Here is a 138,975-nt window from a genome sequence, read left to right as displayed (position 1 = left end):
GAGCAGTTCTACTCTGTCCTATAGGATAGCTATAAGTTGAAATTGATGGGTTTGGTTCGAACCTAGGAGGCTCATCTTCCAGCACCATATTGAACAATATTCTGTTGTGATCCACAAGGTTTTCATTAGCTAACTTTCAGAAGTAGATCACCAGGCCTTTCTTCCTAGTCTGTCTTAGTCTGGAAGCTTTGCTGAAACCTGTCCACCATGGGGGATCCTGCTGGTATTTGAAATACCAGTAGCATAGCAACATACAAGCTACCACAGTACAGCAAACTGACAGACAGGTAGTGGAAGCCTCCTTAAAAAAAATAAAAAACCAAACCCATGAAGCCTCCTTATGACCAACAAATTTTATTACTATCTGTTGAGGGTCGGCAACTTGGCCAGGATTTGAATCGACGTCTGTGGTTCTGTGGTGGAAATTCTTCTGTTGCACCATATGAAGCCCGGACCTTTTGCAGATCTACATATCATCTGCATATAGCACTGCTCTCCAATACTCTGTTTCCTGCCCCTGTGCCACAAAGATTCTTTCATCAGGACAGCTTCTCCCTCAAATTCACCTGTTGAGATTTTACTTCTCTGACAGTACACCTCAAACACTGTATCTCCATGAACACTGTGTGCTCCTTCTGTTTGGTCATCCAGTGATGCTATAACAGAAATACCACAAGTGGATGGCTTTAACAAAGAGATATTTATTCTCTCACAGTTTCGGAGGCTAGAAGTTGGAATTTAGGGCGCCAGCTTCAAGGGAAGTCTTTATCTCTATGTCAGCTTTGGGGGAAGGTCCTTGTCATTAATCTTTCCCTGGTCTAGGAGCTTCTCAGTGCAAGGATCCCAGGTCCAAAAGACGTGCTCTGCTCCTGGTGCCACTGTCTTGGTGGTATGAGGTCCCCATGTCTCTCTGCTCACTTTTCTCTTCTATATCTCAAAAGAGATTGACTTAAGACACAACCTAATCTTGTAGATTGAATCCTGCCTTGTTAACGTAACTGTCACTAATCCCACCTGAATAACACCATAGAGGTAGGATTTACAACACAGGAAAATCACATCAGGTGACAAAATGGTGGACAAGCACATACTGGGAACCCTGGACTATCCAAGTTGACACACATTTTGGGAGGACGTGATTCAATCCATGACAAACTCCCATACCATTTTGTGCTAATGTTCTGCCTGTCTGACAATTCTTTATGAACTTTTCACCCAGTGGCTACACTGGCATTTGAAATTGGTGATCTAATTTATGGGGGTTGCTTCAAATCACAGCTGAGGGACTTCAGACTGTGTCTGTATCTTGAGAAAGAGGAAATTGGACATGAGCCAGGCAGTGGAAATCAATAATGTTCACAGTGATGACATCTAGTTTTTGTGGTAAGAGATATTAATTTTATTAACACATATGAAAAAAGATTTGCATTTGATGAATAAATATTTGTAGCTTGCTGTAAAATAAATTGTTTTTTTTCATTCTTTCATTCCCTAGAGAGAGTATTTCCTTGACTCTAAGAAGACATACATTGTAAAATGCTTTGTTATTTTGTGTGCCACCAAGAAATAAATAAACTATGACATTCAACTAATTTTAAAATGCATCCAGAGACATTAAAATTGGAATAGGATGCAGCTTACAATTGATAAAATACTGTATATTGCTTTGTAAAAGTCCCTGAGTAATTTTCCTATTCACAGCTATGTATCTTTTATTGCAAAAACAATCTCTTAAGGGGCAAAGATCTATTTTTCTTTAGCTTTTCCCTTACCACACCCAGAGGTTGCTCAATAAATTGTGACTGATTAACAAAGCTGTTATTTATGTTAGATCTAACCATCTATTTTACTTACTATACTAGGTTCACTCAAATGTTGCCGATCACTCAACATGGTTAAGTAGCAAAAATATTTGAAACTCAGAAGACATTGGGTTAGAAGATCTGGATTCCAATTCAGCTCCATCCTACTAGTGTAACTAGTGTCACTTTAGCAAATTTCCTAACCTCCGTAGGGCTCAGATTTTATTGTACATCTTTGACATGTGGGTAATATTGCTACCTCACCGTGCTGTTGGGAGGATTAAAGGTACTCAGGCACTTAAAAGTACTGCATACACTGTTAAGGGCTGGATTCTCTCAGGTTGCTTTAGCTACCAAGAACTGAGTACAGCTGCTTCAAGAGAATGCACAAATGCACCACTTGAAGCAAAGATTATTAGGTATTCTTCTTTAACTGAAGACTTTAATATGTCCTTAGAAGTGTACCTTTATAATTTATTAGGTATTATGGATGAATAAGGGGACAGTGGTGTTTCAGTGGTAGAATTAATTCTTCCCTTCCATGTGGGAGAAATGGGTTTGATTTCTGGCCAGTGCACCCCAGTCTTGCTCTCAATCAGAACAAGTCCAGAGGCCAGCTGTGGAACAGACCATCAATTGCTCACATGCAACTGCAATTTGAAGCTGCAGAAAATTAAAACAAGTTCACAAGAGCCAAAGTCCAACCTTGGGTATAACCCATCTGAATTTAGAGACCATCTCAACAATAGATTTGAAGCGCTGAACACTAATGACTGAAGACCAGATGAATTGTGGGATGACATCATACACGAGGAAAGAAAAAGGTCCTTAAAAAGACAGGAAAGAAAGCAAAGACTAGAATGAATGTTAGAAGAGACTCTGAAACTTGCTTTTGAACATAGAGTAGCTAAAGCTAATGGAAGAAATGGTGAACTAAAAGAGCTGAACAGAAATTTTCAAAGGTGCTCGAAAAGACAAAGAAAAGTATTATAATAAATTGTGCAAAGACCTGGAGTTGGAAAACCAAAAAGGAAGAACATGCTCGGCATTTCTCAAGCTGAAAGAACTGAAGAAAAAATTCAGGCCTCGAGTTGCAATACTGAAGAATTCTATGGGCAAAATGGTCCCAAATTATGTCTTAGTTATCTAGTACTGCTATGACAGAAATACCACAAATGGATGGCTTTAACAAAGAGAAATTTATTCTCTCATGGCCTAGTAGGCTACAAGTCCAAGTTCAGGGCATCAGCTCCAGGGGAAGGCTTTCTCTGTTGGCTCTGGAGGAAAGTCCTTGTCATCGATCTTCCCCAATCTTCTCAGTGCAGGGACCCCGGGTCTAAAGGATGCACTCTGCACCTGGCATTAATTTCTTGGTTGTATGAGGTTCCTGTGTCTCTCTGCTCGCTTATCTCTTGTGTTTCAAAAGAGATTGGCTTAAAATACGATCTAATCTTATAGATTGAGTCCAACCTCATTAACATAACTGCCACTAATCCCATCTCATTAACATCATAAAGATAGGATTCACAACACAGGAAAATCATATCAGATGACAAAATGGTGGACAATCACGCAATACTGGGAATCATGGCCTAGCCAAATCGATACGCATATTTTTTGGGGGACACAAAGACATTCCACCCTTTGGCCCCCCAAAATTCATGTCCTTGGCACATGTAAAACACATTCATCACATCATACCATAGCAAAAGCCTGATTCAATTCCAAGTTCAAAATCCAAAAAAAATTTCCTCTTTATCTATGAAATCTAGAACACAAGTTGTTTGCTTCCAAAGAACAGTGGTGGAATAGGCACAAACTAGAAATTTCCATTACAAATGGGTGAAATTGGAAGAAAAAAAGGCATAACAGGCACCAAGCAAGTCAGCAGAACATATTACATTAGCCCTCAAGACTTGAAAATAATCCGCTATTCTTACACACCAACCACTAGGCCAAAGATGAAGAAACTGAAGATTTTTTACCAACTTCTGCAGTCTGAAATTGATTGAATATGCAATCAGGATGCATTGATAATTACTAGTGATTAGAACGCGAAAATTGGAAACAAAGAAGGATCGGTAGTTGGAAAATACGACCTTGGTAATAGAAATCATGCCAGAGATCACATGACAGAATTTTGTAAGACCAACGACTTCTTCACTGCAAACACCTTTTTCCAACAACATAAATGGCGACTATACATGTGGACCTTGCCAGATGGAATACATAGGAATCAAATCAACTACATCTGTGGGAAGAGATGATGAAAAAGCACAATATCATCAGTCAGAACAAGGCCAGGGGCTGATCGTGGAACAGACCATCAGTTGCTCATACGCAAGCTCAAGTTGAATCTGAAGAAAATTAGAATGAGTCCACAAGAGCCAAAGTACGACCTTGAGTATATCCCACCTGAATTTAGAGGCCATATCAAGAACAGATTTGGTGCAATGAATGCTAATGACCCAAGAGCAGATGAGTTGTGGAATGACATCAAGGACATCGCACATGAAAGCAAGAGGTCATTAAAATAAACAGGAAAGAAAAGACCAAAATGGCTGTGAGAAGAGACTCTGAAACTTGCTCTTGAATGTCAAGTAGCTAAAGCAAAAGGAAGAAATGATGAAGTAAAAGAACTGAAGATTTCAAGGGGCAGCTTGAGAAGACAAAGTAATATAATGACATGTGCAAAGATCTGAAGATAGAAAACCAAAAGGGAAGATCACACTCAGCATTTTTCAAGCTGAAAGACCTCAATAAAAAATTGAAGCCTCAGGTTGCAATATTGAAGGATTCTACAGGCAAGATATTAAACAATGCAGAAAACATCAAAAGAGGATGGAAGGAATACACAGAGTCACTGTACCTGGAGGTAGCATATGATCAGGAACTGATGGTGCTGAAGGAAGAAGTCCAAGCTGCACCGAAGGCGCTGGCGAAAAACAAGGCACCAGGAATTGACAAAATACCAACTGAGATGTTTCGACAAACGAATGCTGCCCTGGAAGTGCTCACTTGTCTATGCCAAGAAATTTGGAAGACAGCTACCCGGCCAACTGTCTGGAAGAGATCCATATTTATGCCCATTCCCAAGAAAGGTGACCCCACTGAATGTGGAAATTATTGAACAATATCATTAATATCAAACAAAAGTAAAATTTTGCTGAAGATCATTAAAAGCGGCTACAGCAGTACATCGACAGGGAACTGCTAGAAATTCAAGCCTGTTTCAGAAGAGGAAGTGGAACCAGGAATATCATTGCTGAATGTCGGATGAATCCTGACTGAAAGCAGAAAATACCAGAAAGATGTTTACCTGTGTTTTATTGACTGTGGTAAGTCATTTGACTGTGTGGATCATAACAGATTATGGATAACATTACGAAGAATGGACACTTAATTGTGCTAATGAGGAACCTGTACGTAGATCAAGAGGCAGTCATTGAAACAGAACAAGGGGATACTCTGTGGCTTAAAGTCAGGAAAGGTGTGTGTCAGAGTTGTATCCTTTCACCATACCTATTCAGTCTGTATGCTGAGCAAATAATCCAAGAAGCTGGGCTAAATGAAGAAGAACGGGGCATCAGAATTGGAGCAAGACTCATTAACAACCTGCATTATGCAGATAGCACAACCTTGCTTATTGAAAGTGAAGAGCACTTGAAGCACTGATGAAGATCAAAGACGACAGCCTTCACTATGGATTACATCTCAACATAAAGAAAACAAAAGTCCTCATAACTGGACCAATAAGCAATATCATGATAAATGGAGAAAATACTGAAGTTGTCCAGGATTTCATTGTACTTGGATCCACAATCAACACCCATGGAAGCAGCAGTCAAGAAGTCAAAAGACGCATTGCATTGGGCAAGTTGGCTGAAAAAGACCTCTTCAAAGTGTTGAAAAGCAAAGATGTCACCTTGAAGACTAAGGTGTACCTGACCCAGTCCACGGTGTTTTCAATCACCTCATATGCTCGCAAAAGCTGGACAATGAATAAGGAAGACAGAAGAAGAATTGATGTCTTTGAATTGTGGTGTTGGTGAAGAGTGTTGGATATACCACGGTCTGCCAAAAGAACGTACAAATCTGTTTTGGAAGAAGTACAACCAGAATGCTCCTTATACACAAGGATGACGAGACTAAGTCTCACATACTTTGGACATGTTAGCAGGAGGGATCAGTCCCTAGAAAAGGACATCATGCTTGGTAAAGTAGAGGGTCAGCAAAGAAGAGGAAGACCCTCAACGAGCTGGATTGACACAGTGGTTTCAAGAATGGGCTCAAGCATAACAACAATTGTAATGATGGCACAGGACTGACCAGTGTTTTGTTCTGTTGTACATAGGGTCAGTATGAGTCGGAACCAACTTGATGGCACCTAATAACAACATGGGCAAAATATTGAGCAACAAAAGAAGTATCAAGAGAAGCTGGAAGGGATATATAGAGTCAGTGTACCAAAAAGAATTGGTTGATGTTCAACTATTGCAGGAGGTAGCATGATCAAGAACTGATGGTATTAAAGGAAGAAGTCCAAACTGCACTGAAGACATTGGGGAAAAACAAGGCTCCAGGAATTGATGGATCAACAAATGGATGCAATGCTGGAAGTGCTTACTGTTCTATGGCAAGATATTTGGAAGACAGCTACCTAGTAGACTGATTGGAAGTGATCCGTGTTTGTACCCATTCCAAAGAAAGGTGATCCAACACAATGCAGAAATTATCTAAAAATATCATTAATATAACCAAAACCAAAAAACCAAACCTGATGCCGTCGAGTCAATTCTGACTTATAGCAACCCTAGAGAACAGAGTTGAACTGCCCTATAGAATTTCCAATGAGTGACTGGTGAATTCAAACTACCACACTGTTGGTTAGCAGCCTGAGCTCTTAACCACAGCGCCATCAGGTCTCCATTAATATCACATGCAAGTAGAATTTTGCCGAAGTTCATTCAAAAATTGTTGCAGCAGTACATCGACAGAGGACTGCCAGAAATTCAGGCCAGATTCAGAAGAGAGTGCAAGGATATCACTGCTGGTGTCAGATGGGTCTTGGCTGAAAGCAGAGAATAACAGAAAGATGTTTACCTGTATTTTATTGACTACGAAAAGGCATTTGACTGTGTAGGTCATAAATTTATGGATAACATTGTGAAGAATGGGAATTCTGGAACACTTAATTGTGCTCATGAGGAACCTGTACATAGGCCAAGAGGTAGTTGTTCAAACAGAACAAGGGGATACTGCATGTTTAAAATCAGGAAAGGTGTGCATCAGGTTTGTATCTTTCACCATACCTATTCAATCTGTATGCAGAGCAGATAATTAGAGAAGCTGGACTATATGAAGAAGAACAGGGCATCAGGATTGGAGGAAGACTCATTAACAACCTGTAACATGCAAATGATACACCCTTGCTTGCTGAAAGTGAAGAGGACTTGAAGCACTTACAGATGAAGATCAAAGACTACAGCCTTCGGTATGAATTACACTCGGATCCACAATCAATACCCATGGATGTGCAGTTAACAAATCAAAAGACGTATTGCATTTGGTGAATCTCCTCCAAAGACCTCTTTGAAGTGTTGAAAAGCAAAGGTGTCAGTTTGAGGACTAATGTGCCCCTGACTCAAGCCATGATATTTTCAATCACCTCATATGCATGCAAAAACTGGGCAATGAATAAAGAAGACCCAGGAAGAATTGATGCATTTGAACTACAGTGTTGGCAAAGAATATTGAATATACCATGGACTACTGGAAGAATGAACAAATCTATCTTGGAGGAAGTACAACCAGAATGCTCCTTAGAAGCAAGAATGGCAAGACTTCTTCTCATGTACTTTGGACAAGTTATCAGGAGGGACCACTCCCTGGAGAAGGACATCACGCTTGGTAAAGTAGAGGGTCAGTGAAAAAGAGGAGGACCCTCAACAAGATGGATTGACACAGTAGCTGCAATAATGGGCTCAAACCTAGCAATGATTGTGAGGATGGTGTTGTATGTAGGGTCGGTATGAGTCAGAACCAACTTGACCGCACCTAACAACAACAACGACAAGTAATGGTTTTAAGAATAAAATTTTATGATGAAGCAGAATCTGATGGGAGAGAGATAACAATAACTTACATTCACTGAGGCCTGGATATGAGTCAACAAGCGTCATACGTGCAGTGATGTCACTAGGGTTAGTGTCACCCAGTGTGGTAACTCTTGGTATTACCCCTACTGCCATGGACCTCTTCCCATACCAGACCATACAGAATCCTCACTAGTGTTTCTTGTTCTAATGTTACTTGCAAATTGTTATTGCTGTATATCTCTCCTTCTTTTCCTTAAATTACTACTTCATTGTCAAAAGTTATTGATACAGATTCACAAATACTAATTACCACAATATTGTAGCTAAAACACCAGATTTTTTTTCTTCTTTTAACTTTTATTGTGCTTTATGTGAAAGTTTACAAATCAAGCCAGTATCTCATACAAAAATTTATATACCGCTTGCTATATACTCCTAGTTGCTCACCCCCTAATGAGACAGCACACTCCTTCTCTCCACCGTCTAATTCCATGTGCATTGAGCCAGCTTCTGTCCCCCTCTGCCTTCTCATCTCCCCTCCAGACAGGAGCTGCCCACATAGTCTCATGTGTCTACTTGATCTAAGAAGCTCACTCCTTACCAGTATCATTTTCTATCCTATAGTCAATCCCTGTCTGAAGAGTTGGCTTTGGGAATGGTTCCTGTCTTGGGCTAACAGAAGGTATAGGGACCATGACCTCTGGGGTCCTTCAAGTCTCAATCACACCATTAAGTCCAAAAACACCAGAAAATTTGACAAAGTCAATGACTATGAAAATACTGGCAGCAACGAAAACAACAGTGAGTGCTTGTAGTGCATACCGATGAAACCGCAGGATTCAAAGCATCATTGTGATTGGCTAATAATGACAGCTCTGACTGGAGCACATTAGAAGATTCAAAAAGTTAATTAGCATAGAGTTTTAGCCCTGTAGGTATATGAAAAATATTTTTGTTCTTATAACTAACTACAGGGATATTTTTATAAAAAATAATAAACTTCTGCAGAAATACTGCACAAAAATTTTATAGGCAGTCATTTTGGTATCACCCCTTCTGACAGCATCACCTGCTGCAGTCTGCACCCCCTTTCTGCCCCCTCTAGTGACGCCTCCTCATAAGTGCTGTCTTTGGTTTATCTCATTTAGCCTTAAAAACAACCCTGGGAGGAGGGTACTGTTATTTCCTCCATCTTGCAGATAAAGAGGATGGGGCATAGAGAGGCTAGGTAATCTACTAAAATCAGGCAGCTAGTAACGGTGAGAGTAGGGTTCAAATACAGGCACCATAGGTTAGAGTGTTGCTGTTCTTTAAGCAAGTGTGAATCAAAACTTCCGAATTACCACGTGCAGAAGAGGGTGGGAAAGAAGACACTAGGGGATTTTATAGTTAATCACAGCAATTGCTGCAACTGTTTGTAGTTGTTTTCCTGGAAATGATGCTCAGGGAGAGAAGACAGTTCAATAGATCAGAGGTTCAGAGGTGGGGGTTGATAGCAACAGCAGAAGAACCAGTTCAAAACAGGGAGCTTTATGAGAGGAATAGTCAGAAGTAGAGTTTAAGTAGCCTGAGAGTGAAGTAATGGATGTAGTAAGGTGTGTAATGTGTAAAGCAGGACAAAGCAGAACTCTGCCAAGAAAGTTGTTTCCAATTTTGGGCTATTGTGAATAAAGTTACTTCAAGCATTTGTGTACAAGTCTTTGCATGTACAAGTATTTTAATTTCTCTTGGGTAAATACGTAGGAATGGAATGGTTGGATTGTATGATAGGTTAAATGTTTAACTTTATAAAGAACTAAGAAAAAGTTTTCCAAAGTGGTTGTATCATTTTTCACTACCACCAATAAAATATGAGTGTTCCAACTATTCTCTACCCTCCCCAACGTTTAGTATTGTCAGTATTTTTAATTTTAGTCATTTTAAAATTAAATTGGTGTGAAGTATTGTCTCAATGTGTTTTAGTTTGCATTTCTCTGATGACTAATGATATTGAGCAACTTTTCGTGTGCTTACTAGCCACTTGTATATCTTCTTCTGGGAAGTGTCAGTTCAAATTTTTCGCCTCTTTTAAAATTAAGCTGTTAATCTTTTAATTATTACATTGTCAGAGTTCTGTATATTTTGGACACTAGTCTTTTGTCAGATATCTGTATTTTTTAAATTATATTTTATTGAGTTTTCAGTGAAAGATACATGTATTTTGAATATATTCTCCTCGTTTATAACGTGCCTTTTAATTTTCTAAAAAGTAGAAAAAGTGTAGGCACTCAGACAGAGTGACTCATAATACTGATCAACCCATGCTGTTTTTTCAGCCAAACAGAGTTGTTCCTGATTTCACTGTTGCCTGTTTTCTTCAAATAATCCAATTTGTGAATTCAAATGAGGCATGCTGTTGTTGGGTGTCATCAAGTCTATTTTCGACTCATAGTGACCTCGTATGACAGCGTACAACAGTCCTATAGGATTTTCTAGGCTGTACTGGAGCAGAATGCCAGGCCTTTCTCCTGTGGAGCAGCTGGGTGGGTTCAAATTGCCAACCATTCGGTTAGCAGCTGAGTGCTTAACTGTTGTGCCACCAAGGCTTCTTCAAATGTGGCATATGAACAGCTAACTCTAAAGCCTACCAGCTTGGTAGAACTTCAACCCTTTTTTATACCCCTTTCTTTTTTTTTTCCTAGCATCTTCCAAGGTGTCACAGAGGCTCTTCCAGTCAGTTGAACCAATGTAGCTACCTTTGTGTTTTGGATCTTTAGATGGCCATCTTCACCCTCTTTGCACTGCTACCCACCCCCCATGCTATTGCCCACTGCCTCTTGCAGTTCTAGGACCACTGATGCTCTCTGGGACTGCTGCTAGTTGTCCTAAGGGGCTGCTGTTTCCCTTTAGTCCTCCAAATGCGTACAATCCTGCTGCACATCCAAGATTAGGCTTAACCCTTAATAATACTTTATTGAATCTTAGAAATGACAGAAGGAAGAATAACATAAATAGACAAGCCCAGGCCCATCCTCACAGGCTGTGTTCTTGCCTGACTTTACTAGAGAGAGTTCTGGTGCACCTGAGACTCTTCTGAGTCCTGGCCCAAGAATATGAGGGCCAAGGCAGGAGGGCGTTCCCTCCTCCCGTACTCCACTCCCTCTCTGCACGAAGGCTGCCTTTCCAGACAGCATTTCTCAACTAGGGCAGGCCTCCTACCCAGGTGTTTGACTGTGGACATGTTCCCTCCTTCAGGGGAGACCTTCCCCCTGCCCACGGTGGTGATGCTGTATCCTCATTCCCCTCACAGAACACAGTGTAAAACCAATACCAGAAAAATAGAACTTCAAATTCTCAGTGGAATCCAGACTTTCTGGAGCCATTGAGGCTGGTGAGCCACCAAAACTATTGCCCTGAGATAATCTTTAAACTTTAAACCTTAAACCAAACCGATCCTCTGAAGTTTTCTTTGAGCCAAAAATAGCTTATTTTAATTAGTAAATTATGTCTGCTTTGATCATTGTGCTCTTTTGAAGGGTTACCTATGCGAGATTAAATTGACAATGGCAACTCAGAAGTTTGGATGGGAAGCTTAGGGGACAGTAAGTTTAAGATAACGGTAGTAGAATGATGTAGAAAAGGATAGTGAGGGTGGTAGCACAACTTGAAGAATGTACAGAATGGTACTGATTTGTACATGTAGAAAATGTTGAAATGATGTATCTTTGGATGTGTATACTTCCACCAAAAAAAAAACAGAGTGTCAGAGAGATTTACTTACCAGGAAATTGCTTTCTTCTGTATTTCCTTCTAAATTATTATTTTTTAAAGGCCCTTTCCTTTAATTTTCAATGTTTCCCAATGTCTGATTTGTTTAGTCTTATATTTATTTAGCACATGTTTATTTATTTATTATTATTGTGCTTTAAATGAAGGTTTAGAGAACAAACTAGCTTCTCATTAAACAATCAGTGCATGTATTGTTTTGTGACATTGGTTACCAAACCCAAGACATGTCAGCACTCTCCCCTCTCAACCTGGGTTCCCTATTATCAGCTTTTCTGTCTCCCTCCTCCTGCCTTCAAGTCTTTGCCCTTGGGCTGGTGTGCCCCTTTAGGTCTCATTTGGTTTTATGGACCTGTCTAATCTTTGGCTGAAGGGTGAAACTCAGGAGTGACTTCATTACTGAGTTAAAAGAGTATCCGGGGGGCCATGCTCTCAGGTTTCTCCAGTCTCTGTTAGGCCAGTAAGCCTGGCCTTTTTTTGTGTGTGTGTGAGTTAGAATTTTGTTCTACATTTTTCTTCAGCTCTGTCTGGGCCCCTCTATTGTGATCCCTGTCAGAGTAGTCAGTGGTGGTAGCTGGGCGTTGTCTAGTTGTGCTGGACTCAGTCTGGTGGAGGCTGTAGTACTTGTGTTCTGTCAGTCATTTGGACTAATGTTTCCTTACGTCTTTGGTTTTCTTCATTCTCCCTTGCTCCAGATGGGGTGAGACCAGGGAAGTATCTTAGATCCCAGACCCTACTTGCCAAAGTAGAGTACAGAACATTTTCTTTCTAAATTATGTTATGCCAGTTGAGCTAGATGTTCCCCAAGACCATGGTCCCCACAGCCCTCAGCCCAGCAATGATCCCTCAGGGAGTTCGGATGTGCCTATTGAGCTTCCATGACCTTGCCTTGGACAGGTTGTGCTGGCTTCCCCAGTATTGTGTACTGTCTTACCCTTTACCAAAGTTACCACTTATCTATTGTCTATTTAGTGTTTTTCCATCCCCACTCTTCCCCTCCCTCGTAACCATCAAAGATTTGTTTCTTTTTGTGTGTAAGCCTTTTCATGAGTTATAAAAACTATAAAAGTAGTGGTCTCACACAATATTTGTCCTTGGCTTATTTCACTCAGCATAATGCCCTGCGAATTCATCCATGTTGTGAGATGCTTTGCAGATTCATCATTGTTCTTTACTGTTGCATAGTACTCCATTGTATGTATGTATCGTAGATTGTTTATGCATTCATCTGTTGATGGGCACCTAGGTTGTTTCCATTTTTTTGCTATTTTGAACAATGCTGCAATGAACGTGAGTGTGCATATGTCTATTCTTATTTCTCTAGGATATATTTCTAAGAGTGGGAATTGCTGGATTTTATGGTATTTCTATTTCCACCTTTCTAAGGAAACATCATATTGTTTTCCAAAATGATTGTACTATTTTGCATTCCCACCAGCAGTGCATAAGAGTTCCAGTCTCCCCACAGCCTCTCCAACATTTGTTATTTTCTGTTTTTTTGATTTGTGCCAGTAATGCTGGGGTGAGATGGTATCTCATTATGGCTTTGATTTGCATTTCTCTAATGGCTAATGATCTTGAGTATTTCCTTATGTGTCTGTTAGCTGCTCGAATGTCTTCTTTGGTGAAGTGTCTGTTCATTTCCATTGACCATTTTTTAATTGGGTTACTTGTCTTTTTGTCGCAGAGGTGTTGGATTTTCCTGTTGATTTTAGAGATTAGACCTTTGTTGGATTTGTCATAGCCAAAATTTTTTTTTTCCAGTCTGTAGATTCTCTTTTTACTCTTTTGGTGAAGTCTTTTGATGAGCGTAAGTATTTAATTTTTAGAAGATCCCAGTTATCTAGCTTATCTTCTCATATTTGTGTATTGTTAGTTATGGTTTATATCCTGTTAATGCCATGTATTAGGACCTCTAGCATTAATCCTATTTTTTCTTCTGTGATCTTTATAGGTTTAGGTTTTATATTTAGGTCTTTGATCTATTTTGAATTAGTTTTTGTTTATGGTGTGAGGAATGGGTCCTGTTTCATTTTTTTGCACATAAACATCCAGTTTTGCCAGCATCATTTGTTAAAAAGACTGTCTTTTCCCCATTTGATGGACTTTGGGAACTTGTTGAAGATCAGGTGACCGTTAAGTGGATGGGGCACATGTTTATTTAATACCTACCATGTTCTCAGTTATAGCTCTAGTCTCTGGAGTTCTAAACTGTAGTAGTGATCAAAATCGAGAAACATGCCTGCCTTTTTTAATCTTACATCTCAGTGTGGCAGATGGGCAGTAAATAAACACACTAATAAATATATAGTAGGTCAGGTGGCCCTGGGGCAAAAATGTGTTAGTGTGTTGTCATTTTAAATAAAGCCGTGGCATTTGAACAGAGACCTGAGGAAATGAGGGCACAGTCAAGGGGCTATCTAAGGGAAAATTTTTTCAAGTGGGAAGAGCACGTGCAAAGGTCCTGAAATGGGAGAGTAGCTAACATGTTGAGGAAAGTAAGGAGGCCAGTGTGACTGGAGGTGACTGAGAAAAATAGTAGGTGAGAGTGGTTAAGGACACGGGCTCTAGAGCCAGGCTGCATGTATTCACATCCCAATTGCACTTTTTACAAGTTAGACGACCTTGGGCAAGTTATTTACTCTCTCTATGCCTCAGGGTCCTCATCTGTAAAATGGGGATAATCATAATGCCAACCTCACAGGGTTGTTATGAAGATGGCTATTGTAAAAACACATAGAACAGTGCCTGGAACACAGTGAGCTCTCCATAAGCAATCTTAAACTAAGAAAGAGAGAGAGAGAGGGGGAAAAAAAAAAAAAAAGACTCAGGGTGGGTGTGGGGTAGATCATGTAGGGCCTTTTAGGTCATTTATTGTAAGGACTTCCGATTTATTCTGAGTAAGATGGGAAGTCGCTGGAGGATTTAAAAGTACCCCTCTTGCTGCTGCATTGAGCATAGACAGTAGGGGCAAGGGCAGAAGCAGGGAGACCAGTTGGTAGGTTGCTGGAGTAAAGCCAGTGAGACGTTGGTGGGTCAGATGAGTGTGGGATCCATGGACATGGTGAGAAGTGGTTGGACTCTTAATGTACATAAAGGTACAACTAATAGTATTTTGCTGGTGAAATGGGTATGGGGTATTGAGGATGATTCCAAGCTGTTGGCCTGAACACCTGGAAGAATGAAGAACCTTAAAAATACCACACGTAGGGCAGTGACAGTCTGGTGATCGATATGGTCCTTTCTCAGGATGAGGTGTTGCCAATGTCTGTGGTCTCTCCTGCAATCTTCTTGGCCTCAGGCACTCACTTCTTGGTTGCAGTTGCTCACATAAGAACAAATCTATCTCCCTCAAATAACCAATAGCTTTTAGGCACAGCACAGTCTAGATTCATACTTAGAAAATAAACAATTTTTCCAAAGAGAGCAGCTTCCAGAGATGACTTTGGCCCATATATCAACTGTCTTAGTTACCTAGTGGTGCTATGACAGAAATACCACAAGTAGATGGCTTTAACAAACATAAATTTATTCTCTCGGTAGGCTAGAAGTCCAAATTCAGGGACCAGCTCCAGGGGAAGGCCTTCTCTCCCTGTTGGCTCTGGGGGAAGGTCCTTGTCATCAACCTTCTCCTGGTCTAGGAGCTTCTCAGTGCAGGAACCCTGGATGCAAATGATGCACTCTGCTCCCAATGCTTCTTTCTTGGTGGCATGAGGTCCCACTCTCTCTGCACACTTCTCTTTTCTTTTATCTCTTTTAAGATAAAAGGTGATGCAGGCCACACCCCGGGGAAACTCCCCTTACATTGAATCAGGGCTGTGACCTGAGTAAGGGTGTTGCATCCCACCCTAATCCTCATCTTTCACGATATCAGGGAAGTTTTCTGCTAACAAATCTTCAGCAATTCTCTCTGTATTTTCCGTTCTCCCTCCCTGTTCTTGTACTCCAGTCACTTGTAGGTTATTTCTCTTGATAGAGTCCCTCATGATTCTTGCGGTTTCTTCATTTTTTTAATTCTTTTATCTGATTTTTCTTCGAATATGTTGGTGCCAAGTGTTTTATCTTCAATCTAATGCTGCCTTCCATTTCCTCAATTCTGCTCCTCTGGCTTTCTGTTGAGTTGTCTAATTCTGAAATTTTATTGTTAATATTCTGAATTTCTGATTGCCTTCTCTCTGTGGATTCTTGCAGCCTATTAAATTTTTCATTATGCTCTTGAATAACCCTCTTAATTTCCTTAACTGCTTTATCTGTGTGTTCCTTGGCTTGTTCTGTATTTTAGCCTGATCTCCTTCCTGATCTCTTGAAGAGTTCTGCATATTAATCTTTTGTATTCTACCTCTGGTAATTTCAGGAATACCTCTTTGTCCAGAAGATTCCTTGATTCTTTGTTTTGGGAGCTTGTTGAAGTGATCATGGTCTGCTTCTTTATGTGATTTGATATTGACTATTTTCTCTGAGCCATCTATAAGTTATTGTATTAATTGATTTTATGTTTCCTTACTGAGTCCTAGCTTCTTGCTTTGTTTTGTTTTGAAATATCCAAATAGGTTGCTTGAGTGAGCTAGCTTATTTGTGCCTTTGAAGCTCTAACTTCCTATCACCAGATAGCTAGAGCTGTTACCAGGTATATGAGCCTAGGAGTCCATTCACTTTTCTTGTATGGATTCATCTCAGGTGTCCAGGTAGTCAGTCACCAAGTGTGTGCTGCAGGCCCTGTCCCATGGTTTTAGAGCGGCAAGGGTGATTGGTGTAGGTACAGGTAACTGGTTGCAGCAGGGGGTCAAGCTCTGAGCAAAGCAGGTGGCTGACAATTTTCCCCCTAGTGTCTGTGAAGAAAACATGTTCCTGTTCCCTAGAGCACACAGGTGGTTGGGTTCTGAACCTGAACCACGGGCATCCAATGCTTTTGGCTATAAGGCCTGGGAGGCATCACTTATCCTTGGACCCCTGTTGCGGGTGACTAGGTGACATGGATGGAGCCACTAGTCCTCAGGCCCCTGATGTGGGTAGGTGAGGGCCCTGTTTAATAGGCAGAGCGGTGTCAAACGTCAAAAACCCACCTCTCCACCACACAGCTGAAAGAGTTGAAGTCAGATCTGACACGTACACCTTTGCAATATGCCAACAAAGGCCTAAGCTCCTGAAATGGGCCCACGCAGGTCTGTGCAGGGGTGAAAGGCATTCAAAGTCCATGGACAATTTGTGCCTGGATAGGAACCACTTCTGCCCTGAGTTCCCAGCTTAGGGGAGCTGGCAGATTGTCTTTTCCCCCAAATGTTAATTTATTTCTTCTCCAAGGCTGGGAGAATGGCTCAGAGCATGCAGCAAGACCTATCTCAGGCCCAAGGAAATTGACAGCCACTGAAGCCAGCTTGGGGGCTGGGGACACGGTAAATTAGATGCAAGTACTTATCTTTTTTCGAGAGCACTGTTCTTTTCTGATTCCAGAGGCGTGAGTAGACTGTGCGGCTCACTGTTTCGCCCTGAGGAAACCACATTGCTACAGGCAGCCCTGCTACAGTCATGCCAGGGGATCTTGCCTGAGGGGTGTCAGTTCCCACTGAGTCAGGTTTAGCAACTCCTCGCCGGTTCTGAACTGTCTCTCCCTCCCCCTGCCGCTCAGTCTGATTTCCAAACTTGGCCTTTGATGTTCAGGGCTCCTAGTTTGTCATGTATATAATCACTTAACTTGTTTTTTTTTTGGGTCTTTGTTGTAATACAGATCACCAGAAGTGTCTGACTACCTCACCATCTTGGCCCTGTCTCCTTCCTAATCCTCTTTAATGTAACCTAATCTTGCCTCATTAACCACAGGCAAAGATTAGGATTTACAATACATAGGAAAATCATATCAGATCACAAAATGGTGGACAACCACACAATACTGAGAATCATGGCCTAGCCAAGTTGAAACACATTTTGTGGGGACAAAATTCAGTTCATAACATTGACAATTAGCATGTTGCTACTGCTTGGGGCCTTTCAGTTCCCAGGAACCAGAGCTCCTCAACACTGCCATTTTCCACCATGGTTTCTGCTTTATATTTGTACAACTAAGTGGCCAATTTCTCCAAACATAACAGTCTGCACCAGAAAGGCATTAAAGCCTCTACCATTTGCAAGACCAAAAAAAAAGTTTTCAGTGTCAAAGTGAGTTTTTCCAGCTTCTGCCATTCCTAATAAGGTTTTAAATATTTTACTGTTGTATTTTAGCAGGGTTTTAAGATTCTTTTCACCACAGCAGCTATTGCAAAATTTTCCCAGGCATACGGCCTAGCATAGCTCAGCCCTGAAGTGATGATAAGGAGGGTCTATTTTTCTGGTTTTACACCCATTGCTCCTGAGTTGGTAGTTCAGATATTTCCACATCGTGATTGGTCTTGGCTAGGATTCCTCTGGGACTTTAGCTATGCTAATGTTTTGGAGTCCCACCTAAGCTCTTCTCACCAAAGATGGAGAGCTTTGAGCCTACGTAAGACCATAGTGTGAGGTCACTCAGCTGCCACCTGAAGCTTGTGAGGAAAGCGAGGAGCCAACAGTTCAAAAAGAATTTATCGAGCTCTATGTGCCAGGTGCTGGTGAAATAATAATGACCTTGCAGGATATGTCCCAGATGTTTCTCCTCAATTATTAAATTTCACACTTGTAAGAGTTGTTAAGAATTTATGATCCCTTTTGGCTGCCAACCAAAAAAGTTGGCAGTCTGAATCTACCAGCCGTTTCTTAGAAACTCTATGGGGCAGTTGTACTCTGTCCTATAGGGTCGCTATGAGTCGGAATTGACTTGATGGCAATGGTTTGGTTTTGGTTTTTGATTTGCGTGGCGGAAATGGTTTACACTCAGCTGCTAACCAAAAGGTTGGCAGTTTGAATCCACTCAGTGGTGTCTTGGAAGAAAGGTCTGTTGACTTACTTCTGAAAAATCTACCATTAAAAACCCTATGGAGTGCAGTTCTACTCTGACACACATGGGGCTGTAGTCTACTCGATGGCAATGGATTTGGCTCTGGGTTTGTCAAGGTTGAAAGAGACTCCAGAGATATAGCAATCAAATGCAATGCGTGGACCGTCTTAGGATCCTGATTTAAATGTACTAAGGGTAAAAGGAAACCCTGGTCGCGTAGTGGTTAAGTGCTATAGCTACTAACCAAAAGGTTGGCAGTTTGAATCCACCAGGTGCTCCTTGGAAACTCTATGGGGCAGTTCTATTCTGTCCTATAGGGTTGCTATGAGTCAGAATCGACTTGACAGCAATGGGCTTGGTTTTGGTTTTAAGGGTAAAAAAATATTTTCTAAACTGTTGGGAAAGTGGAACCCAGGTATTGTCATCAGTTTTGTTGGTATAAACTAACGTATTTTTTTTTTTTCATGTTTAAAAGATTCCTTTGTTGAGGAGCAAGATATTTACATACCCTCGAATTATCTCTCCACAAAGAGTAGTGATACAGTGGAGAAAATGGACAATACCTTCACCAAATGATCAAAATTAACCTCACCAACAAGGGGTGATATGCCTCCAAATGTGATACTCTGAAAAGGATTGAAAATTGCTTATGTAGCACCCAGTCAAAGATGTGTAACCTGAATCTAACTGTAAAGAAACATCAAAAGAACCTGAATTGAAGAATACACTATGAAGATTACTGACCTGTATTCTTCAAAAATGTCATTATCTTAAAAGACAAGGAAAAGCTAAAGAATTAATTGATCAAGGTTATGGAAGACTAAGGACAAATGAGGAGTTCCTGAGTGATGCCAATGGTTAAGTACTCGACTACTAGCCAAAAGTTTGTCAGTTCGAACCCATCCAGAGGATGGGACCTCAGAAAACAGGCTTGGTCACTTGCTTCTGAAAGGTCAGAGCCTTGAAAACCCTATGGGGCAATTCTATGTCTGTGATTATGAATTGGGTCCTGTACTAAGAAAATAAATGCTATAAAAAACATTAGTGGAATAATTGTTGTTGTTAGGTGCTATCGAGTTGGTTCTGACTCATAGCAACCCTATGTACAACGGAATGAAACACTGCCCAGTCCTGTACCATCCTCGCAATTGTTGCTATGCTTGAGAAATAATTAGTGGAATAAGGACTGTAAATTAGATGAAAGCAATTATCAGTGTTAAAGTTCCTGAAATTGATAATTGTATTGCGGTTGTGTAAGAGGATATCAAGGAGCACTAGTATCACAATGGTTAAGCACTTGGCTGCTAACTGAAAGATTAGCAGTTTGAACCCACCTAGTGGCTCAGTGGGAGAAGGACCTGGTGATCTGCTTCTGCAGAGATTACATCCAAGAAAACCCTATGGGGCATTTCTGCTTGGTCACATGGGTCATGAGTCAGAATCGAGTTAACAACACCCAACAACAACATCTTCGTTCTTAATAAATATACATTGAATTATTAAGTGGGTAAGGGGACATGACATATTCAACCTACTCTCAAGTGGTGTAGAAATAAATTGTAATATGTACTGACACACACACGTACACACACACACACTGCCTACTTCTTTAAACTAGTATTCTAGTGCCCTTCTCGTAGTTTACTGGGCTCCACCTGTACTGGTCTTTCCAGTCCTCCAACATGCCAACTATGTTCTTGATGAGGGCCTTTACATTCACTGTTCCTCTGCTTGGAATGTTCTGCCCCCAGGAATTTGCTTGTTGTACCCCTTCTCATCATCCAGGCCTCATATCACCTCTTCAGAGATACACTCTCTCTCTCTCTCTTTCTTTTGCTTTAGGTGAAAGTTTACCAATCAAGTCAGTCTTTCATACAGAAAGTTAGACACACTTTGCTGTGTACTCCTAGCTGCTCTCTTCTTAATGAGACAGCACATTCCTCCTCTCCACCCTGTATTCCCCTTGTCCATTCAACCAGCTCCTGTCCCCCTCTTCCTTCTCATTTTGCCATCAGACAGGAGTCACCCACATAGTCTCACGTGCCTACTTCAGTCACGAAGTTCACTCCTCGCCAGCATCATTGCCTATTATTATTATTATTTTTTATAGTCCAGGCCAATCCAAGCCTGTAAAGTTGGTTTCAGGAATGGTTCCAATCTTGGGCTATCAAAGGGTCTGGGGACCATGACCGTCAGGGTCCCTCTGGTCTCAGTCAGACCATTAAGCCTGGTCTTTTTACGAGAATTTGAGATGTGCATCCTACTGTTCTCCTGAGAGACACCTTCTTGACTGCCCAAACTAAGGGTGACTTTCTTCTTCCCTAGAACACTTACCATTGTCTGAAAACATTTAATTAATTTATATCTATGTTTTTTTTTTTTCTTTTGTCTCTCCCCACTAGAATGTAAGTGTCATAGGAGCAGGCACCTTGATCACAACTCTGTCACAGTACCTAGACTAGTGCTAGAAACATAAGCCATCAATATCTGCATGTTGAATGAATGGAAGTGGGATGGGGTGGGATGGTGTGGGGTGGGACAGGGCTCTAGGATGAAGACGGCAACATTAACATGGTTATTGGTGTGTGTGTGTGTGCATCAGTGTCTGGAGTTCTAGCCTATAAGCACATTTTTTAAAAAAGAGGTTAAGTATAAAATATGCTCATTTGAAATTTAGAAGTTGATCTTAGCAATCTTGGAGAAAAAGAGGAATCAGAAGAGAGGAACTTTATTGACAGTCCATAACTCATTTGTAACCTCAGCTTTTGATGACATAGTTTATATTAAACTTGCAGCTAGAATAATAGGAGGATCAAGTTCCCAATTACGTCACTGTACTGTCCTTTATTTTGGAACATTCTCCTTCCATTTTGTCTTATTTAGGACAGTGTTATAATCTTCCGTTCTTTTGGGACCAACACCTGCTGTCATCTTTGACTCTGTCCACCCTCATTTCCTTGTGATGCTCCGTGACAATACTCCCATACATGGGCCTGTGATGTGGGTCTGTGTTTCTCACAGTGTGTTCCTTGCGTCTCCTGCATCAGGATCACTTGGAAAGACTGTTAAAACTGCAGACTCTTTGGCTCCAAATCAGAATTTCGGGGGTAGGGGGATAGGGAAACCATTTACTTTAGAAATTTTTCTTGTGTTTTTTTTTGGAGTAAAAAATACGTTCATATGTGCCTATAATTAAAAATGTACTTAGGATGTGTAGTAAAGAGTTTACCTCCTGCTCCTGTTTCCCAGCTGTTTGGTTCCCTTCCTTGGAAGCACGTATTGTTGTTATATTAGTTTCATATGTGTTTTTCCAGAGATTTTTCTGTGTTGAGACGAGCATATAATGTAATATAATCTTCTCCCTGCTCCCTTATTACACAAACAGCAGAATACTGTACTCATGGTTTGTTTTTATCATGTGCCAAATATCTTGGAAATCATTCCATATTGGTATACAAGGAGCATTCTCATTTTTTCCGCAGCTGCGTAGATTCCCATGTGTGAGTGTGCCGTAATTTACTTAAGTAGTAGCCTATCAATGGACATTTACATTGTTTTCAATCTTTCGATAAGAGGAACACTGCTGCAATAAATAACCTCCTGCATATACCCTTTCCCATATGTGCAAGGATATCTGAAGAAAAAGTTCTGGGACCAAAAGATATGTACATTTAAAATTTAATAGATAGTGCCAAGTTGTCTTCCATATAGGTTGGTAGAACTCTCCAGTGAAACCAACTGGGCCTCATGATTTCTTTTTTGGAAGATTATTAATTATTGATTAAATTTCTTTAATAAAGATAAGCCATTCAGAATTTCAAAACTCCTTGTGTGAGTTTTGATAGTTTGCCTTTCAAGGAATCAGTCTGTTTCATTTAAAACATCAAGTTTGTGGCCATAAAGTTGTTCATACTGTTGTTGTTGTGCGCCGTTGAGTTGATCTTGACTCATAGTGACCCTATAGGACAGAGTAGAACTGCCCCATAGGATTTCCAAGGCTGTAATCCTTATGGAAGCAGACTGCCATATCTTTCTCCTGCAGAGCGGCTAGTGGATTCCTACCACCGACCTTTTGGTTAGCAGCTGAGTGCTTAACCCCTACACCACCAGCGCTCCTTTTTGATAGTATACCTTTACAATTTTTTTAATGTCCATGGGATCAACAGTAATTTGTGTCTTCTCTCTTTTTTTCTTAGTTTAGCTAGAGGTTATCAAGTTTATTGATCTTTCTAAAGAACTAGCCTTTGATTTTGTTGGTTCCCTCTACTGTTTTCCTGTGTTCGACATCATTGATTTCTGCCCCACTTTTTATAACTTCTTTTCTTCTTCTTGCTTTAGGATTAAGTTTCTCTTCTTTCTCTAGTTTCCTAAGGTGGAAGCTTAGGTTACTGATTTTAGATCTTTTTGCTTTTCCAATATATGCATTAAATTTCCCTCTAAGCATGGCTTTCACTGCATCCCACAATTTTTTTTCTTTTTTTAAACTTTTTTTATTGTGCTTCTGTTCAAGGTTTACAGAGCAAATCAGTTTCTCATTAAACAATTAGTACACATATTGTTTTGTGACATTGGTTGCCAACCCCCACGACATGTCAGCACTCTCCCCTTCTCGACTTTGGTTTTCCCATTTCAATTCGTCCAGCTTTCCTGTCCCCTCTGGCCTTTTTGTCCTTGCCCCTGGGCTGCTGTGCCCATTTAGTCTCGTATATACGTGGTTGAGCTACGTGTATTACTGTTTGTTCAATGGGCCTGTCTAATCTTTTGTTGAAGGGCGAACCTCAGGAGTGACTTCAATACTGAGTTAAGAGGGTGTCCGGGGGCCATACTCTCGGGTTTCTGCAGTCTCAGACCAGAGAGTCTGGTCTTTTTTTTTGTGTGTGTGAGTTTGAATTTCGTTCTACATTTTTCTCCAGCTCTGTCCAGGATCCTCTATTGCTATCACTCTCAGAGCAGTCGTTGGTGGTAGCTGGGGACTATCTGGTTGTGCTGGACTCAGTCTGGTGGAGGGTGTGGTAGTTGTGATCCATTACTCCTTCGGACTAATCTTTCTCTTGTGTCTTTGGTTTTCTTTATTCTTCCTTGCTCCAGATGGGGTGGAACCAGTGGAGTATCTTAGGTGGCTGCTCACAAGGTTTTAAGACCCCAGACTCTGCTCACCAATGTAGAACATTTTATTTCTAAACTATGTTATGCCAGTTGAGCTAGATGTTCCCCAAGACTGTGGTCCCCAGCCCTCATCCCAGTAATTTGTTCCCTCAGGGAGTCTGAGTGTGTCTATGAAGCTTCCATGACCTTGCCTTGGTCAAGTTGTGCTGACTTCCCCAGTACTGTGTACTGTCTTACCCTTTACCAAAGTTACCACTTATCTATTGTCTATTTAGTGTTTTTCCCTTCCTCCGCCCTGTAACAATCAAAAATTGTTTCTTTTTGTGTGTAAACCTTTTCATAAGTTTTTATAGTAGTGGTCTCATACAATATTTGTCCTTTTGTGATTGACTTATTTCACTCAGCATAATGAATGCCCTCCAGATTCATCCACGTTGTGAGATGTTTCACAGATCCATCATTGTTCTTTATTGTTGCGTAGTATTCCATTGTGTATATGTACCGCAGTTTGTTTATCCTTTCGTCTGTTGATGGGCACTTAGATTATTTCCATCTTTTTGCTATTGTGAATAATGCTGCAATGAACATGGGTATGCATATGTCTATTTGTGTGATGGCTCTTATTTCTCTAGGATATATTCCTAGGAGTGCATTCCACAAATTTGGGTGTTGTATTTTCATTTTCATTTAGTTTAAAATATTTTAAAATTTTCTCTTGGCACTTCTTCTTTGACCCACATGTTATTTAGAGGTATGTTGTTTAATTTCCAAATATTTGGGGAATTTTCCAGTTATCTTTCAGTTATTGACTTCTAGTTTAAATCCATTGTGGTCTGAGAAATTCCTTTGCATGATTTCTAGTCTTTAGCTGTATTGAAGTGTGTTCTATGGCCTAGAATGTGGTTTATCTTGGTGAATGTTTCATGCAAGCTTGAGAAGAAAGCGTAATGTGCTGTTGTTAGATGAAATATTCTATAAATGTTAATTAGATCAAGTGATTAATAGCGCTGTTCAGGTCAAGTATATCCTTATTGATTTTCTGCCTGCTTGATCAATCAATTACTCACAGGAGAGTGTTGAAGTCTCCAACTATAATAGTAGATTTATCTGTTCTTCCTTTCAGCCCTATCAGTTTTTGCTTCATGTGTATTGATGTTCTGTTTTTAGGTGCATATATGTTTAGGATTATTATATCTTCTTGGACAATCGACCCCTTTATCATTATGTAGTGCCTCTCTTTATCCTTGATAATTTCCCTTGTCTTGAAGTCTGTTTTGCCTGAAATTAATATAGTGACTCCAGGATTCTTTTGATTATTGCTAGCTAGCATGGTATATAAGCATATCTTTTTCTATTCCTTTACTTTTAATCTAGTAGATTAAAAGACTATTTTTAAAGTGGATTTCTTATAGACAACATATAATTGGGTCCTGTTTTTTGTTTTTTTAATCCACTCTGAAGATCTCTGTCCTTTAGTTGGTTGATATATTCTGATTAATATCAACCCTGTTTGCAACAATTTTCTATTTGTTCCCAGAAGCTTTTTTTTTTTTTTTTTTTTTTGCCTTCCCTGGCTTTAATTGAGCATTTTATATGGTTGCATGCTATCTTCTCTTTTAGCTGTGGTTGCCTTAACACAATATACGTTTTTAACTAATCTAAAGCTACCTTCAAATAACACTATTCTGGTTCATGTGTAATATAGGTGCTCTTATTTATATTTTATTTATAACAGATTGTCTAATTCCTCCCTCCTGTCTCTGGTGACATTGCCATCATTCATTTCACTTATCAATATGCTTTAATCACCCATTACATTGCTACTATTATTACTTTAAGCAAACAATTATCTTTTAGATCAATTAAGAATAAGAAAAATAAGAGATTTTATTTTACCTTCATTTAGTACTTTTTGATGCTCCTCATTTATTTATGTAGACTTCAATAGCTCCATTATATTCTAGTATGACTGGGTATTCCAGTCTCACTCCTGCTCCAGAGATGGAACCATACATTTTCACAAGGTGTTCTGGTTCCTTTTAGTGAGAAATGATATTTACAGATCACTGTGTTGGCACTAGGGGTCCTCACTGCTCTTAGGTTGGCTAGTCATTCCTCGTAGGCCTTTCCCCTGGGCAGAGAGAGGCAATATGCATTCTTTTCTGAAAAAGAAAAATACTTCATGAGTTAATACCCATATTTCCAATTTAAGTAAAAGATTACAGCTTCCCTTTACCTAACTTTAAAATTCTTATATTTGTATTTCTTTACTCTTACTCATTAACATAATTATTTGCTTAAGCCTTTTTTTTTTTTGGTTTATGCTGTGTGTGTATATGATAGTTTCAAACATCATTAAAAAATTATAATTTGGGAGTTAATAGCCAGTGGTTCCAAGACAAGAAGGCAGGAGGGACAGGAAAACTGGATGAATGGACACAGAGAACCCAGGATAGAAAGGGAAAAGGGGAGAGTGCTGACACATTGCAGATATTGCAACCAACGTTACAAAATAATTTGTGCATAAAGTTTTGAATGAGAAACTAATTTTCACTGTAAACTTTCACCTAACACACACACACACACACACACACACACAAAATAGCCAGGGGTTCCTAGGTTTGCAACAGTTTGCACTCAGCTGCCAACTTAAAGATTGGCAGTTCGAACTCGCCCAGTGGTACAGTGGAAGAAAAGGCCTGGCTATCAGCTTCCATTAAGATTAAAACCAAAACCAAACCCATTGCCATAGATCCCACTGTGTTTTCCAGGCTGTAATCGTTATGCGTGCAGGTCTTTTCTCCTGCATATCAGAAACCCTGGTGGTGCAGTGGTTAATAGCTACGGCTGCTAACCAAAAGATTAGCAGCTTGAATCCACCGGGTGCTCCTTGGAAACTCTACGGGGCAGTTCTGCTCTGTCCTATATGGTCGCTATGAGTTGGAATCAACACCACAGCAATGGATTTTTTTTTTTTTTTTCAGTTTCTCCTGCAGAGCAGCTGGTGGATTCGAACAGCAGACCTTTCAGTTAGCAGCTGATATTTTATTAACATTGCATCAACAGGGCTCCTTCCATTAAGATCACAGCCAAGAAAGCCCAATGGAACAATTTTACTTTGTAACACATAGGGTCACCATGAGTTGTAATTAAGTCGCCAGCAACCAACAATAGCCAGGAAGAATGGTGAAGGAGTAGAGGAGTAAATGCCTGAGGCTGGTCAGTCCTCCCCTGTTTTCATAATTCTATACTTTAAGTGAGATTTTTGCTGCCATAATTTTACCCTCTGAACTCCTGCTTCACTGATTCCATGGTGAACAAGAAGACAACCGTTGTCTCAAAGCAGAGTAGGGAAGAGTCAGGAGGAAATCGAAACTTGTTTTCACTAACCTATTTCTCTCTGGCAGTCTTCCACCCCGGGCTATAGCCAACTCCTCTTCCTAGGCCCTGTAGGTGCACTACTTCCGTCTTCCCTGGGGTTTCTTACTGTTATTGTTATTAGTTCCTGGAATCCAGGTTTCCCTCTAAAAATATTCCTTGTTTGATTCTGGGGAAGGGAGCCAACAGCCTTTACCATTTTCCCTTCTTTGCAACAACCAGAAATCCTATCTGACTTTTAAAATTAAACAAGGGAAAGGAATATTTATTTTTTTTAAGAGAAAAAAAGATGAGGAAACTCTGGTTTATTGTCTTTTTCAAATATCCTATGAAAACATCCCAAAGAGATTTAACCTGACCAGATTCAACTTGAGGAAAACACAGGGATACAAACAAAACTGGAAACTACATAGTGGGTGAAAAAATAAAGAATTGACTACTGGCAAGGAAAAAATTTGAAGAAATGTTATAATCTAAAAACTTTCTGAAATGCTTCCTTAGGTGAACATGTAGTTACCTTATCAGTCGTGGAAGAGTTGATTCCAACTCACGGCGTGACAGAGTAGAACTGTACTCTGTAGGGCTTTCGGTGGCTGGTTTTTGGGAGTAGATTTCTAGGCCTTTCTTCCAAGGTGCCTCTGGATGGACTTGAACCTCCAACTTTTTGGTTAGTAGCTGTCTTAGTCATCTAGTGCTGCTGTAACAAAAATGCCATCAGTGGATGGCTTTAGCAAAGAGAAATTTATTCTCTCACAGTCTAGGAGGCTAGAAGTGTGAATTCAGTGTGCCAGCTCCAGGGGAAGGCTTTCTCTCTCTGTCGAGTCTGGGGGAAGGCCCTTGTCATGAACCTTCCCTGGTAGAGGAGCTTCTCAGTGCAGGGACCCTGGGTCCAAAGGACACACTATGCTCCTAATGCTCCTTTCTTGGTGGTATGAGGTCCCCATGTCTCTCTGCTGGCTTCTCTCTTTTATAATTCAGAAGAGATTGGCTCAAAACAATCCAATCCTGTAGATTGAGTCCTGTCTCATTAACATAACTGCCACTAATCCCACCACATAAACATCATAACCCAGTACCGTCAAGTCGATTCCAACACATAGCGACCCTTTAGGACAGGGTAGAACTGCCCCATAGAGTTTCCAAGGAGTGCCTGGTGGATTTGAACTGCCGACCCTTTGGTTAGCAGCCATAGCACTTAACCACTACGCCACCAGGGTTTCCATTAACATCATAGAGAGAAGATTTACAACACATAGGAAAATCACGTCAGATGACAAAATGGTGGACAATCACACAATATCGGAATTGTGGCCTAGCCAAGGTGACACATATCTTTGGAGGACACAATTCAATTCATGGCAGTAGCCAAGTGTGTTAACTATTTGCACTACCCAGGGCCTACATACCAAAACAAAAAACAAAAAACCCTGTTGCCTTCAAGTCAATTCCAACTCATAGTGACCCTATAGGACAGAGTAGAACTGCCCCATTGTGTTTCTAAGGAGCGGCTGGTGGATTCAAACTGCTGACCTTCATGGATAATAACAGCACCTCCCTTCATGGATGCAACACAACACACCTCCCAAAGGTAGCCACTCTTCACAGTTTTGTGTTTATCTTTCCAGACTTTCTTATATACCTTAAAAAATTGCACAGGTACACACATATACACATGGGGTCGTTATATATATAAACGTCAGAAATTTAAGATGGGCGTGTCCCTGTATTAGTACACGCTGGAGCATTTCATTATTTTAAACAGATAAAATTCATTTTGTATATATATTAATAAGTTACCTTTTATTTCATTGAAAACGCACACAAAAAGATGAAATGAATCATGCCTTCTTTTTTTCCTTCTCAAATTAAAACATTATAAGAAATAATCTGAAAAAGAAGTACCTGGTTATTAGTCCCAGCTGTATTTCTTTCTCTTTAAATTGTCAGTTTGTATATTTTGCTCATTCATCAAAAGAAAAGAACAAATCCATAGATATATAAGTCTACAGTGCAAAAAGAACATTTACAGGGGAAAAAAATAGACTCTTGCATCCCTGATTCATAGGACGCTGAGGTGGAGGAAAATGTATTTAACAAGTTCTCAGGTACATAACAAAAATTTAGGATTAAAATTAAGCTTAAAAAATTTGAAGGCCATTATACGAGATAAACAGAAAAACTTCATGCAAAACCTCTTTCTCTAAGATGTTAACGGTTATTTATGGCTGGCCTAGTAAAGAAGAGAGCTTCATTCTTAGGAATGAGAATAAGGCCTCAGGTCTTTAAGGCCAACACTGAAAGAGAAACAAGGAGAAAACTTTGTCTGTGGTAGGATAGGTTCAGGAGCCCTGGTGGCACAGTGGTTAAGATCTACGGTGGCTAATCAAAAGGTTAGCAATTCAAATCCATCAGCCACTCCTTGGAAACCCTATGGGGCAGTTCTACTCTGTCCTATAGGGGTGCTATGAGTCAAAAGTCAACTTGACATCAATGGGTTCAGTTTGGTTTTGGTTAGGATAGGTCAGAGTAGTTTCCCATTTGTTCTCGTCCCTTAAAAAAGCCATCCTTGGCCTATAAGCCTCTGCTAGTGGAAATAGAAATTTTCTCAGATTAAAGTACACATTCAAGGTCTTTAAGGACTCAAAAGCCAATGAATGCATTAAGAGAAGATATTTCTGAAAAGGAGGAATTAAGATCTTAAAGAACCTTCTCTCTAAGATATGTAAGACTGGGTTCCTGAAGGAAAAACTAACATCAAAGGAAAACTCTTGCATTAGAAAAAAAAAAAAAATTTTTTTTTTTTAGAGGATGACATTTCATGTAGTCTAAGCAAAGGGAAGGAAGAGAAAAAAAAAAAAAGAAGAATATTTTTGAGAAAAAGGAAGAAATAACTTGAAGCAAAATTTCCTAAGAACCCTGCCTGCGTATTTCAGGGTTGCCATATGGAACAGGGGTTAGGCCTTGTCCCCTCAGGCTTCAGAAGGGAGAGTTAGTACTGCTGGGTGGTGGTCACAGGTGGCAGTCACAGTCATCCAACAGTGGGCATCAGTTCTCAGGGTTGGTAATGCCTAAGCAGAGATGAAATGACAAGATGACAGAAACAATTCCTACTCAGTGGGGAGTTAGACTTGCAGACCTCTAAGAGTCCCCTCAACATCATCATTCAATGTTAATAGAAGAAACAACCACATACCCACAAAATCCCCTTCACCAGGGCTGATGCTTGTTGGTGGTGGGGTGAGGGAAGCCTGGGGCGGGAGGGACCGTGGGGAAATATTTCTAGTAGGGACTCATGAATATAAACAATTTGATTTAAAAATAATTGCAAAGCTCACGGGTGTGTGGCAGAGTTGGAGAGTCCCCCTAAAGAGAGAAACGGGGCCACAGGGACACGCTCACCTGATGATACTACTGTCCGGTAGGTTTCAGGCACTGGAGGGGACTTAGAATATTTCAAAAAAGACACTCCAAAACACGGGGCCCCTGAGGCGCAAGGCCCAGAACTCACCAAAAACCAAACCTGTTGCTGAAGAGTTGATCCCAACTCATAGCAACCCTATAAAACACAGCAGAACTCCCCCATGAGGTTTCCGAGGCTGTAAATCTTTACAGAACCAGAATGCCACGTCTTTCTCCCATGGAGTGGCTGGTGGGTTCAAACCATTAGCCTTTTGGTTAGCAGTTGAGCACTTATTCACTGTGCTACCAGACCCTTATTGCCTGGGACTAAGGGTGGTACTGCCCTTTGGCCCTAAATTGTCATTCTGGCATGAAATTTAATTTGGTAGGTGAATGATTTATGAGTCATATACATTGGATGTGACTAAGATTAAAGAAAGCTTTGTAAATATTCTATTTCTAACTAAATTCTTGCTTAATTTTCTTCTTCATTTCTTCATTTAAATGAAAACTTAAGAATATGTAGTTTCTCATGTACCAGGAACTGGAAGGTACTATGTCATTAATGAGATTAATATTTTAAAATCTGGTAATAATGTAAGAGAAAATGGATTGGAAAGAATTATATAACATAAAGACAAAGAGTAATACAATTCTTCAGTGTCTAGCCTTCTAGCCTAGTTTCAAAGGTGAAAGAGAAAAGAAACACTGATTTTCTCAATAGGAGAACTCCATCATAAGCACTTAAGGCTGAGAAAAAAGACAAATTTGTAGCCTTAAAGAAGTTAACATTATATATTGGAACCTATTTGTCATAGAGACTTGATTAGTGAGGGAGAAAGTAGGTTTATGTAAAATCTTGGGTATAAGACAATAGAGTTTCAGGAATTTAAGGCCATGGTATAAAAAAGAAATATAAAAATACATGTTTTTTGCAGGAACGAGAGAGTAGCTTCATGTATGATCTCCTGAATGAAAGAACAAACCTTAATTTTTCCCAGGCTAAAGTGGGAGGAAGGGAAAATGAAAATAAAGTATTTGTGATGGTAATAAGAAAACATCTTCAGTGTAAATCTAAGAATTCTATTTAAAGCTGTTGACAAGGTAAAAAAAAAAAAAATCCAAATCTTTAACTCAAAGGTAAAAGAAAGAATAAAAAAATACATATGTCTGCAAAAGGACAAATATTCCGTGATTCCACTTACAAGAAACATCTAGAATAGGCAAATTCACGGAGACAGAAAGTAGACTAAACGTTACCAGGGGACAGGGGAAGGGGGAGTTGGGGAGCTATTGCTTACCGGATTCAAAGGTCTGCAAATCTCACTCTGTCTGGGGTGATGAAAGAGTTTTGAAAGTAGATAGCGGTGAAGGTCGTCCAACATTGTGAATGCGATTAATGCCACAGAATTCTACACTTAAAAATAATTTAAGTGACAAACTTTATATTCTGTGTATTAAATATATGCAGGAAACCCTGGCGGTGTGGTGGTTGAGTGCTTACGGCTGCTTAATCAAAGGATTGGCAGTTCAAATCTGCCAGGCGCTCCTTGGAAACTCTATGGGGCAGTTCTACTCTGTCCTGTAGGGTTGCTGTGAGTCGGGGAATCGACTCGACGGCACTGGACTTGGCTTGGGCTATATAAAAAATACGTATGTTTTATATATGTATACGTATACATGTATTTCTTTTTAATGGAAAAGTAGCCCCGTGCAATATTGTCTGTCCAAGAGATCCTCCTTGGTTTTAAGTTTTGGCTCTTCCAAAATTAGGGCAAGTGCCGCTTTCTCAGCAAGAGTGTACCTTGATTTTTTGATCTTGAGATAGAAATTTCAGACACTAGAGGGCAGAAGCAGTCAGAAGATGTCCTCACCGGTGCTATACAAGGTGTGACCATCCTGGCTCCCAGTGGTCCTGGGCCCAGATTTGGTGCATCTTTGACTATCAGGACCTAGATGAGAGAGAGCTTGTCCACTCCCTTGCAACTGAGTGTCTGCAGGCATGTCTCGGTGACTACCATATTTTTTTTACCCGTGATGCACCCACGTAAATAATGTACCCACGCAAGTAACACACATAGCACACCTAGGAAAATAATGTGTGAGGGGGTTGTGTGGCTGGCAAAAAAAAGTATAATGTGTGCATTATTTGCGTAAAAATACAGTATTCACTCCATGTATTACTTTGCTCAGAGTAGATACTGTGGACTCATGGAGAGAACCCCTCACATCCTTTTACTTCATTTGGGTAACCAAGGGACAAGTTTATTCCTGTCCTTTTGGAAACAATGAAAACATGCATGCATGATTACTCAATAAAGAAAAAAGTTTTGTAAAAAAAAAAAAAATCCACCCTTGTGTCAGATGTGCAGCCTGGCTTTTGGGAAGAGATTTATGAATCTTGCCGTGCCTTGTTTTAGAATAAGAAATATGTAGTGATGGCCAGTTAATCCCATGTGCTGCCCATGAGAAGAAAGGATCACTACATTATTGAGATAAGGCCTCCTTCTGGCCTTACATAGGGCTATCCGCAAGTATCCCATACTAGGCTTTTAACTGGACTACAGAAGAAGGTAGCTTTGGGGAGAATCTCTCTAAGAAAGGACCAGAAGAGAAAATAATATCATTTGGGAAATCTACTACATAAGAGAACAAAACTTCACATCTATCAAGCAGATATACACCAAAGATTATTTATGATTGCTGAAGAATTACCAAAAAACCAAACCAGTGGGCGTTGAGACAATTCTGACCCATGGCAATCTCATGTGTTGCAGAGTAGAACCGCGTTTCATAAGATTTTTTAAGGCTGTGACCTTTTGGAAGCAGGTCACCAGATCTTTCTGCCAAGGCACCACTGGGTGGGTTCAAATTGCTAACTTTTTGGTTAGTAGTTGAACACTTAACCATTTCTGCCACCAGGATACTGTGCTGAGGGATTAGGTGGCTCAGTTGCTAAGCATTCAGCTTCTAACCAAAGGGTGGGCAGTTTGAATCCACCAGCTGCTCGTTGGAAGGCTTATGGGGCAGTTCTACTCTGCCCTATAGGGTCGCTATGAGTTGGAATCAACACGATGGCAACGGGTTTGGTTTTGGTTTTAACAGATTAATAGCCATCTTCCCTGACTAGCTCCTATTGATCAAGTGAAGGCAGGAGATGATGAAAAATAGCTTCACTACTGAAAGAACGCTAAGCTGGATATTGTGGCTTAATTACTTGGCAAAAGGGGCTTGCAAAGTCTTTATCTTCGAATTAGGGTGACTTACTTAGTCTGACCCAGCTGGACAACTGTAGGTCCCTTAAGCCATGGCAGAGGGTAGATCAGAATGCATGCATGCTCTCTGAAGGCAGGTGAGTCACATGGGTTTCAGGACACCAAACTCTCCTGATTATCCTTCTGCCTCTCTGGTCATATCTGCTGGTTTCCTGTGCTGGTTCTTCCTCTCATCCTGGAATTGTGATTGTTGAAATACTGCCGGGCCCACTCTTTGGTTCTCTCTTCCTCTCCCCTCCGTTTACCTTCCACTCATGATAGATCAATATAAAACCCAAAACCCCGTTAGTGTTGAGTCAATTCTGATTTACAGTGATCCTACAGGACAGAGTAGAACCACCCCATAGGGTTTCCAAGGAGTGGCTGGCAGATTCGAACTGCTGATCTTTTGGTTAGCAGCTGAGCACTTAGCCACTTCGCCACCAGGGCTCCGATGGATCAATATAGAGGGAAATAATTTATTTCTATACATTGCGTGTTGGGCTATCATTTAAGGCCATGCACGGTTCCACATAGCACAGTGGTCTCTGGTCCAGTCTTCTGGATGAGAGTGATTGCAGCTTCAGAACGATTGGCTGCTGGAGTGGTAGATATGCGGCAGGATGGGTACAGTAACTGTCTCATTTGCAGTCGGGCTCACAGGAGAAGAAATGTGGGTTCTGTAAGGTCTGATAGTTTGTATAATAAGAGGAAATAAACAGCACACGTATTTTCTTTCTTCGAATAGGAGAGCAGTTAAAAACTCAGCATTTGCGCATACATCGTATTTGAGAGACAAAGTAGGAGTACTCAGGCCACCATGACCTCTTCCTTATAACTGCTCTCTCTGTCTCCATTCTCATTTTCCTCCAATTAAGTCAATTGGATACATCACTTTTCTAATTAAAGTCCTTTGATGCCTTCCTTCTGCTGTCAGAAGAAAATTCAAACTTTTACCAAGGCCTCCAAGACACCTGAGTGATGTGGCTCCTGTCTACCTCTGGCTTCTCACCACCCTTTCTTTGCAACTATCTTCCGGGCATGCTGGCTTTCCTCCATAGAGCCATGTTTTTGTCTGACTTGGGTCTTCACATGCTGTTCCTCACCTATCACGTGGGTAATGTCTACCGTTTTTTCCGGCCTCAGCTTAGGTATCAGTTTATTAACCATTTCCTCACTCCCCAGCCTAATCTATGTTCTCTCTGTACTATGCTTTCTCATTGTGCTATGCTTTTTCTTCCTCATGCTTATCACAATATGCGATGACATATTTATTTGTCGGTTTACTTGCTTAATGTCTGTCTCCCCCATTTGGGCTGGAAGTCCTTTGAAGGCAAGCATCTTGCTGGTTTTGTTCACGGTTTTATATCCAGCTCCATGGATGGAAATGGACAGGAACGGCCCCTTGAGAAAGATATAGCCAGTGGATTCCAGGAGCTCTTGATATCAAGTTTCAAGGCTTCCCATTATGTGTTATGATTCTTTGTAGAGATGCAGTGATGAGATGAACAGAGGTAATTATCGGAAAAGCTGAGTCCAGTTGACTGGTGGAATAGAGAAGAAATTATAATCATGAGGTATATGTGGAACATGCAAGCACTCCAAAGGTTTTCCTGAATTCATGCTGACTGGGTGCCTGGATCATGACATTGGTATGAAGTAGAGTGATGAAAGAACTTGAGCACATTTGGGCTACATGAATTAAAGAATGTGAACATCGAAAAAAGTTTCATTAATTATAAAGTCCCCCCTTTGTTTTGTTCTTAAAAAATTGATTTTATTTTCTTTTATAATGCAGTAGCCATTCATTCATGAATTCACATTTATCCACTAACATTTCCTGCAATGTGTCATGCATTGTGTAGGGCTAAAAAGATACAGGAAACCCTGGTGGCATAGTGGTTAAGTGCTACAGCTGCTAACCCTAAGGGTCGGCAGCTTAAATCCTCCAGGTGCTCCTTGGAAACTCTATGGGGCAGTTCTACTCTGTCCTATAGGGTAGCTATAGTCAGAATCAACTCGACGGCACTGGGTTTGGTTTTGGTTTTTTGAAAAAGGTACAAAACCTCACCTCCATTCTTTAGGAACTCAACATTTAGGATGGAGTTTTAACATGGTAGATATATACTCAAATCATTACAACACAGAGCCACCTGTTATAAATACTCCAAAAAGGGCCGAAAAATGAAGTATTCTACCATTCAGCAACACAACCAGTAGTACCCTAATTTATTGACTTTTAGAGCATTGCTTAAGTACTCTACTACTAGTCAAAAGGCCAGCAGTTCAAACCAACCCAGAGGTGCCTTGGAAGACAGGGCTGGTGATCTGCTTCTGAAAGGTCACAGGCTTGAAAACCCTATGGAGCAGTTCTACTCTGCACACTTGGGGTCGCCATGACTTGGGATTGTCTCTACAGCAACTAACAGCAGCAATATAGGACTTAAACAGTGAGCTAGAAGTGCAGAACTAAAAATACTCAACCAGGTGTGCTATTTAAGATATTAAAAAACTAGTACCGTTGCAGGGCAAGGCTTCCCAGCTTGGGACTAAGCCCTGTCTAGGTTCTTGCCTTCTCCTGACCAAGAATGACTCTGACCAAGAGGCTCAGAAGTTCCACACAAACAGAAAGAGAGTAAAGGCTCACGAGGAAGAGACAGAGAGGGGCTTCCACCTATGCTAGCCTCCAGTCTCTCCCTGGACAAAGGGTTTCCTAAGGTTTATAAAAGTTTTTAGGTGGGAAAAAGGCATTATCTTTGTTCACTAAATGGGTGGAGATTTCCAGGAGAAGGGGAGGGATTATGAAAATCAAAGGCGAGCGCAGTTAGAATTCAAGATGGATTTCCTTGCAGTGGTTGCTGGAACTAAGACTGAGTCTGTCACAAAGGCTGCCAGGATGTTGAACAGGACTTATTCTGGGATGTTGTGCATGTGTGATGCCTCTGGACCTTGGTTCAAGTCCTGGCAAGGGGTCCCTGCTCATGTTTGTCTCACGTGGAAGGTCATTCATAGGCCATGTTACTCTTTGCTGTGCACACTCTCCACCTGGTGGGGCCTTGAAAAACAACTCAGGAGGATTATCAGTAATTTATAGCTGGTCAAGCATACAGGACCTTGAAATGTAGCCCCTTGTCTTGTCTAAGCACCTAGTTTGTTAATCACAAGTAGTTCTTGGGTGCCAGCAGCAAAAGTTAAATGGTGGTCTGCACTTAGGTTTAGATTCCAAAAATACTGAGTCAGAGGTAATTTAATTCAGCCAGCCCCATCTCTTGCCTGTCTCAGTACTACACAGGCCCTGACCAGTCCTAATATGTCTGACTAATCAGATAGGACTCCCCACCTATCAGAACAAACATTGCCCAAATATCAGTTAGATTCCACACTGAACACCTGTCACGAATCAGCTACTGTGTTAAAGGGGTTTTTAGTCCGGTTACAATACTGTAAGCGAGGCAGGGATTACAAATAGTTCTCAATTTTTGGGGGGGAGTAAAATATATATAACATAAAATTTTAAGCACTTTTAAGTGTACAACTTAGTGGCATTGATTATATTCACCGTTTTGTACAACTATTGCATTATTTATTTCTAAAATGTTTTCATCACCCTAAATAGAAAAGCTGTACCCATTAAACAGTAACACCATTCCCCTCCCTCCCCAGCCCCCAATAACCACTAATCTACTTTCTGTCTCTATGCATTTTCCTATTCTAGATATTTCACAGAAGTAGGATCATACAATATTTGTCTGGCTTATTTCACTTAGCATAATGTTTTCAAGGGTCATCCATGTTGTAGCACATATCAGAACTTCATTTCTCTTTATGGTTGAATAATATTCCACTGTATTATAGAAAAGAGCCCTGGTGGCAGAGTGGTTAAAGTACTCTGCTACTAACTGAAAGGTCAGCAATTCGAACCCACCAGCCACTCCTCAGAGAAAGATGTAACAGTCTGCTTCCATTAAGATTTACAGCCTTGGAAACTCTATGGGGCAGTTCTACTCTGTCCTATAGGGTTGCTATCTTAGGCTGGGTTCTCTAGAGAAGCAAAACCAGTAAAGCATATAAATATATACATACGCACACACACATATATATATATATATATAGAGAGAGAGAGAGAGAGAGAGAGATTTATATCAAGAAAATGGCTCATGCAGCTGTAGAGGCTGTAACGTCCCATGTCCGTGTGTCAGGAAAGAGGCTTCTCCTGATTCACGTTGCTGCAGGGGCTGGCGAATACAAGATCAGCAGGCCAGAGAGCAGGGCTGTTGCTCACTGGATGCGAAGATCGACAAATTCCCAAATCACCAGGCAAGACCACAGGTAAGTTGCCAACTGAAGTCCTAAGAACCGGAGGTCAGACTAGCAGGAGCCAGCTGCAGGATCCAGAGGACCAAAAGCCCCCAGGCCTTGCCAGAATGTCCACCCACACTTGATACAAACCACTCGCCCAAGGAAACTCCCCTTCAACTGCTTGGCTACTCACAGCAGATCCCATCATGGGGATGTTCACATGTCAAGTCTCAACAGAGAAGTGACCACAACATTACACAACTGCCAAAACACTGAGAATCGTGGCCCAGCCAAGCTGACACATGATCTTAACCATCATAGTCACTGTTCGTTGGAATCGACTCCAAGGCAGTGGATTTAGTTTTGGTTGGTATATATAGATCACATTTTGTTTCCTCATACATCTGTTGATGGGCACTAAGGTTGTTTCCACCTTTTGGCTATTGCAAGTAGTGCTGCAATGAACACAGGTGTACATGTATTTGTTTGAGTATCTACTTTCAATTCTTTTGGGTATATACCTAGAAGTGGATTTGCTGGGTCATGTGGTAGTTCTGTTTAACTTTTAGAGGAATTGTCAAACTGTTTACCATAGTGGCCGTACCATCTTACATTCTACCAGCAATGGAGAAGGGTTCCAATTTCTCCATTTCTCTATTCAAGTTCTTTGCCTATTTTTAAATTGGGTTGTCTTTTTGTTGTTGAGCTGTAGGAGTTTTTATATATCCTGAATGTTAAACCCTTGTCAGATATATGGTAAAATCCATTGCCATCAAATTGATTCTGACTCATGGTGACCCTATAGGACAGAGTAGAACTGCCCCCTAGGGTTTCCAAGGAGCAGCTGGTGGGTTCAAACTTCCAACATTTTGGTTAGCAGCCAAGATCTTAACCACTGTGCCACCACGGCTCTATTGTATGGCTACCAAATATTTTCTCCCATCCTGCTAGTTAACTTTTCATTTTCTTGACAATGTTCTTTGATGCACAAAAGAGTTTTAATTTTGATGAAGTGCAATTTATCTTTTTTTTTTGCTCATGCTGTTGTTGTTATCTCTAAGAATCCACTGCCAAATTCATGATCATGAAGATTTACCCCTATGTTTTTCTTCTAAATTTCTCATAGTTTTAGCCCTTAAATTTATGTATTGATCTGTTTTGAATTAATCTTCTCATTTGGTGTGAGGTAGGGGTCCAATTTCATTCTTCTGCATGTGGAGATCCAGTTTTCCAAGCAACATTTTTGAAGAGACCATTTTTTCCCAATTGAATGAAATTGGCATCCTTGTTGAAAATCAATTAACCATTGTCATGAACTGAATAACGTTCCCTCAAAAATGTGTGTATCAGTTTGGCTGGGCCATGATTCCTGGTATTGTGTGATTTTCCTGTATGTTGTAAATCCTGCCTCTATGATGTTAATGAGGGAGGATGGGCAGCAGTTGTGTTAGTGAGGCAAGACTCAATCTACAAGGCTAGATTGTGACTTAAGGCAATCTCTTGAGATATAAAAGAAAGAAGTGAGCAGAGAGATGGGGGACCTCATATCACTGAGAAAGCAGCACCAGGAGCAGAGCACGTCCTTTGGACCGGGGTCCCTGTGCCTGAGAATCTCCTCGACCAGGGAAAGACTGAGGACAAGGATCTTCCTCCAGAGTCTACACAGAGAGAAAGGCTTCCCCTGAAGCCGATGTCCTGAATTTGGACTTTTAGACTACTTTACTGTGAGGAAATAGATTTCTCTTTGTTAAAGCCATCCACTTGTGGTATTTGTTACAGCAGCACTAGATAACTAAGACAACCATAGATAATATGGGTTTATTACTATGCTCTCAGTTCTATTCCATTGGTCTATATGTCTATCCTTATATTAATACCACTCTATTTTGATGACTACAACTTTGTAATAAATTTTGGAATCAGGAAGTGTGAGTTCTCATACTTTGTTCTTCCTTAAGATTGTCTTGGCTATTTGTAACTCTTCGCAATTCCGTGTGCATTTGAGTATCGGTTTCTCCTTTTCTGGAAAAAAAAAAAGGCTGTTGGAATTTTTATAGGGATTGCATTGAATTTGTAGATGGCTTTGAATAGTATTGCCATCTTAACAATATTATGTCTTCAAACCCATTAACAGGGCGTGGTCGTTAAGGTAGTGTGTCAGCTTGGATAGGCCATGATTCTCAGTGGTTTGGCAGTTACGATGTAGCTTGGCAGTCGTATAATGATGTAATTACCTCCATGATGAGATCTGATATAATGTGATCACCTCCATGATGGGATGTGCTGTGAGTAGCCAATCAGCTGAAAGGGAGTGTCCTTGGGGGTGTGGCCTGCATCCAATATAGGTCAACATTCTGGCAAGGCTCATGGGCTTTTGCTCCGTCTGGATCCTGCAGCTGGCTCTTATTCATCTGACCTCTGGTTCTTGGGACTTAAGCTAGCAGTTTACCTGCCACCTTTCCTGTTGACTTTGAGATTTGTTGGTCTTCGCAGCCTGTAAGCCAGAGCCCTGCTGTTTGACCTGCTGATCTTGGGTTCTCCAGCTCTTGTAGCTACGTGAGTCAGGAGTGGGGCCCAGACCAAGGGAAGGCAATGCAACAGGTTCAGGATGCCATGCAAGTGGCTGTGTCACTTGGGCCGTAGGATCCAGCTGATCCAATGGCACTTGAAGTGTCAGTGGCAGACAAAGCTACTGTTCAGAGTCTTGGCAGGCCTTTATTGGTGATTCACTGCACAGACTCTTAGGATTTTGGAGTAAAGCTCTGCCATACTCTGTAGATAACTACTCTCCTTTTGAGAAACACCTTTTGGCTTGTTACTGGGCCTTGGTAGAACTGAATGGTTAACCTGTGGGTTACCAAGTTACCATGTGGCCTGAGCTGCCCGTCATGAACTGGGTGTTGTCTGACCCACAGAGCCATAAATTTGGACGTGCATAGCAGCACAGCACCATAAAATGGAAGTGGTATGTAAGAATTTGGACCTGAGCAGGACCTGAAGGTACAAGTGAATTCCATGAAGAAGTGGCCGAAAAGCCCATGGTTTCTACTCCTGTCACATTACCTTCCATCTCCCAGTCTGCACCTATGGCCTCATGGGAAGTCCTTTATGATCAGTTGAATGAGGAAGAGAAAACTCGTGCCTGGTATACAGATGATTCTGTGCAATATGCAGGCACCACTAGGAAGTGGACAGTGGCAGCACTGCAGCCCCTTTATGGGACCTCACTGAAGGGCAGTGGTGAAGGGAAATCCTCCAAATGTACAGAACTTCAAGCAGTACACCTGGTTATTCACTTTGCTTGAAAGAAGAAATGGCCAGATGTGTAGTTGTACACTGATCCACGGGCTATGGCCAATGGTTTGGCTGGATGGTCAGGGGCTTGGAAGGAACATGATTGGAAATTGGAGACAAGGAGGTATGGGGAAGAGGTCTGTGGACAGACCTCTCTGAATGGGCTGAAGAAATGAAGATATTTGTGTCTCATATGAATGCCCACCAGAGAGTGACCTCAGCAGAGGAGGATTTTAATAATCAAGTGGATAAGATGATATGTTCTGTAGAAACCAGTCATCCTCTTTCCCCAGCCACTCTCGTCATTGCCTAATGGGCTCATGAGCAAAGTGGCCATGGTGGCAGGGATGAAGGCTATGCATGGGCTCAGCAACATAGACTTCCACTGAACAAGCCTGACTTGGCTACAGTCATTGCTGAGTGCCCAGTCTGCCAGCAGCAGATACCAACACTGAGTCTACAATATGGCACCATTCCTCAGGTGATCAGCCAGCAACTTGGTGGCAGGTTGATTACATTGAACCACTTCCATCACGGGAAGTGTAACATTTTGTTCTTTCTGGAATAGACACTCTGGATACGGATTTGCCTTTCCTGCATGCAGTGTTTCTGCCCAAGCTACAGTCAATGGACTTACAGAATGCCTTATCCACCATCATGGTATCCTACACAGCATTACCTCGGATCAAGGGACTCACTTCACAGCAAATGAAGTGTGGTTATGGGGCCATGCTCATGGAATTCACTGGTCTTACCCTGTTCCCCATCATTCTGAAGCAGCAGCCTTGATAGAATGATGGAATGGCCTTCTAAAGATACAATTATGATGCCAGCTGTCGCAATACCTCTCAGGATTGGGGCAGTGTTCTCCAGGAGGCTGTATATGCTCTAAACCAGTGTCCAATATATGGTGCTGTTTCTCCCATAGCCAGGATACACGAATTCAGGAATCAAGTGGTGGAAATGTGAATGGCAGCACTCACCTTCACCCATAGTGACCCACTTGCAAGACTTTTGCTTCCTGTCCCCCTGACCTTATGATCTGTGAGTCTAAAGGTATTAGTTTGAAAGGGAGGAATTCTCTCACCTTAAGGCACATCACTCATTCCACCGAACTGGAAGTTAAGAATGCCACCTGGCCACTTTGGGCTCTGGATCAAAAGGCAAAGAAGGGAGTTACTGTATTAGCTGGTGTAATTGCTCCTGATTACCAAAAAGAAATCGGATTGATATTAAATATTGGAGGCAAAGAAGAGTATGTCTGGAATGCAGGAGATCTCTTGGGGCATTTCTTACCACTACCATGCCTTGTGATTAAAGTCAATGGGAAACTACAGGAACACAATTCCAGCATGACTACTAATGGCCCGGACCCTTCAGGAATGAAACTTTGAGTCACCCCCTCCCCGCCCCAAGGCAAAGATCCATGACCAGCTGAGGTGCTTGCTGAGGACCAAGGGAATATGGAATGGGTGGCAGAAGAAGGTAGTTCTAAATGCGAGTTACTACCACATGACCAGTTGCAGAAACGAGGACTGTAATTGTCATGAGTATTTCTTCCTTGTATGTGCGCATCAAATATTTTTGTTTTCTTCACTTATAAAATATAAGATGTAAACAGGGCTAGTGCATTTTCCATTGTACGTGATTAGTTCTATCATGTTAGGCACAAATATGACTTTGTAATTGTCTTTATTCAGAGATTATGTATGGCTTAAGGAGATATGTACAGGTGCCAAGTTTACAAGGTATGCACAGTGATTGTTAACATTGTGTTTCAACTTTGATTCTCAGTGGTTTGTTATGATGTAACTTGGCAGTTGTATAATGATGTAATCACTTCCATGATAAGATCTTATATAAAGTAATCACCTCCATGATGGGGTTTGCTGTGAGTAGCCAATCAGTTGAAAGTGGGTGTCCTTGGCGGTGTGGCCTGCATGTAATATAGGTAAATTTCCTGGCAAATCTCAAGGACTTTTGCTTCCTCCGTATCTGTAGCTGACTCCTGTTCTTCTAACCTCTGGTTCTCGGAACTTGAGCAGCTTACCTGGGAATACTGGGATTCATCGGTTTCCACAATCTGTGACCCAGAGGCCTGTTGTTTGATCTGTCGATCTTGAGTTTGCCAGCCCCTGCAGCTACGTGAGTTAGGAGAAGCCTCTAGCCTTACCCATGAACTTGGGACTTTCCAACCTCTACAATCACGTGAGCCATTTCTTTGATATGAATCTCTCTCTCTATATATGTAGATGATTCACTTGTTTTGTTTCTCTAGAGAACCCAGCCTAAGACACACAGTTTTCAATTTTTCAGGGAAATAAAATTGATAGGTAGTGGTTCCCTGCAAAGCTGAGTTAAGGATTCTGAAGCTGTGTCTAGGCTCAGTGTGAAAGTGTGTGGTGATTGACATGTATTATGTATGAAGCAGGGACAAATTGTAGCGCATGTGTCATGTATTTGATGTCCTTGTTTGTAATGAAAAGACAGACAAAACTGCACTCAAATCCTCCTTTTTAGTACTTAGGAATTTTGTGGCCTTTATCTCTCTGGGCAAGTGGCTTTATCTATTTGAGCTTGTATTTCCTCATTTTAAGGTTGGGACAGTAATACCTGCCTCATATGATTATTCTGAAAATTAAACAAGATAATATTAGAGGGACAATATGGAGAACATTGTATCTTCTTGCTAACTGGTGTGAGAATCCAGTTGTATAGAGTGACAGCTTCGGTGAAAGATCCTGCCCACTGTGAATGCTATGTGCCCTGTGACCTTCCCCATGGTCCCATAAATCTTCAGTAAAACTATACAAGTCACAATATGCTTGGTGCATTGGGAGTTTTTTTGAAACTAATGAAGGGGCTAATTTTAGAATCAAGGTTGGCAAGGGTCAAAAACAATATCTGCCCTTGTAGGTGGTAGGTGCTCAGTAAATGGTAGTGATCGCCATCCTCGCTACTACTACAAGTGCTTTGGTAGACATATGAGCAAGATATAATGATGGCATAGAGGAAGAAGAGCTAAACTGGCCTGAGTTTGTCTGTCCTTAATTATACTGTTGTTTTAAAACATATATTCCATCCAGAGACTTTTTAAAAAGAAGCTTTCGTTTAAATTTCAGGGTCCAGAAAGCATTTTATCCTCTAGGCTCTAGAAAGTTCTTACAGCTGGAAGTCTGTATGAATCTGAGCTGGATGAGAACTTGTACTTTATCAAAGGACTCTCTGGGAACATAAACCTGTTTGTGGTATGATGGATCACTTTTGCATAGCCTTTCTTGCCATGGTCTTGTAACTCACACCCAAGCGACTGGGTGGGACTGTGCAAATAAGGTAATTGTGGCCCACCAAGGGAATTGGTCAGTTTTACCATCCTGCTAGGCTTAAAAAGAGAGCCACTTTCAGAGCAGGAAGACGATCCTACCGTCACCAAGGAAGAATAGTCAGGAATAGAGCATGTCTTTTGGACCTGGGATCCCTGTGCTGAGAAGCTCCTGGAGCCAGGAGACAGAGAGAGAAAGAAAGAGAGCTGTAACTCTGAAACAATGAAAAGTGGAGACAGAGAAATAGCAGCAAGAGACTGGCAGGAAAGACCAACAGGAGAGACTGGTAGGAGAAGCTGGCAAGAGACATCACAGTGGGTTTCACAGCCCACGGAGCAAGAAAGCTGAATACCTTTGGGCCAAGGCTTACTGGTGAAGTGGAGTGCCTATGGACATTTATGGGTAAGCTAGAAGAGCTTTGTAACATTTGCCTGAGTAGGGCAGATGCCAATGGGCCAGAGAGAGATGTGCCTGAGAGCATGGCTGGGAAGAGGCTGCCCTGATGGAAGAACTATATCTTGAGCCTTCCTGAACCTGAATTGTAACCTGTTACTTTCCTAATAAACCCTATAATCGTGAGTCTTGTCTGTAAGTTCCGTGTGACCATTGAAATGAATTAATGAACCCAGCAGAGAAGTAGAGAGTGCTGTGGGAGGGAAGGTTGGTGTCAGAACTGGTAAAGATAGTGGAGAGTGGAGCCATGTCTGACCTCTCTGCCTCATAGGAATCAGCCTTGGGCTGTTGATCTTGATTCTCCTTCCACCTTGAGAAGTTAGAGGAGGTAGTTGCCGCCCCCATGCCATTTTTACAGTCTTCATAAGTTACACAGCCCTGGTCATAGAGTCATGGTCTCTGTGATGAGGATTATGCCATTTGTACATGCCTTTTTTGAACTTCGGATCCAAATGCAAGACTGATCATGCACTCTCTGACATTTGCATTTAGCTCAAAATTATTCTTTGCTGAGCACCTCTTTTGCTTTCCTCAATGTCACTACTCTTATTGCTATTTGCTACAGTATTTTCTCTTTTGCTTCCTTGATCTCATACTAATTGCTGCCTGATTCTACCTCTTTGGCACCAGCGTAGCAGCAGGTGCTAGTCTGAGCCTGAGATGGGTCCATCGGTGGAGTTTTGACATATCGATGCCCTGCTGACAGATGTACGAATGCCCTCCAGAAATCCGTCTGCAGCGGGACTGTGGAGCCTCTGGGAGAGAATTACCTTTAAGTAAAGAAAGTCCGTAAGTCAGGGCAATATGCTTGGCTCAGGAACAAATCTTCAGTCCCTAAAGGAGAAAGGCAATTCTAAGTAGAGCAGCTTCTGAGCCCTTTCCCCTCCACCAAAGACTCAGGTCTGCATCCTACAAAGAGGTGGAGCGATGAGTGTGGCTAGAGTTTCGCCGAATTAGTTTCTTTTTCTTTCTGGGCTCACAGTTCCCCGCACGTTTGTACCTGAGTTTTGGCCAAATAAAGGTGTATAGAAGTCATCTGGAAACACTGGTGGTGTAGTGGTTAAGTGCTACGGCTGTTAACCAAGAGGTCTGCAGTTCGAATCCGCCAGGCGCTCCTTGGAAACTCTATGGGGCACTCCTACTCTGTCCTATAGGGTGGCTACGAGTCGGAATCGACTTGATGGCAGTGGGTTTGCTTTGGTTTTTGGTAGAAGTCACCTACACCACCTCCAGGCCTGGACCATAAAACTTCCTGCATAATCTGGGATGCAAATGATTCAGTGCAGAACTCCCAGGCTCTATGGGTTGAAGAAGCACTAGATGGAAGAAACCTGGGTCCCTGAATGACTGGGAGAATTCAAGCACAAACACTGCCTACCCCTTACCCTCACTTTCATTGTGATGTAGGCAAAAAATGAACTCTGTCTTAAGTCACTGAAATGTTGCTGTTGTTTGCTGCGGTAATTAGCTTGCCCTAACTGATTTATTATGTACAAATGGAGAACTTTTTAATGAAAATACTTCTTTCGACCTTGAGGAACAGGCAGCATAGCATTGGTATTTTTTTAATAGTATGTTACTTAAAAGAAGAGAGAGGCTGTCTTCCTTATTTGCCATTGCACTACACAGCTTTGACATGAAAACAACACTAAAATATGAGGTGGTATTGACTGGTGGAAGATACAGAAAGAACAGTTTTTTAAAAAAATTATTTTTATTGTACTTTAGATGAAAATTTATAGAACTAGTTTCTCATTAAATAGTTAGTACACACACTGTTTTATGACATTGGTTAACGACCCCACAACATGTCAACACTCTCCCTTCTCAACCTTAGGTTCCCCATTACCAGCTTTCCTGTCCCTTCTTGCCTTCTAGTCCTTGCCCCAGGGCTGGTGTACCCCTTTGATCTCATTTTGTTTTCCGGTCTGTTCAATCTTTGGCTGAGGGGGAAACCTCAGGAGTGACTTCATTACTGAGCTGAAAGGGTGTCCAGGGGCCATACTCTCAAGGTTTCTCCAGTCTCCATCAGGCCAGCAAGTCTGGCCTTTCTTTTCGAGTTAGAATTTTGTTCTACATTTTTCTCCAGCTCTGTCCGGGACCCTCTATTGCGATCCTCTCAGAGCAGTCAGTGGTGGTAGCCGGGCACCATCTAGTTGTACTGGATTCAGTCTGGTGGAGGCTGTGGTAGATGTGGTCCATTGATCCTTTGGACTAATCTTTCCTTTGCATCTTTAGTTTTCTTCATTTTTCCTTGCTCCCGAAGGGGTGAGACCAGTGGAGTATCCTAAATGGCTGCTTACAGGCTTTTAAGACCCCAGATGCTACTCACCAAAGTAGAATGTAGAACATTTTCTTTATAAACTATGTTATGCCAGTTGAGCTAGATGTTCCCTGAGACCATGGTCCCCACAGCCCTCAGCCCAGTAATTTTGTCCCTCAGGGAGTTTGGATGTGTCTATGGAGCTACCATGACCTTGCCTTGTACTGGCTTTCCCAGTATTGTTCATTGTCTTACCCTTCACCAAAGTTACCACTTATCTGTTGTCTATTTAGTGTTTTTCCATCCCTACCCGTCCCCTTCCTTGTAACCATCAAAGATTGTTTCTTTTTGTGTGTAAACCTTTTCATGAGTTTTTACAGTAGTGGTCTCATACAATATTTGCCCTTTTGTGATTGACTTATTTCACTCAGCACAATGCTCTCCATATTCATCCATGAGATGCTTCACAGTTTCATTGTTGTTCTTTATCGTTGCATAATACTCCATTGTATGTGCCATAGTTTTTTTATCCATTCATCTGTTGATGGACACCTAGGTTGTTCCATCTTTTTGCTATTGTGAACAATGCTGCAATGAACATGGGTATGCACATGTCTGCTCGTGTGATGAGTCTTATTTCTCTAGGATATATTCCTAGGGGTGGGATTGCTGGATCATATGGTATTACTATTTCTGGCTTTCTAAGGAAGTGCCATATTGTCTTCCAAAATGGTTGTATTATTTTGCATTCCCACCAGCAGAGGTTAAAAGCTCCAATCTCCCCGTAGCCTCTCCAACATTTCTTTCCTGTTTTTTTGATTTGTGCCAGGAATGCTGGGGTGAGATGGTATCTCATTGTGGTTTTGATATGCATTTCTCTAATGGCTAGTGATCCCGAGCATTTCCTCACGTGTCTGTTGGCCACTTGAATGTCTTCTTTGGTGGTCTGTTCATATCCTTTGCCCATTTTTTAACTGGATTATTTGTCTTTGTGTTGTAGAGGTGTTGGATTTTCTTGTAGATTTTAGAGATTAGACCTCTGTCTGATTTGTAATAGCCCCAATTTTTTCCCATTCTGTAGGTTTTCTTTTCACTCTTTTGGTGAGCATAAGAGTTTAATTTTTAGAAGATCCCAGTTATCTATCTTATCTTCTGGAGTTTGTGTGTTGTTGGTTGTGGTTTGTATCCTGTTAATGCCGTGTATTAGGGCCTCTAGTGTTGATCCTACTTTTTCTTCTACGAACTTCATAGCTTTTGGCTTTATATTTAGGTCTTTGATCCATTTTGAATTAGTTTTTGCATATGGTGTGAGGTATGGGTCCTGTTTCATTTTTTTGCAGATGGACATCCAGTTTTGCCAGCACCATTTGTTAAAAAGACTGTCTTTTCCCCATTTGATAGACTCTGGGCCCTTGTTGAAGATCAGGTGACCATAGGCAGATGGATTTACATCTGGGTTCTCAACTCTGTTCCATTGCTCAGTGTATCTGTCATTGTACCAGTTCCAGGTTGTTTTGACTACCATAGCTATGCAGCAGGTTCTGAGTCAGGTAGTGCGTGTCCTCCTACTTTATTCTTCTTCAGTAGTGCTTTACTTGTCTGGGGCTTCTTCCTTTTCCAGACAAAGTTAATGTTAAGTTTTTCTATCTCTTTAAAGAATGTTGTTGGTATGTGGATTGGGATTGCATTGTATTTATAAATCCCTTTGGGTAGAATTGTCATTTTCACAATGTAGAGTCTATCTATCCATGAGCATGGTATGTTTTTCCATTTATGTAGATATCTTTTGATTTCTTGCAGTAGTGTTTTGTAGTTTTCTTTGTACAGGTCTTTTAAATTCCTGGTTGGATTTATTCCCAAGTATTTTATTTATTTTATTTTATTTTTTTAGGGGCTATTATAGATGCTATTTTTTTTCCTGATTTCCTTTTCATTGTTCTCTCTATTGGTGTATAGGAATCCAACTGACTTTTGTATGTTTATCTTGTATCTTGCTACTATACTGAATCTTTCTATTAGTTTCAGCAGTTTTCTTGTGGAGTCTTTTGGGTTTCCTATGTATACTATCATATCATCCACAAATAGAGACAGAACAAACAGTTTTTGCAAGGAGACAGAGATGACCAAGGGGCCTGGCAGTCCCAGTGGTACTGGGGGCAGGGGTGGCAGCTTCTAGTGGACACAGTGGTACTGGTTCCAAGAGGCAGCAGTGAGACCTAGTAGGAGGGTTAATTTCAGCAGAAGTGGCCACAGAGCTCAGCGAATGGCAAGTATTTTTGGTGGCCAGATTTGATCATGAGCACGTGAGGGACACTTAGGGATTTTCAGCAGTACTTGGGGTATCACAAAGGTAGCAAGAACTAGCAAATATGGGTCCCCTCTATAAGCAATTGGGACTAAGAAGATTGGGGAAGAATATTCCCACTCCAAATCAATGAAGGAAGAATAGAACCTGCGTTTGTGGCTTCATTTGTGACTTTCAGAAAAATAATGTTGCAATATCACTATATTCACAAATTCTTAGTGAAGGACTCTTTGGAGCAGAGCACAGACTAGATACTTCTAATGGTGTGATCAACAGGCATTTATTACTTACAGAATAAACAGAACAGGGATGAGTAGAATAGCACACATCATTATCAGCCTAGATTCCCCAAAGTTAGGTTACTGTCCACAGGGTTAGGTCACATCCAAGAATGCCCTAGTTCATATCCTAGAAGGAGAATGCCTAAATTCCTCTCTCCTGGGATTAAATATGAATCAGACAGCCACGTCTACCCGGCAGATGGCATGTACAGACAGTAGGTAGGGAAAGGGGCAATAAAAGGGGGTGATAAAAGGTAAAAGATGGTAATAAAAATGGAAAGCCCACTGCAGGCAATGGACATAATTTATTGCCCCTGTTCAGAGTGGGCTAAATTCTGGTGCCAGAGAACAGCTCTTCCTCCTTTACCCCACTAAGATAGCTTAACAGAGTTCTGGGTTTCTTCAGAGGGCAATCATCTCCCCCTAAAGCACATACGTTATGTCCATTAGTACCTATTATGCCCATTAGCAGCTAGGGAGGCTGTAAGGGGAATTATAATAAAGCACACCTGTTTAAAGCATCCAGCATATGCCCTCTCTTCAAAGCAGGCACAGCACTCAGGCAGCCTAAAACTCTCCATGGGCTTCACACCCCCAGCTGCCCTTGTTTTACTTCTTAGGGAGGCAAGCCCAGTTCAGAAGTCAGGGAACCCCTGGGCGTTTACACGTTGCACAGTGGCCTCAGTGAGAGCCTATGGGGTGTTTGGGCAGTGAAGGCACCCACATACTGTCAGGTAACTAGAGAGGTGCTCACGGGTTTTCTCTGTGGAAAAGGCAAGGATCCTGATTCATTTGGCTTCCATTTTGAATTTTTTCTTTAATGAAAGAAGAGTTCATTAAAATTGAGAAGCACTATTCTAACTGGTAATTCCTGTTAAAGTGGAACAAATGTGGAGAGATGGGAGAGAGGCTCTGGAGGTGGTAAGGAAGATGGGTAAAGGAAAGCTCAGAGAGCCAGGGAGAGAGGGATCCCCTTTGCATCTGCTTTCCCCTGGAAATCATTTGAAGAAAGCTGCGGCGATTGCGGGCAGGGTGGAAATGCTATAAAGATGAGGCATAGAAATCTGAGGGGCTAGAGATGCTACATCTATTGGATGTGTATACACTCATACATGTTTATGTACACATACCCAAGTGTGTGTACACGCACAGGTGCTTTGGGTGGCTATACAGTTTGAAGCAAAGTTTTTAATAAAACTTTAAAATATATACTTTTATTTTACTTGCCTCATATAAAGAGGGATCCTCCCGCAATATGCCTTTTCACTCCCAGGACAGATTTTCTCCTTTCCTCCTATCCTGTGTAATCTGGTATTTCATTCTATCCGTATCCTCAGCTACAAAACTTGTTTCTGTTCTTCCGCAACTCAAGTTGACATTTCCTATATCCTACTCAAACTTCTCAGTCTTCCTATCTCAAGAATGTATTCCAATTAGCTAATCTGATATCAGACAAGTTACTGCTGGCTCATTGTGACATGCAGTGTTGTTCCTTTTAGATGACCTACACAGATGTAGGAAACCCTGGTGGCATAGTGGTTAAGTGCTATAGCTACTAACCAAAGGTTTGGCAGTTCAAATCTGCCAGGCACTCCCTGGAAACTCTATGGGGCAGTTCTACTCTGTCCTATAGGGTCGTTATGAGTTGGAATTGACTCAATGGCACTGTGTTTGGGTTTTGGACATAGATGTAAACTATGGTTTTAAATCACGGCAGTGGTGGTTTAGTGGCAGAATTCTTCCCTTCCATGTGGGAGACCCCAGTTCAATACCTTGTGCATGGGGTCCCCACGGGTTGGGGGCCAACTCAATACCAGCTAACAACAACAACGTGCCAGGCACTGCTCTAAAGACTTCGCATATACATTTGTTTAATCTCAGACAACTCTGTGGAATAGTAAGCATTATTAGCCCCATTTCGCACATGAGGAAATTGAGGCACAGCGAGATTAAGTAACTAGCCCAATGCCTCACAGCCAGGAAGTGTTGGGAGCCCTGAGTTGAATTCAGGCAGTCTGGCTCCAGAGTCTGTGCTCTGCCAGAGTCTGTGACATATTTTCGCGGAGAAAGAAGTGGTGACAATGGCTGTTAAGAATCTCTCAGAATACACCCACAGGACAGTTTTATCTACAGTTTCTCATGGGAATGAAGCTGCCTCCGAGTGAGTTATCTTAGAGCTTTTGTTCTGGCACTAAGAAGTCACATCACCTTTGTAGATCTCGGTTTTCTCTACAATAAAACAAGAAGGGTGGGACTAGATAGCCTCAAGATACATTTCTTTTTTAGGGTAATATAACATCTTCAGCATTCGTGCCCACCAAAATGCCGTTCTCACGGTGCATGTGGGGAAGAAGCAGGTCAGATTCGGTCTCCCCGACACATCACGCTAGAAGCCGCGCGGGTAAGGAGGCTGACACCTGGAAAGAAACAGTAGTAAGAAAGGAGGATTAGAGCTACTAGAAACTTCAACCTTTACTTAAGAAACATAAAAGAATCGCACTTATTAGTGTCTACTGTGTGCGCTGTCTGTTCAAAATAGATTATATAATTTAATTCTCACAGCAAGCTTATGAAGTCTGTAGTCTCTTCTCCATTTTAAAAATGACGCTGAAGCTTAGGCATTCCAAGTGACTTGCCAAAGATGGCCCACCTAGTAAGTGATGCACCCAGGATTCAAATCCATTTTGTCGGACTCCAAAGCCCACGCGCATTTCACAACCTGTGCCTCCTTTATGACTTGTTACCTCATTCCATTCTCACTGAAAACCTAGAGGGTAGTTAACTATTTTCCCATTTTACTGAGGATGGAAGTGAAACTCAGCGGTCATCGTAAGAAGTCCGGCTCAGAGCCAGCAGGCAAAGAGCCTGTAGGAGCGTGTACGTGGGCGCGGCCGCCGCAGCCCAGCGCCTCCTCTCGCCTCTGTTCAGCCGAGCGAGTCCCACCTTTTCGGATCTCCGCCTGGGCGCAGCCCGCACCGAACTACACTTCCCGGCAGGACGCGGGCGCGCGCACGCGCACCGGGGCCTCCGCCATGGCGACCGTGCTGTCCAGGGCGCTCAAGCTCCCGGGTAAGTAGTCGCAGCGCCGGGACCACCCCGCCCCCGTCGGCCTGGGGAGACAGGGAGGAGATGCTTTGGGGGCAAAGCTGGTCCGGGCCTGGACGCAACCCGGGAGGAGCTGCAGGAGACCAGAGGCGAGGCGGATGCAGCCATCGCGGGCTGGGGTCCTTGCGCCGCCAGGGGGCTGGAGGGGCGTTCGGCGGCGCGAGGGTCGTGAGCGCCGGGCGAGCCTGGGACAGAGAAGAGGGGCCGCTGGAGGCGCGCGTGGCAGGTGGCTGGGAGCGGGCGGGCGCCGCGGTGCCGCGAATGTCCGAGCTTGTGCCGCCTCCATCCAAGGAAAGGGGTGCTGAGGGGAGCATCCTTCCCCGAGCGCAGCGGACGAGGTACTGGGGGTCTCCAGCTCCTTCTGTTGTGGACTGGACTGGGCGGGGGAGGGGAAGGGGCGGCAAGGCGACGAGTGACCCTCTGTGGAGCAGCAGCTCCCCTGAATGACAACAGTGACGCAGACGGGAGGGTGCGACAGGTATTTCCCTTGCTATTTCACGGAATAAGAAAATGAGAGTCATTTGGCTAACTGACTTGCCCAGTCCAATGTCACGTAAGCAGGACTGGAAAAGCCTGATCTTGAACGCTACGGGTCTTTTGACTCTAGATCCTGGTCTTTTGATTCCACTTGGTCAGCGTCTGTCTGTGGAAGCTAAGCATTTCTGAAAAAAATGCTTTAGCACCTGCAATTTGCAGATAATTTGTGGAATATTCTTTAAGGAGGCGGTAGTGGTGATGACGACTTCCAGAATTAATTCAGTTCTTTGGGCAGCAGCTCTGACCTTTTTTTCTATCTCTAAACCTCCAGAATGGGACTATGCTATTAGAAACTTACTATTTTAATAAAAGTATGATATTTATTCTGCCCAAATAAATGTTAAATACTAAGTCTTTTAAAAAAACTTTTATGGTTCTACCTAAATAAATTTTAAAAACATTAATCTGTAAGCATTTGTTTGCTGATAACTTAAGATGTTAGTGGGAAAAGCAGTTGTTTTTCACTGGCATCATTAGAAACGGTTAGTTGGGTGTCTGCAGGATACCGAGCTTTAGGCTATAGGGGGATTCCAGGGCCCTTGTTCTCAAGCAGAAGGTCTGTGGTTAGGACAAACGGGTTGCACGCTTGGCTGCTAATCAGAAGGTTGGCAGTTTGAACCCACTCTGTCACTTCAGAAGAAAGTCCTGGCTATCTGCTTCCATAAAGGTTACATCCAAGAAAGCCCTATAGAACTCAGTTCTACTCCGTAATTCATGGGGTCGCCAGGAGTCAGAATTGACTTCACAGCAACCGGTTTGATTTTGGTTTGGTTTTCAGGGAGTTTCCAGTATAAAACATTGAAAGGAGCCTTGTGCTTTAGGTGACACTGGGTTGGATATGAAATACGGAATTGTATTTCTGTTCCCGGACTTCATAACATCAGACAGATTTTTTTCCCCCCATCGGGCTCCTTAGAATATTGGAAGGAACATTGGTAATATATAACTTGGAATGTGTATATAACATTGAAATTAAATAAGGGACATGTCCCTTTACCTGAAGGATTAATTAATTTTGAAGAAAGTAGCCTCGTGTATTCTTAGTGTAAGATGATATACCCACGGGGGAGTAATGAAATTTCAAACGTATTTAGCTTTCTTTCTATTTTTCTTTTAGATTCCTTGTTTTATTTCAGCATGGTAATTGTTATTCTTTAAGGGTAAGAATGCAAGAAACTCTTGAGCTCTTTTGCTTCTCACATCTTGACACTGCGGCACTTATTACTTCCTAGAGTATTTAGTTGTAGTAACCTGGTTAGCTGACAGGGAGTAAAGCGTTCCCATGTTCACCCCTTGACCTGTGTTTGGACGGCAGCTTGTCCCTGAACAGTCTGGTATGTCTGTTTTTTTAGAGGGTCAGTGAAAAAGAGGAAGACCCTCAATAACATGGTTTGACATGGTGACTGTAACAACGGGCTCAAATATAACAGTTACCGTGAGGATGGTGCAGGACTGGGCCATGCCTCCTTCTGTTGTATGTAAAATTGGAATCACCTCGACGGCATCTAACAACAAGGGTTATTATAAGTCAGAATCGACTTGACGGCAGTGGTTTGGTTTTTTTGAGTATATATAAAGAGAGAGAGAGAGAGCAACTGTGAGTCCCTTGGTGGGGCAAATGGTTAATGAACTTGGCCCCTAACTGAAAGGTTGGAGGTTTGAGTCTACCCAAAGATGCCTTAGATGAAAGGAGGCCTGGCAGTATACTTCTGGAAAATCAGTCATAGGGTTTTCAATGGCAGTAATCTTTAGGTAGCAGATTGACAGGCCTTCCCTTTGGGGTGCAGCTGGGTGGGTTTGAACTGCCAACCTTTAGGTTAGCAGTCCAACACAAACCATTCGTGCCACCCAGGGACCAAGAAAGAGGACCAGGAACTCGATATTTGGAATTGGCAGTAAAGATGGAGACTCTCCACTGAGATCAGGGCTTGAGGAGACAGAGAATGAGGCCAGCTGTGGCTCCAGTTTTTGGAAGGAAGTCTTCTGCATTTAGATTTTTTTTTTCTTTTCTAATAGACTTTATTTTTTAGAGCAGTTTTAGATTTACAGAAAATTGCACAGAAAGTACAAGAGAATTTCCATATACTCCCCTTCCCCTGCAGTTTCTCTTATTATTAACCTTTTGTATTCTTGTGGTTCATTTGTTGCTATGAACCCATGTTAATGCACTGTTGTTATAGCTGCCATGAAGTCGGCCCTTGACTCACAGCAACCGCATGCACAACAGAACGAAACGCTGCCCAATCCCACGCTATCCCCATGATCTGTTGTAGATTGCACTATTGATCCATAGGGTTTCTTTTTCTTTTTTTAAAATTGTGGTTTAGGTGAAGGTTTACAGTGCAAACTATTTTTTCATTAAACAATTAATACCCATACTGTTTTGTGATATTGGTTGCCAGCGCTACGATATTTCAACACTCTCCCCTTCTCGACCTTGGGGTCCTGTGTCCTCCTGCCTTCTTGTCCTTGCCCCTGGGCTGGTGTGCCCGTTCAGTTTCATTTTGTTTTGTGGGCTTCTCTAATCTTTGACTGAAGGGTGAACCTCAGGAGTGACTTCATTACTGAGCTATGAGGGTGCCCGGGGGCCTGTAATCTCGGGGTTTCTCCAGTCTCTGTTAGACCAATAAGTCTGGTCTTTTTTTTTTGTGAGTTAAAATTTTGTTCTACATTTTTCTCTTGCTCTGTCTGGGACCTTCTACTGTGATCCCTGTCAGAGCAGTTGGTGGTGGTAGCCGGGTACCATCTAGTTGTGCTGGATTCAGTCTATTGGAGGCTATGGTACTTGTGGTCCATTACTCCTTTGGACTAATCTTTCCCTTGTGTCTTTGGTTTTCTTTTTCCTCCCTTGCTCCAGTTTTTTTTTTTTTTTCCCCTTGCTCCAGATGGGGTGGGACCAGTGCAGTATCTTAGAAGGCTGCTCACAAGCTTTTAAGACGCCAGAAGCTGTTCACCAAAGTAGAATGTAGAACATTTTCTTTATAAACTATGTAATGCCAGTTGAGCTAGATGTTCCCCGAGACCATGGTCCCCACAGCTTTTAGCCCAGTAACTTCGTCCCTCGGGGAGTTTAGATGTGTTTATGGAGCTTCCATGACCTTGCGTTGGATAAGTTCTGCTGGCTTCCCCAGTATTGTGTACTGTTTTACCCTTCACCAAAGTTACCACTTATTTATTGTCTATTTAGTGCTTTTCCCTCCCACTCTGCCTTCCCTTGTAACCAGGAAATGTTTCTTTTTGTGTGTGTGTAAACCTTTTCATGAGTTTTTATAATAGTGGTCTCATACAATATTTGTCCTTTAGTGATGTGTTTCACTCAGCATAGTGTCCTCTAGATTCATCCATGTTGTGAGATGCTTTGCAGATTCATCGTTGTTCTTTATCATTGTGTTGTATTCCATCATGTTTGTACCATAGTTTGTTTATCCATTCATCTGTTGTTGGGCACCTAGGTTGTTTCCATCTTTTTGCTATTGTGAACAATGCGGCAGTGAACATGGGTATACTTACGTCCATTCATGTGATGGCGCTTATATCTCTAGGATATATTCCTTGGAGTGAGATTGCTGGATCATATGGTATTTCAGTTTCTAGCTTTTAAAGGAAGCACCATATCATTTTCCAAAATGGTTGTACCATTTTGCATTCCTACCAGCAGTGCATAAGAGTTCCAGTCTCCCCACAGGCTCTCCGACACTTGTTATTTTCTGTGTTTTTGATTCGTGCCAGTAATGTCAGCTTGAGATGGTATCTCGTTGTGGTTTTGATTTGCATTTCTCTAATGGCTGGTGATCATGAGCATTTCTTCATGTATTTGTTAGCCACTTGTATGTCTTCTTTGGTGAAGTGTCTGTTCATATCCTTTGCCCATTTTTTAACTGGATTATTTGTCTTTTTTTTTTTTTTTTTTGTAGAAGGGTTAGATTTTCTCGTAGATTTTAGAGATTAGACCTTTGTCTGATTTGTAATAGCGAAAATTTTTTTCCCAGTCTGTAGGTTCTCTTTTTACTCTTTTGGTGAAGTCTTTTGATGAGCATAAGTTTTTAATTTTTAGAAGATCTTAGTTATCCACCTTATCTTCTGGTGTTTATATATTGTTAGTTATGATTTGTATCCCGTTAATGGCATGTATTAGGGCCTCTAGAGTTGACCCTATTTTTTCTTCTACGATCTTTATAGTTTTCGTTTTTTTTTATTTAGGTCTTTGATCCATTTTGAGTTCGTTTTTGTATATGGGGTGAGGTATGATTCCTGTTTCATTTTTTTGCAGGTGGACATCCTGTTTTGCCAGTACCATTTGTTAAAAAGACCGTCTTTTCCCCATTTGATGGGCATTGATCCCTTGTTGAAGATCAAATGACTGTAGGTGGATGGATTTATATCTGGGTTCTCAATTCTGTTCCATTGGTCAATGTGTCTGTCGTTGTACCAATACCAGGCTGTTTTGTCTACCATAGCTGTATAGTAGCAGGTTCTGAGGTCAGCTAGTGTAAGTCCTCCTACTCTGTTCTTCAGTACCCACCACTGCCACTGCCGTCATGCTTTACTTATCCAGGGCCTCTTCCCTTTCCGTATAATGATTAGCCTTTCCGTCTCTTTAAAGAATGCTGTTGGTATTTGGATCGAGATTGCGTTGTATCTGTAGATTGCTTTGGGTGGAATTGATGTTTTCACAACTTTAAGCCTATCGGGTATGTTGTGATACTTTTTTAGGCCCACATACAATAGCCATATGTTCTTGTATGTGTTGCTGGACTTTTTTCTCCCTTTGCACTTTTCCTTGCCTTTCTTCCCTCCAAAACACACTTTTTAGCTTTTTATGTAAGGTAGAAATTACTTTCCTATCACTCTCTTTCGACACCCACACCTGTTAACTGGGCCTGTGAGGTTGCCTGTCCTGGTTGGGCTACTTTGTCATGTTAGTTTAGTTCACATCCTCACTATTTTTATGTATAACAGAGGCAGAAAAGAATGGTGGCTAAGAGGAGGACACAGGCTTGGGTTTAAATCCAGTCTTCATCTGATGAGTTATTTAATCTCTTTAAGCTTTAGTTTCCACATCCTTAATGTTATTGTGGAACATTTACTACATGCTGAACAAAAAAAGTCTACTCCATATTTACTGAGTAGGGTTATTTGGAATATTAAAAGAGGTGGTTGTATTTAAGAGGTTTATTAACTTCTGACGTGTTAATTAGGAGTTCTCTAATCAAAATTTCAGTAAGTGTTGGCTATTACTATTATCATCATTTGCACTGTGATCATTTCTGAATGTGATACCCGAAGGAAGGCCTGATGTGATAGTAAACTAATGACAGGTCTCAGCAACCTCGCGGTGAAAGACCAGTTGATGGGAATGTGTTTCAGTCTCGTACCCTTTCACTAAACTCAGCATGGAAAGATGTTTGGCTCACATACATAGAATGAAGTTAATCAGTAACAGAAGGACAGTATGACATTCATAAAGCCTGTGGGACAGCTTATCTCATAAGCTTATATGTTTTTTTAAGGCTGGTTTGAAGTTTGAAGGTCAAACACTGAAGATAATATCAAAGCATAATATTATTGTAATGGATTTTTTGTTATGTGTAACTCAGAATGATTATGTGCCCTTGGATAAACTAATCCATGATGTGAATTATTTACCTGTAGTTGCATTAGAGCGCATAGTATAATACGTATGTAGTGTAGTATACGTTCCTGTCTTGGTTACCTAGTGCTGCTATAACCGAAATACTACAATGGATGGCTTTAACAAATGGAAATTTATTTCCTCACAGTAAAGTAGGCTAAAAGTAGGCCAAATTCAGGGTGTCAGCTCCAGGGGCTGGCTTTCTCTTTCTGGAGGAAGATTCTGTGTCCTCAAACTTCCCCTGGTCCAAGAGCTTCTCAGGCTCAGGGACACGCTCTGCTCCCGGTGATGCTTTCTGGGTGGTATGAGGTCCCGAAGACTCTGGTTGCCTCACTTTCCTTTTATCTCTTAAAGACATAAAAGGTGGTGCAGGCCACACCTCAGGGAAACTCCCTTTACATTGGCTCAGGGAGGTGACCTGGTGTTACAATGCCACCCTAACCCTCTTAACATAAAATTACAATCACAAAATGGAGGGCAACCACACAACACTGGGAGTCATGGCCTAACCAAGTTGATACACACATTTTTGGGGGGACATAATTCAATCCATGACAATTACAGTGTAGTACATGTCCTAAGATAGTATATGCTGTAGTATATTTTCTTGAAAACATATGAGGATAGATTCTTCTCTTTCCTGTTTGTTTTCCTCTGTGCCATTTTGGAAACACTGTTTTAACCAGCACCCTCAGTCTTTCTAAGATGAAAAGTGATAGCTATGGAAAACTCATTTATACTGACGTATTATGAAATCAGTGCCCGTACCTTATTCTCTGAAAATCTTTCAGTGATTAAAAATCTGAGTGGGAGCTGAAATTAGAAGAGAGTGCTAAAGTACCCAGGACTATGAAGCAAGGATTTGACGTCTAACTCTTCAGCCTGAGTATAACTTTAGGCAAGTAATTACACTTATGCTTCAACCTGTCTTGCTGTCTTTCTGTGAATACATAGAAAAATACTTATTTGGGTGTTCTCTAATCAAAACTTGCATCCTGTAATAATTAAGCTGAGGTTGGATTTTGCACTATCTGAAAAAAATATGCATTAGTAAGTTAAAAGTAAATACCCATCCTCAGAGTTTGGCCCTAATCTTCTATGATCTTTTATAGAAAGGCTTGAGGGTATGATAACCTCTGAGTTTTTGCATGTTTGTCTTTATACTTAACAATATCGTGGCTGGGTCAGAGATCTTGGACTTTGCACCCCATGCACGTTCTTTGAGGACTTTGTAGATATTACTGTACTACCTTTTACTAATGTATGTTATGGTGGAGAAGTCAGCAGGACTTTTATTCCCATCATTACTGACTTGATTGTTTTTCCCTGGTCTGGCTACTCCTATGATTCTTTGTCCTTGAAGTCCAGTGCCTTTACCAGGATATATCTCAGTATTGATTATTCTCTACCTGTTTTTCTTGGGACTCCTTTTACGCTTTTATTCTGCAGTTTTAGGTCTTGCTTTATTGCAGGAACTTTTTTTGTATATCCTTTAAATATTGTTTTTGCTTCCACTTTCTTTTCTCTTATCTCTTTGGTTACGCATATATTGAATCAGCTTTGTTCTCTGTTTCTATCACTTTCTAGTCCTTTTAAAAGTCTTGTTCTTTTCTGTGGGAGACACATAAGTAGTCATTAAGAGTACAGGCTTTGAAGGTAGACTATCTGGGTTTGAATCCTTGCAGTGTTACTTGCTGTTTAACCATGGGCCAGTTACTTAAACTTAGATGTTTCAGGTTTCCTCATCTCTAAAATGGAGCTAATAATGTGTGTTTACCTCAAAAAGTTGTCCTGGAGATTTACTGAGGTAAGATGTTCAGGGGCTTGGAAGAGTGCGTAGGTAATGCTCAGGAATTGCCAACAATTGTTCCCATTCCATTTTGCTTTTTTTTTCTAATTTATCCTCCTTGACTTTGCTTTTAGCAATATCTCTTCTCCTTTTTTGCTGGTTCTAATAAGAATTTCTTTTCTCTAATTGTTTTATTAGTTTCTTCCATTGTCTTCCTGAACCCTGATGGTTTTACTTTTTATCTTTTCTGTTGAATGCCATTTGTTAGAAATATGAGCGTAAGTCAAAAAGTATTGCTACAAAATCATAGAAATCTCTGTTAAACAAAAATATCAAAATGTGAAGCTATTGTTTCTTGACATACCCTCCGTCTAGGTCTGTATGCTTTTGAAGGCAGTGTTTCCATCTCTCTAACCGTTCCCTGAAGAATTCTGTGCTCTTCGATTCAAACCACGTCAAAATGGCAGTTTTGGCATCCTCGAGGGACTCAAATCGTGTTCCTTTTAAATGTTCTTTGAGTTTTGGGAACAAAAAGAACTCTGAAGGGGCAAGATCAGGGCTGTAGGATAGATGGAGTAAGATTTCCCAATGAAATTCTCATAGGATAGCCCTTGCTACCCTTGAAGAATAAGCAAGTACGTTGTTGTGATGGAAAAAAATTCCTTGATACAACTTTACTGGCCTTTTTCTCACCAATGCAGTTTTCAGTTTTCTTAAACCTTCTTTGTAATAAGTCCCCCGTGATCGTCCTGTGTCCTTTGAGATTACCCATTTGGAATCCCAAAAAACAGTTGCCATAACCTTCTGGGTGGTCTTCCCTCTCTTGGCTCATCTTTGAGGTCTTCTCGACCTTCCTTAAAATGCTTGATCCATGTAAAAACTGTTGTTTTATGTGGGGCAGCATTCCCATAAACTTGTTGCAAAGCTTCAGTGATTTGGGAAGATGTCCACTTGAGTTTTGTTAAAAACTTGATAATAGCCCTGACCTCAAATTTTTTTTCCTCCCATGGCACAGTAAGTATCCCTTTTTTAGAAGGCACCCTGATGAAACTAAGACAATTGTATTACGGAACGAACTTGTCTGCAGCCATCCACTGATCACAGAGACGTGTTTAAACACATTTTGTTTGGAATAAATCCATGCATGTATGAACTGGAACTCTAGTAGCGATACTTTTTGACTTACCCTCGTATTTTGTCTTCTCTGTGGCCCTTATTTCAGACAAGACACATTTTCTTTGCTTTCTTGGCTTCCATGGGGAAGTGTCTATTCATTGTTTCTTCTGTGTCGTGATGTAATCTGTCCAGCATTTGTTCTTCAGCTAATTTTATTTGTGTGTTTGATTTTAACTTTTTTTATTGCATATTTATAGAACTTTGTGGTATCCTGTAGAGTGAATGCTATTGATGGTTCCTTTCTTTTTTTTCCTTCATTATTTGAATATGCCACAATATATTCTATCTTCTTTTGATGGAAATTTACTAATTAAACAGTGCTGCAGTAAACATTGTTGTAATTAGCAATTTTGGCAAATATGCTTAATACTTCTAGGGTATACAACTAGGAGTGAAACGACTGGTTTTGTGCATTTTCAATGTCGTGATATACCACCAAATTGCTGCCCAATGTGGTTATATCAATTTACACCCCCATCAGCAGTGTGTGAGAGCTCCACTTGCTTTATATCCTCACCAGCGCATGCTTTTACCAGATTTTAAAAGTTTTTGTCAACCTAAGTGAATGAGTATCTGATTGTTATTTAAATTTGCACTCCCCTCATTACTAGTGAGGTTGACCTTTTTCCATATATTTATTTGCTGTTTGCCATTTGGGTTTCCTCGTCAGTGAAGTGCCTGTTTATGGCTTTTATTTTTCTTTCTTTTATTCTATTGAGGTATTAATTTGAAGGAGTTTTTTTATGTATCCTTATACTAATCCCATGTGATACATGTGTGTTATACATCTCTTATTCCATTTTATAGTTTATCGTCTACTGAATTTATAGTAAGTCTTGAAATCTGGCAGGACAGGTTCTCCCAAACTTCTTTAAAATTGTTTTGGCTTGTTGTTCTTCTTTAATAATTTTATATTAAGCTTCTCAAGTTTCATGAATAATTCAGTCAATATCTTGATTGGAATTTCCTTATATCTATAAATTAATCTGAAGAAAATGAACATCTGTGTGATGTTGTCTTATCTGTACACATTGTATTTCTATGAACTTCTTTATATCTTCTTAAATATCTTTTTATCAAGTTTTATAATTATTTTTCTTAAGAATCTTAACCTCATACATGTTTTATTAAAATATAAATATTTTATCTATTGTAGCTGAGATTATAAATTAAATCCATTAAAAAAATTGTATTTTCAACTGCTTGTTTCAGGTGATTATTATACAGTAAGTCTTTTTTGTTGTCGTTAGGTGCCATCGAGTCAGTTTTGACTCATAGCAGCCCCATGTGACAGAGTAGAACTGCCCTGGAAGTTTTTTTTTTTTTTTTAATAATTTATTTTGTTATTGTTGAGAATATGTTTTTGTTAGGTGCCCTCGAGTTGGTTCTGAATCATAGCGACCCTGTGTACAATGGAACAAAGCACTGCTCTATCCTGCACCATCCTCACAATTGTTGTTATGCTTGAGCCCATTGTTGCAACCACTGTGTCAGTCCATCTCTTTGAGAGTCTTCCTCTTTTTCGCTGCCCCTCTGCTTTACCAAGCACGATGTCCTGTTCCAGGAACGGATCCCTCCTGATAACATGTTCAAAGTACGTAAGGCAAAGTCCCACCCTCTTTGTGTCTGTCTAAGGAGCATTCTGGCTGTACTTCTTCCAAGACAGATTTGCTTGTTCTTTTGGCAGTCCATTGTATGTATATTCAATATTCTTTGCCAACACCACAATTCAAAGGCATCAATTTTTCAGTCTTCCTTATTCATCTTCAGGCTTTCACATGCATATGAGGCTATTGAAAACACCCTGGCTTGGGTCAGGCACATCTTAGTCTTCAAGTCATCTGCATAACACAGGTTGTTAATGAGTCTTCCTCCAATCCTGATGCCCCATTCTTCTTCATAGAGCCCTGCTTCTCAGATTATTTGCTCAGCATATCCATGGCACTGGGTGGGTATACAGATTGAATACCAAAAACCAAACCCAGTGCTGTCGAGTTGATTCCGGAGTTGATTCCAACTCATAGCGACCCTATAGGACAGAATAGAACTGCCCCATAGAGTTTCCAAGGAGTCCCTGGCGGATTTGAACTGCCGACCCATTGGTTAGTAGCTGTAACACTTAACCACGACGCCACCAAGGGATACAACCCTGACACACACCTTTCCTGACTTTAAACCATGCAGTATCTCCTTGTTTGAATGACTGCTTCTTGATCTTTGTACAGGTTCCTCCTGAGCAGAATTAAGTGTTCTGGAATTCCTGTTCCTCACAATGTTATCCATATTTGTTATGATCCACACAGTCAAATGCCTTTGCATAGTCAATAAAACACTGGTAAACGTCTTTCTGGTATTCTCTGCTTTCGGCCAGGATCCATCTGACATCAGCAATGATATCCTTGGTTTCACGTCCTCTTTCAAATCTGGCTTGAATTCTGGCAGTTCCCTGGAGATATACTGCCGCAGCTGCTTTTGAGTGATCTTCAGCAAAATTTTACTTGCTTGTGATATTAATGAAATTGTTTGATAATTTCCGCATTCGGTTGGGTCACCCTTCTTGGGAGTGGACCAAGTAGCCATCTTCCAGATTTCTTGGCATAGCCAGATGAGCACTTCCAGCGCTGCATCCGTTTGTTGAAACATCTCAATTTGTATTCTGTCAATTCCTGGAGCTTTATTTTTTGCCAGTGCCTTCAGTGCAGCTAGACTTCTTCCATCAGTGCCATCGGTTCCCCATCATATGTTACCTTCTGAAATGGTTGAACATCAACCAGTTCTTTTTGGTATAGTGACTCTGTGTATCCCTTCCACCTCCTTTGGATGCTTCCTGCGTTGTTTAATATTTTCACCATAGAATCCTTCAGTATTGGAACTCAAGTGTTGAATTTTTTCTTCAGTTCTTTCAGTTTGAGAAATGTCGAGCATGATCTTCCCTTTTGGTTTTCTATCTCCCGGTCTTTGCACATTTCATTATAATACTTTGCTTCGTCTTCTCTAGCTGCCTTTTGAAATCTTCTCTTCAGCTCTTTTACTTTATCATTTCTTCCTTTTGCTTAAGCTACTTGACATGCGAGAGCAAGTTTTAGAGTCTCCTCTGAAATCCATCTTGGTCTTTTCTTTCCTGTCTTCTTAATGACCTCTTGGTTTCTTCATGTATGATGTCCTTCCACAACTCGTCTGGTCTTCTATCGTTAGTGTTCAAAATGTCAAATCTAGAGACAGTCTGTAAATTCAGGTAAGATGTACTCAAGGTCCTACTTTGGCTCTTGTGAACTTGTTCTAATTTCCTTCAGTTCCAACTTGAACTTGCATATGAGCAACTGATAATCTGTTCCACAGTTGGCTCCTGGCCTTGTTCTCACTGCTGATACTGACCTTTTCCATCATGTCTTCCTACAGATACAGTCTATTTGGTTCCCGTGTATTCCATCTGGTAAGGTCCACATGTATCATCAACATTTATGTTGGTGAAAAAAGGTATTTGCAATGAAGAAGTCATTGGTCTTGGAAAATTTTGTCACGTGATCTCCGGCATCATTTCTATCACTGGGGCCATATTTTCCAACTACTGATCCTTTTTCTTTGTTTCTAACTTTCACATTCCAATCACCAGTCATTATCAGTGCAGCTGTTATCAGTGCATGTTTGTTCGATTTCAAACTGCAGAAGTTGGTAAAAATCTTCAATTTCTTCGTCTTTGGCCTTAGTGGTTGGTTCATACATTTGAATAATAGTCCTATTAACTGGTTCTCCTTTTAGGCATATCACTGACAGCATTGTACTTCAGGATGGATCTTGAAATATTCTTTTTGATGATGAATGCAACACCATTTCTCTTCAAGTTGTCATTCTTGGCATAGTAGTCCATATGATTGTCTCATTCAAAATGGCCATTATAAGTCTGTTTCAGCTCACTGATGGGATATCGATGTTTATGTGTTCCATTTCATTTTTGAGGATTTTCAGTTTTCCTAGACTCATACTTTGTACATTCTACTTCCTGATTATTAATGGATGTTTGCAGCTGTTTCTTCTCATTTTGAATCGTGCCATATCAGCAAATGAAGGTCCTGAAAGTTTGACTCCATCCTTGTCCTTAAGGTCAACTTTGAGGAGGCATCTCTTCCCCAATCCTCTTTTGAGTGCCTTGAAACCTGAGGGGCTCATCTTCTGGCACTATATCAGGCAATGTTCTGCTGTTATTCATAAGGTTTTCATCATCTAATTCTTTTCAGAAGTAGACTGCTGGCCCCTTCTTCCTAGTCTTAGTCTGGAAGCTCAGTTGAAACTTGTCAGCCGTGGGTGACCCTACTGGTATTTAAATAGCTTCCAGCATCACAGCAACATGCAAGCCCCCACAGAACGACAAACTAACAGCCGCGTGGGAGTGTTGACAATATACACAGCATAATGTTTTTTTAATGTACGCCAATTCAGCAATTTCTCCATGTACAATTCAATGACATTGATTACATTCTTTGACTTGTGCTACCTTTCTTACCTTCCTTTTCTGAGTTGTCCTCCCCGAATAACATTAACTTCCCCCTAACTTTCCTGTCTAATCTTTTGAGTTGCTATTGTCAGTTTGGTCCCATATAGATAGTTCTTAAAAGAACACAGTACTCAAGGCAGATAGTCTTTACTAGTTAAGCTCAACTATTGCTTGGTTTTAAGAAGACTTTAAGGGGGTATTTTTGGTTTAAAGTTTAAAGATTATCTCAGGGCAGTAGTTCAAGGGGTTCATCCAGCATCCATGGCTCCAGTAAATCTGGGTTCCATGAGAATTTGAAATTCTTTCTACATTTTTGTCCCTTTCATCGGGATACTTCTGTAGAACCTTTGGATCAAAATGTTCAGTAGTGGTGGGATGCCTCCTTTCTGATTATTAAAATAAAATAAATCTCAGTTCAGCAATCCCACTCCTGGGAATATATCTTAGAGAAATAAGAGTTGTCACATGAATAGATATATGTATACCCATATTTATTGCAGTATTATTCACAACAGCAAAAAGATGGAAACATCCTAAGTACCTATCAACAGATTAATGTGGAAACATCCTAAGTACCTATCAACAGATTAATGGATAAACAAATTATGGTACATACACACAGTGAAATACTATGCAATGATAAAGAACAGTGATGAATCTGTAAAATGTCTCACAACATGGATGAATCTGAAGGACATTATGCTGGGTAAAATAAATCAATGACAAAAAGACAAATATTATATGAGACCACTATTATAAAACCCAAGAAAAGGTTTTATAAACAGAAAAAAAAGTCTTTGATGGTTTTTAGCAAAGGGAGGGGTGGAGAAGGAAAGTCACTAACTAGATAGTAGATAAGTGTTAACTTTGGGGAAGGGAAAGACAACACAAAATATAGGGGAAGTCAGCACAACTTGACCTGGGCAAAGTCATAGAAGCTTCCTAGATACATTCAAACACCTTGAGGGACTGAGTTACTGGGGCTGAGGTCTGGGGACCATGGTCTCGGGGAACATCTAGGTCAGTTGGCAAAACATAATTCATAAAGAATATGTTCTACATCCTACTTTGGTGAATAGCATCTGGGGTTTTAAAAGCTTGCCAGCGACCATCTAAGATACATCTATTGGTCCCATCCTGTCCAGAGCAAAGGAGAATGAAGAAAACCAAAGACAAAAGGAAAATATTAGTCCAAATGACTAGTGGACCATATTAACCACAGCCTCCACCAGCCTGAGCCCAGAAGAACTAGATGGTGCCCAGCTACCACCACCCACCACTTGGTATGATAGAGGGTACCGGACAGAGCAGGAGAAAAATGTAGAACAAAATTCAAATTTACCAAAAAAGAGTTACTGGCTTGACAAAGACTGGGGGAACCCCTGAGATTATGGCCCCCAGACATCTTGTTAACTCAGAACTGAAGCCACTCCGAAAGTCACCCTTTCAACCAAAGATTAGATAGGTTTATAAAACAAACAATAACATGTGAAAAATGTGCTTCATAGTTCAATCAAGTATACAAGACTAAATGAGCAACACTAACCCAAAAGCAGAGAGGAGAAGGCAGGAAGGGACAGGAAAACCAGGGTGAATGGACACAGAATCTAGGGTGTAGAGGGAAAGATGTCGAGGGACTCTTCTGATTCTTGATCGTATTTAATTGGAACAGTTGTTTTTCAGTTAGCTATTGGCTGACATTTGGAGCACAGGATGCAGTTAGGGGCATGAGCTGGGCCCGTTGGGAGATAGAATTTAATCTAGCCTTATTAACTCAGATCCCTTTCCCACCAGGACTCTTCTATGTGGACGTCTCTATCCTGGCTAGCTGGCGATCTGTTTGTCACCTTAGAGTGCTGATTTAACATTTACTTCTCTTTGTTGTTGTGGCAGTTAAAATTTATTGCTCCTCAGCTCCAAATTCGCCTTCATTGCCTGATCTGTGAAAATGGATCTGGGCCCTTTAAATACTAAGTTGGTTTTTCATAAATTTGTTTGTCCCTCAGCCCTAGTGTACCTTTTAGAGTCCTCTTTCCATCTTTGTATTTACACTTCTATCATTGCTTAAAGAGCGGTGGTGTTGCAATGGTTAAAGCGATCGACTGCTAAATGAAGTGTCAGTAGTTTGAAACTACCAGTGGCTCTGAGGGAGAAAGCTATCGCAGTCTGCTTCCGTAGAGATTTATAGCCCTGGAAACCCTGTGGGGTCGCTTTGAGTCAGAATTGACTTGATGGCAGTGGGTTTGGTTTTGGTTTGGTATCATTGCTTAATAATTTTTTTATATTAAATTTTCCTTCCTTGAATTACTGTCTAGTTTCTGTCTCCTGATTGGACCTGGATTGATAAAACTGTCAAAAATCAATCTGTTGCCCCTGGGTGGTGCAAATGGCCTGCACTTGGTTGGTAACCAAAAGGTTGGTGGTTCGAACCCATCCAGGGGTGCCGCAGAAGGAATAGGCCTGGCGACCTGCTTCTATAAAGATTACAGCCAAGAAAACCCTGAGGAGCATTTCTACCCTGTAATGCACCGGGTCCCAAAGTCATAAACCAACAACAAAAACAAAAGCAACAAAAAAAATCAACGTCTTCAGAAAGGATTGCCCCTGTACTTAGTTACTTTTTTACCCTGCTACACTGATAGCCTGCTTCTTGCAAAGATACGAGCCTGTGCTTCTTCTCATTCGTCAGTCTTACTTCCCCTTCTATTCTGTAATGTTGGTGGAGCTCGTTGGTGCTCTGTGATCCCAGAATTTGTCTTTTCAAGGAAGTGGTGAGTGATCTGACTATATATTTTTAGAGTATAAATTATTGGTTAAGAGTATGATTGCCTGGCTTTGAATCTTGGCTTTTCCTCTCACAAGCTCTATGATCTTAGGCAACTTATTTTTCTATGTTTAGGTTTTTTTGTTGATAAAATAGGATAATAATAATGCCTAACTTTATGGGGTTATTGTGAGGATTAAATGTGAAATGCTCGGACCAGTACCTGAGACATAGTAGGCAGTCAGCAAATTCCCAGTTATTATTGTCATCATCATCACTAATTCTGTGACCTCGTTCATTGCTAGAGATCTGTAGAAATACGTATCTGCTCCTACTGTGCCTCCTCGATTTGATATAAAGTTCACTTGAATTTAGCAACAGTTTTTCACAAATTGTGGTTTGGGAATCTGGCTGTTTTCCTATTTTTAAAAATTTATCTTTTTTCATTTTGATTTTCCTGGTTTTGGGGAAGAGAGAATGACAGAAATGCCTTCCTTTGCCACTATTAACGAGCAGCATATCATTTCTTTAAAAGGACAAATTCAGCAGCAGCTTTGTTTTTCACAGAATACGTGGGAATTATTTTTATAGACTCATTAAAGATTTTACAAGTTTCTGTAGCATATGCAGCCAAGTTTTCTTTCTACCTGCCAGGGATAGTGTATGACATAACTAAAATGCATTTCTTTTAAATTGTTTTTGTTAGCCAGAATTTTATTAATGATTTCACTTTGCAATGTAGTGTTTCAGGCTGATATATTTATTGCAAGTTAGAATTTAGTAGGGGTTGATGTTAAATTTTTCACTTGATGCTAAAAATTCAATCGTGCAATTATAGGATAAGAGGAGTGTGTGTTGGAAATGCTTGGGAGTTTTAGTTGAGTCACTTGTATGTGACTGCCAAGAAAGCTACTAAGAGCTTAGGTTACAGTAATTGAATTGCAGTGTACTGTCTGTAACAAGGGAGGACACAGTTCTGTCCTCCACTGCCCTGGCCAGACTGTACCCCGGGGGTTGTATCCAGTTCCCAGTACCATACTTGAAAAAGCAGTGACATATCACGTTGTATCCAGAGGAGGGTGACCAGGATGGGGAGGACACCAGCAACAGTGTTTCTTCTGATAATGAATTGAGAGAGGTGGAGATATTTAACTTGGAGATGAGAAGACTGGGTGGGAGAGTTGGGAGATACAGTCCAAGAGTAATGGCAATGATAATTATAGTGGTAAGAATAACAATACTAGTAATAATAATAGAAGCTAAAATTTATTGAAAGCATGCACATATTACCTTATTTAATCCTCATAACAATCCTATGAGATAAGAAGAATTATTATCCCATTTCATAGAGAAATAGACGCTCAATAAAATTAAGAAATTTAATTGAAGTCACATAGTTGATAAGAAGTAAAGCCAAGATTTGACTCTGTTTGTGTGGTTGTAAGACTTGAGCTCTTAAGTACCATATTATATGTCTCTTATGGTTAGTGTCTTCAAGTATTTAATGGATTTATATGTGGAAGAAGGTATCTCAGAAATTAAAACTAGGACAGATAGTTGACAAGTGCCCAGAAATAGATTTTTGAATCAGCGTAAGAAATTGCTTTCTAGATTGGAAGGGAGTGGACATAATACTGGTTATATTCACTTGTACACGGCATGACTGCTTAGTGGGTGTTTGTAAGGAGTTGCAATTTTGGAATAGGGGTGGGGTAGACTATGTGAACCTCAAAGTCTCTTCTAACCCTGAGGTTTGGAGATGCTGTGTATGTTTTCTTCTTTGTCAGGTGTTTTCTTTTTTGCTAGAAAAAATAATCATTTTACAAACCTACCCAACAGCTCTGCAGGAGAAAGACCTGGCAATCTGCTCCTATAAAGATTACAGCCAATAAAACCCTGTGGGACACTTCTAGTCTGTCATATGGGGTTGCTATGAGTTGAAATCAGCCTAACAACAACATGGTTCTGTTTCCTATATGTTTACATATAGAAAGCTATCTGGGATGGTTAGGGAATAGTGTGCCCTGATTGATAACGATAATTTGGTTTATAGAGTAGATATATAAATTGTAAGAGATTAACTTGAGCCTGTATTGACCCTATGGCATCTCCCGGAAATACTACTTTGAATTAAGCTTTTAATACTCAGTTTATTTATTTATTTACTGTAATTTGTGCCTTTAAAAATCAATTCCGTGTTTATTGGAAAAAAATTAGTAGCTCTCAATGTGAAAATGGTAGAAATTTCTAGTTAATAGAATGCCAGATTACTCAGTATTGTCTGTGTTTTTTTGCAGAGTACTTAATGTTATAAAATAATTTTGTGGGATGTTTATTTTAAAAAATTTAACAAACACTTATCGACCAAACATCAGCATATACTGTAAAGATTTTAGTTTCCCACATTTGGTCTCCACAAAGTGTTTTTTTTACTGTATATCATGAATTGTGCAAACTGAGATATATAATATATAAAATGACATTACCAAGATCACAGGGACCCAGAGACAGAGATTAGCATCAATAATTCTTTTTAATTAGGTGGATTATATTGCCTTTTTTTAATTTCCTTATAACAAAAAGTTTGATAATAGAGTTTACATTAGTTTACTAGGTAATTCCCCCCAAACAGAAACCTTTCGTTGGTTTTTACTTGGCTACAAAATGAAATAAAGGCCCTTGGTAGTGAGGGCCAAGAGTAGCTTGGGAGGAGGGTGCTTAAGCCTTCCTGTAATTTCTACCTCTCAGCCACCCCAAGTAAACACAGTCTAAGTAAAAACAGGGTGCTGGCTATTCAAACCAGCTGCAAGGCAAGTCGTTTACTTCTGTCTTCCTGTTCTGTTGCCAACACTCCCAGAATACCTGCTCAGAATAGCATTTTTTTTTTTTTTTTTTAGAGGTAAACAGTGTTTACTGAAGATCTGGTGCAAGGAGATTAGAATATAGGAAGATTCTCAGAAGTGGGTTTTCAGTAAAACGTCTCCAGATGACATTTAGTGTTTTAGCTTTCTAAGTTGTTTGCATAGAAACAATTGAGAAGCCACACAGATTGAGTCTTGAAAAGCAGCGTACAGGGAAGAATTATTCTAAAAGTTTACCAGGAAAGATTAGGATATCAGAGATCTAAGAGAATCTATGGAAACCCTGGTGACGTAGTGATTAAGTGCTACGGCTGCTAACCAAGAGGTCGGCAGTTCGAATCTGCCAGGCGCTGCTTGGAAACTGGGGCAGTTCTACTCTGTCCTATAGGGTCGCTATGGGTCGGAACCGACTTGACGGCAGTGGGTTTGGTTTTTGGTTTAAGAGAATCTATGGAACTATGTATATTAGCTATACGGGAAGTTAATATAAGAGCCATGGCCTTTTTCATTTGTGCGAGTCAAACAAATCAAGAGGTGTTTTTGTTTTGGTGTAGCTAAAAGATATTTGCTAATTTCTTTGTCTCCTTTTCATGATCCTTAAACTCACGAAGGCACATAATTCTAGGTCACTGTAATATTCTCTTTCCCCATTCTCCGCACTTTGCTGGCATCTGTTTTAGCAATAGCCACCCAGGTCCACACTTGATGTAACCTAGAGTTTTTGTTTTCTATGTGTTCACCGTTACCATGTATTTATTTGGGGAGGGCTTCTCCGTCCTAGTTTTCCTTGACAGATTTTCTGTCTTTTCAGGGAAGAAGAGCCCAGACTTAGGGGAGTATGATCCCCTCACACAGGCTGACAGTGATGAGAGTGAAGACGACCTGGTGCTTAACTTGCAGCAGAAGAATGGAGGGGTCAGGAATGGGAAGAGTCCTCTGGGAGAAGCACCAGAGCTCGACTCTGATGCTGAGGCTGCAGGGGCTGCTAAACCACATCTTGCAGAAGTCACCACAGAGGGGTACCCCTCGGAGCCCCTTGGAGACATGGAGCAGAAGGCGACCTCTTCCATTGTGTCTTATGTGCGCACATCTGTCTTTCTGCTAACTCTGGTGATCTCAATGATCCTGGTGCTTGTATGTGCTTTCCTGATCCCGTGTCCCCCTAGAGATCTGCACAGCACTTGGAGCCGCCACTTGGGCCCGCAGGGAGGTGAGTCGTAGGATTTCCAGTCCTACTTCTGTAAAACTTAATGGTATATCTGATTACTTTGAAATTCTATTCCAAGTCTTAAAAAATTAATGCATGCCATTCAGCGTTTCCCTCTCTGAGTATAGAAATGGTTAGGAGGGTCAGATTCGAAATCAAACAAAAGAATGGAAAGATACATATCGAAAGCATGGGAACACTGCTGTGTCTCTGTCGGCATGGGTCTTAATTAGAGGCAGAGAGGGCAGGGCGTTGATCTGCTGGTTTCCTGCTGTGGTGCCAGTAATGTATCAGGGCCGTGCAAAGCTGTTGGAAGGGATATTTACGGAGAAAAGTAGGGCCCAAGGCTGGACAGACCAGAGGCGAGTGCTGTGGTAGGACCCTCAGACATTCATGGTTTATAGAAACCTGACCTTTTAAATGAAATTATTTTTAAATAACTTCATGTAAAAGAGGGCTGCTATCTTTTCTGTCTTGCTACTAGTAGATAGGGTGGTTGTGCCCAAGTAATTCCAGCTATTTTGTCTCATCATGGAGCAGATTAAATCAGCTTGCACTGGGTCAGGGGTGGGGATGACATCTAAACTGTCAGTGCCCAGTATCCCTGCCTCTTGTAGACTGGATCAGGCTATTCCCAGGCCCCTGGCATCACCTGGATCTGCAAATATTTTGTCTCTGATACTTGTCAGATCCCAGTTGAATTAGCTTCTCATGAGTTCTGTGTTCTTGTCTTTAGTTTCTCTTAAGGCAAAACTGAGTAGATGTGACTTATGATATGTTCCTCCCAAATAGAATAGCTCTCTCTCCCTTCCTTTCTTTGATTTTTCTAAATAAGCACATGTAATATTTGTATACCGCATGAAGACTAGTAATAAATTGTTGGTGTGTCCGCCACCTACCTTAAGAAAGAGAACATCCCAAAGAACTTTCAAGTCCCTGTGCGTGCCTCCTGACCATATCCTCCTCTGTCTGCCAAAGGTTCACACAGTCCTGAGTCTTGTGTTGGTTGTTCCTTTACTCTTTAAAGTTTTACCATACAGATATGTGTCCCAAAATAATATCTTCTTTCATTTTGTCTGGTCTTGTAGTCATGTAGTCTTCTGTGACTTGCTTTTTTGTTCAAAATTATTTTTTAAACGTTTTTAAGATTCATTTATGTTGATGGATCGTAACTGGAGCTTCTTCATTTTCACTACTATCTAAAATTTCAGGGTTTGTGTATCCCATGATTTATTTATCCCTTTTACTGTTGATGAACATTTAGGTAACTTCTTGTTCTTTTTTTTAATTTAAATAAATAATGCTGCTAAGGACATTCTTGTACGTGTTTCCTGATGTGATGTATAGGAATTTGTCTAGGGTATAAACCTAGGAGCGAAGATGCTGAACCATAGGGTGTGTGCATCTTCAATCTTAGTAGTTTATGTTATTTCCTAAAGCTGTAACAGTTCAGACTTCCACTAGCAGTGTGTGAGTTCTCTCCAGATTTGCCAGGCATCCTCTGACTCCGTGCTGCTGGGGGCGGAAGGGTGGCAGGCGGTGCTGGATAAGACTTCATTACTGCCAACTGGGAGTAGAAGTCCACTTCCCACTGGCCTCTACTGGCATCACCCTTGCAGGGAGGGGGAGGCGTGCCTCATTACCTCTGGGTGGGGGTAGAAGTGTAGGCTTCCCCTGTGTGTTTGTTGTGGGGGGGCCTCACTATTGTTGGACAGGAAAGTCCTCTGACACCACTCTAGATGTGGGGGGGCACCTTGTTACAGCTGACTGTGAGCGGAGGTCTCAGCTCCCACTTAGCCTTTGCTGTGGGGCTAGGGGTGAGGCTGTGGTGTTTAGTTGGAGTAGAGCAGTTATTATCTAAAGTTCCTCTCTGGCCAGGCTTCCCCTTCCCTGGTCCTTTAGCTACAGAGAGTCAGCTTTTCCTGGGTTTTTAAAAAAAAATCGGAGCTTGTTGGCATTTCTGGGTTGCCAGCTTCTCCAGCACCCTGTCTGGGATATATGAAACAAAGAGAAAACCAGGAAGCTCATCACTGTGCCGTTCCTCAGATCCCAGAGTCTCTAGCTGGTCTGCCTTCTTCTCTCCACCTTGCAGTCTTGTTTCTTTTATATGTAAATATATATGTGTGTATACATTACACACACTCATATATACAATAAATAAAGGGATTTTTAGCCATACTTAGTAGGAGGCATTGGGAGAAGTATGTAGGAACTGAAAGTCTGCCTGGTTTTTATGGAGGTGCTGGCGGTACCACGTGTCCATTCCCTTTCTAACCTGGCAGCAGAGAACTGATTTGTGGTAACTGGCTAAGGACCTTTTTGTTTTTTTTGTGTATGTATCAGGTGGGGACCTGTCTCCACTGGAATTGGCTGATGTGAATGGAGATGGCCTGCGTGATGTACTTCTCTCCTTTGTTCCGTCAAGGAATGAGAGTGCAATAGGTAAGAGACATGTCTTTTAGAAGCTGCAATGTTGTTGTTGTTTTTGTGTGCTGTCGAGTCAATTCTGACTCATAGCGACCCTACAGGACAGAGTAGAGCTGCCGCAAATAGTGTCCTAGGCTGTAATTTTTATGGGAGCACATTGCCAGGTCTTTTCTCCCACAGAGCCACTGGTGGGTTCCAACCATGGACCTTTTGGCTAGCAGCTGAGCGCTTTAACTGTTGTGCCACCAGTATTCCTTGGAGGCTGTTACAGAAGAAGCTTATTGATTGGCTGGGCTGTCAGCTAAGATATAGCATCAGAGTTGTCTCCTGAGGGGCACCGTAGAAGAGGGTCTACAGTGAATAGAAGAAGTTCCCATGATCTGTCACACATGATGACTGTTACCAGAAAATTCTGGCCCATCAGTGAAGCTCAGAATCATAGGGAGTTATAACTGGGAGGAGTTCTTAGTGATCCTTCGTGAAGGACAGTTCTCAGTGAAGAAACTGAGATGCAGGGAGGTGTTGACTTACCTACACTCCAGCAGTGAATAAGCATTAGTTCTTAGGTTTCCTGAGTTTTCTTCAATTTTCTGTTGACTCTTAAATAATAAATGCTGACTCTATCTTACCTTTGCACCCTCTGGCAGAAAACTTTTGTTCACATACTTTACGTGTCTTTACACACATCACACAAACGTCTTGGCTGGATGTCTTCTGTTCACGCCTCCAGATCTGCTCTCTCCTGCTCTCTGCTTTGGTAGGCTGACCTGTATGGATTATATCAGCATGTTCCCTTGCCTACTGGCTTCCAGTTGGGTTTGGCCAATGGGGAGCACCAGCAAGGAATTAGAGGGAGGGAAATGAGGAGAGGGGTCGCCTCAGGATGGCTATAGCCCTGACCACAGGCCATAGCTCCTCTTAAGGTGATCCTCTTACATGACTTTCTTTTCCTGGATTCCTGTAATTGCTTCCTCCCCTTGTCCCTTTGGACCAAGGAGTGGCGACAGTTCTGAGGGACTATACTATCTTGTGTAGTTTCCCTATACCTTGACCACATCTTTGTAAATAGTCTCTTTATTAAACCTTTCACAACTTACTTGGTTGAGTGTGCGGTTTCCCAGGACCTTGACTGTAATACATAGCGACTGAAAAAAAAAGAGTTCCATTTTCAGCAGAGGTACACAGCGGTGTTTGGTATATCCTATAGCCTCTTGTCTTAGTCATCTAGTACTGCTGTAACAGAAATACCACAAGTAGATGGCTTTAACAGAGAGAAATTTATTCTCTCACAGTCTGGCAGGCTAGAAGTCCAAATTCATGGTGCCAATTCCAGGGGGAAGGCTCTCTCTCTCCTTCTGCTCTGGGGGAAGGTCCTTGTCATCAATCTTTCCCAGTCGAGGAGCAGGGACCCAGAGTCCAAAGGACGCGCTTTGCTCATGGCGCTGCTTTCTTGGTGGTATGAGGTCCCCCTGTCTCTCTGCTTGCTTCTCTCTTTTATATCGGAAAAGAGATTGGTTTAAGACAAAATCTAGTCTTGTAGATTGAGTCCTGCTTCATTAACATAACTGCCACTAATCCCATCTCATTAACATCGTAGAGATAGGGTTTATGATACGTAGGAAAATCACATCAGATGACAAAATGGTAGATAGTCACACAATGCTGGGAATCATAAAAAAACCTAGCCAAATTGATACACATATATTTGGGGGACACAATTCAATCCATGACACACCAATTAAAGTGGATTAGAACTGCAGTCTGAAAACTGATACAGAAACTCTAAAAATGCCCTGTTATTAGCTACTGTCAAGTGGCCCCCTGACTCATGGTGACCCCATGTGTTACAGAGTAGAACTCCTCCATAGGATTTTCTTGGCTGTAATCTTTATGGAAGCAGTTTGCCAGGCCTTTCTTCTGCAGAGCTGCTGGATGAATTTGAACCATCACCCTTTAGGTTAGCAACCTATTGCAGAACACTTGTGCCATCCAGGCTCGTAAAGATGCCCCACTAACTACTTTTTAATCATTCAGACCCTGAAATCAACAGCTGGGTATGCTTTAGGGAATTCTAAACCACATGCCTCTCTGATGTTAATGGAAATTATAAGAATTATAAGGGTTATGTGATATTTAGAAGCAGCTGAGCAGAGATTTGTTACAGATCAGGAAATTGATTTTCATATGGTTGAACCCTAATTACATTTTTTTCTTGCCTATAACTCATTAGCCTTTGAATTAAAAGTTTCCCTCATTCACTTTTTTTTTAGAGGTGTTTTTAGTCATTTGGTATTTCACAGAACTCATAATGGCAAAAATGTAGGTTGGACACAACGTGGACCAGCCTGTTTGACCACAGATTATAAAATAGTAAAGCTAGCATATAGTTCTTTCTATGTGTTATTCACTGTTGTAAGTACATGACATATATGAACAAATTTGTCCCTCAGCAGAATCCTATGAGGTAGACTAATATTATTCCCCTTTTATGGATGAGAAAACTGAGACATAGTGAGGTGAAGGAACATGCCCAAAGTCTCACAGCTGGTAAATGGTAGAGCTGGGGTACAAACCCTGGGAGCCTGACTCGGGGGTTCATGTTCTTACCCCTTTTCCCAAACTGATGTTCCCGTAACCCCAACTAGTGGGTTCACAGATCGGTGCCATAGAGCATAAGAGGGGCTGAGTTTTTTTTATTTGTTTGTGATTTGTCCATCAATGCATTCAGCAACTATGTATTGAATACCTGCTGTGTGGTAGGCACTGTGCTAGGTGCTGGTTATATAGTGCTGAACAAAACGAGCATGGTCCGAGTCTGTAGGAGTCATGGTATAGTGGGGAAGGGATAGCCCATCATCGCCCTGAGAAAATTGCTTAGAGAAGTGAAACAGAGTTAGTAAGGTCCTCAAGTAAGAACAAAAGTACAGTGTATTTATCGTAGCATCCTTGGAAAGTCTGGAAATTAACATTTATTACTACAGTTTGTCAGTGCTTGGCAATGAGGTCTCGGACAGAGAGCCACAGTTTGTCACTTGTTTTTAGGTTGTATATTTAATTAGTAATACTGAGGAACAGGTAGCATGGAGTGTTACAACTTATGTTTGTTTGTCTGTATTTGTTGTTGACAGAAGCAGAAAGTATGTGAGATGGGCCAGTATCCCTATCTTGAAAGTGACTGTAAAACTGGCAAGACAGAGTTATTATTCTAATAGTTTAAGTGACGTAAAAGATTATTTACTAAATAGGTGAGTTACTGAAATCATTTACTAACTATGCTGGGCCTAGGTGTTACGTTTACCCAAAGTACTCTTTCCTGACTGGGACCATATCAGCTGATTACATGGGACTGTAGACCAGGAAGACCTGCTGATCTGGGCTACATGTAATCTTCAGGTTTACTTCAATTTTTTTTTTTCTTCCTGCTTTCGGGGAGCATTTTCTAGGGATTATTAGAATTCTGGTATTTTGCTCCTTGTTCAACACATATACTAGGTCAGTCTCACTTTTCCGAGTATACCTTTGCCTCCTGGTTTTTTCGTTTTCAGCAACTGCTTTTCCATATTCTTTATTTCGCTCTTGTCTTTTATTCAGCAGATAATTGGTTGTTATGTGTCAGGCACTTTGCAAGGTATTGAGGATATAGTAATTAACGAGACAGCCCTTTATCCTCAAGGGTAGAACTATTTAGTGGGGGCTGAGGTGACAGACATATAAACAAATGTGTTGTGAAAAGCAACGGAGTACACCAGGCAGCATGAAGACTGTCTGTAGCATCTTGTCTTACATGAGACATGTGTTGAGCAGATCTGACGGACGCTGTTTTCAGACCTTGTGGTCAGAAGTACAGAAGGGTGACTGCCTTACCACCATTTGCTTTTGGTTTTCTGGCCTCCTGTTCCTCTGCCTCTTTTTTCTTTGCTTCCTTTGCTTTCTTATCTCTCTTTTGTGCTTTTAGGTGTCTCCAGGCCAACAGCTATTCTTGTGTGCCTTTCGGGGATGAATGGCAGCACACTCTGGTCCAGTCCCCTCCCAGAGGAGGCCCGGGATATTACATGTTTGGATCTGATGCCAGGAAGCTTGGCTGCAACCATCTGCCTTGTGACAGGGACCCGTAAGATGCTCAGTGCATTCAACGCAACATCAGGTAAAGATCATTTGCCAGGAAAGATCTCTGCTCCAGTGAGCCATAATCGTAGATTAGATCCATCCATTGTGGAAGGGACTTCACCACCCTTACGTGGTAGAAAGTCTGATTTACCTTCTGGAAGGTAGATATTAAAAAGGAAATAAGAGAAAGGGTTTTGATAGATTGAGTAAATAGATCCATGATTGAACCTGTTTGAAAATAGAATGGGGCTCAACTGAGTTATGGAAACGGAAACAACCCTGAGGCCTTTGGTTTGTAATCTCCTAAGTGTTCCTTGTACAAAGACAGCTGAGCTTTGTCTTCAGACTTGGTGTACATGGGGCCCACGGGTAAACTTGGACATAACTACTTAAAAATCTGTCAGTGGAAAAACTAAGGTTTGTTGAGACACGTTGATTTGCCTTTTTATCTTCTTACTACCTTCAGACATATATATCAAAAGGAATGTAAAAGGATCAAATATAATGATGGCTCCTTACAGAATCATAAGTATACTTCCAATATGCTTGTTAAAAAAATAGCACCTTGGACCATGGGCTCCAGTGAAGTCGAATAAATAATAACTTACTAGTTTTTGAAGTAGGAGTTCAGTAGTGGGGTGCTTCTGAGTAAAAGAATTTTGCATGTGAAATAACTCTATAACTGAAGTTATCTTGAAAACTGCCTGCGACTTCTCTGATGCTTACTTATGTAAATATGTGGTACAAGGACTGAGAGTTGGTCTTCTGGTTGGCTGCCCTTGATTATTAGTTACAATAACCTCTAACAGGTTAGTTCCCCTGACCTAGACAAATTTGCTGTTCTTTCTTGAAGAGTCTTTAGCACCTTTATCTTTTCTAAAAAAAAAATCTAGATGTGAGGATTTTAGCTCACACCCAGTCTTAGTTATCTATTGCTGCTATAGCAGAAATACCACAAGCGAGTGACTTTTAACAAGGAGAAATTTATTCTCTCGTAATTTAGGAGGCTGGAAGTCCAAATTCAGGGCACCAGCTCTAGGGGAAGGCTTTCTGTCTCTGTAGGCTCTGGGGAAGGTCCTTATCTCCTTTCAACATCTGTAGGTCCACATTCCTTGGAGATCTCCATGTGTCTTGGCATCAATCTTCACCTAGGTCTAGGAGGTTCTCAGTGTAGGGACCCCGAGTCCAAAGGATGCACTATGCTCCCAGCTCTCCTTTCTTGGTGATAGTGAGATCCCTGCCCTCTCTGCTTGCTTCTCTCTCCTTATTATCTCTTGTAAGGTAAAAGGTGTGCCCCAAGCAAGGGTGTAACTTAAGTAAGGGCGTGACTCAAAATATGCCCCATACCGATCCTGCCTTATTAACATATAGAGATCAGGATTTATAACGCATCACAAAATGGAAGATAATTGTATCAGATCACAAAATGGAGGACAACCACACAATACTGGGAATCATGGCCAAGCCAAGCTGAGATATATTTTTGGGAGACACAAATCCATGACACACCCCTGTACCCTTCCTTTCCAGTAAGATAAAATTAAAGGAAAAAAGTAAGTAGGAGTTACTGTCTGTTGTTCAGCCCGCCCAGTTATTCTTTCTTGAGCAGAGAAAGTTCCATCTGCCTTTTCCAGAGGCAGAAAGCCATAACTGTGATCAGCTTGTTTGTCCTTCCCTAGGGAAAACCATTTGGACTTTAAACCCAAAGTACTTGTCCAATGGTACATTGGCTGCCCCAGTCGTGGTGCTCCCAGACTTGAATGAAGATGGCATTAGAGATCTTGTGGTTCTGGCCATTGGAGAATTGCAGGTATGATCTACACTAAATGATTCTTGTTTTTTATGGGGAATGTTTCAGTTTTAGTTATCTCAATTCCTAGTGTTACTGTTATCAACGGGGCTTGAAGCTTTCTTTTTACTAGGGCTTAGGTTTAAATAAACTCTTTTTGTGAGAGTCAGTGAATAAATTATCATTACGAGCCCATTTTTCCTGGCAGTCACGTGGTTTCATTAACTGTGGTATCTATTAGCTTTGGAACCAGATAGATCTGTCTTTGAATTTTGCCTCAACCACTTTGTAGCTTTGAGGCCTTGGTAAGTCCTGTAACTTATCCAAGCTCTGCCTTCTTTGTATGCAAAATGAGAATGTTAATATCTACTTGCAGGATTGTTTAGATAATTAGAGCTAATATATTTCAAGTGCTTAAAATAGTGCCTACTCTTTACCTTGTAAATGTATTGTTCATTTTTTTATAGATATTTAAATTCCATTTCAACCATAAAATAATAGGATAGACTTATAGAAAGTTCATAAAATATTTATAGGAAAAAAATCTAAGTCAAATAAGTTATAACAACAACAACCAAAGAAAGGAGGGTTGTAGTATATGCTCTGATAACATAAACTTTGTGTCCATTGCGCTGGGACAAGTTATTCCGTGCACAGATAATAGTCTTTCCCCCAAATCACAGGAAAGAATAAACTGATGAACAGAATTATCTCAATTTTAATTTTTTATTCAATAAGCTTTTCTCAGAGCTTTTGTTAGAGCTTCTCTAAGACTTTTTCTCAGACCTTCCTAGTGCTAGTCTGCCAGGAAGTGCTTGTGGACAAAAGAATTAAACAATTGGCAAAGAATATTCATGGAAAAATGTGGATACAGATAATTTTGTCTCATATGATAGCTTTTTAAAATTTTAATAGATCTTGTGTTTGCTTTTGTGATTCTCGTATTGCATATATGGAGTAGAGTTATGAATTCTGCAAGTAAAGTATTTAGCATGGAATGAAATCTGTCAATATGTTATGGTTTTCTGTCAGGAGTACCATAAATTCAAAGTGTTCCACCAATTACACGCTTGGAGGAGCAAACTTAGTACGCTAGGCAATAACTTGTGTATCTACTTTAAGGTGAGAAGAAAGAAGGTAATGAACTAAATTTCTGAAGCCTGTTCAGCTTTAAGGGTACTTTCTGTTAGTTTTCTTCAGCTAGCCAGTTGGTCTCAGTGAGCCTGAACCAAAACTTCAGGAGTTACCCTCACAATGTTTATTTATCCCAACCACTGGGAAAATTTCAATTATTACTTCTAGCAGGAGTGATCTGCAAAGGTCCCAAAGGGAAAATTATGGAGAGTTTCTTCTTGATGGAATTACGGTCAGCAGAGGCATAGCAAGACATTGAAAAATTTTATATATCTTCAACAAGTTTAAAAATCTTGGTCTTAATGCCCCAGCTGGCTTCTTACTAGCCAGTAGGTTTTGACAGGATAGCAGAACGGCCTTTGGGATCCTCCATAATGAGCAGGCCTCTGTTAGAGGAATTGACTTTCTGTCTGCTCCTACTCTGTGCAGTTTTTTGTTGTTGTTCTCTACCCAGTGTATTACTCAGCTTGCCATTCAGACTTTACTCATTTGCATAGTCATGTCCAGATATGGAATAGTCTCCATTCTGCCTGAAGAGTGATAAAAAAGTACTAGAAAAATCTTGGGGAGGTGATGGGTTTAGAGCAGTAGCTTCATCTTTATGCTGATCTGTTTTGACCTTTGTGTAGTAACAAAGAACCCAAGGAACCTGTTTAAGTTACGGCATGGAAGTTTCTGTCTTCACAAGGAAACATATTAGGTTTCTGACTTGGGCATTCTTAGATTGGGTTTAGAACGAGTGGGATTAGAAGAACTGAGCTGGTCTAGAACATTAGTGTAAAGGGACTTAGAAAGCCATGTGGTTAAACCTCTCACACCGTGTTGTAGTCTCAGATACAGCATTCCAGACACATTGACACCTACACTCTTCTGAGCACTTGGACTGATGGGAATATCATTAATTTGTGAGACAGTCCATTTCATTTTTGGAAAACTCTAGAAAACTGTCGTATTGATGAGAAATCTGATTTCTTGTTGCTTCCATTTATTGTTCCAGCTTTAGACCCGTGGAGCTACTCAGTGAACCCAGTCCCTTTTCTGTATGAAAGCCCCTTAGCCATTACCTGTCCTCTAAACTGGCTACTCTCAAGGTTAAATATCCGCAATTTCTTAAACTGTTCTTCAAGCAACGTGAAGTTCATACACCTCTCTTTCTTGTTTGTTTTTTACTTTGCTTTTCACTTTGTCTGCCTCTCTCTTAAATTGTGGCATCCAGATCTGAAAACAGTATTCTATTTGTAGGATAATCAGTTATATCAATAATAATGAAATTATTGCCTCTTTTGATATAGATACTGTTTCTGTTTATGCAGCTGAAGATTGCACTAGCCTTTCTAGATTCACCTTTGTTTATAATCATTTAAGCCATCAACATGGTTTTTTTTTTTTTTTTTTATATAAACGGTCCCTATTCGGAGGTACAAAGTATTTTAAATGTAAATGAAGGACTTTACATTTTTCTGTTAAATTTTATCTTGTGAATTTTGACCCATCTTCCAGCCTTCTTGTCTTTTGAGTTTATCATACAGCATATTAATTATCCCTCTCAGTTTTGTGATAAGCTCGAATCCTATTCGTTTAAGCCATTGGAAAAATGTTTTATAGGATTGGGGCAATAGCAGAGTGCTGTGGCATTCCACTGAAAACCTTTCTCTGGGTTGGCATGGACCCTGTAAGCATCTATCTCCAGGTATATCACAAACCACATTTGTTTATCTTGTCCATAAGAAAAATCATGATAAACTTTATCAAAAGCTTTACCAAGATCAAGATATCAATACAATCCTTTTATTTCCCAACTAGTAACTCTATAGGAACCCTGGTGGTACCATGGTTAAAGCACTCAGCTGCTAACCGAAAGGTCAGTGGTTTAAAACCACCAACCACTCTGAGGGAGAAAGATGCAGCAGTCTGCTTCTGTAAGATTACAATCTTGAAACCCAGTGGGGCAGTTCTGCTCTGTCCTGGAGCGTTACTATGAGTTGGAATTGACAGGTTTTGTTTCGTTTTTGTCTTTTTTTTTAGTGACTCTGACTCCAAAAGAAAATCCTGTAGAGCAAATATCAGCAAACTGTAAATCCAGTCTGCTGCTTGTTTTTGTAACTAAAGTTTTATTGGAATACAGCCATGCCATTCATGTGTGTATTATCTATGGCTGCTTTCATGGTACAGTGGCAGAGTAGTTGTGGCAGAGACCATCTGGCTGGCAGAGCCTAAAATATTTACATCTTGCCCTTCACAGAAAAATTTTACCAGCCCCTGCTTGACATAAGGTTCATAGCAGCTGGGCCAGACATCTAATGTTACGGGAGAGCACTGCCTAGGTTTATTCTAGTTGGGACCAAATATTACTGGACATTTCTGGGTATAGGAGTATGGACCTGGGGATCAGCTGGGCCTACTTAGCTTTAGATTAGAATTTTGTACCTCAGGACACTGTTCGGTCAGCAAGAGATTTGCTTCAGAGAAAGTGCCTGAGCTACCATAAGGTTGTTCTTTGCACATTACCTAATAAGAGAATGGAACATTTGCCTCACTTTCTCTCTTCCTGGGAGATAAAGAGAGGCAGCTTTGGCTTTGTGTTTTTCCAGTTTTCAGAAGTGTTTCTGAACCCTTTGCTGATGAGGAGGTAGTGACTATCTGAAGAAACTATTTGATCAGGAAATGATAGGGTTTCCATTGACTTGAACCCCTTCTTTCACTTTTTCAGCCAGATCTGTGCTTTCTGCTGGTGTCTGGCCGGACAGGGAGTCCTGTGGGCCGACCTGTGAAGTATAACATCGTGGGAGTGGGGAATCTGATTGGTCCTCAGGTTTACGTCACCACAAATGGGGCTGTCTACATCCTATTTGGCTTTGGTAAGAAGCAAGGCTAGTTTTTGGTACTGCTCCTCATTAGTGTGTATGATAAGTCTCCCTTGTGAGACAGGGTGAAAGCTCAGGAATTGCTGATACCAGCCCTTTCATTAGCTCCTATTGCAGGGGCATTTCCTCCTCCCCACCTGTTGCAGATTATTAACTCTGCTTTCCCTTGATCCCTCCTCCAAGGAGAAGAATCTTTGTCTAGCACCTGGTAACCGCTTCCCTACTCATTCCATGTTGGACCAGTCAGGGTGGGCTCTGTCAGACCCAGTTGATCAGGCTCCATGTCTCCTGCTCAGACCCTCACTGTAGGATACTTCTATTAAGTTCACCTTCTCAGTGTTGGTTCTTGTTGTGGTGCTAGGCAATATCCAAGCTGTCGCCCTGCGGGACATTTTTGTTCAGGCCCAAAATCGAGACAGCTCACCACCTTCCCTGCAACTTGAAGAGCCAGAATGGGAGAAGCGAAGATCCATCAACCTGTCCGAGCTCATTGACATTTACAGGTAGGACAGTCGTCTGTCCTCAGTCATAGTGATATCATGGAGCCTCTAAGTTCGGTTGGGCTGGCGAATGTGTGGGCAGAAGTTTGAGGGGAAAACAGTGCCAGCCTTATGTACCATCTTCTGATCTGGTTAACGTTAGCAAGAAGTTTTCTTATCTTGGTAACATAATGTGTTGATATTCATGTGTGGTGACCACACTGTGTGATCACTTTGCGCACAGGTTGCAAAAGAGGGATATTTTTTTAGGCTTCCAAGTGAGTGGGGAGAATGTAGCTGGGAAACCTTGAGATAGATTTATTTAAAATAACTGTTTGTAAACTTGTGCTGAAGTGTCTGTCCTAATCTTTTCTTGTGTTTTTGCCTTAGTTAAGGCATCATTTTGACAGAAGCAAGGGTAGCATCCATGAATCTTATTTTTCATTCTTATTTATTTCTTAACTAAAACCACGTAGTTTGCTATGTGCAGTGGATTTTACCCATTTAAACCTAGGCCTGGGCAATAATTGTCTGTTCTTTCCTACCAGAAGCTTCAAATCATTTTCTAGCAATATGTTTCTGTGAATTGGACAGATATTGAGTAGAGTGGTCCCAGTTGTACAGAGAAAGAAATAATTTGATAAAGGGTAACCACAACTGGCTGTCTAAGCATAATGACAGTTCGAAGCCTCCTGTGTTGTGCTTGTGGCTTAGATCTCATCTGCCTCCCCTGCTTTATCGTTGGCTCTGTTCGTTTTCCCATCGTACCCAGTGGGAGAGGATTGGCACCACAGTGCTCCTCCTGGGTTTCTTTTGAACTTGCAGGCAATTCGCTAGGGATCCTTGGTTTCTAAGACTCAGGGAAGTGAGGTTCAACTGGAAGGACAGAATTCCCCCACTTAATAAGATGATGATGAGAAATACATACACGAGTATATACAAACAAGCACACTGAGAGAAAAAGCAAAAACAAATAGATCAGAATCCCATCCAAGTAAGAGACTAACTGTTGGGGTCTTGTTTGATCCAGTGATGGCGTTGAGCTACTCCAGATGGTGAAGGCACCAGATTCCAACTGCAGCGATCTCCTGATTACAACCAGACAAGGCCTTGTCCTGCTTCGGGGACAAGATCTTATACCTTACTGGACGTTGAGCTTTCCAGGCCTGCGCAGGTTGGCAGCGTGCTCCTTCTCGTGTCTGCTGTTTGATCTCCTTTCCATGTTTCAAAACTCCTTAGAACAATTGTTTGATATCTGGGACTGATACAAGAGAAGGAAGGGGAAGAGTTCCTTGTTTTCCAATTTTCTTATTAACTATTAATTGCTTACTTTGCCCTCATTTGCAGCCAGCCTACTCCTGGGTATTTCACTGATGATCAGACCTTAGACTTCTTTCTGCAAACTGAGGATGGAGTTGGGATGAAAAAGGTAAAACTTTGGGACTCAAGTCAGTCGGAACGTGTGTAAAGTGTAAACTTTGTGTCCAGCCCTTTTCCAGGTGCTCGGAGGAATAGAAAGAACTTAAAACATGGTCCTTTCCTTCAAAGAACTCAGTGTCTAGCTGGATGGATAACTTAGTGCTAAGTTATATTCTCTTGGAAGCTTTTCTAGGCTAATCTCCTTCTCATGCAGGAGTTCCTTTTTTGAGATCAGTAACTTACAGTTAGGCCTTCTAAAATTCCTGGGTGGAAAAAGGGAGGTATAAATAAATGAAATACTTCAGTCCAGATATGTTGCCTAGTATTTCAGAGAAGGCAGGATATCTGTGGTAGCTAGAGTTGTTGTGGAAGACTTTATAAAGGTGGGAAATGTGAGTGGAACCTTTATAGTTGAGTTGTATTTATAGGAAGAAGCGGTGGAAGGAAAGGCATACCAGGCAAGGAACACCAGGAGTGGAGACTCGGAGACAGAAATTGTGTGGCATTTCCAAGCAAAGTGAATAATTTTCATTGGCATCCTTAGGAGGATTAAGGGAGAGGGTATATACATTGGTTAAGGCTAACAGCTGAGATGCTGAGGGTTTTAGACCTGGGTTGTAATCCTGGCTCTACTGCTTACTGGTGACCTTGAGCAAATGACATAATCTTTCTAAGCCTCAGTTTTGGCATCTATAAAAGATGGGTAACAATATCACCTACCTTCATAGGGCTATTGTGGCAGTTAAATGAAATAATACATATGTATTATAGGATGTAATTTTTTAATGTGGTGTTACTAGACTTCCAGTCTCCCCAAGACTGCCAGAGGGAATCTTGAATTGGTAGTCTGTTTTTGCCTCTCTGCTCATTCAGAAGAGTTTGTCTCTGCCAAGTTGAACCCAAGGCATTTTGTGATGCAGAGTCTGAGCCTCCATTTTGTCATCTGTTAAACAAGAGGTTGGCTGGATGATTTACCATGACTCCTTCCCACTCTAGAATTCTACAGTTCTTTAAACTCTATTAAATGGGAAAAACAGCTGTAGAAATTTGGTCCTGGTCTTTAGCCGTTACTTAATGATCTCTGAGCACCCAACTGGCTTATATCTAAGAAGTTCAGGCTGTTAATATATGTATTATTTTAATATCTGTGTTTGTTTCTGTTTTATTTTGTTGTGTGTTTGTGTTGTTGGCCTGCTACTTTTCTGAGGACTGACTATGCCCACTCTCTGTGTCTTTTCTTTTGCAGATGATGGTGGTGGATGGTTACTCTGGCTCTGTTACTTGGAGTTACAGCGTTCCATGTCACATGAAAGAAACACCAACCACCTCGGCACTCACTTCAGACCAGAAGTCTGTCTTCCTCTTTTGGGCTGAAGGGCTATCAACTGTACCTCCCAAGCCTGTGAGTGAGCCTGGAAAGAGCCTTTTCTCATTTTGTCAGATGGCAGCTGCTCTGGAGCCTGACCTGGGCCTGGGGATGTTATTTGACTAGCTATGCTTTCAAGTGGTTATGGGTAGAAGCAAAACAGCATTTGCACGGGAAAAGCAGGAGTCTTGCTTCCTCCTGAGCTATGCCTACAGACCTTTGGATTTCAGCCAAGCTGTGGGAAAGTTGTTAGCAGGCCCTAACTACTGACTACCCTGGCTACCCACAGTGGGAGGCTTGATAAAGAATTAGCAGTCCTTTCAAGATACTAGGTCTGTATTTACAGTTGTTGAAGAGAAGAAGTAATTATGGGTGGTCCATAATAGGCAGGGAAAGTTTCTCAGGAGGGGCAGGCTGACCTTTGAGGTACATTAACTGAGACTGTAGAAATGGATGTGGGGATGGGCAGAGCAGTTGGGGAGGGATGTTGAATAGGCTAAAGTAGAGAGGTCAGCTGGGGGAAGGATGAGAGAGAAGGTCTGATACATAGAATGAAGCAGATTTTAGAAAGTCTTAAATCCTGGTGGTGTAGTGTTTAAGTGCTACATCTGCTGACGAAAAGGTCGGCAGTTCAAGTCCACCAGGTGCTCCTTGGAAACTCCTTGGGGAAGCTCTACCCTGTCCTGTAGGGTTGCTATGAGTCAGAATTGACTCGACAGTAATGGGTATTTTTTTTTCTTTGGTTAAGTGCTATACTGAAGTATTTTAATGGAGTCAATGAGGCAGGGTGCCCAGGGAGTTTTTAGTAATACCCACCCTGATTTAATTAAATTAAAAAAAAACTGATCCAGCACCTACTATGTGCCAGACACTGTGTTCTCTGTAGGGATTTAAAGATAAGCTGAAAAAGTCCTAGTCCTCTAGAAAAGACAGTTGATACACACATGATGGAGGAAGCCCGATACAGGAGGAGTCCTGAAATCATTGACAATCATGTGCTTTTGGACAAATTATTTAACTTTTCTGAGTCTCATGTTCTTTATCCATTATATGAGGACATTAAGATATTCCCTCATTTTAAGGATCAGATTTATTTAAAATTTAGATTATAGTCCCAACTCTGATATGCCCTAATAGTGTGACCACGGGCAATTTACCTAACATTTTAACTTCCTGGTTTCCTCATATACTAAAATGAGGGGATGGGACTAGATGACTCTCAAATGTAAACTTCTATAAGTAATTACAAAAAAAAAAAAAGGCATGTGACAAATGCTATATAATGGAGGTACGAATAAGTTTAAATGGAAGCAAAAAAGAAGAGAGGGATTAATTTTGCCTTGGGTTATTAGGGGGCCCTTCATAAAAGGTGGCATTCAAGTTGGGGCGTAAGGACAGGAAGGAATTTAATGTGTGGAAATGTGGTATAGAGGATGGCTAGACTGTGTAAAGGAGAAATAATGAGATTGGCAGAAGTTAGATGAGCAGAGTGAAGCATGGGGTGGGCGAATAAATAAATGTAGAAGACTAGAAAAGGCAGATGTTGCTGAAGTGGTTTAAGAGCTTAATTTTCATGCTGAGGAACTTGGACTCCATTCTATATGCAGTGAGGAAGGAGTTTGACTATTTTCTTGTCATGTTGTCTGAGTCAGAGATCTGTCCCCTCATACTTGGAATTCTAAGGGTGTCTGGAGAACTACCCTCTTCTGCTTTGTGGGCATGTGGTAGGAGTGAGGTTGCAAACTTCCTGCCTATGTTTCTCCTCACTTAGCAGACTACTACTTCTTCCCATGCTAAGAATTTGGAAGCAGTGGTGATATTCAGCCCTCAGGGATTTTATTTCCTTCACTAGGATAGACCCAAGATGATGCCAGAGGAGGTGAGATACTTTGGGAGCTTAGGAGAGCAGCCATCCACTAAGTGGTATGGGATTATTTTATTTATTTACTTTTTGTAAATTTTTTTTTTTAATTGTACTTTAGATGAAGGTTTACAGAACAAACTAGTTTCTCATCAGTTAGTACACACATTGTTCTATGACATTGGTTAACAACCCCACGACATGTCAACACTCTCCCTTCTCAACCCTGGGTTCCCTATTACCAGCTTTCCTGCTCCCTCCTGCCTTTTGGTCCCTGCCCCAGGGCTGGTGTGCCCCTTTAGTCGTTTTGTTCCATGGGCCTGTTCAATCTTTGGCTGAAGAGGGAATCTCAGAGGTGATCTCATTACTGAGCTGAAAGGGCGTCCAGGGGCCATACTCTCAGGGTTTCTCCAGTCTCTGTCAGGCCAACAAGTCTGGTCTTTCTTTTTGAGTTGGAATTTTGTTCTACATTTTTCTCCACCTCTGTCCAGGGCCCTCTATTGTGATCCCTGTCAGAGAAGTCAGTGGTGGTAGCCAGGCACCATCCAGTTTTACTGGACTCAGTCTGGTGGAGGCTGTGGTAGATGTGGTCCATCAGTCCTTTGGACTAATCTTTCCCTTGTATCTTTAGTTTTCTTCATTCTTCCTTTCCTCCGAAGGGGTGAGACCAGTGGAGTATCCTAGTTGGCCACTCACAGGTGTTTAAGACCTCAGACACTACTCACCAAAGTAGAAGGCAGAACATATTTTTATAAACTGTGTTATACCAGTTGAGCTAGGTGTTCCCTGAGACCATGGTTCCCACAGTCATCAGCCCAGCAATTTGGTCCTGGAGTTTGGATGTGTCTATGGAGCTACCACGACCTTGCCTTGTACAGGTTGCACTGGCTTCCCTAGTATTGTGCACTGTCTTACCCTTCACCAAAGTTTCCACTTATCTATTGTCTATTTAGTGTTTTTCCATCCCCACCTCTCCCCTCCCTGCTAACCATCAAAGATTGTTTCTTTTCGTATGTAAACTTTCTCATGAGTTTTTACAGTAATGGTCTTATATAATATTTGTCCCTTTGTGACTCACTTATTTCACTTAGCATAATGCCCCCCAGATTCATCTGCGTTACGAGATGCTTCACAGAATGATAATTGTTCTTTATCATCGGGTACTACTCCATTGTACGTACCACAGTTTGTTTATCCATTCATCTGTTGATGGGCATCTAGGTTGTTTTCATCTTTTTGCTATTGTAAACAATGCTGCAGTGAACATGGGTGTGCATAAGTCTATTCGTGTGATGACTCTTCTTTGTCTAGAGTATATTCGTAGGAGTGGGATTGCTGGATCGTATGGTAGTTCTATTTCTAGCTTTCTAAGGAAGTGCCTTATCGTTTTCCAAAACGGTTATACCATTTTGCATTCTCAACAGCAGTATATAACTGTTCCGATTTCCCCACAGCCTCTCCAACATTTGCTATTTCCTGTTTTATTGATTTGTGCCAGGAATGCTGGGGTAAGATGGTATCTCATTGTGGTTTAGATTTGCATTTCTCTAAAGGCTAGAGATCCTGAGCATTTCCTCATGTGTCTGTTGGCCACTTGAATGTCTTCTTTGGTGAAGTGTCTGTTCATTTCCTTTGCCCATTTTTTAATTGTATTATTTGTCTTTTTGTTGTAGAGGTGTTGGATTTTCGTATAGATTTTAGAGATTAGACCTTTGTCCGATTTGTAAGAGCCCAATTTTTTTCCCCAGTCTATAGGTACTCTTTTTATTCTTTTGGTGAAGTCTTTTGATGATCGTAACTGTTTAATTTTTAGAAGTTCCCAGTTATCTAGCTTATCCTTTGGAGCTTGTGTGTTGTTGGTTGCAGTTTATATACTGTTAATGCCATGAATTAGGGCCTCTAGCATTGATCCTATTTTTTCTTCTATGAAGTGCATGGTTTTTGGCTTTATATTTTGATCTGTGATCCATTTTGAGTTAGTTTTTGTATATGGTGTGAGGTATGGGTCCTGTTTCACTTTTTTGCAGATGGACATCCAGTTTTTCCAGTCCCATTTGTTAAAAAGACTGTCCTTTCCCATTTGATAGACTGTGGGCCCTTGTTGAAGATCAGGTGACCATAGGTAGATGGATTTACATCTGGGTTCTCAATTCTGTTCCATTGGTCAATGTGGCTGTTGTACCAGGACCAAGCCGTTTTGACTACTGTAGCTGTATAGTAGGTTCTGAGGTCAAATAGTGTGAATCCTCTGACTTTATTCTTCTTCTTCAATAGTGCTTTACTTATCTGGGGCTTCTTCCCTTTCCAGGTATGCAAGGCTGGTTTAATATTAGAAAAACCATTAATGTAATCCACCATATAAATAAAACAAAACACAAAAACCACATGATCTTATCAATTGATGTAGAAAAGGCATTTGACAAAGTCCAACACCCATTCATGGTAAAAACTCTCAGCAAAATAGGAATTGAAGGAAAATTCCTCAACATAATAAAGGGCATCCATACAAAGCCAACAGCCAACATCACTCTAAATGGAGAGAGCCTGAAAGCATTTCCCTTGAGAATGGGAACCAGACAAGGATGCCCTTTATCACCGCTCTTATTCAACATTGTGCTAGAGGTCCTAGCCAGGGCAATTAGGCTAGAGAAAGAAATAAAGGGCATCCGGATTAGCAAGGAGGTAGTAAAATTATCTCTATTTGCAGATGACATGATCTTATACACAGAAAACCCTAAGGAATCCTCCAGAAAACTACTGAAACTAATAGAAGAGTTTGGCAGAGTCTCAGGTTATAAGATAAACATACAAAAATCACTTGGATTCCTCTACATCAACAAAAAGAACATTGAAGAGGAAATCACCAAATCAATACCATTCACAGTAGCCCCCAAGAAGATAAAATACTTAGGAATAAATCTTACCAAAGATGTAAAAGACCTATACAAAGAAAACTACAAAGTACTACTGCAAGAAACTAAAAAGGACCTACTTAAGCAGAAAAACATACCTTGCTCATGGATAGGAAGACTTAACATAGTAAAAATGTCTATTCTACCAAAAGCCATCTATACATGCAATGCACTTCTGATCCAAATTCCAATGACATTTTTCAATGTGAAGGAGAAACAAATCACCAACTTCATATGGAAGGGAAAGAAGCCTTGGATAAGTAAAGCATTACTGAAAAAGAAGAAGAAAGTGGGAGGCCTCACTCTACCTGATTTTAGAACCTATTATGCAGCCACAGCAGTCAAAACAGCCTGCTACTAGTACAACAACAGGCACATAGACCAATGGAACAGAATTGAGAACCCAGATATAAATCCATCCACATATGAGCAGCTGATATTTGACAAAGGCCCAGTGTCAGTTAACTGGGAAAAAGATAGTCTTTTTAACAAATGGTGCTGGCATAACTGGACATCCATTTGCAAAAAAATGAAAGAGGACCCATATCTCACACCATGCACAAAAACTAACTCCAAGTGGATCAAAGACCTAAATATAAAGACTAAAACGATAAAGATCATGGAAGAAAAAATAGGGACAATGTTAGGAGCCCTAATGCAAGGCATAAACAGAATACAAAATATTACCAAAAATGACGAAGAGAAACCAGATAACTGGGAGCTCCTAAAAATCAAACACCTATGCTCATCTAAAGACTTCACCAAAAGAGTAAAAAGACAGATTGGGAAAGAATTTTCAGTTATGACATCTCCGACCAGCGCCTGATCTCTAAAATCTATATGATTCTGTTGAAACTCAACCACAAAAAGACAAACAACCCAATCAAGAAGTGGGCAAAGGATATGAACATGCACTTCACTAAAGAAGATATTCAGGCAGCTAACAGATATATGAGAAAATGCTCTCGATCATTAGCCATTAGAGAAACGCAAATTAAAACTATGATGAGATTCCATCACACTCCAACAAGGCTGGCATTAATCCAAAAAACACAAAATAATAAATGTTGGAGAGGCTGTGGAGAGATTGGAACTCTTATACACTGCTGGTGGGAATGTCAAATGGTACAACCACTTTGGAAATCTATGTGGCATTTTCTTAAAAAGTTAGAAATAGAACTACCATACAACCCAGAAATCCCACTCCTCGGAATATACCCTAGAGAAATAAAAGCCTTCACAGGAACAGATATATGCACACCCATGTTTATTGCAGCTCTGTTTACAATAGCAAAAAGCTGGAAGCAACCAAGGTGTCCATCAACAGATGAATGGTTAAATAAATTGTGGTATATTCACACAATGGAATACTACACATCGATAAAGAACAGTGAGGAATCTGTGAAACATTTCATAACATGGAGGAACCTGGAAGGCATTATGCTGAGTGAAATTAGTCAGAGGCAAAAGGACAAATATTGTATAAGACCACTATTATAAGATCTTGAGAAATAGTATAAACTGAGAAGAACACATACTTTTGTGGTTACGAGGCGGGAGGGAGGGAGGGTGGGAGAGGGTTATTTACTGATTAGTTAGTAGATAAGAACTACTTTAGGTGAAGGAAAGGACAGTACTCAGTACACGGAAGGTCAGCTCAACTGGACTGGACCAAAAGCAAAGAAGTTTCTGGGATAAACTCAATGCTTCAAAGGTCAGCAGAGCAAGGGCGGGGGTTTGGGGACTATGGCTTAAGAGGACTTCTAAGTCAATTGGCAAAATAATACTATTATGAAAACATTCTGCATCCCACTTTGAAAAGTGGCGTCTGGGGTCTTAAATGCTAACAAGCGGCCATCTAAGGTGCATCAATTGGTCTCAACCCACCTGGATCAAAGAAGAATGAAGAACACCAAGGTCACAAGACAATTATGAGCCCAAGAGATAGAAAGGGCCACATGAACCAGAGACTTACATCATCCTGAGACCAGAAGAACTAAATGGTGCCCGGCCACAACCGATGACTGCCCTGACAGGGAGCGCAACAGAGAACCCCTGGGGGAGCAGGAGATCAATGGGATGCAGACCCCAAATTCTCATAAAAAGACCAGACTTAATGGTCTGTCTGAGACTAGGGGAATCCCAGCGGTCATGGTCCCCAAACCTTCTGTTGGCCCAGGACAGGAACCACTCCCGAAGACAACTCATCAGACATGGAAGGGACTGGACAATGGGTTGGAGAGAGATGCTGATGAAGAGTGAGCTACTTGTATCATGTGGACACTTGAGACTGTGTTGGCACCTCCTGTCTGGAGGGGAGATAGGAGGGTAGAGAGGGTTAGAGGCTGGCAAAATTGTCAGTAAAGGAGAGACTGGAAGGGCTGACTCATTAGGGGGAGAGTAAGTGGGAGTATGGAGTAAGGTGTATATAAGCTTATATGTGACAGACTGACTTGATTTGTAAACGTTCACTTAAAGCTCAATAAAAATTATTAAAAAAATGTTGGTATTTGGATTAGTATTGGATTATATTTGTAAATTGCTTTGGGTAGAATTGTCATTTTGACAATGCTGAGTCCACTTATCCGTGAGCATGGTATGTTTTTCCATTTACGTAGATCTCTGGTTTCTTGCAGTAGTGTTTTGTAGTTTTCTTTGTATAGGTCTTTTACATCCCTAGTTAGATTTATTCCCAAATATTTTATCTTTTTTAGGGGCTATTAAAAATGGTATTGTTTTCCTGATTTCCTTTTCATTGTTCTCTTTATTGGTGTGTAGGAATCCAACTGATTTTTGTATGTTTATCTCATATAATGCTATCTGCTGAAGCTTTCTATTAGTTCTAGTAGTTTTCTCCTGGAGTCTTTTGTATACTATCATATCATCCACAAATAGGGACAGTTTAACTTCTTCATTACCAATTTGGATGCCCTTTATTTCTGTTTCTTGCCTTATTGTCCTAGCTAGGACTTTCAACACAATGTTAAATAGGAGTGGTGATAAAGGGCATCCTTGTCTTGTTCCTGTTCTCAAGAGGAATGTTTTCAGCCTCTTTCCATTAAGAATGATGTTGGCTGTTGGTTTTGGATATACTCCCTTTATTATGTTGAGAAATTTTCCTTCTATACTTACTTTATTGAGAGTTTTTATCAGGAATGGGTGTTGGACTTTGTCGAATGCCTTTCTGCATCGATGGAGATGATCATGTGATTCTTTCTTTTCATTTATGTGGTGGATTACATTGATCGATTTCCTCATTTTGAACCATCCCTACATATCTGGTATGAATCCTACTTGGTTGTGGTGTATTATTTTTTAATATGATGCTTAATTCTATTGGCTAGAATTTTGTTGAGAATTTTTGCGTCTATATTCATGACGGATGTTGGCCTATAATTTTCTTTTTCGTGGTATCTTTGCCTAGTTTTGGTATCAGGGTTATGCTGGCTTCATAGAATGAATTCGGAAGTACCACTTCCTTTTCTATGTTCTGAAATAGTTTGAGTAGTACTGGTGTAAGCTCTTCTCTGAATGTTTGGTAGAATTCTCCAGTAAAGCCATCTGGGCCATGGCTTTTTTTTTTTTGTTGGGAATTTTTGTTATTACCTTCTTAATCTCTTCTCTGGTTATGGGTCTGTTCAGATTTTCAACATCATTTTGTGTTAGTTGGGGTAGGTAGTGTGTTTCTAGAAATTTGTTTATTTCCTCTTGGTTTTCAAATTTGTTGGAGTATAGTTTTTCATAATACTCTGTTATGATCCTTTTTATTTGAGCTGGGTCTGTTGTAACGTCCCCCATTTCATTTCTTATTTGGTTATTTGTGTCCTCTCCTGTTTTTCTTTTGTCAGTTTGGCCAGTTGTTTGTCAATTTTCTTGATCCTTTCGAAGAACCAACTTTGGTTTTGTTGATTCTTTTTATTTTTTCTATTCTCTATTTCATTTATTTCTGCGCTGATCTCTATTATTTCCTTTCTTCTGGTGGCTGTGGGCTTCTTTTGCTCTTCTCTATTTGTTCAAGTTGTATAGTTAATGTTTAGATTTTGTCCCTTCCTTTTTGATGTGTGCATCTATTGCTATAAATTGACCTCTGAGGACTGCCTTTGCTGTGTCCCAAAGGTTTTGGTATGATGTGTTTTCATTCTCATTTGAGTCTTGGAATTTTTTGATTCCATCTCTGATTACTTCTGTTACCCAGTGGTTTTTAAGCAAGATGTTATTCAGTTTCCATGTAGTTGATTTTTTTTTCCTTACTCTCCCTGTTGTAAATTTCTACTTTGACGGCATTGTGGTCCGAGAAGATACTTTGTCTTATCTCAGTGTTTTGGATTTTGTTGAGGGTTTCTCTGTGGCCTAAGATGTAGTCTGTTCTGGAGAACGTTCCATGTGCGTTGGAAAAGAATGTGTAATTTGCAGCTGTTGGGTGGAGTGTTCTATATATGTCTGTGAGGTCAAGTAGGCTGATTGTGCTCCTTAGGTCTTCTGTATCTGTGCTGAGTTTCTTTCTAGATGTTCTGACCTTTACTGAGAGTGGTGTGTTGAAGTCTCCTACTATTATTGTGGAACTGTCAATTTCTCTTTTCAGTGCTGTCAGAGTTTTATGTATTTCGGAGCCCGGTCATTGGGTGAGTAGATCTTCATTATGGTAAGTCTTCATGATGGATCGTTCCTTTAATCATGATATAGTACCCTTCTTTGTCTTCTATGGTGGATTTTGTTTTAAAGTCTATTTTATCTGAGATTAGTATTGCCACTCCTGCTCTTTTTTTTAAAAAATTTTATTGTGCTTTAAGTGAAAATTTACCAATCAAGTCAGTCTCTCATACCAAAGTTTATATACACCTTGCTATATACTCCTAGTTGCTCTCCCCCTAATTAGACAGCATACTCCTTCTCTCCACCTTGTATTCCCGTGTCCATTCAGCCAGCTTCTGTCCTCCTCTGCCTTCTTGTCTCCCCTCAAGACAGGAGCTGCCCACATAGTCTCATGTGTCTACTTGATCTAAGAAGCTCACTCCTCACCAGTATCATTTTCTATCTTTTAGTCAGTCCAGTCCAATCCATGTCTGAAGAGTTGGCTTTGGGAATGGTTCCAGTCTTGGGTAACAGAAGGTCTAGGGACCATGACCTCCGGGGTCCTTCTAGTCTCAGTCAGACCATTAAGTCTGGTCTTTTTATGAGAATTTGAGGTCTGCATCTCACTGCTCTCCTGCTCCTTCAAGGATTCTCTGTTGTGTTCCCTGTCAGGGCAGTCATCGGTCATAGCTGGGCACCATCTAGTTCTTCTGGTCTCAGGATGATGTAGTCTCTGATTTATGTAGCTCTTTCTGTCTCTTGGGCTCATAATTACCTTGTGCCTTTGGTGTTCTTCATTTTCCTTTACTCCAGGTGGGTTGAGACCAATTGATGCATCTTAGATGGCCGCTTACTCGCGTTTAAGACCGCAGACACCACTCTCCAAAGTGGGATGGAGAATGTTTTCTTAATAGATTTTGTTATGCCAATTGACTTAGATGTCCCCTGAAACCATGGTCCCCAATCCCCTACCCCTGCTGCACTGGCCTTAGAAGCATTCAGTTTATGCAGGAAACTGCTTTGCTTTTGGTTTAGTCCAGTTGTGCTGACCTTGCCTGTATTGTGTGTTGTCTTTCCCTTCACCTAAAGTAGTTCTTATCTACTATCTAATTAGTGAATTTCTTCTCTCCCGTCCTCCCTCCCTCCCTCCCCCATCTCGTAACCATCAAAGAATATTTTTTTCTCTGTTTAAACTATTTCTTGAGTTCCTGTTATAGTGGTCTTAAACAATGTTTGTCCTTTTGCTACTGACTAATTTCACTCGGTGTTAATGCCTTCCAGATTCCTCCATGTTATGACATGTTTCACAGATTCATTACTATTCTTTATCGATGCATTAGTATTCCATTGTGTGAATATACCACAATTTATTTATCCATTCAGCCATTGATGGGCACCTTGGTTACTTCCATCTTTTTGCTATTGTAAACAGTGCTACAGTAAACTTGGGTGTGCATATGTCTGTTTGTATAAAGGCTCTTATTTCTCCAGGATATATTCCAAGGAGTGGGATTGTGGATCATATGGTAGTTCTATTTCTAGGTTTTTAAGGAAGAGCCAAATCGATTTCCAAAGTGGTTGTACCATTTTATATTCCCACCAGCAGTGTAGAAGTATTCCAGTCTTACCACAACCTCTCCAATGTTTATTATTTGGTGTTTTTTTTTTTTTATTAATGCCAGCCTTGTTGGAGTGAGATGGAATCTCATTGTAGTTTTGATTTGCATTTCTGTAATGGCCAATGATTGTGAGCATTTCCACTCCTGCTCTTTTTTAGTAATTATTTGCTTGATACACTTTTTTCCATCCTTTGATTTTTAATAAATTTATGTCTTTGTTTCCAAGGTGTGTCTCTTGTAGACAGCATATTGATGGATCCTGTTTTTTGATCCATTCTGTCACTCTGTTTCTCTTTATGGGTGCATTTAGGCCATTTACAGTCAGTGTTATTATTGATGGGCATGTATTTATTGCTGCCATTTTGTAGTGCTTTTTTTGTAGTGCTAACATTTTCTTTGTTCCTCTTACTCTCCTGTGCTGAGGTCCTTTTGTTTGTGGGTTTCTCTTTAATTTATTTTGTTTTTGTAGATTTTGTTTTTTTTGAGACTTTATGTCTTTCTCCTTTATTTTGATGGGTAGGTTTGTTAAATTTCTTCGTGGTTACCGTGAAATTTACGCTTAGCTTCCTAGGTTTGAACCAGTCTATTGTTACTTGGAATCGCCTTGCATTCCTCACCATTAGAGAGTTCTATACCTATATCATTTATTCCCCCCTTTATAGTTCTTTTTTTTTTTTTTTTTTTTTTATAGTTCTGATGTTGTTGTCTTTTACAGATTAACCTCTCTGGTTCCCTGTTGCAACTTTTTTGATTTTCGATAGTCCTTGAGAGTTCATTTCCTGTGTTGGTATCTAGCTGGTACAATCTCGTGTCCTAGGTTCAGGCTGTGGTCTGATGTTGTTTGTTCTTAAACCGAAGGACTCCCTTTAATAATTCTTGTAAGTTTGGTTTTTACATATTCCCTTAATTTCTGTTTATCTGGAAATGCCCTAATTTCACCATCATATTTGAACGAAAGTTTTGTAGGATATATACTATTCATGTTTGGCAGTTTTTTCTTTCAAGGTTTTATATATGTCATCCCATTGCCTTATCACCTCCATGGTTTCTGCTGAATAATCAGAGTCTAGTCTTGTTGTTTCTCCTCTGTTTGTGACTTTTTGTTTTTCTCGAGTTGCTGTCAGGAGTTTTTCTTTATCTTTAGTTTTAGTGAATGTGATTATGATATACCTTGGTGTTTTCTTTTTGGGGTCTATGTTGTATGGAGTTCGTTGAGCTTCTTGGATGGTCAGCTTTTCATCATTCATGATATTAAGGAAGTTTTCTGTCAGCAGTTCTTCAGTGATCCTCTCTGTGTTTTCTGTTGTCTCTCCCTGTTCTGGAACTCCGATCACTCATAAATTTTTGCTTTTGATTATATCCCACATAATTTTCAGGGTTTCCTTATTTTTCTTCGTTCTGTTTTCTGATTTTTTCTCAAACAGAATTGTAGCCTAGTGTTTGTCTTCAGTTTCACTGATCCTTTCTTCCATCATTTGAAACCTGCTGCTCAGCTCTTCTGTGACACTGTCCATTTCTGAAATCTTGTTGATTATCTTTTGGATTTCTAATTGTTTTTGTATGATTTCTAGTTGTTACTTTATTTTAGGATTTTGTTCCTGTATTATTTTCCTGAATTCTTCCATTTTTTGGTCTGTATTTTCCATGAATTTTCTGCTTTTTCCATACATTTGCCTATTTTTTCCTCATTTTTGTCTGCTTTTTGCTTCAACTCTTGGATAGCTCTGAATATTGTAGATTTGAATTCCCTGTCAGGTAGTTCTAGTGCCTTTTCTTCTACTGGAAAGTCAGTTGGTGTTTTATTTTGGACACCTACTGGAACCATCCTGTTCTGTTTTTTAAATATATTTTGATATTGTCTGCTCTCTTCGGGACATTCAGTAGTTATTTTCTTTGTTTCTTGATTGTGTATTTGTTTCATCCTGTTTTTTTTTTTTTTGCTTTATCTGATTATGTCTGAGTAGGTGGGCTATGCATTCCTTGTTTTTGCTTGTCTGTAGTCGGATACTTTTCCCCTCTTTGTATAATGGGCAAGGCTGGTCACTCAGCTATGTGCAGCAGGGCAGGTCCAGCTGAAGGGGAGGGGCTAGGATTGGTGGTTTGTGGCATGTGCTAGGGCCTACAGGGCGGGCCAGGAATCAGTGCCGGGCAGGTTCCCGTAGGCCGGGCCTGTGGCACTCAGAGGTGTGATGTTCACTGCATAGCGTAGGTAGGCAGGAAAGAGGGGGTAGGTTGTGATGTGTGGAGCTAGTATGGGTATGGGAAAGAGAAGAGAGAATCAGGAGCCAAAAACAAAGGAAAAAAAAAAAAGGAGTGCAATGGGAGCTTGCCGTTGGAGTGGAGAGATAAGAAACTGATCAATGAGAAAAGCAAAAAGTAAGAAAAAGGGAAAATGAAAAAAATAACTAGATAAAAATTTGGAAAAGAAAAGCTCCAGCGGTCCCACCAGTGCAGCCACGAAGACTGGGGAAGTCTCCCAGGCTGTGCAGTATAGCCTGGGTAGGGGGGGCCACACAGCACTAGGTATTCAGGAGACAGGAAAAGAAGATACGTATAGACAGAGGAGAACTGAGAAATGAAGAAAGGGAAAAAGAGAGAAGAAAGAAAGAAAAAAAAATGCCCCCAGGGGTCCCGCCTACGCAGCTGCGCAGATTGAGGGAGTGTCTCCTGAGCTGTGCATTGCCACTTGGCTAAAAGGGGCTCCCAAGTGCATAAAGAAAAAACAGAGAAACAGAACAAAGGAAAACAAAACAAGCAAAAAAAAAAAAAAGCCCCAGGGATCCCACCGGTGTGGTGCCATGGGCCGGGAGAGTGGTTCCCCAGTCGAGTGGGGCTTCACAGCCTTTCTAGAAGAAGCAGTGATGGCACACAGAGCCAGGTGTTCGAGAGAAAGGAGGGGGAGGTGGTGGGAGGCATGGAAGAAACCAGAAGAGATGGAAAGAAGCAACACCAGCTCACGGACCCGGCCGATGGGGCGAATCCAAGCAGCTCGGGGCAGAAACAATTGCCTCCTGGCCAAGACACCATGGCTGGTGGGAAGCAGAGGAGGCCCAAGGGGGAGGGGAAGGAGGGTGGGGGTTAGGAAAGCGTATATCGCTTGTTTCCGGGTGCTCTGTCTCCTGGTGGGAACTTTGTGAAGCTGCTTTTTAGTACTCCCTGTCTTCCAATCTGTGATGTGGGTGGGGCGAACCCAAGCAGCATGGAAGCTGCACTTCCTGGCTGGCCAGGCCACTGCAATCAGTCAGGAAGCCTGGAGGTAGAGCAGCAGGGAGAGGATGGGGAGTGGGAAAGCATGTAACTACTGGTTACCGGGAGCTCTGTCTCCTGCTGGAAGCTCCGTGAAGCTGCTTTCCTATGCTCCCTGTCAGCTGATCTCTGACAGGAGTCCAAGATGGGGAGTCCGTGCTGTGTTAGCTGATAAGGAACCTCTGCATGTATCATTCCTCGCTGTCTGCCCTCTGTCAGTTTATTCCATTCAGTGTGTTTGGCTGAGTTCTTTATCTCTTCATTTGACACTTTGGGTTCCAGGAAGGACGTTAGTTTTTCAGGTCTTTGCTGTGGAGGGACGGCATGGTACTTCTGTCTGTGGCACCATGTTGGCTGCAGTATGGGAGTATTTTAGAGCTTCAACAACCATGTGGCTATACACGTGTGCACCTTCCAGATAGCCTCCCTGCATGGAAGTCCTATTGATAAAGGTTGTCCCCATGTGCATTTCTTTTGCTGCAGGGAGTTTGGAGAAGAATACTTAGACCTTGGAGTTTTTGCTTTATAATCGATGATTTGCTTCTGCTTGGTCAGAGTTCTGTATATTTCAGGAACTGAGAAGATTAATTTTCAGCTTGATTCCTGCAGTTGGCTCTGTGGCCCAATGAAAGGAAGTCTCTGTGGCTCACTGTGCTTTAAAAAATGGATTTTTGTCTCTACAAGTTCCCCAGCCTTCTGCCGCTCAAGAGATGAACCGCTTTTCAAGTATTCCCTTAGGCAGAAGACTGACGGTGGTGGAGGGGGTCTCCATATCAAATTTCTCTTTTGGGGCACTCACATTTCCTTTTTTTTCATGAGACAAAATATTTTTTAGCTTAGACAGTGGTTTGAAATAGTGATCTGTCTGTGTTTTGAGCTCTTTGCAATGTGTCTCTTGTATATGGGAGTTTCTCTCAAACAAATCTTTGAAGTAGGAATCAGGTTTTAGCACTTTCTTTTCTGCCTTTTTTTATCTGAAAAGCATCAGGTTTTGGGAATGTAGAGTTACATTTGCTCTTCCTTTTTGCTCATCACAGGACAGGATCCTAGGAACTGAGCCACCCAGCCTTCATCACCTTTACCTCCTGCATCCAGCGTTCCCCTCGATTCTTCTGGATCTAGCTAATGCCACAGACACAGTGACGGCTTCAGAGGGTAAGTCCCAGTGACAGGGAGTCTGTACACAGAGACATGGAAAGCGTATGTGCTAGCTGTGTGTGAAGTACCATTGTCCCTCCAGGGAAGGATGTGCTCTTTTCAAACAGCAGCAGGGGGTTTGTGCTGAACTGTCTTCCCTGGTGCCCCTTGTGGCTAGGGCATTACAAGAGTGCTGTCTCTGGGTAGGAGCACAAGCTTACATATCTTCTGAGATGAAAGCCATTCCCATCCCCAGATGGTTCTAAGGCGATAATGAGAATTCATGCAGCAGACATTTATTGAGCACCAACTACATGCCAGGCACTGCACCAGGTGGTGGGAATCCAATAAGACTAGTTTCTTGGCTCTCTAGGAACTTTAGAATTTGGAATTGATGCCGAGGAATATGGTGAAGGAGATAGAGTATATTTTGTCAGGGCATTGATTTAGGATCATTGGAGACTTGAATAGTAAAAGTAATCCTGTCTACTCCATAGAAATTGGAGCTAGCAGAAAAATCAAAGGAAAAAAGAAGTATCACCTGTAATCTGGCCACTCATAACCACTGTTAAGGAAATGCTCTTCTAGTTTATACACCTATCTAAATAATATTGTCATGCAAAATTGGGATCATATACTGGATCCCTGGTGGCACATTGCTTAAGAGCTTGGCAGCTAACCAAAAAGGCTGGCTGTTCGAATCCACCAGTGGCTCCTTGGAAATCCTATGGGACAGTTCTGCTTTGTCCTGTAGAGTTGCCATGAGTTGGAATTGACTCAATGGCAGTGGGTTTTTTTTTTTTTTTTATTGGGGACCCTTACTTCAGGAAACCAAAGCCCTGGGAACTCTTGCCATCGCTACCTGCTAGTCTGGAATTGCCAGAATAGAGAGTCACGGCTTGACTTGAGCCACAATCCATTGAATGAAGGGGAGGCCAAGTCCCTGTGAGGAAGGACCCCACTGCACTTGCAAAAATGAATACTGTTAATCTTTCTCCCAGCCTTTTATAAGAGTGACTGTTCACTGGGGAAAAGCAGATAATCAGACTTTTCAGGGATTACTGGACACTGGCACTTAACTGGAACCCTGGTGGCACAGTGGTTAAGAGCTTGGCTGCTAACTAAAAGTCCGGCCATTTGAATCTACCAGCTGCTCCTTGGAAACCCTATAGGGCAGTTCTACTCTGTCCTATAGGATCACCATGAGTCGGAATTGAGTCAATGGCAAGGGTTTTGGTGGGCTCTTAACTGACATTAATTCCAAGAGACCGAAAACGTCGCTGTGGCCCACTAGTCAGAGTGGGGGCATATGGAAGTCAGGTTATTAATGGAATCTTAGCTCATGTCTGCCTCACAGTGGGTCCCTAAACCCATCCTGTAGTGATTTCTCCATACTCAGCAACTGGCAGAACCCCCACACTGCATCCCCTGACATGTGGAGTAAGGGTTATCATGGTAGGAAAGGCTAAGTGGAAGCCATCAGAACTACCTCTACCTAGGAAAATAGTAAACCAAAAGCAATACTACATTCCTGGAGGGATTGCAGAGATTACTGCCTTCATCAAGGAACTGAAGGATACAGTGGTGGTGATTCCTATGACATCCCCTTTCATTCATCTTACCTGTTTGGCCTGTGCAAAAAACAGATGGATCTTGGAGAATGACAGTGGATTACTGAAAACTTAGCCAGGTGGTGACTTCAACTGCAGTGCTGTTCCAGATGTGGTTTCATTGCACTTGAGCAAATTAATACATCTCCTGGGACCTGGTGTGCACCAATTGATCTGGCCAGTGCTTTTTTCTCAATTACGGTTTCGGAGGAATACCAGAAGCAGTTTGCCTTCAGCTGGCAAGGCTAGTAGTGTCCTACCTCAGGGATACATCAACTCTCTAGCCCTATGTCATAATTTAGCCTGCAGGGACCTCAGTTGGCTTTCCCTTCTGCAAGATGTCACTCTCGTCCATTACATTGATGACATTATGCTGATTGGAGGTAGTAAGGAAGAAGTACCAGTGACTCTGGAGTTACTGGTAAGACGTTTTTTGCTAGAGCATGAGAAATTAACCTGACAAAAATTTAGGTGCCTTCCACCTCAATAAAATTTCTAGGGGTCCAGTGGTGTGGGGCATATCATTGAGATATGCCTTCTGAAGTGAAGGATCTGGCCTTCATTTGGCTCCTTATACAACTAAAAAGAAGGCACAATGCCTGGTGGGCCTCTTTGGATTTTGAAGACAGCAACATCCCTTATTTGGGTGTGCTACTCTGGCCTATTTATCAAGTGACTCAAAAAGCTACTAGTTTTGAGTGGGGCCCAGAACAAGAGAAAGCTCTGCACAGGTTCAGGCTGCCATGCAGGCCGCTCTGACACTTGGACCATATGATTCAGCTGATCCAGTGGTGCTCGAAGTGCCAGTGGCAGATAGAGATGCTATTTGAAGTCTCTGGCAGCCCTTATTGGTGAATCACAGAGCAGACCTTTAGGATTTTGGAGCAAAGCCCTGCCATCACCTGCAGATAGCTACTCTCCTTTAGAGAAAAAGCTTTTGGCTTGTTACTGAGCCTTGGTAGAGACTGAATGCTTAAATACAGGCCACCAAGTCATCATACGGCCTGAGCTGCCCGTTATGAACTGGGTATTTTCTGACCCACAGAGATATAAAGTTGGACATGCACAACAGCACTGCATCATTAAATGGAAATGGTATATACGAGATTGGGCCTAAGCAGGACTTGAAGGCACAAGTAAGTTGTGTGAGAAAGTGGCCCAAATGCCCATGGTCTCCACTTAGGACACATTACCTTCCATTTCTCAGTCTGTACCTATGGCTGCATGGGGAGTTCATTATGATCAGTTGACTGAGGAAGAGAAAATTTGTGCCTGGTTTACAGATGGGTCTTTGTGATATGTGGGCAGAGGCAGCACTATAGCCTCTTTCTAGGACCTCCCTGAAGGACAGTGGTAAAGGGAAATTCTCCCAATGGGCAGAACTTTGAGCAATGTACCTAGTTGTTTACTTTGCTTGGAAGGAGAAATAGCCAGATGTACAATTGTATACTGATTCATGGGCTGTGGCCAGTGGTTTGGCTAGATGGTCTGGGACTTGGAAGGAATGCGATTGGAAAATTGGTGACACAGAAGTATAAGGAAGAGGTATGTGGATAGACCTCCCCGAATGGGCCAAAGAAATGAAGATATTTGTGTCTCATGTGAATGCTCACTGCAGGGTGACCTCAGCAGAGGGGGATTTGAACAATCAAGTGGGTGGGATGACGCGTTTGTTCTGTGGAAACCAGTCATCCTCTTTCCCCAGCCACTCTTGTCATTGCCCAGTGGGCTCATGAACGAAGTGGCTATGGTGGCAGTGATGGTGGTTTTACATGTATTCAGCAACATGGACTTCCACTTACCACGGCTGACTTGTCTACAGCTACTGCTGAGTGCCCAGTCTGCCAGCAGCAGAGACCACCCAGGTGCCAATATAGCACCATTCCTCAAGGTCATCAGCCAGCAACCTGGTGGCAGGTTGATTACATTGGACTGCTTCCATCATGGAAAGGGCAGTGTTTTGTTCTTACTGAAGTAGACACTCTGGATACAGATTTGCCTTTCCTGCATGCAATACTTCAGTCAAAACTACCGTCCGTGGACTTAAAGAATTCCTCATCCATTGTCATGGTATTCCACATAGCATCACCTCAGATCAAGGGATTCACTTCACAGCAAATGAAGTGCCACTGTGGGCCCATGCTCATGGAATTCACTGGTCTTACCATGTTTTACATCATCCTGAAGGAGCTGGCTTGATAGAACAATGGAATGACCTTCTAAAGACACAATTGTGGTGCCAGCTAGGTGGCAGTACCTCGCAGGGTTGGAGCAGTGTTCTCCAGGTGGCTGTATATGCTCTAAACCAGCATCCAGTATATGGTACTGTTTCTGCTATAGCCAGGATTCATGAGTCCAGGAATCAAAGGGTGGAAAATGGGAGTGGCACCACTCAACATTACCCTTAGTGACCCACTCGTAAAATTTTTGCTTCCCGTTCCGCCACCCTATGCTGTGCAAGTCTAGAGGTCTTAGTTCCTAAAAGGAGGAATGCTCCCACCTGGAGACACATCAGTGATTCCAGTGAATGGAAAGTTAAGAATGTCACTCTACCACATTGGGCTCCTCGTGCCTCCGATCAATGGGCAAAGAAGGGGGAGATACCATGATGGCTAATATCGATCCTGATTACCAAGAGGAAAGTGGATTGATATTACACAATGGAGGTAAAGAAGAGTATGTCTGAAATACAGGAGATCCCTTAGGGGGTCTCTTAGTACTACCATGCCCTGTGATTAAAGTCAACAGAAATCTATAGCAGCCCAACTCTGACATAACTACTAATGCCCCAGACCTTTCAGGAATAGAGGTTTGGGTCACCCCACCAGGCAAAGATCTACAACCTCTGAGGTGCTTGCTGAGGGTAACGGGAATATGAAATGGGTGGTGGAAGAAGGTAGTTCTAAATACTAGCTATTACCACGTGAACAGTTGCAGAAATGAGGACTGTAATTGTTATGAGTATTTCTTCCTTCCATGTGTATATCAAACATTTTGGTTTCTTATAAAATGTAAGATGTAAACTGAGCTAGGGAGTTTTCGGTTGTATAGGTGTTAGCTGTATCATGTTACACACAAGTATGAGTTTATGATTGTCTTTATTTAGAGATTATGTGTAATTTAAGGAGATATGTACAGGTGCCAAATAGACAAGGGATGGACTGTAATGGTTAAGGTTGTGTGTCAACTTGGGTGGGCCATGATTCTCAGTGGTTTGGCAGTTATGAAATAATGTAATCAACTCCAGGATGAGATTTGCTATAAGCAGCCAGTCAGTTGAAACGGAATTTCCTTGGGAGTGTGGCCTGCCTCCAGTGTAAATGGATGTTCCAACTCTGGATCCTGCATCTGGCCCGTCATCATCTGACCTTGGCTCTTGGGACTTGAGCTAGTAATTTACCTGCTGATCTTGGAGTTTGTCAGCCTCCATAGCCTGTGAGCTAGTGGCCTGCCATCTGGCCTGCTGATCTTGGGTTCGTCAGCCCCTGCAGCTACATGAGTCAGGAGAAATCTTTAGCCTGACGCCACGGACTTGGGACTTGCCAGTCTCCACAACTGTGGGAGCCATTTACTTGTGATAAATTTCTCTCTATATACACATAGGGCTTTACTGGTTTTGCTTCTCTAGAAAACCCAGCCTAACACAGCTTGTTTGAAAATACTGGATTCTCGCTGTAGTTGGCACATCCTCTCATTTCCTGAGTTGGGGCTTTTTGGAAAATAACTTTAGAAAAGCAAACGTGCAAAGATGGAGGAGACATGTATACTGCTTTGCTGGCATTCAGTCATTCACCTCTCTGCGCCCACTCCCTAACTCAGTGCCTTGCATTTATTAACAACAACAACAAAAACAAACAGTTGCCATCAAGTTGATGTCAGTTCAGGGTGACCTCATGTGTGTCAGAGTAGAACTGGGCTCCACAGAATTTTCAGTGGCTGTTTTTCAGAAGTAAATCAGCAGGCCTTTCTTCTGAGTCACCTCTGGGTAGACTTGAACCTCCAGTCTTTCGATTATCAGCTGAGGTTGTAAACTGTTTTTACTGCCCAGGGACTCTTTGTATTTATTAGGTGCTCAGTATTTCTTGTATGAGTGAATGGATGCATAAATGAATGAATCTAATTGCTGAACCAAACCACACCCTTTTGGTGGAAGGTATTTGTCCTTGTTAACTGCTCTCATTTTTCTTCTTCCTCAGTTGGAATTAACGACCTCTGGAAAGATGCCTTTTATGTTACCAGGACAACAGGGCAAAGCTCTGAAGGCCATTTAGCACCCCTGATGGTCAGCAAGCTTAGTCTACGCTGGGCACTCATGGAGGGCCAAATGGTCCAGCTAAAGGAGACCACCCCCAAAATTGGCCGTGGGGAGCTGCGAAGATTCCTCTCTAGGATAAAGTTTGTCGATTCTCCTTACCAGGTGAATAGCTTCTGAAAGAAGTATTTGGTTACTCCTCTGGGTTTAGGACAAATGCCCACTCCAACTTCGTTCTTGAAAGAAAGTAGGGAGAATGGGAGATCCATTTGTTTGGATCAGCACTATTTCCTAAGGGTGCTTCATGATCATTAAGAAATGGTCCTCAGTTTAATTGTTTTCAGCTAGAAACGGTACCGTCTCACTTGAGGGGCATTTGGAAATGTGGGGTCATGTTATTGTCCTAATGACTGAGGGGGTAGATGCTACTGGTGTCTTCTGGGCAGGGGTCAATGATGCTAACATTATGCAGGATCTGTGGTGGCATAGTGGTTAAGTGCTACGGATGCTAACCAAGACGTTGCAGTTCAAATCTGCCAGGCACTCCTTGGAAACTCTTTGGGGCAGTTCTACTCTGTCCCATAGGGTCGCTATGAGTCGGAATCGACTCGACGGCAGTGGGTTTTTTCTTGTGGCAGGTCCGTATGACAAAGAATTACCATGCTGTCTATGGCCTCCTATGGTCTAGTTCAAAGTTCAAGAATTTATCACAGAAAAAGATTAAGTCTCTGGGCGTTTCTGAAGGGGCACTTACAAACTGGGGCAAGGCAAATCAGAAAACTCTTTAGAGGAATATTCTGACCTTTAGGCTTTTCCTATTTCTTTTCTTTGATAATGTCTACCATTAAAAAAATAACTGAAAAAAGTCACTGATACATCCACTTTTTTTCCTAGGTCTAGCCTGATGGAATCTTCAGTTTCTAAAGAAATGAATAGAATGAATACCCTGTCTTGTCAGTATAACATCCATTCTTCGGAGAGAAGGAAGACTTGAACCTCATTTTAGCACCTCCGTGAGATTGTTACAAAGCACTTTGGAAGGCATGTTGGAATTCTCTGAAAACAGCAAGATCTGTTTGCCTGGGATGTCTCACCTACCTTTTCAGTCCCTACATTAACCTCCTGTAGGCACTGTGTGTGTAGTTTGGAAATGTGAATCTTATAAGTGTTTTATTTTTGTATGTCTAATTTATAAGCTCTTGCTGGGAAATTCCAGTGAAATTCTGTAACAGGAAATGTTTCATTTTGTGTTATACTGTGTGTGTATTTTTTAGTATTGTGGTGAAGTATTTTCCAGATACGTCCTAAGCTCCAGGGATCCAGTTTCTTGCTCTTATGAAGTACATCTGGTTTGTTTGGTTGTCTTGAGTCTTCCAGATGTCCTACCTCTGATATTGAGGATCACTCGAAATTTTTCCCATTCTCTCCCACCTGTACCTAGGCTACTTCCCAATCACAGGCAGCAGTAAGAAGGAGCCTGGTAGTGGCAGACTAGTTAGCCACACGAGCGTTTGTACCTCTTCCTTGTCTTAAGTATCCTGTTTCCTCAGGCTTTCAATCTATATATATATTTAGTGGCCATAAGAGTAACTATTTTCCTATGACAAGGGGAGCAAGAGAAATAGTTTAAATGACCCATCTCTGACGAAGCCTATATATTATTTTATATGTGGTTTTGATTGTTATGACAGTCATGATTTTTTTTACTGTAGTAACTGGCAGTCTACTTCTAAAAAAACTGACCAGTGAAAACCTTATAAATAGCAGTGGAAACAACCTGTGATATGCAGATGACACAACCTTGCTTACCGAAAGTGAAGAGGACTTGAAGTACTTACTGATGAAGATCAAAGACCACAGCCTTCAGTATGGATTACACCTCAACATAAAGAAAGCAAAAATCCTCACAACTGGACGAATAAGCAGCATCATGATTAATGGAGAAAAGATTGAAGTTGTCAAGAATTTCATTTTCCGTGGATCCACAATCAATACCTATGGAAGCAGCAGTCAAGAAATCAAAAGATGCATGGCATTGGGAAAATCTGCTTCAAAAGACCTCTTTAAAGTGTTAAAAAGCAAAGATGTCATTTTGAGGACTAAGGTGCGCCTGACCCAAGCCATGGTATTTTCAATCACCTCATATACATGTGAAAGCTGGACAGTGAATAAGAAGACCGAAGAAGAATGGATGCATTTGAATTATGGTATTGGAGAAGAATATTGAATATACCGTGGACTGCCAGAAGAAGGAACAAATCTATCTTGGAAGAAGTACAGTCAGAATGCTCCTAAGAAGTGAGGATGGCAAGACATCATCTCATGTACTGTGGACATGTTGTCGGGGCACCAACCCCGGAAGGACGTCGTGCTTCATAAAGTAGAGGGTCAGTGAACAAGAGGAAGCCCCTCCACAAGATGGATTGGCACAGTGGCTATAACAGTGGGCTCAAACATAGCAACGATTGTGTGGATGGTACAGGACTGGGCAGTGTTTTGTTCTGTTGTGTGTGGGGTCGCTATGAGTTGGAATCGACTCACTGGCACCTAACAGCAGCAACTTCAGGACTGTATGTGTATGCTATCCTTAACTTAGATGAAAACTGGACGTCAGGAACAATTGAGCCTGATATCCTTGCTTCTTTCCTACTTCGCTTTCTTATCTTTTCCTCTAGGGCTTCCTCCTTACTACCTTTTTTTTTTTTGCTTTCTCTTTTATTCAGGGATAGTTTAGCTTTGCTTGCATGAGAGCAGAGCTGTTTCTGGACATTTACCCTTGCTACTTGAGTCTAGTATGCAGCCATTCAGCCCTGCTGATCTCCTTCCTTATAGAGCCCTTGAACCACTGTATTTTGAGAAAATTCCTATGTAAATACTATAACTTGTAAATAGCTATGTTCTTTAGAATTATCTCTAGGGCTTACTTTCCCAATGTTTACTTCCCCCTTCTTCTATATATATATATAAATTTATTACCACTATTAAGTTCCCTTCCAAACTTCTAGGTCATTGTTTATATAACAGAAAATCCAGTGTTAGCTGGGGGAGAGCTGCTTTTCTTCTTGAACAGTTTTGAGATAGATTGAGATACTTGGACCTGTATCTTTTTAGCTTGTGTTAATGAAGGGATTCCAGAGAAAAATTCTTATTGATCTGATAGTAACAGTCAGATTTAAAGGGATATATATTAATTGCCCACTGATAGACATTAGGACATAACAGGAGGTTGATAGCAGTAGATCCAGGCAGGCATGTTGCCTGGTCTGCAGATGGGCCTTACTAAATTTTTGGACACCTCTGCCTTAAGCCCTGGAGAGCAAAGTTTGTTTCAACACTTTGGAAGGATTGTGTAGGTCCCGCTTATTACAGACTTTGGGGGAACAGTTAGAGGATATAACAGAGTATGGGGATGATCCCAGGTTCATTTCCAGGGTATGAATCTACTTGGGTAGAAGTTGCCTAGGATCTTGTTTAGTACAGAATCCTAAGGACTAATTATATCCAGCTGAACACTCAAAACTTTAGTTGTTGTTCTGCGGCCTGGGCTGAGCCATCAAGGGCTTAGACCTAGTTCTCTACCATGTTGAAGCTTTCTCGGAAGCCAGCCACTCTAGGCGGGGGTAAAACGCACAGTTATTTACTGAGGACCAGGTTTGGGGGGATTGTTTTGGGCAGAAGACTGTGCTCATGTTGGATGAGTCCCAGAAAATGTGTAACAGGAAGCTAGAAAAACATGATGTCCTTGAATTCTTCACGGTGTGTTTGCAGACTGAGAGATTGTTTTGACTGTGGTAAGTTTGAATCTCCTTTTGCTAAACACAACGTCAGCTCTAGATTTCTCCTCCCTCTTGGCAGCCAGTACCCAAGGATGTATGTGGTGGCTCAAGATTGAGGAAGCTTCATCTGAGCAGTGTGGGTGCTGGTCTCTTGTCAAATGTGTCCTTCAACTTCCTTCTCCTCACAGGCAGCCACTCCACCACACATCCAAGATAGGAAGTGCTCCTTTCTTTCCCTGCTCCCAACGTGGGGTTGCCAGGAAAGCCAGTACGGCCACTATTTAGAAATAGTAATGGCTTCTGCAAATGCAGGGGTCTTCTCTCCTCCCAATCTCTCTTCTTTTTTTCTCTTAACAAACCCTCCCCTTACTCTAAAACAACGTCCTCACCATCCCTCAAATGGTCTCTACTTACCCATCTGTTTTGGTATGGTGACAATAACCCCCTTAAATGTGAATTGCTCTCCTTGTTGTCCATATTAAAGAAAAGCCAGCTGATATATTGTCAGGAAGCACTATTTAAAATGTGAAGTGTTACAGAATAAATACTATGTATAGGAACATACGTGTGTGCTATTGTTTTTCTTTTTAGCCATCAAAGATGGTTTATTTTCCCTTATGGAAAAGAGAAAGGGTGAATTGGTGGATGGCAGTCTTTATGGAGAAGATAATAGGGTAAGTCTCTCAGAAGGGATAAGGAAAAGGTGGGGACTTAGAGAGGAGTGTATGCCCTAGCCCTGTTTGCTGGGGCAGTCTCCAGTATGGTTCTCCACTGGGGAGCCATAATCCTACCTGGAAATGCCTCTGTGAACCATTTTTGTAAGTGGATATGTCTCTGTATGCTTTAGGGGCTGTCTTATGTTATACGACTCTCAGAATGGCTTCTAGGATAATATTTAATAAAACGTTGTATTGGGTGTCTATAATGTGGATGTAAGACGCGAATAGGGAGTGTGGAGGACATCAGTCCCAGATGCCAAAGCTTGCAGCAGTGCTTTCATCTTTCACATATTACTTCCAGAAAAATTCACACATATACCTCAGAAGTTGAGCCTCATTCCAACCTTTTGATTTGTCCACCTCTACTCCTCCAAATCCCAGACAAATGGGCAGATTTATAAGCCCCTTAAGAGCAGGGACTATATTTTATGCCTCCCCCCTCCCCCTTTAATCTCTATTGCTTATCTCAGGACCTGGGACATAACTAACAATCAGTAAAGGAGAGAAGGGAATTCTGAATGCACAGGAAGGAGAAATGAGACATGGAGGATAGTGGGGTTGAATAGTGTCTCCTCAGAAATTCATGCCCACTGGCAGAATGTGAACCTTATTTGGCGTGATGCAGCTACAAGCCAAGGAACACCAAGGATTGCCCGGAGCCAATAGGAGCTAGGAAAAGGCAAGGAACAATCCTCCCTTCGAGCCTTCAGAGCGAGCATGACCCTGCTGACACCTTGATTTCAGACTTCCAGCCTCTAAAACTATGAGACAATAAATTTCTGATGTTTTAAACCACCCATTTTGTGATAATTTGTCACAGCAGCCAGAGGAAACTGATACGTGGGGGTGAGTGAAAGGAGACAGAGCTCTGAAGGAGAAGGGAGCAATGGCATCCGGAGGCCCCACTGGACTTGTACTTGAAGATACCCTTATTCTTAGCCTCTAAAAACCATATTCAAGAAACAAAACTTTGGCTTAAGCTCATATTGATAACAAACATGTAAGGTAGGGCTTAGCCTGCATTCCAAACCCACTTATTCCTAACACTGCTCTTCCTCTGCAGATGACCCAGTGACCTCTTGTAGCTCCTGGCCGGTCCCTTGCTGAAGTCTCCTGTTTGGTAGCTCTGAGTAGAAGTCAACTCCTTCAGAGATAGAGCGGATGGGCTGGTTTTGGTATTGGTGGTAGCCAGTCAAAGGCCCCCCCAGCTGGGCTGCAGATGACAGCTGCTGAAGCAAACACTGGTGGTGATGTGGGAGGCAACTCAGGTTTTCCCTGAAGCTCTTACTGTGCCTGTACTTGAATTCCAGTACCATCCTGGTGTACGTATTGAAGGTGGTGACAGCAGACGCCATGCAGCAGGTGAAGGAAACCCAGGCCATGCTAGGGACAAACGTACACAAAAAGTGGACCATGAGGATCTTTCTTAGAGGGGTGAAAACGAAACATGATTTCTTCCTTTTAGTAGTCAAGTCAGTGTCTCGGGGATTTAGGGACCTGAGAGTGCTGCTTTCCTCCATGTTTCAGGCAAGAGGACTTATTTAGTATGTATTAGGAGGGTACATTCTGATTGTTTTGTAATAAGAGAAAATGACTCATTCAGTATTAAAGTCAGACAAGGAGTTTAACAGAATTGATTAGTTGTCATGGTGTGCCATGCTCTCTTATCCCGCCCAGGTCTATGTGCGTGTATTTTTTTTTACCTTTTATAATCTCCAGACCTTTAGTTCAGCTGTATATAGTGGGCATAGCCTAATGCAACAACCTTCTTCCCTTCTCCTCCCCCAAGACATGTACACTCTGCCAAAGGTTTCTTTCACTCATGCCAAGAGGAATTATCCCTCTTCTCCCATCCTTTGTTCTGAACTTTGCAGTCTTAGTGTCCACAAAGATGAGCCTCTGAGAGTCACTCCAGAAACATTTGGTACAAATCTGGAGATATTATAGGTTGCAGTGATGGAATTTACTTACTATGAAAACAGTGTGGTTCTTGGCTTAAGGGAGTTTATAATGGCTGGGAGAGAAGCTGGAGATTAAGGGAAAATGGATAAATTCAAGAAAGAAAAAAAAGACACCAGGGAACTATATCAAACACATTCTTATAAATTTGGAAAGCCAAATTCCTAAACCTCCCCATAATTCTGGGAAGCTCAGGAAATGGGAAGTTTTGTGAGGTTAGTGAGGAATTCCATGAGGCCCGGTGATGGTTAAAGCCAGGCTGCCTGCTGGTACTGTACGTTCCTGTCTGCTGCCTCTGACAAGCTTCTAGACTGCTTAGCAGGTGGGCTGCTTCTGCTGGGAGTTCTGTAGTTTGAGCTCAGGAATGTTATGCCAAGAATGGCTTGAAGATAAACAAAGGTGAGAAACCGTGGGTCCGAAAAATGAGCTAAGCTGATGTGGTGGCTGGTGGAGTAGACCAAAACCCCTGAATCAAATAGCACGTATTAAACCATGAGAAAGGGGATAGGATCTTAGACATTCAAGGAAAAAATGCCTAAATAGGTTTCCATGTTGCTTTCTTTAGAATGGAAATTCAAGTATAAATTGGCAACTATACAGGCTCCTGTAAGGAGTGGGAAGCTCTAGAGCGATGGGAAAGTATAGCTTGAATGTGTTTTGTCATGGTTGTTGCTTCTGGCTTTTTAAAGGAAATCTAAAATAGTTCTTTATGAGTTAGGGAATGACTTATAGGGAAAGTTGTGTTTCTAACACAGCTTTATGGAATAAGAATGGAAGAAGGAGAAAGAAATTAGAGTATTTCATTAGAGGAGAAGAGTGAACCATTCTCAAGGAATGGAATTCAATCCAAATTTTGAGGCTAAATCTCCTCCATTTCTCTGTCCTTCAATGCCTTGAGTCATCCAGTATAACTATAAAATATAAGGAATTTCCATAAGCCATAAGGTGTTTTCATTTCCCATGGGCAACATACATATCCGGGGAAGAGGCGATTGCCATAGCTCAGAACAACTGGACAAGGCAACATCCTCACAAAACAAACCAGAAGAATCATCTCTGCCACTCTTCAGAAGTTGGGGGAGGTGGGGAAGAATGGCTATGACTTGATGGTCCAGCCCAGTGTTTGGCTGTGACAGACTTCTGAGGATGAAGGGACAGTACAAGGACACAGAGCAAGCATATAGTTTAGGGGGGAAGATCTAATGAAGGTTGGCTGGAGAAGGGACTAGGAAGGTTCAGGAGATGATAAGTACTTACTAGAAGGCCCAGCCATAATTCCAAGTATGTGGCCTCCAGTCCTCTGGACCCAAGTTGGCAGTTGCCTGGAAGACTTGAGAATACATCGTGTGGGCCACCATCCCCAGAAGGCCTACAGAGGAAACAAAAAGGCAGAAAACCCTTAGACAAAGGCTGTCATCGCCATCTAAGGGGAGTACAATTAGGAAGCAACCTCATCATTTTGCACAGCATTGCTGCTGCAATGTTGGCTTTGTTCTTGATCTCATATAAGCACCTCTCACTTTATCCAACCAAGGTAGCCTTGAAAATGTGTGTATATGTCACGACTGAAAAATAAACCAAACAATATATTTCATATATTGAGAAAGCTTGCAAATAAAATGAACCTAGAGATAAACTATTTGGTAATATACATAGTGATCCAATATAAAATTTCACATCATTTCGATTTAAAATTAAAGATGTTTTTGTAGTGTATCTCACACTCCATTCTTTGTACTGCCCTTGGGCTCTTCCATCTTTTCCTCAAGTTAGAGACTCAAACCCTCCAGCTAGTGCTTCAAAGATGGCTGAGGACAACCACCTCTGCTCCCTTGGGAGGTGCTCACCTGACAGCACTGAGGAAATAGCAGCAAAGGCACTAAGCTTGAGTCCGCGACCAGGGTTCCCAGTAAATAGCAAATCCATTAGTAGCAAGAGGAAGCTGGTGAACTGAAGTCCAATGTAGGTGACCTGGGCTCCCAGTGATAACCAGAGGATCTCTGTGAGAAATCAGAGGAGGAAGGAACACTTTACTCTGACAGTTAATAACGGAACCAGTGGGTGAACACATGATACTTGTTAGAAGTTAAAAACCTAGAGGAGAATGAGACAGCTGAAACCCGCTAGGAATACCAGTTTTGTGTTCTTTGATCTCACTCAGCTCCCAGTCTGCTCAGTATCCAGTATATTATCAAGTACACTTGATTGAAAATACTGGTAGGAAAATTTAAGAAATCATCCAATTTTCATAAAATCTTGCAGGGATATAACTTTTATCTCGCTCCTTACTTAATTTTGAGACAATCAGTTTTGTTGTTTTTTCTCTTCTTTCCTTTCTCCTTTCCCTCCCTCCTTCCTTAGTCCTTCCTTCCATTTTACAAAAAAATTATTGGAGGAAAAGCTTAAACTATTCGACCTGACTACTTGGTAAAAGCTAGTAAAAGAGTAAGGCTGTTGGTGGTTTTCTACTTGTGAACTTTATCCCCGCTGTTAAATTTTTTCATTCCTGAAGATGAGTGAAAGTCAGCTATAGACGGGATTTGTGTCTCTCATTGGGGCACAGAAGGAAAGAAAAGCAGATCACAGTACAATTTAGATCAAGAGAAACCACATTATTAGCAACTAAATTATTTATCAAACCTACATACTTGCCACAAGCCCCAAGGGAAGGTGGGGGAGAAAAGCCTTCTCCATCAACCGCTTCCCTCCAAATCGGAGAGTGGGGTGACGTGGGCCTTGCAACATGGTAAATTCCAGTAGTCCTTTCTCACCTCTCTCGGTTGGTGGTGTGAGTTCAATGAAACTTCGGCACCTCTCCCCTGAAACATATACAAGGTACAACTTTGTGGGGGTGCTTCCTGGGACAATTGGGATGAAAGCCTTCCCCACTCCCATACCTGGTGCTGCTCCATTTACTCTGGCATAGTGCCTGCCTAGCATACAATAATGTCAATAAATGTCTCCTTTAGAAAGCAGCCAAGAGCGCATGGATAAATGAACGGCATAGGCAAGAGTCATCCAAATCAATTTCTTTCTCCTCCATTACCGGTAACAAAGAGAAAGACATTCCCAGAGAGTGCCTAGACAGAAAAGTGTTCCCATTTCCTTACCTGGAAGAGTTAACAATTCTAGTATTAACTAATATCTTTTTGTTGCTGTTGTGCCACTGGACTGAATGGCCCTAAATTTTCGAAGACTGGGGTTAGAAGTGCTGTGGCACAGTAATAATTGACAAATACACATTTATATTTCTCCTTTGTCTACTTTTCCCCCTTAGTCCATTAGGGAAATTGGGCACTAGGAATTTTTTTTAGCTCTCTTTCCAGGCTAAAAGGTGACTGTTGGATGCTATGTGCCGGGAAGAGTCGAAGTCCTCAGTCTAATCCCTCCTAACCTGAGGAACCCACGTTGACTAATGCACACAGGCACAGTGCCTGCTTTGTTGACATGTACCAAGGTGGCAAGAGACCGGGGAGGGTCTATCTTTAGCTCCTCATGGGCCTCCTTACATGATCTAGTTATCCTCTCTGGCTTCAGTTCCCCTACATTTAAAATTGCAACAATAATACTTAGAATGAGAGAACACTTTTTTTTTTTTTAACTGGGGCAGGAGGAGGGGGCAGAAGGGGCTTTAAAGGTGATCTGCTATGACCCTTTAGTCTCAGAATGAGAAAATCAAGGCTTGTAGAAATGAAGTAATTTATGTAAGGTCACAGCTAGGTAGAGCTGGAACTTTTTTTTTTTTTTTTTACGATATTTATCTCAACATGGTTTGTTTCTAAACAGCAATTCTAGCTCACTAGTATGGAAATTCTCATAATCTTAAATGTCTAAGTGGAATCCTTAAGGTTAATGCTATTTTAAACCAGCGAGCCCCTTTGTTAGCAGTCTACTAAAGAGGCAAGAGATGGAACACCAGATGGACTCTGACCTGATAAAAAGGGAAACCTATGGAGCCCTGTTGGTGCAGTGGTTAAGAGCTTGGCTGCTAACCAAAAGGTCAGCAGTTTGAATCCACCACCTGCTCTTTGGAACCCTATGGGGCAGTTTTACTCTGCCCTATAGGATCGCTATGAGTTTGAACTGAATCGAGGGCAACCGGTTTTTTGGTTTACGGGGAAGGAACATTGTGGAAGATGCTAAGCCTGGAAGTGAGGCCCAGTGGGCAGGAAGGAGTGCTATACTTCCCACCCCTACTTCAGCTATTAGCTAGCCTAGCTGGTTCTTTGTCTGGGTGGAATCCTTTGGGGGAAAAGCAAACAAGGCAGATGGGGTGAGAAGGTTACCTGGTTCTTCCATGATTTCCTCACAGGATAGCCACATGCCGCTGTGGAAGGTGCGGAAGGAGAACCGGTCATCCCCAGTCTCCCAGCTGTACTGCACCACCTCCTGGGTTGATGTGTTGGTGTCGCCCCCAACCAAGGACATCGGCATGTCAAAGCACTTGGCTGCCAGACCTTTTCTGCACAGGGGCTTGGGCACCTTCTGTGTCCCCACAAACCAGTAGCTGCTGAGCAGGGATGTTGTGGAGAGGCTGAGTGATAGCATGTTGAGGATGGCAGATATGAAGGCCCGCTGGCTGGGGAAGACCTTCGGGAACTCCATCTGTAATAGACAAACACAAGTGGATGGGGAGCGAACTTGAGAGTGTAGAGGTTTGGGTTGTGCTGTACTCCCCACTCTGGTTTCAACCCTTAGCTAGCCTAGTTGGTTCTTTGCCTGGGTAACATCCCTTGGGGGGAAAAAAAAATACACATATACATCCTTTCTGTGGCTTCCTAAACTCAAGCCACATTTCTCCAACACTGACAGGTATCACCAACCTATGGGAGTTTTCTCCAAGTAGCTGTGTGGCCACTGTGCTTCAGGGATGGCCTGGAGCAAGCACCATAATGATAATGTTGATTTAAGCTGGTCCTGGTGTGGTTCCCACAGAAAACAAGCTGTGATTTGTGTATGTCAAATAATGAGCAGGGCTGGACTGTGGGGATGACATACAGCAATACACAGAAGGAGGGATAAAAGCCATCCACCAACTAGGACAAATTATAATGAAGGAGGTAGAAGTCAGAATGAATTGGAAACCTTCCATTTTGGGTACAAAGTTTCCGTTGGGGTGGTGGAAGTTTTGGAAATAGTGATAGTTGCTCAACATTATGAATGTAATTAATGCCACTGAACTGTACACTTAAAAATGATTAAAATGGCAAATTTTATGTTATATGTTTTACCACAATAAAAAATAATATTAAAAAATCTCCCACTACTGCCCCAAGGTGAGAGTAGTCACTGCCTGGCCTCCAGCTGACAGACCTTAGGGAGGATATGTACCTTTGTGCAAGTTGCCATAATGACCCCATCACATCATGTGCTCTGAGCAGCAGTGATGAAAGGCAACCTCTAGCTGGTGCCCTTAGTCCAGCAGGGACTGATTAAGAGAGAAAGTGTATCACTACAAATATTTCTCTGGCCGGTCTCTGTCTACTGCAATCCTGCCCTTCAAGGCTCATCCCAAGGCCCATCTTCTTCCGGAAGGTCCCCTAACCAGCACCTTCCATGGAAGTGAGGCTTGGAAGGGCTTCAAGGAAACTTGGTTTTTACCTTTTCCATGACGCTCTGTCACCTTTATTTGTGGTCATGTCTTATCTCCCCCTCAAGACTTGAAACTGTCTTTAGGTAGCAAACATGTCTTTTTAATTTTATCTTCCCCATAGCGTCAAGCATGGTATTTTGCACGTTAGACACTCAAGGAATGGCTTATTAAGGATGATTTCATTAAAGCTTCAGATAATAACCTCAGTCATACTGTGATTAAGCCCCTGAGGTTATTGTATATAAGGTTTAGAAAAAGAATTGGAAGCACTCTAACCACTTTTGGTAGTAATTATTTTTGGTTTCGTTTCCATTGAGTGGTGGTGGCAGCACTGACTTGCCGAGGTCGTTTATTATTGCAACAAAGTAAGTTATCAGGTTCCCCTCCTCCCCCCTCCGAACGGATTTCTGTGAAGGGAGTAAAGGGGATGTGTCCCATCAATGAATGTTAATGGGGATCACCTCCAGGGGGAGCACGTGGAGGCTTTGGGACTTCCAGGATAAAAGATGTGGGGCTATTGAGAGCCCTGGTCCTGGGAGAGGAGATGGGACTAATAGGTTCTGAGAGAGGCCGAGATCTGACCCAGCTTCCATCCACTGTCACTGAGATAACAGAATCTTAAATGAAAGATGGCTGTAGAGTGCCTGTGGAGTCTGGACATCAAGTGTGGGGCCATGGAGCAGTGGTTGCATGCCTGTGGCCAAGACTTTGGTCAGGCAGAGAGTGTTGGTTGTGGGAGTGGGGGGTTGGGGTGGGCATCTCTGCGCTGATGGAGCAATGAGTAGAGCAGAAAGTAGCCATGACCAGTGTGACTCTGGCTAGAATCCCTGCCCTCCCCTTCATTTTCCTCACTACGTGAAAAATGACCTAGAATTGGACTTGTCCACATTGGTAAGTGGTGGTTTGGGGTCCGATTTAACATAATTTGGAAAAGTGAAATTTGACGTGTCTTGCACTTTGTTTATGGAGCAGTTTATACTGTTATATGAATACTCGCTGGACATTGCAGACAGATGCTGCTTAGAGTAAAGCATCTAGAGCTTTCCATGGGACCTTGAATATCTGAATTAATCAGACCTAAATCTGCTTAGCTTAAGAGATGTAAATAAAACCATAGCTAAATGGGACAGGGCCATAAATCTGCCTCTCTCAGCATCCCCAGCTTAACATTTTCGACATTTAACAGAGAACTTTATTTTAGAAATAGAACAGTTCATTCTTCAGAATTCCCACAGACTAAAGCAGTGCCTGCTACAGAGCACGTATTATTTATGGCAATACAAAATACGCAAGGCTCATATGTATGTAAAAACCCATATATAAAACATACGATAAAACAGCTTCTGGGAAGCAATCTGCTAATATGATTTTCTTTTTTTAAAGCACTGAACAAATTAACTCCACCAAGAATTATTAGTCCTTGTAAGACTCTGGGTGACCTTGGCTAAGGACTCAAAAACTACAGCATCCAGAAGAAGGAAAGATCTTATATTGCCAGACACAGAAGTCATATGTCGCCCCCGTCCAAAAAAGAATGTTTTCATCTTGGTTTTAGTTACAAAAATTCTATTTGTTTTAGTCATTGTTATGTTGCTATGAGTTATTCTTTCTAATCAATAATCCTTTCTAATTATTCTTATATCCTTTGCTCCAATAGGAAATGGGCTTCCAGGTAAAACCTCTCTATCCATCCTTCTGTATAAAAACTGAATTAAGGATCTAGGCAATTCTAAATTTTGTAATCTCAGGGCACATTTTCAATAACTTTATTTTCAATCTTATTTGGTTTAGAAATTTGTCCACTATCATGTCAGATTCTAACTCTGCACCCAATCCATTTCAAGTTACACATCTCTCTAAGTATTTTCCAGGTTGTTCAGAAATAAGGATAACAAGTCCGACACCAAGGAACACCCACCTTGTGGCACCAAGATGACAGCTGATTTAAGGAAGAGGTGATTTCACAAAGGATGAAAAAGAGCTTGGACTGAACAAAGCTCAAAGGGTGCTTCCAGAAGGAGAGGCCGCTAAAGATAGACACAAGGAGCCTCATTTTCAAGGATTTTCTTCAACACCTATAGAGCCATGCTCTTTGTCACATAGTTCTCTACTTCCTGAAAATGTGCCTCTTTTCCTCAGGATCCAGATATATCTCTTGAATTGGATGAACAAATCTAATTTTGCAATGATTTCCTTAAGGTGCCGTTGATCATGGAGAAGTAACAGCCATAAGAAAAGCTATATCACTGCATTTACTGACAGGCCCCGTACCAAGGTGACTCTTTATACTCAAGAAAAGGGACAAAGGGTGGCTTCCCTGACACTCAGGGACTCAGATCAATAGGAACTGAAAAAATTCAATAACTCTTCCGTCAGCATAAATTAACAGAAAAACTCAGAATAAGGATAGGTTAATACGGACAACAAAAGTGCACACCTCTTAAAAGAATCAGGTGCAAAATAGCTATGGAATGGGCCTCCTGAGCAATAAGAGAGGGGAGCTGGTTACCTTAGGCATGGTCAGCATCTTGCAGCTTGTTCAGAAGGACCGCAGGGTGCCATCTGCGCTCCAAATCCCTCTGGTTTAATGTTGAAAGAATGAAAACTGCCTTTCTACCCTTCTCCCTCCCCTTCTGACCCCTCCTTTCTCTCTCACACTTTTTGGAGTGCCGGATGATTAAATGCTGCCTTGCAGGGAACATGGGCACTTAATAATTGACAGAGCAGTCTTGGCCCAGCTGTTCTGGGAGATTACACAGGAGAGCTTGCCAGTGGGTATCTGGGATTAAGCACAAAGAAGCAAGGACCTGCACTGGCAGAGAGAAGTCTCTTTAAAAAGTAAATGATGGTCTAGTTTCCATCTAACTGCCATTCGCTGTGTAACTGGTGTGAATGGACTGGGCTTGATTTTATGGCAGACACAGGAAATATTACAGGGTCACCATTACCACAAAAGTTCCTATTCCCTCGAGTAGGATTTTCCATCCCTTTGAATAAACTCTGCTATCTGCAATGTCAGGGCTTCACAGAGCAATGGAGATGACACTGTTTCCTTGTGCCATGGTTGGCTTCCACCCTCTAGTTAGCATCCTTAGCAAGCGTTAAGAAATCTCTCTCCACATGCAATCCTGAGACAGGAGAGAGAGAGAGATGGGGATAGGGTAAGGTTAAGGATGTGGAATGGAGTAGGAGTAGGACTGGCGAAATCCAGGGCCAGGAATCCTATGGCTATAACCCATTTCTCCCCCAACCTAAAAAAGTAATCTGATAAATCTGTAAGGGGTTGATTGTATATCTTCTCGTGGCTGGTCACCTAGAAGTACAGGTTGTTCTTTCTGTCCTCAAAAATTGTACAAAATTAATTAGGGTGACAATGCTGGAGACATTTTGCAACTGCTCGTGGTTCCCTAAATAGTCGATGGACTTCCATCCTCCATGCCTTTGCCGGTGCTCTTCCTTCTGCCTGGAAAGACTTCTAATCTTTTTACCTGGTGAACTGCCTCTCATTGAGACTGGCTTAAATAGTCACTCATTCTTTGAGCGTTTCTTTTCTCCCTAAGAGAACAGTTCTCTCTTCTCTGCCATGGCACTGTACCTCTCACTTAGTACTGTACTTTCTAGATTCCATTATAATTACTTATCTTTCTCCTCTTGAATGTAAATTCCTCAAGGGCCTCTCCGTCGAGTCGATTCTGACTGAGTGACCCTATAGGACAAAGTAGAACTGCCCCATAGGGTTTCCAAGGAGCAGTTGGTGGATTCCAACTGCTGACTTTTTGGTTAGCAGCTAAGCTGTTAAACACTGCGCCACCAGGGCTCCACATTCTAGAGCAGTAGTTTTCAATTCTGACTTAAAATAGACTAATCTTTGAAACTTTGGACAACATGCAGATTTTGGGACTCTTTCTGAGAGAGCCCACAGTAGTTTCAGAGTGAGGCCCATGAGTTTTAGAAAGCTCTTAGTATATACCCAGGGAATTAATGCACCATAAAATGATACCTACTGGACCCATATTGAGCTCACATTGAGCTGACATTTAATGATACCTTCTAGATCCTGCCCTGTAATACTGCTCCTATTTTCCAGATTTGCTACTAAACAATGTTTTCCCCATTCTCTATTTGTGCAATTGGTTTGCAGAATCAAAGGTAGGTTCCTTTCAACTTCAGTGTTTGAATTAGTCCCCATTCTAGCCAAAAGACTCTCTTTGGATCCTGCTGTCACCCAATATATTCTCTGCTCTTCTCAGACTGATGTTACCAGCAAATTTGATACATAGCTATTTATGTCCAGGAGTGATTCCTGCATCATCCCAGTTACCCTTTATTCACTGTGGCAGAGATATCACTCTGGTCTGAGAAAAGGGAGCAGAAATTTTGTAGTCACTTTTTACATTGGCTGCTGGTTTCCTTTGAGTTTTTTGGCGCTTCTTGGAAACACTGGTGGTGTCGTGGTTAAGAGCTACGGCTGCTAACCAAAAGGTCGGCAGCACAAATCCACCAGCAGCTCTTTGGAAACCCTATAGGGCAGTTCTACTTTGTCATATAGGGTCTCCATGGGTCGGAATCCACTCAACGGCCACGGGTTTGGCACAGATCTTGTCCCAGGCTTGGTTTCCTGGCTACATGGTTTTCATCCCAACGCTAGGTGGCGCTATCTCCTCACAATTTTCCTCCTTCAGTCACATGCTTCCCCCCACCCACCCCTCCACGAGTCGGCAAAATGTGGGTGGAGGTGACTGCTGCTCCCTGTAGGATTGTTCTTTTTTCTTCATTTGGCCTCCTTCCCGCATACTAATCTACAGAACACCATGTGTCAGCCTTATGGAATCCAGGGCTCAGAATGAACTCTGGGGGCTTCCAGCCACTCTCTTGAGGACAGTTTGTAGGATTGCTTCCTGTAGCACTTTTTTGCTGCCAGCGCTAGTTTTCAGTGACTCAATAGATCCTCAAATACTTCCCATGGGAAATGCAGTTCCACAGTATCAGAGAGTACAGTTAGCCAATGTTTCCTGATGGCTTCTGTGTATGTTTTTCTTTACTTAATTGTATCCTTATTCCCTTTCCACCCGAACAGTGAATAATTCTTTTCCCTTCTCTCTGCTTACACCCTTCAAATGCTTGCAGGTACTTCTCATAGCCCGGTTGAGTCACTGTTTGGCACAGCCTTTTGTCTTTGGTTTTTATTGCCTCTGCTCATAAACCGCACCCCCACCCCACCCCAATACCTTAATAGCCTGAAGTTTGCCTTTTCCAGAGAAAAGAAGATGGGAGCCGCAGAGTCCTAGTGTGTTACACGAGGAGGCCCAGAGGTGAACTTAAAGAGAAACTAACGAAACTTCAGCTTCATGGTACCTTACTTACTCAGGCCCCTTCCAAGACGTTGTTACCTCATTCGTGCTTGTACTTTTGTATTATTATTCTTAAAGAGGGCCTCCAAAATTATGTTATTTTAGCTCTCCACAAAACCTTGATCCACCCTTAGGAGGCTGTACTTTTTTCATGCATGGCTGGCTGCCTGGCTACTTACTAGCTGTGACCTGTCTTGAATCTGCTCCCCAAGGACCCCGAGCCCCAACTTCTAATTTCCTCTTTTTGACAAAACATGAGTTTCTCTGCCCGGCAAAAATCAGTGGCCATCATCCCACTCACTTCCTTTCATTGTAATTTGAGCACTTTTTTTTTTTTTTTCCTTCCCTTTCCTCTCTTAGAACAGAAAAAGTAATTGCTAGTCAAGACAGCATAAATATAATTAGGCTAGGCACAGAAGCTCAGAAGCTAATGACTCAGTGCAGACATGACGATTCCACATCTCAGAACAGTATTTAACTTTGGTAGGCTGGAATGTTACCACCTCAGGATTACTCCCACAGGGATATCTATGTAACTCAATGTTTATGACATCACAAAGCCAAGGGCTGGGGCTACCTATATTTGCTAAGGTCCTCAATCACTCTTCATTCCCTGCACTGCACAAAACCACATTTATGAGGTATGTGTAAAAAGAACAATCTTGGGACACCCACACCTACTTTGTAAATAGGAATACAATTTATTGTTTTGCGAGTGCACTGTAGATTGGAAGTGATTAAAGCGATGGGTAAGAAAAATGCTGAGCCAGAGCAGATCGTATACCATGCCACTTCCTTAAATCCCAAAGCCTAGGGCTAAGGGATCCAGGTGGGCCTTCATCCATACTGGCATCTTCTTCTAAGGAAGGTCCATTTGACCTCCCTGGGAGTAGTACCTCTGTTTTCCCAGATCCAGATTTACAACCCATGCCCCGTTGACTAACTCTCTTCTGTTACCCAGAGGACAAAAGCCTGGAGTGGAATGTCAGTGTTTCAGCTGCGCACTGGCTCAGACTGACATGCTCCTCTTCTCATTCCTTCGTGTTTTAGCGTGTGTCTCTCTCATATAACCCATCACATGGTTTACTTGTCTGTCATGCTCTCTTTAAGTTGCTTGTTAGAATAGCAGCTGTGTTTTACTCATTGTTGATCCTCAGAGCCTAGCACTGTCTATCATTGATGAATGAATGAAGTTTGTAATGGAAACGAGGATCATTTATACAATTAGAAGCCAAAGGGTGAAGATCAGATGTGAATAAAGAAAAGTCTGTCCAAATGGGCTTCTGTTGCTAAAGCAGCTGAGCTCTTAACCACTGTACCACCAGGGCTCTGTTGCTAGACACGATCAATTCACATACGTAACAGCAGTGAGAAGCTAAAACAAGGTCCCCAGGTCCACAGACATACCCTAAATGTTTCTATACAGATACGCTCAGAGTTTCATCAAAAAGTTCCTCTGCCAATATATTTCCTCCCACCTGTGGAAACATTCCTGCTTTTTGATGAGCAAAGCGCAGAAAACAGCAATGATCTCATGAACGAGTTTTATCTTTAGTTCACAGAAGCCAGGATACAAATGGATTGCTCAAAAGCCAGTGACATATTGGAAATGATTCACCCTTTCCCAAGCCCGCTGATTCCCTACTGATTTAGAATCTTTCTGGATGACTTATCTAGAATCTTCTGAGATTTTGCTGCTCTAATTACAATTTTTACTTCAGTACCCATCATTTATTTGACTCCTTCAGCTGAGGAAGAGAATGAAGATATTTGCCCAGGACATCTTGATACCTGCATCCCAGACCAAAAGGGAAGATGCCGGTGCTAAGTGTCCAAAATAGGGTCACTGTGAGTTGGAATTGACTGGAAGGCAATGGGTTAGGACACTTAGCTCTAGGACTTCGCAGCTTCTGATTAATTATTCTCAACGGTAACCATGTTCAATCTCTTCATGACCCAAAATGCTCACACAATAAAAACGAATTCAATCTTCCTAACATGGGTCCCAAGCCCTGGAAACACTTCCACTTGTGCTCAGTAGGAAGGACTAAAGAAAAGCATTTCGGCCTCTCCTCCCTCTCGCCTTTCCTTTTCCGCTTTTTAATGGAATTGTTTAAGGGCTTTTGCTAATGCAGTCATTTCCAGGAGAGGAAGGCGCCTTTCTTCCAAACCCCAAGCAGCTGGAGTGAATCAGAGGGGTAGCCACATCTGCACATCCTGTGGGGCAATCGCTCACGCGCGGGTGACGGGGCCCACAGGGGCCTGGACGGTGGGGGGCTCTTGGGGACCGCGGGGCGGGGGTGTATCGGGGGTGGCCTCCCCAGGGTGCTTGGGATGTGGCCGCCGGCGAGCGTACTCGGACTGCCCGTTTTCGCGTGTGCCCCTCCCATCCCCTCTTTTCTTACTTGTCCCTGCTCCCCCGCCTGCCTGGGTGCCCGGGCCCAGCCTTGTCCCGCCACTTCCCCTCAGCCCTCCTCCCTCCGTGAGTAACACCGCCTTCCCTCCTCTCAGTTTACTACGGCGCCGCGGTCGCCTAGCAGCCGGCGCCCGTTGTCATGGCGACACGCCGGGAACGTGTTTTCAATTGTTTGGCGAGGCCCCGCCCTAGTGGCGACCGACCCTTTCGGACTTCCTGACTGGGTGGGGCAGGGGAGGTGGTGGTGTTTCTTCCTCCCCGGCTTCCTGCGTCTGATGAGAACGGCGTCCCGGGGGCACTCCCAGAGAGAAGGAAAGAGCGCGAGAGGGCCGAAGGGACAGGGCCGGGGATTTGAGAGCCGCAGCGGGAGGGGACGAGGTCGAGCAGGGCCGCGTGTGCCCCGGGGAGCTGGGGCCGGGGCCAGGCAGCGAGTGTTTGGCCCGACAGCTGCTTTGGCAAGCCTTGGCTGAAGGGAGTGAAGAGACTAGGTCACCTGCTGAATTCCTCATATCCAGGCCTGTAGGCCAAGGGTCAGGAGATGTGGGTTGAGGAACCCAGTCAGGCATTTCTCTGTCCCCTTCCGTACCCGCTAAAAGTACAGGTTCCCTGGCTCTTGTTCCAAAGTCAGGGTATGGCTTGGCCTTATTTCCCGGATCTGAGGTGAAACTTAGTGACGGCGGACCCCTCAGCGGATCTGAGTTCTAGTCTGTACTGTACCCAAGACTGGTGATTTTGGACATGCTACATAACCTCCCTGAGCCACTGTTTCCCAGAGGTAAACAGAGTGGGTTTTCATCCTTCACAGGTTTGCAGTGAAGATCAAAAGAGGTAGAGTGAAAGTGCCTCTAAGTGGAAAGGAGGAGAAAGGGAACCTGTACTGTGTAACAGGCATTTGGCTAGACTCTTCACAAACACCATCTCATTTAATCCTCACAACCAGCATGAAAGAGAGGTGGCATCTCTACAAGTGAATCAAATTTAGAGCATTTGACTTGTTCAAGGCTACAAAGCTAGTAAATGGTGAAGCCAATATTCAAAACCTCCAAAGTTTGTTCCTTTGATTGTGGCTAGGTAAACAGAATGCAAGTCACCTTTAAGAAAATTACACAAATTCCAGGCCAGATTATGAAAAGTCACACAGAATGAGCTGACAGATTAAGTAGGCCTTATACTTCACACATATGTATTAACAGACTTCCTCTTAACCCTTCTATGTCTCTCTCCTAGAAAACCAATAATAATAAAAAAATAATAGAAAGCAATAATAAAATGTACTGTAAGCTGTGATTGGCTTTTTAAATAATGTTCACATCCACTTCTGAGGGTTCTTCTATATGATCTATTCACTTTGGGCTTCCAGACTGGGGAAGGCGGCTGAGCCCACGCTGACTGCAGAACAGCTAGCTCTGCTCTGCAGTTCCAGAAGTGTCTCTTACTTAGGCCCTAACCTCTCCTTTCTTCTGAGATCTCTGACTTCCTGTCCATGCACAGCTCAACACACTACTCCCTCTTAGGCTCCCACTGTCATACGTGCGTTCCATTTCACTTGCTAATTCTGTTTCATTTGTCTCTCCTGAGAAAGGCAACATACATGAGAAGGAGGAACGTTTGTTTTTTTCAGCATCTCTTTGAGCTTAAAGTCGGCAGCCCCCAGTATAAAAGGAGTCACATCATTTCTAAATGTCGGGTCCCACTCCAAACAAGCAGAGATATCTAGCCCAAGTGGTCTCTGCTGACTGTGAGGGTCTTCCTGGGTCTGGAATGATTCCTGAAGATTATCCCAGACCAGAAAAAGTTTGAAGATGTGCCCTACCTCCCAGTTCCAGGAGATTCCAGATCCGAGCTGGCTTCCAGCAGGACCACAGTGGTCCTTCGGATTTTCTGGCATAGAACTTAACGTCAGCTCGTTCAGTTTCACTAAGGCGTACACATCTCTATCACTTCCACCTTGGACCTTTCACAAGGGGCCAGAATTTGGCAATAGCAATCACTCAGAGAAAGGAGAAAGAGAAGAGCCACAGGTCTCTAAAAAGACCTGGAGCAGAGAGGAAAGCAGAAATGAAGAAGCAGAGGAAGAAAAAAATGGGAGTTTTAATGGAAGAAGATGAAAAAGCAAGAGGCCAAGGTATGGACATCACCAGGTTTATCAATAAAAACTGGGCTTGAGTAACAAATTTTCATTCCACTTCATATATTCTCTTAATGTGTTCCCAAGCTTCTTACCACAAGCATGTGAAATAACAAACTGATGGATTAGTATAACCTACATTAAAAAGCCGATATTAAGTCTACTACAAATAAGAGACATTCATGAGTTTGAAAAACCAAGGTACCTACCTCCTGGGTGACACAAACATGGTGAGTCAGTTGAGAGGGTTTGCTCATTCACTTTTGTAGTTCTGAGGTAAAGGAGTTTCAGTTTTTCTTCTGCTTTGTCTTAATCAGTTAGGTGGAATGAATATTTAGTCTGAGGACAGATTAGGTCCCCTCTTGCCAGCAGAGGGGTAAGATGGTGCGAAGTGGGTTGGAGAGGATGGAAAGGATATCCCCAAGGCAGGACACAAAGTTGAGCTGCCTGGGTGGGGCTGGCTGACCCAAGGGGTTTGCTCTGTGATGTCACAGTGACAGGCAGCGACCTCTCTGTTGCCCCCCCCGGCTCCTCCCCCACCCCCAGAAAGATGGGGCTACTCTGGACTGTCTGTCAAAGGCCTGGATGTCTTCTGAGGTCATCTAGATCAGTGCTTCTCTTATTGTGCAATAAGAATCCCCTGGGGATTTTGGTAAAATGTAGGTTCTAAAGGTCTGGGATGGCCCCCATATGGTGCCAGAGATGCTGGTCTGCAGGTCACACTTTGAGTTGTAAGGCTCTTGATCAGTACTGCCCAAATACAATGTGAGTCATATATGAAATTTTATATTTTCTAGTAATCACTTAAAAGTAGTAAAATGGACACGTGCACTACAATATAAGAAAAATATTTTATACAGTGCTATGGTTAATGTAAGGAGCCCTGGTGGTGCAGTGGTTAAAATGCTTGACCCCTAACAGAATGGTTGGTGGTTCGAATCCACCAGCCGCTTGGCGGGAGAAAGACATGGCAGTCTGCTCCCATGAAGATTACAGCCTTGGAAACCCTATGGGGGCAGTTCTACTCTGCCCTGTAGGGTTGGTATGAGTTGGAATCAACTCAACAGCAACTTTTTTTTTTTAAATGGCTAAAGTAAAATGTAGTCCTTCCAAAACAATAAAGTTGGGTTCAGTGGAGAAATAGTTTATGCTGCTTCCATTTTAAAATTTAAATTAGCTGAAATTAAATAAACTCAAAAATTCAATTTCTCGGTAGCACTAGCTACATTACAATGGCTCATGTGGCTAGTGGCTACTGTATTGGACAGCACAGCCCTAGACCATTCCCTGAAAAATAATGGTGTGCAGAAATTACCGTTCTAAAGGACTACTATCTGGAAACCTAGTAGATACTTTCTAACATAATTTAATGAATAAATAAGTAGGATTTGGGAACTATTAACGGTGGGACAACTCTCTGCGGCTTGAAAAGAGGGATGTTGGCTCCTCCAGTATCCTTCCAGTCAAGAGTATGGGTCCAAGGCCTCTGCTCCCTGAGAAGTGTCATGCTCGGTCTTCCTCAGAGCTTTGTCCTGAGTCCCCTTTCTGGGATTCCTTCCTCCTCCTTGCCACCCCACTTAAATCTTACAGAGCCTTCAGGACAGACGATTCCAGTCCCAATTCTGCCACAAGTCTTCCGTTGTTATTCCAGCCTCTGAGTTTGCATAGCAAGTATGCCCTGGCTGTATAATGGGGAACTTTTTTATATGAGGTCTTGAATTGTTTTAGGTGTGTTAGTCTGTTTACCTCACAAAATTCTAAGTTATTTGAGGAGAGAATCTATTTCCTTCTATGGTACTCAGAGGATCAGCAAAAAAGAAGAAGACCCTCAGCGAGATAGATTGACACAGTGGCTGCAACAACAGGCTCACTGCAATGATTGTGAGGATGGCACAATAGCAGACTTCCATTCTGTTGTACTAGGGTCGCTATGAGTCAGAACTGACACGACAGTACCTAACAACTACATGGTGCCATTATAGTGCAGAGTGCAAAATAGTTGATCAATAAATATTTATTATTTTATTTAATGACCTAAGATACCTAAGTAAATTTCTAAGGGAGAACATCAGACTTAAAACTGTGAAAAACTTGAGCAAATAGAATAACATATCTTGTTCTTGGCATGTCTCGACTTCATCAAGATGTCATCTTTCCCTAAGTTAATTTATAAATTTAATGCAATCCCAACACAAATACCAATGAGCATTTTTAAAGAGCAAGATGATTGATATTAAAGTTCATATGGGAAAACATATGCACAAGACCAGCTAGGAAAACAGAGAAAAGGAAGAACTCTGAGGGAGGGTTTACCTTAGTAGATGCTAAAACATACACAAAGGCTCTCTAATTAAAACAATGTGGTACTGGTGCATGACTAGAAAAACTGACTAATGGAATAGAACAGAAAGTCCAGAAATAAACACCAAACCCCCCTGCTCCCAAAAAAACAAAAACCCAAACATGTTGGTGTTGAGTCAACTGCAACTCATAGTAACCCTACAGGACAGAGTAGAACTGCCCCATAGCATTTCCAAGGAGTGGCTGGTGGATTCAAACTGCTGACCTTTTGGTTGGCAGCCAGGCTCTTAACCACTTTGCCACCAGGGCTCCGGAAATAAACACAACTACATATAAACATCTAGTTTATGACAAAGGTGAGTTCTCAAATCCCTGGGACAAAGATGATCTTTTTAACACATCGTGTTTGGGCAAAGGGAATAACCATTTGGAAAAATATAAATAGCATTAATTTCTTATACCACATTGTTACGGATTGAATTGTGTCCCCCCAAAATGTGTCAACTCAGCTAGGCCATGATGGCCAGTATTGTGTGATTGTCCACCATTTTGTGGTCTGATATAATTTTCCTATGCATTGTAAATCCTACCTCTGTAATGTTAATGAGGCAGGATTAGAGGCAGTTACGCAAATGAGGCAGGACTCAAACTACAAGATTAGGTTGTATCTTAAATCAATCTCTTTTGAGATATAAAAGAGAGAAGTGAGCAGAGACACAGGGGGATCTCATGCCACCAAGAAAGCAGAGCCAGGAACATGTGCGTCCTTTGGACCCGGTATCTCTGTGTTGAGAAGCTCCTAGACCAGGGGAAGATGGATGACTTTCCCCCAGACCTGACAGAGAGAGAAAGCCTTCCTCTGGAGCCAGCACCCTGAATTCGGACTTCCAGCCTCCTAAACTGTGAAAGGATGAATTTCTGTTTGTTAAAGCCATCTACTTGTATTTCTGTTATAGCAGCCCTACATAACTAAGATACATATACAATAATAAACTCGAGAATAGACTGGTGATCTGAATGTAAAAAATAAACCTATACAAGTACTAGAAGAAAACGTGGGTAATTCTCCTACAACCTGGGTATAAAAAAAGGCTTTGTAATTCTGACTAAAAATCCAGATACTAGATTAGAAAAGACTGATAAATTTGATTACATTAAAAAAAAATCACTACAAGCAAAATAAACAAACCACAAACTGGGAGAAAAATTTTGCAACATGTATCACAGACAAAAGGCTAATATCCCTAATATACAAAGAACTTTTACAAAATTCCTGTAGGAAAACAGGCAAAATACAGGATCATACAAAAAAAAAAAAAAAAAAAGACGTGAAGGTGGCCTTAAATGTATGAAAAGATGTTCGCCTTCACTTGTAATAAGAGTAATGCAAATTAAAACTGCAATGAGATGTCATTTCTCATCTGTCAGATCGGCAAAAATGAAAAGTTTGCCATATTCTCATTGCTGTAGGGAGACAGGCATTCTCACACATTACTGGTGGCAGTGCAAAATGGCACCACCCCTACGGAGGAGAATTTGGAACCATCTCATAAAACTACATGTGCATTTATCCATGATCCAGAAATCTTAGTTCTAGGAATTTACCCTGAACAATTTACCTTCAAGAATATGAAAAAATATGCACAAAGTTACTTATTACAACATTATTTGTAATTGTAAAATATTGGAACTATCTTAATACCCACACAGAGGAGATTGGCTAAATAAAATATGGTACGCAATATGAGGGAGATTTCTTTGGACTGATAGAGATTAACTCTTAAGAGATATTAACTGAAAAAAAAGGAAAGTGCAAAAGATCTTTTGTGGAAGAAGAAAGGAGAAATAAAACATACCTATGTCTGCTTTTTCTTCCAAGAAAAACAGAGGAAGAATAAAGCAGAAAAGAATGAAGTAGATTATTTACTGGAGGGAGAGGAAGGGGTGGAAGGGATTCAGGAGGGAGCAATACTTCTCTGAGAATAAATTTGTGTGTGTGTGTGTAGTTTTGACCTTTGGAAGCATACTAATGTTCTATGTATTTAAAAATAAAATTAAAACAAGACGGTCAGGAAAAAAAAAAAAAACTCTAAAACTGAAAAACATGCACCCAACTGTATTTCAGACGAATACTATAACCACATTGAAGAGGAAAAGAAGCAAAAGGAGGATCAAATCCAAGTAACTTATGAACACAGTGTTGGACTATCTATCCTCAGTCTTGGGTAAGGTTGAGGGAGGGAGGATTTCAAACCACTCTCCAGCTTTTTAGTAGTGTTGCTTGTTGTGGTAGATATGTGAAGTGATTTGGAAACTATTTTAGATGTATTATGGGACTGGATAAGTGAGGATGTGTTAAAGCTGTTGGGAGCAAGAGTTCTCAGTGGGGAAAAGAAACATAAAAATATGAAATAGGGGAAGGCAAGAAAGAACACTATGGGGTGAAATGAAATTAGAGGCATCAATGTGAGCTCATAGTTTCTTTAAAAAATGCAAACACACACATATATACACACATATGTAAGTATAACCCAGTAATCCAGTGCCATCGAGTCGGTATGTACCCATAAATATGTATGCAAGTATGTTGTTAGTTGCTATCAAGTTAACTGTGACTCATTGCAACCTTATGTATAACAGAATGAAATGTTGCCCGGTCCTGCATCATCTTCATGATCTTTGCATGTATGAGTCCATTGTGTGGCCATTATGCAGTGCCCTCCAATCTAGGGGGCTCATCTTCTAGCACTAAGCTGGACAATATTCTGTTGTGACCCATAATGTTTTTGTTGGCTAATTTTTGGAAGTATATCAACAGGCTTTTCTTTCTAGTCTATCTTAGTCTGGAAGTTCTGCAGAAACCTGTCCACTGTGGGACCTTCCTAGTATTTGAATTACCCATGTCATGACACTCAGCATCACAGCAACATGCAAGCCACCACAGCATGACAAACTGACAGACGGGTGGTGGCATATACATACATACCAGTAAAAAACCAGTTGCCGTTGAGTTGACCTCATGTGTGTCTGAGTAGAACTGTACTCCATAGGGTTTTCAATGTCTTGTTTTTTTGGAAGTAAACACCAGGCCTTTCTTCTGAGGTGCCTTTGGGTGGACTCAAACCTCCATTTCTATTAGCAGCCGAGCGTGTTAACTGTTTGCATCATCCTGGGATGCTATACATATGTACATACATGCCTACATACACACACGAGAAGGGAAGGCTCTTGCTTATTGCACAATGCAAGGAGCCTACTGGTAAATGTGAAAAAAAAAAACGTGAAGGGCATGCTAAAGCTGAAAAATCATCATGTTGCAACTATTCTAGTAAAGATGAATTTAGGCATAGTCATCAATGAACACTAAACATAGGGGAAATTTAGATGAGGAGTAGACTATTTTCACGGTCTTACAGTGTCTTCCCACAGACCACTTATTAATTGCAAGGGAGAAAGGTAACTATAAAGAATCAGACCACACCTTACACAGTCAAGAAATCAGATAACACCTTCACCAGGTGTCATGGATTGAATTGTGTCCCCCCAAAATACATGTCGATTTGGTTAGGGCATGACCCCCAGTATTGTGTGGTGGTCCTCCATTTTGCAATTGTAATGTTATATTAAAGAGGATTAGGGTGGGATTGTAAGACCCTTACTAAGTTCACAACCCTGATCCAATGTAAAGGCAGTTTCCCTGGGATGTGGCCGGCACGACCTCATACCACCAAGAAAGAAGCACCGGGAGCAGAGCACATCCTTTGGACCTAGGGTTCCTGTGCAGAGAAGCTCCTAGTCCAGGGGAAGATTGATGAGAAGGACCTTCCTCTAGAGCCAAAGGACAGAAAGCCTTCCCCTGGAGCTGACGCCCTGAATTTGGACTTGTAGCCTGTGAGAGAATAAATATCTCTTTGTTAAAGCCATCCGCTTGTAGTATATCTGTTATAGCAGCACTAGGTGATTAAGACACCAGGTGATTAAAATTAACATCATCATGAGAGATAGTTGTACACCAAGAGTCTCTAGATGTGAAACTCTGAAAAGGATACATCAGTTATGTAGTGTTCAGGCTGAGGCTGCAGAAGCAATCTAAACACAAGTAAACGTCAAGCAAATCCAAAAGGAGCAACATTTTATTTTTAAAAAATTAGACTGTGTTCTTCAGACACACCAATGTCTTGAAAGCAAAAGAACTATTGAAATACCCCAGATTCAGTAAAATTAAAGAGACATGACAACTAAATGTAATACTTGATCCTAGACTGGATTCTGTAAGAGGAGAATAAAAAATACTATTTATAGATATTATTGAGTCAACTGACAAAATTGGAATGTGGATTGTTGATTTGATAAAAGTGTTACATCAGTGCAAAATTTACTAAAGTTGATAACTGTACTGTGGTTATGTAAGAAAAATCCCCATTGTTAGAAAATACACACTGAATCAT

General features: G+C 41.6%; 2 protein-coding genes across 3 annotated transcripts; one reads left to right on the top strand and one right to left on the bottom strand.

Annotated features, from left to right (window-relative positions):
• Positions 1–52,745: 52,745 nt before the first annotated feature.
• Positions 52,746–111,291, top strand: FAM234B (family with sequence similarity 234 member B). Its single transcript, XM_010595049.3, has 13 exons — positions 52,746–52,996; positions 73,095–73,493; positions 75,834–75,932; positions 79,873–80,061; positions 81,704–81,834; positions 85,658–85,805; positions 86,173–86,314; positions 87,321–87,464; positions 87,638–87,719; positions 88,956–89,111; positions 104,323–104,440; positions 110,229–110,449; positions 111,179–111,291. Exons 1-13 carry the CDS (start codon positions 52,960–52,962, stop codon positions 111,182–111,184), a joined length of 1,872 nt encoding a protein of 623 aa, XP_010593351.1. The 5' UTR covers positions 52,746–52,959; the 3' UTR covers positions 111,185–111,291.
• Positions 111,292–114,613: 3,322 nt separating this feature from the next.
• GSG1 (germ cell associated 1) lies at positions 114,614–132,735 on the bottom strand. 2 transcript variants are annotated; one of them, XM_023554512.2, is made up of 6 exons: positions 132,436–132,735; positions 121,025–121,343; positions 119,387–119,557; positions 118,586–118,738; positions 117,996–118,107; positions 114,614–116,162 (listed from the first exon to the last, which is right to left on the bottom strand). In XM_023554512.2, exons 1-6 carry the CDS (start codon positions 132,481–132,483, stop codon positions 115,820–115,822), a joined length of 1,146 nt encoding a protein of 381 aa, XP_023410280.1. In that variant the 5' UTR covers positions 132,484–132,735; the 3' UTR covers positions 114,614–115,819. The 2 variants fall into 2 exon arrangements, with proteins under 2 accessions (XP_023410280.1, XP_003405708.2); XM_003405660.3 differs by having other exon boundaries at positions 119,510–119,557.
• Between the last annotated feature and the right edge of the window lie 6,240 nt (positions 132,736–138,975).

Source organism: Loxodonta africana, chromosome 4 (assembly GCF_030014295.1).
Source record: "Loxodonta africana isolate mLoxAfr1 chromosome 4, mLoxAfr1.hap2, whole genome shotgun sequence".
NCBI lineage: Eukaryota > Metazoa > Chordata > Mammalia > Proboscidea > Elephantidae > Loxodonta > Loxodonta africana.
The sequence above is the reverse complement of the archived record's forward strand: the minus strand, read 5'-3'. Positions and strand labels throughout refer to the sequence as shown.

Coding starts and splice junctions, on each gene's coding strand:
- FAM234B (XM_010595049.3), top strand. CDS start 52,960: ATGGCGACCGTGCTGTCCAGGGCGCTCAAGCTCCCGG. Junction 75,933..79,872: donor AAGGAATGAGAGTGCAATAG/GTAAGAGACATG, acceptor TTGTGCTTTTAG/GTGTCTCCAGGCCAACAGCT. Junction 86,315..87,320: donor GAGCTCATTGACATTTACAG/GTAGGACAGTCG, acceptor TGTTTGATCCAG/TGATGGCGTTGAGCTACTCC.
- GSG1 (XM_023554512.2), bottom strand. CDS start 132,483: ATGAGCAAACCCTCTCAACTGACTCACCATGTTTGTGTCACCCAGGAG. Junction 118,108..118,585: donor TATTTCCTCAGTGCTGTCAG/GTGAGCACCTCC, acceptor TTTCCTCTGTAG/GCCTTCTGGGGATGGTGGCC. Junction 116,163..117,995: donor AATTATGGCTGGGCCTTCTA/GTAAGTACTTAT, acceptor GTTTGTCCCTAG/CATGGCCTGGGTTTCCTTCA.